Genomic DNA, 107,802 nt, shown 5'->3' with positions numbered 1-107,802 from the left:
TTGTTGCCTACATAATATCCCATAACATGGAGTCACTTCACTATTGGTTCGTTCCTTAAGGCTTATTCATTTGTTTATTTCACTCATTGACTATTACATGCCAGGCACTACACGGGATCCTGGAAAAATAATAAGTAATACTGTAATAAACATTCTAACGCAAAATTTTTTAAAGAAACTTTCCCATTCCTGACACCTATGTTTAGAAGATGCACATGGTGATTCTGAGATAAACAATGTGGGCACTAAGTATGAACTTAATAAACATTGTTGGTTGAGTCAATGTTAGATATGTCCAGAGTAAGAGTTAGTATAAGAGGAGATAAGTACTGCAAATGTTTCCCTAACTTAATCAGTATGTTTCATCATAACAAAGAGAGATCTATAAAATGTTATTTGAAGTATGCACTAGTTTAGAAAAAATTGACAAGAACATACTGGTCAACCATTTCTTTCCCTTAGAGCATTCAGCACTATAATTTTTGTAATGTGACTAACCAAGGACTTAGTAAACTTTGATACATTGTAAGAACAAAAAGTTTAAAAAAAAAAAAAGCACCTCTTTCTGTGAGGACAAGTCACTATTTTTCAAAACACAGAAATTAAGATGAATAATTTGTTTTCCCATATGTTAACAATGAATAAAATGTAAAAACTTCATGCAACTCAATCACAATTATACTATTATGTTCACTGGAGGATATTTAAGTGAATAATAATATGGCCTAATTATTTATTTTACAATATTTAAACTGAGGCACAGTAATAACCACAAATCCAGAACTATCCATTAAACAGCTTTCTGGGAGCACCTGGGTGTCTTGGTGGGTTAAGTGTCTGACTTCAGCTCAGGTTTATGATCTGGCGGTCAGTGAGTTGAACCCTACTTTGGGCTCTGTGCTGACAGCTCAGAGCCTGGAACCTGCTTGGGATTCTGTGTCTCCCTCTCTCGTTGCCCCTCCCCCACTTGCAGAGGTGTGCGCTCTCTATCCCTCTCTCTCTCAAAAATAAATAAACATAAAAAAAACAAAACAAAACAGCTTTCTGTAAAGAAAGTGATCCTCCCCTGACGGAGCTGCGGGATTTACATCATGTAGTAAGACAGACGGAATGGCAGGCTTTGTTATGAATTTTTTGAGTTTATCTTTGTGCATAGGCCCAAAAGTCCACAACATCATTTTTTGAGATCTGTAGAAAACCTTATTTGTACATATCTCCATAACGTCCAGATATTTGAACTTTATAAAGTAAGGAATCAGTGGGATATTCACCCAAACTTGCCTGTGGCTACACATTTGAATCTAGTCCCAGGACACCCAAACTTCTGATGAGGTCTGTCTGTGATTCTCCACAAAATCTTTGGTTTGATTTTCCATTTACTTTGACTGCATCCTAGCAAACCAATCTATTTGCTATTGTCTTCTGGGCAAAATGCCTAGGCTTTGTAAAATTGAAAATGAATTCCTCCTGAAAAGGAAAAATAAGCCCAAGGAAAATTAACTTCAATTGTTGGTGTGCTCTTCTGGGTTCTTGCCTTTCTGCAGCTTTAAGTGAGTGCATTTTTCACAACAACGATGCTGAAACTTTGGTTAATTTCAGGAGCAAGTTCATTTGGGGGAAGCTTCTGTAGTGGAATCTTACAGTTGTGTGTTCTGGAACAGCCCTGTGTATTTGTTGTTGTTGTTGCTGTTGTTATTGTTATAGTAGTTTTTAATTATCATAGATAAATGATCGTTTCCCTACATGATTTCTGCAATAGGCACCTAGAGATGCCTCTGGATTATTTTTGTTGATTATATGTAATCACCCATAAGGCAATGCAAATTCTAAACATAATTACCCTGTCCAGAAGTAGAAATGAACATAAAATATTTGTCATTTAAATTCAATGAAGATTTGGCCAATTCTAATTCATCCTATTTAGACTCTGAGACTGCCATTGTTTACTTTGAAAACTGCCCAGCAGGTGTATGAATAGCAACTCCAAGAAACGTAGAGCCTTGACCATTTTTAAGAAGGCAACACCCCTTCTAAAAACATATCTGCTGAGCTCATCAAGGAAACCACTGGGCCGCCTTGTGCTCCAAAAGCTGCGGAAGAGCGCAGCGCTCACTTGAGCAAAGAACTACTCTCTCAATGTTTATTTTGGTTACGGTCTCTTGTCCTTAAAGAGAAGCAAATCAATTAACAGGACAGATGACACGGCGGTTAGTCACCGAGGGGAAAGTATTATTAGCCTCATTAACTTGGAGCACCCTTCCAGCTCACACCTAGAGTTGGCCACCGAGCGGACCTATTACTGACACAGCCAGGCAACCTTGCGAGGTTTGGAAACCCACTTCTTCGACCTAGGCCCGGGCACCAACCCTTCGAATAACCGCTGACGTCCCCAAGCCCACTCACACCCACGTCAGGAAGCAGTTCCTGAAGAAGGCGAGGCACGGGGTAGGGGAATCCCTTCCCCGCCCCATCCTTAAAAGTTGCTGGGAGCGGCACCCAAAGAACTTTCCCAGATTGATCTCTGTCACCGCTCAGGGAGGTCTGCTCCGGGCCCTCAGGCTTTCCGCCCGGAGCCAATCGGCCGTGCCTGCCAAGCCCCTCCTTCCCAGCACCTTTAATGGTTGAGAGAGGGGAGGGTCGGCTGGGGTTTTCTTCTTAAGAAGTCGCACCGGTTTTTCGAGCTCCGCTCTGCGCCTGGAGAGCCACAGCAGCGGGAACGGCCGCTGCCACCACCGGGCCGCGGGTGAGTCACTGTTTGGAAATGGAGTGGGCGGGCGAGGGTGTGAGAGAATGAATGATGTCAGGAGCGCGCAGGGCGGCGGGCGGGGAGAGCGGGCCGCCGGGCCGCGGTAAACACGGAGCGCCGCGCCGCGCCGCGGGCCGAGCGGGCGGGGAGACCCCGCCCTCGGCGCGCACGGAGCCGTCCTCGGCCGCCGAGCCCGGCCCCGTGCTGCAGCGCCGCCGGGAGCGGCCTCGGGGGCGGCGGCCGCGGGAGGGAACCGGAGAGCGGCTTCCTCGGCGGGGCCGCGGCGCGCACGGCGAGAGACCCCGAGCAAACTTTCTAGCGGCTTCGGTCCGGGGGTGGCTGCGGCAGCGGGCTCCGTCCCCTGGCCGATCCCGCCCGGGAGCCGCCGCCTTCGGCCGGGAGCGTCGGGAGCCCCAGGCTGAGAGCGGGTGAGGAGCGCCCGGAGGGGCCGGGGGAGGAGACCGGGCTGAGAAGCCGCGCGACGGACGCGGCGCGGGGAGGGGGAAGGTGGATGGCGAACGCGGACGTGGCTCTAATTCGGCCCCCGCGCGCCCCGCCCCAGGGCATCCTTCTCCAGGTTTTGCCTGCTAGGGGGTGAGTGTGTGGCCGAGTCTCCCAGCTCTGAGCATTCGTCTCATTCATTTGCAACCATTTCGGGTAACTCGGTCCTGGCGTTGAAAGGACACAGATTAAACCGTGCATTGTCCAGAGCCACTCCGGAGGGCAGGACTGAAGTTCAGGAGGTGGAGGAGGGACTGTCTTGTTCCTTTCTGAGAGCCACTTACTGACGACGTGTGGACAGTAACAGTCCAGCCCTGGGCTGCCCTCCCTTCATGAAGCCTTTCAACGGTTGGCATTCCCGAGTTACTTGGCTTAAGGAAAGGGAGGGTAGGTTTCTCAGCGCAGATGGGTGGGAGTGGACGCGTCTACCTCTCCGAGATACGGATCGTCGTCAGTAACCCGCGGCGACCCCTTGAAACAACTCAAATGTTCTGCAGTCTTTTCTTTCTGTTCATCAATCTTGGCCATTCTTCTGTTTCATCTTGCTTGCTCTAATATGACCTCAAAACGTTTTGACGTTTATGCTAAATTTTGAAGACATTCAACTGTTTAGTGACCCCAGGTTGGGTGTGGATTTTGAATTTGAACTTTTCAGATCGTTGGTGTCGCTCGTAGTCTCCTCTAACAACGGTGGGTTCCCAGTCACATTAAACACTCTGAAGCAGTAAAATGGGACTATAACTACAGATGAGAATAATGAGGGTTAAAGCAAGAAAGACCCGTCATAATGTATGGCGCAACTCAGACCCCAACAAATTGTGACTTTATGTATAAATAATAGTGTGTTTGAGTGCTGGATTGGGTGATAACCAGTGAATTGCCACAGAATTTCCTGCCCAGTAAACCTGGTGGGCTGTGGTCTAGCGTGGGAAATCCTGTGGCAAGTTCCTCAGATCTTCAGGAAGCTAAACCTTTCATTGTGGATACCTGACAGGTTTTGGTTGCCACCCCATTTCAGGGGAATTGCTTGTTCACTGTTTAAACAGAGCCAGAGCAACGGCTGAAACTGACAAACCTAGAATTTGGAGGAAGACTGGACGTGTGGAAAACTCTAACTTTACCCTTAACTACCCCACCCCCCACCCCCAAATAAGCAGTGCAAAATTCTCATGGTCCTTTCCTTAGTTTGCTGCTAGCCTTACTTCAGGGTAGTCTTCTGGTTGAAGTGTTGTTTTGCGAGTTAATATTTAATTTGGTTTCTTTAGTTTTCATTTTTAAGTAAAGCTGGTTGACTTATAAACCTGGAGGGAAACACTGGACACCTTTGGGCTGCTGCCTCCTGGTCTCCGTTTCTCTTCTGGGATTTTATAAAGCCCTAGGAAGTATTTGGAGGGATAGGAAGTATTTGCTTGGGTGATATTGAAAACGTTTGTTCTTAACCATATCTAAAACGGCTTTTAGGGTCAAAGGTCAGAGGGAATTTTTCACACCACATGATGTAGAATGGTCTTGGGCTTTGGAATCCAGGAGACCTGAGGCTATCTGGGTGGTAACCTGACTCTCCCTATTTGAGCAAGTTAAACTGGGATTTTCCGGATACTTTACACAATATATAGGGGAAAATAAAAATAATCTTACATCTATTAAAATAAACAATAGAATACAAATGAGAACTTTTTCTTATTTTTTTTTTTTTTATTTATTTTGAGAGAGAGAGAGAGATAGCATGAGATGGGGAGGGGCAGGGAGAGAGAGAATCCTAAGCAGGCTCCACACTGTCAGCGCACAGTCCAATGTGGGGCTGGAACTCGCGAACCGAACCGTGAGATTATGACCCAAGTGGAAATCAAGAGTCCATGGCTTAACCAACTGAGCCACCCAGGTGCCCCTGGACTTTTTCTTTTTTAAAGAAGTGATACTTTAAAGGGAGTTTTGTTTTGGGGGGAGGGGGGTTGACAATTACTAAACAGTTTCAGACTAGAGTAGCCTACCTACCTTTATCTGGCTATCTTATGGGGGAATTGAAGCCTCTAACCTGAACTGTCAGACATTTATTCACTTCATTCAGTTGGTGAACATTTAGTGAACAGATACTCTATTCCAGTCACTGTGCTAGGTACTGGTGATGCTAACACGAAGGAGATTTTGTAACTGTCCTTGAAGCTTACAGTCCAGTACAGAGCGTCCCTTGGCTTTGAAAATAGAGGGGGAAAGAAGGAGCCAAAAAAGAGGAGACAGTGGGGAATGGGGAGGAAACAGAAAGTGACTAGGCTCCCATAGGCTGCCTCCCACTGGTAATAGCAAGATCCAGTGGCTTTCTAATGAGTCCTGAAATGGGGCTCATAAATTCGTAAGAGGCTGAACAATGCAAGTATGCCTTCCTTTGTCCAATAAAAATATTATAGACAAGTTTGGCTATTAAATTAAGTAATTTTAAATGAACCCCAGAGCAAACTGGTTTAAATGAAATCTGAAGGGTAAATTCAACTCAACCAAGACTTATTTACTGTGAGCAAAGCTCTATGGTAGGTTTTTAAGAAGATGATTTCTGTGTGAGAATATTCCAATTTATTTAATTTTCCCCCATATGATAAGTATATTACTTATGTAAGTTTACAAGTACAGATAAACAAACCAGCCATCACTCAGAAAATCACTTAATACTATATCTTCAAATTTTTTCACCCTGTGAACATATAACACAAAGAGCTAATGTGTATTGAGAACACTGATTTAAAGAGAGAAAATAACTTTCCTGAAGTTGTACTGCTAGAAAGTCATTCTCTACAAAACTGAGTTTGTTCCCTATACCTTATTTTCTAACTTGCTTTTTTCATTCAAATATGGACGTCTTTATCACTAAAATACTCTTTTACAGCAGCTTTTATAATTTTCTATTATATGGCTGCATCCCAGCTGAACCTATCGCCTATTTTTGGACAGTTAGTTTGCTTCCAGTTTTTACTATTTTAAGCAACTCTGCATTAAGTATCCTTCTAGCTATGTCTATGAGTATATAATCCATGATCACTTTAGTCATTTTGCATTTTAAAAAGTGAATTATAATGTTCAATTTAGCTGCCTTTTTTTTAATGATATTCAGAATTAGAAAACTTTCTCCTCTCCCTTTAAAATTTAAGAGTTTTAGTTTCTGTGTTCCTTTAGTGTTTCTCATAAGATTTCAGCAATAGGATCAACATTCTCTGTGGAGCTGCACAATAGGTCAGTAGCTCATTACGCAAGGGATTTATCTGATGAAAACAGAACACACAGGCTTTCTTAAAGAGCTATTTGGGCTTGTATTTTGTTGTTCGCTGTAAAGCTAAAGTTTTGTGGGGAAATATAGCAGAATGGAGCAGTGCTAATTTTGCCTGGTAACTCTCTGGAAGAAATTCTGCTTCTACAATTTGCCTCCTTCATTCCCAGTAAGGTGGCCAAGTTAAAACTTTCAGTCATTGCATTTAGCAGATTTATCACTACACTAGCTTTAGACTAAGCACCATCACTTTTAAATAGGTCACCTTTTAAAAAACCTTATGTGTTTGTTGTTTGATCTCTTGAAAAACATATCATTGGTAACTCATTTTTGGGTTGATTTAACGAAAGGGCAATAAATTTCCACTAGCTAATTTTCATTATAGGTATAAAGCATTTCTTCATTTATGCATTCTCATGTTTTATTATTCTATCATACCCTCTTTGCTACCTGGAGTCAGCATTTAAATTTTGCTATGGGTTTACATTTGCATTTCCAATGCCAGTTACACTGTTCTTATGGTTTTAATAAAGGATGTTAGATTATGCATAGTGTTCAATTTAGCCTTTTCTTTTTTTTTTTAAATGTTTTATTTTTTATTTATTTTTGAGACAGAGAGAGACAGAGCATGAACGGGGGAGGGTCAGAGAGAGAGGGAGACACAGAATCTGAAGCAGGCTCCAGGCTCTGAGCTGTCAGCACAGAGCCCCACGTGGGGCTCGAACCCATGGACTGTGAGATCATGACCTGAGCCGAAGTCGGATGCTTAACCGACTGAGCCACCCAGGTGCCCCCAATTTAGCCTTTTCATACAGAAACTCAGATCAGTTCTAATTTCTATCCATGACTTTTCTAGGATGAAAATATAAATAGGGTAATCTGTTATTTGCTGGTTAGTTTTCCCTGCTACCAAACCCTAACTTGATGATTTGCTGACAATTTAAGATTCAGCTTTACAATTTTGTTTCGTAGTTTAATCATGGCACTTAAAACTTTCAAACCAAATTTGGCACATTCTTAGATATTTTTAAAAAGAAGCATTAAGTGGATTGAGTGTTGTACTGTTAAAAAAGAATAAAACAACATATTAAAATTGTTAAAGAGGAGGTAACAAATTCAAAGCCAAAGTGTCCGAAAAGAAAGCCAGGTACTAAAAGTCAAATCAGGTGAAAGATTCTGGAAGGACCCCTTCAGGTGAATGTCACTTCTTTGCCTGATACTGTCTGTGCTGAGGTTCATTTATAGTGATGCATTTCATCTGTGGAAAGAAAGATGCCCAGATGTCAGGGTTAGCCTTGGGCAGAATTGGTAAGGAGCTGAAGTACCCACCTTAGGCCATCCTTGACTCTTAAGTTTATTTGGCTGTACTTGTTTCACCAAGAAAGTGTTCAGTGAGTATCTGAACAAAGGTAAATTGCTCTCCAATTGAAACTGTGGAACTGGAGGCATCATATTTATGGAAAGTTGGGGGAGAAGTGTCTACCCCTGGAATTTAATTACCTCCTTAAAATTTTTTTAAAGTTTATTTATTTTGAGATAGAGAATGCACAAGCAGGTGAGGGGCAGAGAGGAGAGACAGGATGCTTTCTGTGCCATCAGCGCAGAGCCTGATGCAGGGCTCGAACGCACGAACTGTGAGATCATGACCTGAGCTGAGATCAAGAGTCGGATGCATAATCGACTGAGCCACCCAGGTGCCCTTGCCTCTTTTTAAGATGATTAGAAATGCAAAATACGTGATACGAATTAAACTCTTGAAAAGCTGTTCCTCAACTGGGAAGGAGCTGAAGAGAGGGGTAGCCCTGGAGTTGGAGAGACAACTGCAGAGACCGAGATGGAAATGTGCGAGAGGCCTGCTCCGGGTTGGCTCCTCCTGTTGGAACTGGGGTCGACCCTGGAGCATCTGGCCTGGCAGGTGTGACAACATGTGTCAGAGGCCTCCTTGGCCTGTTTTGCCAAGGAGAATCATCCTGGGAAGGCACTCTTAACATACACTTCACTGGATGAGTTAAGGATCCTTTTCCTTAACCTGGGAATTACTTTAAGTAGGTAATCTGATCTAATACCTAGAGAAAATGAGAAGGAATGAGTTTTTATTTAGGGGTAGGGATGCCAGCCAAAGAAAGACTATATGGTTTTGGATCATGGACCACTTAGTGAATTGAGGGGCCGTGGAGGCATACCTTTAGATGGCAGCCCGTGTCCAAAGAAGTGGAGACCTCTCCGGAAGACACTTGCAGCAGTAGTTGAACTTGAAGCCAGGCCTTTGACACAGAGCTTGTCCTCCAAGCTTCCTCACACCCAGAAACTGGAGCTAATCGGGGAAAATAGTGATGGTTGAGTAATGGCAGATAATCTGAGATAGCATTTTTTCATCTACCCTGGAACCACTCTCTTCGTCTCCAGACTGCCCTGCAAAACAGAAACTGTGCTGTCTCCACTGTGGAGGTAGGGAAGCCATTTTTAGAAATGTTAACACACTCAAGACCACAGAGCAAGGGTTTGAAGGGAGGGCCGGCTGATTCTAATGTCCCACACTGCCTGATATCCCTCCAGGCTTTCTGTAATCTTTTCACTGGCTTTGGAAATATGGCAGTTTTTAGGGAGTGGATATTTTGATACGGGATTGTATGTTTACCACCCCATCGGCTGGGATGCTTCTTTGGTCTCAGCTGACCTCAGGTCATGAAGTAACACCAGAGAGATGAACACACACAGGCTTAGGCCCACCTGGACAAGTGCAGCTGTGTGAAATATATGGTCTTGTGGCCTCCTAAAGAAAGACACACTCATCAGGGAGGATAGTGGGGTGTCATGAATCCCAACACCACCCCTCACCACTAGGTGACCTTGAGCAGCTTTCTCAGATGAACCTCCATTTCCCGGCTATAAAAAGGGAATAAAATATTTACTTCAATAAGGTGACTATATGATGTATAAAACTTTGTGAGCAAAACTTCAAGGGTAATGCTTGGTTCATAGTAAATACTCAGTGGCTTAGCTTTCATTATTTTATTTTTTTTTTTTTTGCATATAACCTGCATCTCTAATTTTTAAAACAAAGGGTTCAATTCTGTTACCTCAAAAATCAAATTATTTCTCATTATTTTTTAAAAACTTCTTTAAATGTTTATTTTTGAGAGAGAGCGCGCACATGAGCACAAGCGGGGGAGGGACAGAGAGAGAGGGAGACACAAAATCTGAAGCAGGCTCCAGGTTCTGAGCTGTCAGCTTAGAGCCTGACACTGGGCTTGAACTCACGAACCGTGAGATCATGACTTGAGGTGAAGTCAGACATTTAACCGACTGAGCACCCAGGTGCTCCATCATTGTTTCTTTTGCAATAGAATAGCCATTCATCACATCATGCCTGTATTGGTAGGGTCTGGGTCCTATCCTTCACCCTTCCCTCCTCCTCCTCATCACGGTTAAAATGAAATAATTGAAGTTGTTTGTGCATTGCCATTGAATTCAAGAACTTTCATAAGAACTATATAACATCATCTGTGAATGCTGAAAAGCTTTCAAAGTAGCAATCACAATATGCCAGCCCTCTCAGCAGATGCTGGTAGCATTAACGTAGCACAATTGCTGTGCCTTACGGAGCACAGCCTTCTGAAGAGTATTGTACCATGAACACCACTGTCCCAGAAAATGCCCAGGGCCATTAAGAATCACAGACCCCACTGTCCTCCCCGATGCTGTGAGTCTTTCTTTAGGAGGCCCTGAGATGGTTTATTTCACACAGCTGCTACTGTTTTCTGAGATTTGCATTTGTCCAGCAAGTTGTTTAATGTCCAGTTATGACCACCCCAGTAGCTACCCAACTTTAATAGCAAAAAAAGGCATTGTTTTTGTTAAAAAAATTATATATATATTATATATATAATATATATAATAAATATATATATAATTATTATATATAATAATATATATAAATATATATAATAAAATTATATATATTATATATACATATATATAATCTGTGTGTGTTTATGATATATTCTCTATAATGGATTAGTGCTGAGAAGCACATTCCCTTGGAATATAGTTTGGCAAGTTATAAGCAGCAAGCAGGAACATTTAAAATTTTATTCACCAAATACTTAAAGCACTCACTATTTGCCAGGGTTTTTTCTGAGCACTTAGAACTTCTCTACTTCTCCCCAAACACTCTGTGGCCGATATTATTATCCCCGTTTTAAGAATCCCCATCTGAGGGGCGCCTGGGTGGCTCAGTCGGTTGAGCGGCCGACTTTGGCTCAGGTCATGATCTCGCGGCCCGTGAGTTCGAGCCCCGCGTCAGGCTCTGTGCTGACCGCTCAGAGCCTGGAGCCTGTTTCAGATTCTGTGTCTCCCTCTCTCTCTGACCCTCCCCCGTTCATGCTCTGTCTCTCTCTGTCTCAAAAATAAATAAACGTTAAAAAAAAAAAAAAAAATTTAAAAAAAAAAAAAAAGAATCCCCATCTGAGACAGAGAGGTTAAACTTGCCTAAGGTCACAGAGCTGGTATGAGGCAGAATTAGATTTTGAAAGCAGACAGTTTGGCAGTGGAGTTGAACCATTGCACTTAAAGAATCTAGCATGGAGGGGCACCTGGGTGGCTCAGTTGGTTGAACATGTGACTGGCTCAGGTTATGATCTCACAGTTCATGGGTTCGAGGCCCTCATCGGCCTTTGCACTGACACTGCAGAGCCTGCTTGGGATTCTTTCTCTCCCTCTCTCTCTCAAGTATAAATAAACCTAAAAAATTAAAAAATATATATCATTAGAGTAGCAGGCATAAAATTGCAAATCATGCTGAGCCGTGTGCACTAATCTCGGGAATGGAAGAATGTACTTCTTTTCCAGACTCAATACCAACCCTGACTGAACACTCGGAAACTTTTAGAGAACTATGTCTGACAATACTGTATTGAAAGTTAAGCATCACCATCTTTCAATACTGATACTGAAATACAGGACCTAGTTTAATCCTCTGGGTGGTAAGTCACAAGGAATTGATGGCACAAACTCACGAACTGTGAGATCATGACCTGAGCTGAAGTTGGATGCTCAACCGAATGAGCCACCCAGGTGCCCCATGATATTTATTTTTTAAGTTTTAAGGCTTTCACCCGTTATAACATAGTTGAAAGTTCTATTGGGGGCCAGTATTTGTACATGTGAGGTTTCATTGACTGTCTCCTAAATGGTATTGGAGATGGTGGTCGACAGAATCATGGCCCCCCTCAAAGGTTTCACATCCTAATCCCCAGGATCTGTGTATCTACTATGTTACATCGCAAGGGGGAATTAAAGTTGCTAATCAGCTGATGTTACCACATGGAGATTAGCCTGGATTGTTTGGTTGGACCCAGTGGAAAAGAGAAGCACAGGAGTCAGAATCAGAGAGTCCGAACTAGCAGTTTTGAGTTTAAAAAACTTAAAGGACCATTGCTGGCCTTGAAGATGGAAGGGGACCACTAGCCAAGGAATGTATGCAGTCTCTCAAAGCTGGAAAAGGTAGGGAAATAGATTCTCCCCTAGTGCCTCCCAAAAGGAATACAGCCCTGCTCACACTTGGATTCTAGCCTAGTGCAACCCATTTTGTGCTTCTGACCTCCAGAACTGTAAGAAAATAAATGTGTGTTGTGTAAGCCACTGTGTAAGCCGCCAAATTTGTAGTAACTTGTTACAGCAGCAAAGAGAAACTAATAGAGTTACCACAACAATCTGCATTTGGATCTGTTCCTTAGGCGAGCACCGGGAAAGCTGTGTAATCTCATGATTTATTGTTATGGCACATCAGGTATAGCAAGTGTTTATATTTTGGGGGCTATCATATTTTACATGCAAAACTAACTGCTTTGGGGGCTTTTGATAATTCTGTACATTCTTATACCTAGCAAATATTTAAAGTGACAGTACCAAGGTTTCAGCAAAAAAAAAAGTCTGTTGGTTCTGGAGCAAGTAGCGCCACTTTGCTGGGCCTTTTTCATCAGAGTTGCAGGACAGAAATATGGCTCTGCACTCCACGTGGTGGTCATCCCCACTCTGCGTTTGTTTGGGGGTAAGATGATAGTCCAAATGTGGGGGTGATTATCCCTTGAGTTCTGACTCCAGAGTCCTTTAATTGTTTTCTAAATCTGCTCTTTGCTTATCCGGCAACTTTATTATGAATTCTCTGAGAGCAAGGGCATATCTGCACAAGGACTTCCCAAACTATAGCAAATTAAATAAAAGATGGTATCATTCATTGGATCGTCTATAGTAAGTATCCAGAGGGTTAGAGGACCCCAGAGTAGGTGATATCTTGGAATTGAAGAATCAATTACTAGAATTAAAAATAACAAGAATGGGGTGGGGGGGGGAGCGCCTGAGTGGCTCAGTCGGTTAGGCATCCAGCTTCGGCTCAGGTCATAATCTCATGGTTTGTGAGTTCAAGCCCCATGTCGGGATGTGTGCTGACAGCTCAGAGCCTGGAGCCTGCTTTGGATTCTGTGTCTCCCTCTTTCTGTGCCCCACCCCTGCTTGCATGCACACACACTCTCTGTCTCTGAAAAATAAACATTAAAAAAAATAACAAGGATTATAATGGATGGGATTAGTTTTGTTTTGTTTTTTAAAGGAATCATCCAATAGCTAATCTTATGTTGTGATTTGGAGACAACTTCCATGAATTCAGGTCTCTTCTGGGGTGCCTGGGTAGCTCAGTCTGTTAAGCTTCAGCCTCTTGATTTTGGATCAGGTCATGATCTCACAGTTTGTGAGATTGAGCCCTGTGTTGGGCTCTGTGCTGACAGCGTGGAGCCTGCTTGGGATACTCTCTCTCCCCCTCTCTCTGTGCCTCCCCTGTTCACTCTCCCTCTCCATCTAAATAAATAAATAAATAAATAAATAAATAAATAAAATTTTAAAAGTCAGGGTCTCTCCTTTGTACAATGTAGACATAGCAGTGTAAGGAATAAAATCTTGGGATTTTCCTATATTAAAAAATGAAAGGGGCACCTGGGTGGCTCAGTTAAGCATCCATCTCTTGGTTTCAGCTCAGGTAATGATCTCATGGTTCTTGATTTGGGCCCTGCAATAACAGCATGGAGCCTGCTTGGGATTCTCTCTCTCTTCCTCTCTTTCTTACCCTCCCCCAAGCACTCTCATCTCTCTGTCTCTCAAATAAATACATAAATAAAATTTTAACAAATGAAATAAGGGCTAATGTAAGATTTTTAAAAATAATTTTAAAGAAATATTGGTAGAAAATTAGCTGGATGGCATAAATATATATATATATATATATATGACTGTTTCTAGGAGAAGAGACTGCCTTGTGTGGAAATATTTTAAAAAATGGAAACTTTTAAAACCACAGAGATAGGACATTTTCATATTTGCATTTCCTTTGAATGTACCCCTTTGAGATTTGGAGTCACTTTGTTAATTTAAGGGGGAAATTATATATGCATAAAAATAGTAGGATTGATTTCATCTTAAATGTGAAGGTTTGGAAGAAACTCAAATGATGTGTAGGAAAGAAGCTTTTGGTCTGTGTTCTAAAATGCTTTGGGAGGAGATTTTTCTGGGCTCTCATCTCCTTAGTCTAGGAACTTCTTGAGCCTCGGCTCTAGGGGTGCCGGGCTCCTGTAGGACTCTGGACTCCTTTGCTTGCATTTTCTCCTCATCAGGCAATTCTTGGTTAATAGTTTGCCTTCCCTGCCAATATCTCCATCATGGAATGAAGATGTGTTAGTTATTTAAGAGGCCTGGTAACCTTCACCAGTACCAGAAGGTATCTATCCTATCTCATAGCCATCCCTGATAAGTTAATAGATAAATGTTTCCTGTTGCACCTTTTGTTAGTATGAATCAGAGCTTCTCTCTCCTGGGTGAGCTGATGAAATAGTTTCTGGGCAAAGATCAGACCTGGGACCAAGGTGCTGCCCTGCCCCCCAGGAGGTAACCATCCCCTAAGAACTCAGTGTTGGCCAATAGAAATGTATATGAGCCACGCATGATAGCTACATGTATAATTTGAGTTTTCCAACAGCCACATTACAAAAGTTTTTTTTTTAAAGTGAAATTAATTTTAAGAACATATTTAAAAAAATTTTTTTTAATGTTTATTTATTTTTGAGACAGAGAGAGACAGGGCATTAATGGGGGAGGGTCAGAGAGAGGGAGACACAGAATCTGAAACAGGCTCCAGGCTCTGAGCTGTCAGCACAGAGCCTGACGCGGGGCTCAAACTCACGGACTGCGAGATCATGACCTGAGCCGAAGTCCGATGCTCAACTGATTGAGCCACCCAGGTGGCCCTTTAAGAACATATTTTAACTCAATAGATAAAAATATTCTATTTACTATTGCCAATTATAGTCAATATAACAATTCTGGGAATATTTATTTGTTTCTAAATTTTTGAAATCTGGTATACATTCTGCACTTAACAGCACATCTCTGTGTACATTGGCCACGTCTCGCATGCTTAGCTATCTGTGGTTAGCAACTACTGTACTGGGAAGTGCAGCTGTGACCAATTTTATCTTTAAGCAAAAATACCCTGCATGAATCTGAGGATAATTCCTTAATAGTTGCCATCTAGTGATTCTGGTGTGTTGTATAAAAACTGAATTAATTATATCATGGTGTCGCCTTAGCACCAGAAAAAACTGGTTCTGGTGCCTTTTGCTGGAAAGAGTGAACAGGCTGAATGGTACCGGGGAACATCTCTCTGAGGTTATCTGTAACATAAATTTGTGAATTTCAATGCCAGGAGGTGTGTCTAGGCCTATAAATGAAATATGTAGATTATTAGGATAATGCTTAGAGAAAAGATAACTGTTCCTATGCATTTATGAGCTGATACCATAGGATGTGTGAAGCATCTGGCCTGGTCTCAGCCCCAGTGCCTCCCCACATTTAACTCCTCTCATCTGTCACCTCACTCTCTACCTTTTTATCTACCATTGTCTTCATCCTGTCCTTGCCCTGTGTATATACATAATGCTGCTTACTCATGTATGCCCTTGTTCAGTTCCCTATTGTAACAATTTGAGGAGCAATTCCGCTCTAAAACCTAGATCACAGAAATTATTACTTGATACCAAATATTGGTCTGCCAGAAACAGATTAGAATATAAGAAGACACAGGCACGATGTGAGAGGGAGAGAGGAGAGAGGGAGACATGGGAGGGGAGGGGGGAAGGAAGGGAAGAGTGCATTTATGTGTGGGAACATAACTAAAAGCAGAGGATTTCATAGCAAAACATTCCCCAGCTATTGGGCAAGCCACTGTTCTCACCAAATTCTCAAGATAGGTTTCTTTGGGTTTCATAAATGTACTGACACTATACAGATGGCTGAGACATAGTTCCAAGCCCTCCTTGATTCCTTCTGAAGTTGATTAGCACATTCAACACAATGTTGTGAGCACTTGCTAGGTGCTAGACTTTATTCTTGATTCTAGAGATTCAGTGAATAGCAGTCAGGGCTCCTACCCTAATGGAGATTGTTTGAGTTTATGCGTTGAGAGAGGAAAGGACGCTGAAAAGAAAGATTGCACAATGATAAACAAGTAAAACCAATAAGTAAAGAAGGTTAAGTTCAGAGGTAGAGCTGGTCTTTAAGGGCAACTTAAGGGTGATATGGTGGAGAGTGACTGGGGAAGCCTGTTCTAGCACAGTTACGAAAAGTTTGTTGGAAGCAGTGAGACTTGTACTGGGTTGTGAAGGATGAGAGGGAAGGGCATATGCATCAGCCTGGGGAGGAGAGTGCTTGGTCACACAAGTGGTGGGAAGGAGCCAGCAGTGAGGGAGAAGTGGCTCAGCCGGCAGAACCAGGTTGGATGGGGCTTGCAGACTTTGTGAGGAGTATGGTCCTAACTGCAAATGCAGTGAGAAGGCCTTATGACTTGATCTAAGAAGGAGCAGGCATGATCTGATTTACATTTATAAGACTGTGGCTGCTGGGCAGAGAATGAGGTGGAAAGGAGCAAGAGTAGAAGCAGGATCAGTTGTTAAGCTACTGCACCAGAAGGGATGCAGCCTGTATGGAAGGCCGTGTGAGAGAGGGAGAGCCCCAGATGCATTTGAGAGGTATGGAGATTGAATTGACAAGACTTATGGTTAGGTTTGGATGAGGGGCATGAGAGAGTAGGAGAAGTCAAGGAGGACTCCCAGATTTTTGGTGGGTGAGACAGTTGTAGAGAATAGAGTTCTGTTTTGGACATTGGTTAGTTTGAGTTGCCTGTTAGTCATCCTAATGGAGACAGATGTCAGATAGCCAGCCATGACCAAGAGACCTGCATTCAGGGATGCGGTTGGTGTGGGAGCTGTTTCAGCATGGGACTGGTGCTATGCAAAGTTATGGGGAATCTACTGTCATCTAAGGAGATTTTGTAGGCAGAGAAGAGAGACTAAGATCAAACCCTAGGGAATAACCGAGTTGAAAGATCAAGTAGGAGACTATGGAGTAACCGGCAAGGCAGGAGAAGGACCAGAAAAGCAGTGTTCCAGATGCCAGCAGAATCAAATGTCTAGAGCAGGATGGAGTAATTAGTTCTGTTGTAAGTTCTTGAAAAGTTGATTACGGGTAGAACACAGTATTCACTGGGTTTAGCAATGTGGAAGATTCTTTTACGTGGTGACCTTGTTTTTTAGAGAAGTGATTTAAAACACAAATGAATTGACCCACAGCAGGTCCTGCAGGAAGCTTTCCTCACAGTCTCCCTTCTCCACATCACCCCTGGGGGCTAGGGGTTCCCTCATTGTTCTGGAGTACTTAGTCCTTTCTCTGTCAACTGGACTACCATATTGGAAGGTGATTTTCTGTTGAAATTAGGTTCTTTCAGACTGAGCTCTTTGATAGCAAAACTTATACTGTGTGTGTGTGTGTGTGTGTGTGTGTGTGTGTGTGTGTGTGTGTGTGTTTTAATTTCTTAGCATGATGCAGACACTCAGTACATGTTTTCTGAATTAATGCGTTGAGTATTTTTGAAACTGCGTTTTTCCTTGTGTTATTTACTCCTGTGTTGTATCAGCAGAGGCCAATGAAGAGCCCAGATTTCCTGATTCTCAGTTTGCTGCCCTCTGCCTTCTACAGCCATGGTCTTGCCTGGACTGATGTTCCCCTTTTGCCCAGGATTGCCCCCACCCCTCCCCCTCTACTCCTCCCCCAACACCTGTTGGCCAGTGATTGCTTTGGAAGGCTTGCTTAGCTCTAGTCTTTGCTCTGGTCCTCTCTTCTTAGACCTTTCATTTGTACTTTATACCTTCTTGAGATCCACATGTGAACACCTGTGGAAATCACTTCTTTTCCAGAAACCACCCCTCTTCCCCACCTTCAAGTTCTTGGGGAGAAGACATCTGCAGTTACTCCATACAATTTACCATTTTTACCCCCTTGCATACTTATGCATCTTAAAGGCCTAGAAGCAACTGACTAACAACTTCAAAAGGCTTCTTTTTAGCAAGTTTCCTTGTGTGTGTGTGTGCGTGTGTGTGTGTGTGTGTGGTTGTTTCCTCACCAAGGCTGTGTGGAAATTTTATTTCTTCTACACTATTTCTATTATTTTGTTTTCCACTTCATTCTCCGCCTGTTGCAACACCACAATTACACTAGTTGCTGTGGAGATAGTAAGTGCATTGCTAATAATGGAGGATTACTCCTTTAGGTAGAAGAATAGAAGCAAGAGGAGAATATAAATCTTGTTTTTGTGCAAATGTTTCCTAGTAACAAAAATAACTAAGTGGTATTAGAGTCTGTGGTGCAGAAATGTCTATATGGGATCGGCTTATGGTTTTAGAAAGGATTGGCTTTCTTAATTAAAGAAAATATTAATTTAAGCTGCTGGTCCTCTTAGAGGCTAATTCCCTAGTTTAATCCTTTACTATTCATTTTTTAATTTATATTCTTTGGCAGGTTGTTGTCCCAAATAGAGCAAGTTTTTTGTGGACTTCATCTTTTAAGATTTATTTCTTAGAGCCTTTTTTAAAAAACTTTACTAAAGGGGGCATATTTTAATATTGTTCATCTTATATTTATTTCGTGAAATCTTGCAGTTTTCCATGGACTTTATTATTATTAAGGTGACCATGTCCTTGTATGCCCAGGACAGCCGCAGTGTATAACTGCTGTGCTGGTGTCATTACTGGTAAGGTTATCTGGCACTCTCAGAACTGGCCTGGTTAGGATGTTAAATTATATGGCCACCCTAAGTAAAGACCACATTTAATAGAAAATGGAAGGAATGAAATATTTTATGCTTTTTTTTGGTTTTAATCCATATGATGTACATATTTTTAGGTAGATATATGTGGATTATATACTCCCATGTATGTATGTGTAATATATATATATGTAATATATATATGTAATATATATATGTAATGTATATATGTAATATATATATGTAATATATATATGTAATGTATATATGTAATGTATATATGTAATATATATATGTAATATATATATGTAATATATATATGTAACATATATATGTAATATATATGTAATATATATATGTAATATATATATATATGTAATATATATATGTAATGTATATATGTAATATATATATGTAATGTATATATGTAATATATATATATGTATTTTTTCTTTTACTTCCTCCAACTAAACTTATAGTTTAAAACTTGCCAAATGTCTTGATGCTGTAGAGAGACACACATATACTTATATATACACACAAATATATACATACATATATACACACAGATACACATATATATATGTGTGTGTGTGTATATATATATATATATATATATATATATATATATATGATTCTCTCATTACATTTAGGATTCTCTCTCTCTTCCCCTCCCCTGCTTGAGCTCTCTCTCAAAATAAATAAACAAACATTAAAAAAATTTTACATTTAGGATTTTACATGATTCCTTCATGTTACATTTTTACCAAGATTCACTTTACTGTAATAATGGCTGACCTGGCTCCTCCTAAATGGACAGGAGCTATTTTGAGGGAGCAGTGTTCTCCAAATGTTAGCTGTTCTGATTTGAAATGACTTCTCATATCTCATTGGGTTTCTCTCTACCTAATACAAACACTCACTTCTTGTTCACATTAGATTTTTCTCCCTGCATGTAGTGGAATTGGATATATATCCTAGACTATTCCATTGTATCATCTATTAGCAGCTCAGTTATTGATACACCCAAAGGTAGAACAACAGCCACTAGACTAAGAAAAGGAAGGGCTTTTAAAATCTTGGACACCTTGAAGAGTAAAAAGTACCATTTTGATATTCAAAATTGAATTTAAAAAATATGCACATTCCTTCCCTAACTCATCCCTCTTAATATCAAGTTTTTTAATGTAAAAACTCTGAAAGTCATACTAAGATTTAAAAAAAAAAGATTTTCTAACATTTATTCATTTTTGAAAGACAAAGAGAGACAGAGTGTGAATGGAGGAGGGGCAGAGACAGAGGGAGACACAGAATCCGAAGCAGGTTCCAGGCTCTGAGCTGTCAGCACAGAGCCCGACGCGGGTCTTGAACCCACGAGCCGTGAAATCATGACCTGAGCTGAAGATGGACACTTAACTGAACCACCCAGGCGCCCCCATACTAAAATTTTTTTAACGTTTGTTTATTTATTTTGAGAGAGAGCTCAAGCAGGGGAGGGGAAGAGAGAGAGAATCCTAAGCAGACTCTGAGCTATCAGCGCAGAACCCAATGTGGGGCTCAATCTCATGAACCGTGAGATCATGACCTGAGTGGAAATCAAGAGTCAAACGCTTAACTGATTGAGCCACCCAGGTGCCCCCATACTAAAATGTTTATAATTGATCAAAGATCCTTGGGAAAATTTCTGGCAGGTTATGCTCTGGGGCCAAGGGGACCTGGAAGTTGTTTTTGGTTTTTTTTAATGTTTTATTTTATATTTGAGAGAGAGAGAGAGAGAGAGAGCATGAGCAGCAGAGGGGCAGAGACAGAGACAGAATGTGAAGCATGCTCCAGGCTCTGAGCTGTCAGCACAGAGCCCAACCTGGGGCTTAAACTCATGGGCAGTGAGGTCATGCATGACCTGAGCTGAAGTCGGATGCCCAACCGACTGAGCCACCCAGGCACCCCTTGAAGTGGTTTTAAAAGAAAGTAAGAGGGGCGCCTGGGTGGCTCAGTCGGTTAAGCGTCCGACTTCAGCTCAGGTCACTATCTCACACTGTGAGTTCGAGCCCTGCGTCGGGCTCTGGGCCGATGGCTCAGAGCCTGGAGCCTGCTTCCGATTCTGTGTCTCCCTCTCTCTCTGCCTCTCCCCCGTTCATGCTCTGTCTCTCTCTGTCTCAAATATAAATAAACGTTAAAAAAAAAAATTAAAAAAAAAAAAGTAAGAGTTAGTGAATTGCCAGTATTGAAGACTATCTCCTGGGGTTAATCTCTAGAGAAGAGCGCTGGTGCACCCTTCAGTATGTCAGGGGAATACAAGTCGGTTGAAGGGGAAGAGCTTGGCAAGAAGCAGAGAGCACCCTTTTGTGCCTGGCTGGGTGTGTGCTGTTGTGAACAGACAGACGTGGTCGCTCCCCGCATGGAGCCTACCACCTACTGTGGGAGCCATCCAATTAAAACAAGGAAACAAGGGGCGCCTGGGTGGCTCAGTCGGTTAAGCGTCTGACTTCGGCTCAGGTTGTGATCTTGTGGCTGAGTTCGAGCCCCGCATCTGGGCTCTGTGCTGACAGCTCGGAGCCTGGAGCCTGTTTCAGATTCTGTGTCTCCCTCTCTCTCTCTCTGACCCTCCCCCACTCATGCTCTGTCTCTCTCTGTCTCAAATATAAATAAACGTTAAAAATTAAGAAAAAAACCAAGGAAACAAGTATATAATCACAAATTGTGAAAGTGGGTCAGTAGTGCTCAGAGAGAAAAAGAGGGGAGACCTTCTTTAGACAGTGGTCAAGAAAGGACCCCTTGAGGAAAGAACATTAAAAGTGAGAAGTGAAGGATGAGAAGATGCTGGCCAGTGTGAGCAAAAACCCATGATGTCAGCTGTATATGAATGTGGAACTCAGGTTAAGTAATTTGTTCATGATCATTTAGCCAATTCACACATAAGGTGCCCTCTGGGTTCCTCTATCTGTGTTTCTCAGCCTTTTTTTTTTTCATTATTGCCTTTTTTAGACAGTTTTTTCCTAACTACTCCCTTCCCCCTGTGAAATTTTAATGCCTTTTGGAGGATTACAAACCATTTCTTCCACCCTTAGAGCACCAGTTTTCACCATTGAGAATGCATACTTTATTACTTATTGTCTGTGGGGGTCATTTTAACGTTTCTTGAGGCAGACACCATCTCTAATAGGACAATAGTAATGATGCCACCTACCTAGACACTTTGTTTTAAATCTTCCACGAGGTTGGGAAGGGAGAAATAAAAGCATTTGAAATACAGTATGAAAAATCCTTAAATGGTCTAGGAAGGCTGGGATTAATCAGTCCCTCTAATCCAATTTGGTGCCATTTTCAGGGCATTCCTGGTGAGGACCAGATTCAGGAAGATGGTGATTGTCGGGAGTTCAGGTTTTGTTTTGCAGCCTGAAGATTTGGATGTGCACAAAGTTGCAGTCCTACTTAGGAAGATTAATTTGACAGTTTCTTCCAGTACTTTCATAAAACATGATGAAGATCATGAAACGGGTGCTGTGTAGAGGGATAAAAAGGAAAATCTGATTCGCGATTGCTTCTGTGTTTCAGAGACAGCACATTTGTCTAAAAGAAACTCTATAGGAATTTAGGAGAAAAGCGAAGTAAAGGTAGAGAGTACTAGTAACCTTTTTCAGAGAAGGAAATTAAGGGGGTGATATAACTCTTCTTTATCACTAAGATTCTTTGGTCATTCAGGTTGAGATTATACGTGTCTAAAGGATGTGGGTTAATCAAGGATAATTCATGTAATATAAGGTTGAGAGAAATGCAAGGAATATATCTGAAATTAGGTGATAGAACCTCTGGTCTGGCTCTTTCTCTGTATATGTATCTATGTGTTCACGTACGTGAGAGAGAAATTTAGATTAAGCTAGTTGTCTGGCCAACAGTCATGGAAACTGGAGAAAGGTGTACCTGTCTTAATGACCGGTCTTGTAATTTCCTATTGTACCTCTGTGAATTTTGGACGTAGGCTTAGTGTGTGTCACAGACTTATAAATTTTGCAGTGGTTACTTCCTCTTACTGTATCTTCATCCAACATCGACCATCAGTGACATACAGATTTTAATTGTTTTTCTCAAGATTCTCTGTTCAGTGGTGTAGTCTACTTCTCCCCCCTTCTAATCTTTCTTTTTGGTTGTTTTGTTTACCTTCTCGACAAGTCCATTGCCTCTAGTAGGTGAACAAGAAGGAGGAAAAGTATGAAACTACAGCCAGAAGGATGTCATTTATAAAAGTTCCTTCCAAATGGTTAAGTGGGAAAGACAAAAAGTAAAGGTAATGTATGGTATCAGTCCCTAAACTTCATTTCTGTTCTTTTTGCCCCATTTACACAAGCCATGGAGCCCCTGCCCTACTCAGCCATCATTAAGAAAATGAAGCTGAATTTGTTTGTTTGTTTGTTTGTTTTAAATGATGTCCTTGCACTGTGCTTCTAAAATGCTGTTTGTGAAACAATCAGGGTTGGATACATACTCCCTTTTTTATATAAGTAGTTAATTACCTACTTTTGAATTCTAAGAATCCTTTGATTCCTTCCAACATGAAACTTAAAAAAAAAAAAGAAATATTGACAAAATTCTTTTTTGAATCACTTGTCCTCAAAAACATTTTTGTTCCTTTAAATGAGATTTGATTATATTTTACAAAGATTTTGGATTGACTCTTTAAACCTAGCCAGAATTTAACAAATACAGCTGTCTGATGAGCCAGCTTTATTATTATTTGTTTATAAACCACAAGTGTTACTAATAGTTTCTAAATATTGTGTCTGGAAACGGAAGTAGTGGAAGTAATGTGGTGTCAGCTGTGAATTGCCCTGGATGCGGTTGTCAGTGAGAAGTGTAATAAGCTGAGGGTGTGCCAGCAACAGGACACTGGAAATGGAACTCTGAGGCCCAGACTCCTTAGCATCAGCCTCCATCCCAAGGGTGCTTTCATAGGAAGAGGTTCCCAGATCCCACACCCTTTGGATTAGGACTAAAGACTAAAATCACCGTGCAGTAAAGTGCTTCTTTACAAAAGGCATTCATGTGCACTTGTGAACTGAAGATGTAATTCGTAGAAGTCTTAAGAAGGCTGATTAAAATTGAGATTTTTAAAAATGTTTTTCTTATTTTAATTTTTGATAGAGTCAGAGTGCAAGCAGGAGAGGGGCAGAGAGAGAGGGAGACACAAACACAGAATCTGAAGCAGGGTCCAGGCTCTGAGCTGTCAGCACAGAGTCCGACGTGGGGCTTGAACTTACGAACCGTGAGATCATGACCTGAGCTGAAGTTGGACGCTCAACTGACTGAGCCACCCAGGCACTCCAAAATTGAGATATTTTCATTTAAAATCACAGTGTACAACTTACATGGGATTTTGCAAATGGCAGAAAAATATCTTTTGGACCTGGCCATTATTTCTGTTGTCAAATTTCAGCTGCGTTTTAACTGATCGCAAGGTTCTTGGTAGCAAGGTTCCTTGAGGCAAGCAGCTTGAGAAAACTCTTCGCTTAGAGGGCTCCGTTAAAGTGAGTGTTCGGCTGTCTTAGGTGTCATTTTGGAAGCAAAACAAGTCTTAGGTGTGGTTTCATCTGGGTACAGTTTTGCAAATGGCACGTTATGGATTTGTTCTGAGCCCCTCCCTATATGGGTTTAGGCTGCACACTGAATGGGGCCTTTAATTTCCGCAGGGATGAGATGTGCCCTACCATTTGGTATACAAAGCATAGCCTTCGTGTTTGTTGGAATGAATACGTATGTAGAATATGAAAACCTGTGGGGGCTGTGATGGAGTTATACATCTGAACATGTTATACCACAAAATGGAATGCTGCCCTGACCACAGATGTTTCGTCAACATTAAGTAGTGTTTAGAATGCCTTCTACATTTAGAAGGCTTAAGTGCTTTTGAATTATAAGGCAAATTTAGATCAGTGGTTGTATTTGAGCAAATTGTCATTGTTCTTGAAGGACATAATTGGGGCTGTTCTGCCATTAATGTTGGGATGTTGCTTTACAGCTTAAATCGCAGTATTTGGAGTAATTTTTTTTTTTGAAAAAATTACCGCTGTCTTAAATATGAATGAGTTTATAGGTAAATCTGAGAAGAACTTTTAAAAAATGAATAGCCTGGGGCGCCTGGGTGGCGCAGTCGGTTAAGCGTCCGACTTCAGCCAGGTCACGATCTCGCGGTCTGTGAGTTCGAGCCCCGCGTCGGGCTCTGGGCCGATGGCTCGGAGCCTGGAGCCTGTTTCCGATTCTGTGTCTCCCTCTCTCTCTGCCCCTCCCCCGTTCATGCTCTGTCTCTCTGTCCCAAAAATAAATAAAAAACGTTGGAAAAAAAAAAAAATTTTTAAAAAAATGAATAGCCTTTCTTTTTTGGTTTACAAAAAGACTGAACAGAAAGTACAGAATTTCCATGTACCGTGTCCCCACTTCCCCAGTTTTCCCTATCATTAACATCTTGCCTCAGTGTCATACATTTGTTATAATTGTTGAGCCAGTATTGATACATTATTATGAACTGAAGTCCACAGTTTACATTAGGGTTCACTCTTTGCATAGAATAAACCCATTCTATGGGTTTTGAAAAATGTGTAATGACATGTATCCACCATTACAGTATCATATAAAGTAGTTACACTGCCCTAAAAATTCCTAGTGCTTCTCCTTTTCATTCCCCTGCCCTAACTCCTGGCACTCACTGATCTTTGTAGTGCCCCTAGAGTTTTGCTTTTTCCAGAATCTCACATAGTTGAAATTATACAGTAGATAGCCTTTTCAGATTGGCTTCTTAGCAATTTACATTGAATGTTCCTCCATGTCTTTTCATGGCTTGAAATAACTCATTTCTTTTCATCACCGAGTAACATTCCATTGTATGGTATATCAGTTTTTCATTCATTTATTGAAAGACATCTTTGTTGGGGCGCCTGGGTGGCGCAGTCGGTTAAGTGTCCGACTTCAGCCAGGTCACGATCTCGCGGTCCGTGAGTTCGAGCCCCACGTCAGGCTCTGGGCTGATGGCTCGGAGCCTGGAGCCTGTTTCCGATTCTGTGTCTCCCTCTCTCTCTGCCCCTCCCCCGTTCATGCTCTGTCTCTCTCTGTCCCAAAAATAAAAATAAAAAACGTTGAAAAAAAAATTTTTTTTAAAAAAAAAAGAAAGACATCTTTGTTGCTTTCAAATTTTGGCAATTACTTGCCATAAATATTTGATGTGTGCAGGTTTTTGTGTGGACATAAGTTTTTAAACTCCTTGGGTAAATACCAAGTGGTGCGATTGCTGGATCATATGATTGAAGTATGTGTAGTTTTGTGTAAAACCACCAGACTGTCTTACAGAGTGGCTGTACCATCTTGAATTTCTGCCACCAGTGAATGAGAGTTTCTGTTACTCTGTTATCTTCACCGGCATTTAATTTTGTTGGTGTCACAGATTTTGGCCATTCTAATAGGTGTGTAGTGGTATCTCACTGTTTTAATTTGCATTTCTCTGTGATATATGATATGAAGCATCTTTTTAGATGTTTATTTGCCATCTGTATATCTTCCTTGGTGAGATCTGTTCAGGTCTTTTACACATTTATGAATTGGGTTGTTTTCTTATTGTTGAGTTTTAAGATTCTTTGTGTATTTTATTTATTTAAAAAAATGTTTAAGTTATTTATTTATTTTAAGAGGGAAAGAGTGTAGGGGAGGGGCAGAAGAGAAACGGGGGGGGGGGAGGAGAGAGAGCGAGAGCGAGAGCGAGAGAGAGAGAGAGAGAGAGAGAATCCCAAGCAGACTCCATACTGCTAGTACAGAGCCCGATGTGGGGCTTGATCTCCTGAACTGTGAGATCATGACCTAAGCCAAACTCAAGAGTCGGATGCTCAACCGACTGAGCCACCCAGGCACCCTTCTTTGTGTATTTTAGATAACATTTTATTATCACAGTCCCTTTTGTGAATATTTTCTCCCATTGAGAGGCTTGCCTTCTCTTGACGTTGCCTTTCACAGAGCACAAGTTTTTAATTTTAGTGAAGTCAGTTTATCAATTATTTCTTTCATGAATTGTGCTTTTGTGGTTGTATCTAAAAATCTCTATACCCAAAGTCAATTATTTTTATCCTGTGTTATCTATTTAGGATTATTATTTTATAGTTTTGTAACTTACATTTAAGCTTATGATTCATCTTTAGTTAATTTTTATGAATGGCTAGGATCTATATATAGACTTTTGTTTTGTTTGCACGTGGATGACAAGCAGTTATTCTAGTACCATTTGTTGAAAAGACTGTCTTTGCTCCAAGGTATTATCTTCGCTCCTCTGTCAAGGATCGGTTGACTTTATTTAGATGGGTCTATTTCTGGACTCTATTCTGTTCGATTGACTTGTTTTTCTGTTCTTTTACTAAAACTACAGTGTCTGGATTACTATAGCTTTATAGTAAGTCTCGAAGTCAGATAGTGTCAGTCTTCTGACTTTAGTCTTCTTTAACATTGAGCTGGCTATTCTGGGTGTTATGCCTTTCTGTATCAACTTTGTTGATATCCACAAAATAGCTTGTTGGGATTTTAACTGGGGTTGCTTTGAATCTGTAGTTCAGGTTGGGAAGAACTAATATCTTGACAATAATCGAGTCTTGTTATGCTTGAACATGGAATATCTCCACTTCTTTGATATCTTCAGAGTTTTGTAGTTGTTCTCATGTAGCTCTTGTACATATTTTCTTAAATTGATTCCTAAGTATTTCTTTTTTGGAGAGTGCTAATGTAAATAGTACTGTGTTATAAAATTAAAATTCTACTTGGTCATTGTGGATGTATGGGAAAGTGATTGACTTTCGTATGTTAACCTTGTAAACTACAACCTTGCTGTATAATCTTTTATTAGTTCAGGGGTTTTGTAAGTTCTTTTGGATCTTCTGCATAGAAGATCATGTGGTCTGTGAACAAAGATAGTTTAATTTTTTTCCTTCCCAGTCTACTTTTTATGTCATTTTCCTCCTGCATTAGCTGGGATTTTAGTATGTTGGTAAAGAGCTCCTCAGCGTTGAGTATGATGTTAGGTTTTTGGTAGATATTCTTTATCAAGCTGATGAAGTTTCCCTCTGCTCTTAGCTAACTGAGCGTTTTTATCATGAATGGGGTGCTGGATTTTGTCACATGCTTTTTCTGCATCTATTGACATGATGTGATTTTTCTTTGTTAGCCTCTTGATGTGATAGGTTGCATTATTGATTTTTGAATATTTAATTAGCTTTGCATGCCTGGTATAAATCTGTAGTCATGATATATAATTGTTTTTATACATTGTTGGATTAAATTTGCTAATATTTTGTTGAGCATTTTTTCATCTGTGTTCATGAGAGACATTGGTGGTATGTAGTTTTCTTTTTTAATGTTTTTGTCTGGTTTTGGTATAATGGTAATGTTGGCCTCATACAGTGAGTTAGGAAGTACTCCCTCCGCTTCTGTCTTCCAAAAGACATTGCAGAGAATTGGTAGAATTTCTTCCTTAAATATTTGGAAGAGTTTACCCATGATGCTGTCTGGGCCACGTGTTTTGTATTTTGGAATGTTATTAATTGATTGAATTCCCTTAATAGGCTTCTTATCCCCCCCCCCCCCCCAGGCTTCTTATTCAGGTGGTCTGTTTCTTATGTGTGTTTTCTCAGATTGTATCTCTCAAGGAATTGGTCCAGTTCACCTAGGTTATCAAATTTGAGGGTGTAGAATTGTTCATAGTATTGCTTTATCATCCCTTTAAAATCTGTAGTGATGTCCTTTCTTTTATTTCCAATATTAGTAATTTATGTTGCCCCTCTTGTTCTTAGCCTACCTAGAGGCCTTATTACATTTAGTGATCTTTTCAAAGAACTAGCTTTTGGTTCCATGGATTTTTCTTATTAATTTCTTTTCAAGTGCACTGATTTATGCTCTAATTTTTATTATTTCTTTTCTTTTACTTAGGACTGAATTTGCTCCCTTTTTTGCTAGTTCTTAAGGTATAAGCCTAGCTTATTGATTTTATACCTTCTAATCTATGCATTCACTTCTATAGATTTCCCTCTAAGTACTGGTTTTAATGCATCCCACAAATTTTGATAAGTTGTGATTTTATTTTGATTTAGTTCAAAATATTTTAAAATTTCTCTTGATTTCTTCATTGACCCATGTGTTAATTAGAAGTGTGTTGTTTAATCTCCAACTATTTGGGGATTTTCCAGCTCTCTGTTATTGATTTCCAGTTGAATTCCATTGTGGTCTGAGAAAAGAGACACTGTTTATGTCTTTTAAATTTATGAAGGTGTATTTTATAGCCTAGAATATGGTCTATTTTGGTGAATGTTCATGTGAGCTTGAGAAGAATGTGTATTCTGTTATTGGATGACGTCCTCTATATATGTCAATTGATCCAGTTGATTAGTTTTTATTGTTGGGTTCAACTATGTCCTTACTGATTTTCTGCCTGTTGGACCTATTCAAGTGACTTTTTAAAGATCACAATTAGCAATATCAGAATCCAGATGAAAGCCAGGTCTCTTCATTGTAATGAAATATTCTTTGTCTATTCTGCTTCCCCCAGGAAACCCCTTTGCTTCTTGTTTTCGTCCATCGTATTTCTTACTGCTGACAGTTAGCAGTAGCTCACCACTGATACGCTATTACAGTTTAGCCAAAGTACCATGAAAAGTGACTGTGTATACCCTGACTGGAGAGAGGACACAGGTGTGCATTTCTTTCATACATTTTGTTTGTTTAGAAATGTGATGAAAAACTAGGATTATGTACTATCTGTAAACCTTTCTTCAAGGATGAAGTAAGAATTATTCTTTGCTTTTCCCTTCAGCAAGCATTAGACACTCTAGGGAGACAGGGGCAGGGTGAATTCGGAGTTCTTTTTCCATGTGCTAAACCTCATCCTTCTCTTGAAGGTGGCATATTCTAAGATCAAAGTGACATCCAAGGTGTCCAAGCCCGTAGATAGTACTCTGAAAGCGAGAGAGAAGCATGGTCGTGAATAATGACATTCCTAATGTTTACTCCTTCAGCTCTTGCTTTTTGTACCTGAGGTGTAACCTCTGACCATGCATGATTTAGAAGCTGAAGGTAAAAGCACGTGGCAGATTTATTTATTTGGTCAGCATCACCATCCCATTTTGTGGCAGCCCATTAGAGTCTGGGTGGTGCCTCAGATTCTACCCTCAGCACTTCTAGTTTACATCTAGATGCTCAGCTCTAGCCCTTACCCCCAAAATGTGTTCATCATGCCAGGCCTCTGGGTGCTTTGCTTCATCTTCCTTTGTCTTGCTCAAGATTCAGTTACATAAAGTTCTATTAGTGTGCCTCCCTCATTTCACTTCCTTCTTTCTTCTTCCTCTTTTCCATTTATTCCTGATACTTTTTTTGTTTTAAGTTTTTTTGTTGTTTGTTTGTTGTTTTGAGAGACAGAGACAGCATGAGTAGGGGGAGGGGCAAAGAGAGAAAGAACCCCAAGCAGGCTCCAAGCTGCCAACACAGAGCCCAATGCAAGGCTCAAACTCCCAAAGCTCTGAGATCATGACCTGAACCAATACCGAGAGTCAGACACTTAACTGACTGAGCCACCCAGGCGCCCCTATTCCTGGTACTTTAATTGGTCTTCTATTTGGACACCAAATAACTCTTTGGAGCCCTGAGAGTTGACTTTCTTGACCCTCATTTTGTTCTCTGAACATCATCCTTCATCTAATACTTAAAAGAAGACCTTGAAAGATGTTGCTCTGTGAAATAAGGATTATGTAAATATACCAAAATGTAATTTGCCCTGGGATTGCTTTGAAGGAATGTTGGAAGCCTGTTGGGTGAGACTGTAAGATGGGTGATGAAGCACAATGGTAAACTAGATTATTTTTTAAAGCAAGTTTTTAATTTTTTTTAATGTTTATTTTTGAGAGAGAGAGACAGAGCATGAGTGGGGGAAGGGCAGAGAGAGAGAGAGGGAGACATAGAATCCGAAGCAGGCTCCAGGCTCTGAGCCATCAGCACAGAGCCGGACACGGGGCTCAAACCCCCACAAACCACGAGATCATGAGCTGAGCCGAAGTTGGACGTTCAACCGACTGAGCCACCCAGGTGCCCCCAAACAAGTTTCTCACAAGAGAAGCAAACTGCTAATAACTAGTGAAGAAGCTATAGGAAACAATCCTTAGAAATCTTAAGACCAAGGACAACAAAAGTGTGAGAGAGAAAAATATAGGAGGGAAATGGTCGCAGATCTAAAAGACTGGAATGGACTGGAATCTGGGGACTTCCTGAGCAGGAGACAAAGGGTCCGCATGGTTTAGTGCTGGAGAGTGACTCAGGGGTAGCTCGTCCGCTCCATCTGTTACCCTCCTCAGGTATGTACAGTATACTGTAGGATCCCAGTGGTTTCAGCTGTAATGCTTACGTGTATCCTGAGGAGTTACTCTGCCTTCAACCAAAGTCCTCTCTCTGTGACCAGAGGTGAACTCTCTAATAACAGCCTCCTCCCACATTTGCTTCCATCTTAGTTCATGCTTATCCGTGTCTCATTTCATTTTTACTTCTAGCTTCATTTTTATTTCAGAAGACAAGATTTTATTTGAGCAGGAGTAATCATAGCACATATGTACATGTTGCTTTAATTTTATGAACTATATAATTATGCCATATTTAACCAGAGAGGCTGACCTCTTTGCTACCCAGTGGTACATTACCACAAATGGCATCTTGCTATAAAGAAAACTTTTAAGTTTCCAGGACAGAGTATTTTTATTTGCTTACCCCACGCACAGTGACCAAAATGAAAACTCGGGTTTATTATTTTTATCCTTAGTACATAATGATATTAAACAGACTTTGTGCTTATGATAAATGGTTGTTGTCTTTTTTTTAAGAGACTGTTAATATGGTAACTGATATTTGGAAGTTTGTGTTGGGAGATTTAGCCTCATCTTTTCTTTTTAACTTTGTAATTATAATAATAACTCATGTTTATTTTAGAAAAACTTAAACCTGGATAAGAAGGAAATTTTAAATCACACCTAAATCTATCACCTGTTGCATTTATGTTTACACATGCCACTTTATAGGATAGATAGGGTCATATACATATTATTGTTGTGTCCTCATGAATGCTCCTGAACCTCTTGTCCCTCCCCATTAAACACAGTAAGGAAGTATATTTCAGAATTCCACGTGTCCATCCACCACAGTTTAAGCAATCCCCTATTGTTGGACACTTAGTTATTATCAGCTTTTTACTGTTGTTAATGTTCTTAGAAGCTCAGAGCTAAATCTTGGCTCACATTCTTAGGGTGTTTGTAAAATATAAGAAATGTATTTTACAGTGGTCCTGGAGAGGAGTTTGATGAATTGGGTTTTGTTTTTTAGCCAATTCAATATGTAAAAACGTGGTATCTCACTTTTTGATTTGGGTTGCTTTGCTCACCAATAAGGTTAGACACTTTCTTACTTTCTTTAAAATGTTTTTTAAATATTTATTTCTGAGAGAGAGAGAGAGAGACAGAGCATGAGCATAAGCAGGGGAGGGGAGGGGCAGAGAGAGAGGGAGACACAATCTGAAGCAGGCTGTAGGCTCCCAGCTGTCAGCGCAGAGCCCAGTGTGGGGCTCGAACTCACAAACCGCGAGATCATGACCTGAGCCAAAGTTGGCTGCTTAACCAACTGAGCCACCCAGGAGCCCCGGCACTTTCTCCCTTTCAATATTAAAGTATAAAGGGGTTATTTTTTTTTTTTTTAATTTTTTTTTTTTTCAACGTTTTTTATTTAGTTTTTGGGACAGAGAGAGACAGAGCATGAACGGGGGAGGGGCAGAGAGAGAGGGAGACACAGAATCGGAAACAGGCTCCAGGCTCTGAGCAATCAGCCCAGAGCCTGACGCGGGGCTCGAACTCACAGACCGCGAGATCGTGACCTGGCTGAAGTCGGACGCTTAACCGACTGCGCCACCCAGGCGCCCCAAAGGGGTTATTTTTTGTTGTTGTTGCAGAAGATATGAAAGCATTTCTTAAAGTTTCACTGTTGTGACTGTCTTGTCATTTCTTAGGACTTTTACTCGAAGGAGTTTAGGAGTTCAGCTGTAACAATAACACCTTTGTGTCATGAAGGAAAGGACTAGATTGGCAATCATTTCTTCACGGAAGACCTAACAGAAAAACTGTAGAAAGCAGAGATTGCAAGACACAGGGCTTTTTAATCTGTTGTTCAACCTCTCTAGCCTTAAAAAAATTTGACTCCTATTTCTGGGATGTTTTGAATGCAGCCTGTATTAGGCAGAGGGAAGTACAGAGTGACCTTTCAAGATATTTTAAATTTAAGGGTCTATAATTAGAAAACCCTATTTGAGTTCTCATAACACAATTTTACTCTTAAAGCACCCATCTGAATTGGTGGGTCGTTCCTGCCCCTCCTTTTCTCCTTCCCTCTCTCACTCATATCTGCCATATGAACATCCACGGATTCTGCTTCTGAAAATATTCAAGGCATCAAATTTGTCGGTTTTATAATATTAAAATGTTTTCCTGTCGTCACCCCGCCCCACCCTTTATAGGATTACTTCAGTGACTTCCCTAATTATCTGATTTGCAAGTAGCTTGCATGGGACTCTTCAGGATCATAGCTGACTGTCTTACAAAGAGCGAGTTAGGCTGTGAACAAATAGTCATTGACTGTGTGCCAGGGACAGCAGAAAACCTGGCAGATATGGTCCTTTCCCTCATAGAGTTTACAGAAAAGAGACAAGTAAATCTTTACTAACAATTTACTGCATAATTAAAATTACCACTGTTACGATGGAGAAAAAGAATAGAGTAATGTGGAGTTGGTGAACGGGGCCACAATCCAGTCTGGAAGAATCAAGAAAGCCTTCTTGGAGGAAATGATGCTTGTCCAAGGGTGCGTAGGGATAAGTTATACACATCCTCTCTTGCTCTGCTTCCTTGCCTGTGAATTGCACGTGAATGTATCTATTTCTGCCTTCTTTGGTGGCTTTGACAATACCTCACAAGTATTAAAAGGAAAATACGTTGCCATAGTTAACAATTTGAAGATTAACACTATGTCAACTGAAGAAAAATGCTTAAACAACCAGCCTTAAAAACAACATACTTTGCCTGATGGGTTGAAAAAGGTTGACAAACCACTGGGATACAGTCTTATCCATAGGACTTGGGGGGATAGTTCAGTGGCACCATAGATTGCACGTGAGGTGTGGGAATATCTGAAGGGACAAAGGTCCTTTTCTAGCTAAGGTTTTCTAATAACTAATTTTTTAAATAAAAACTTCTCTTTTTTTCAGCTGATATTTTACATTCCAACTTACATCACAATGAAATGTGCCTTAACCACAGTGGCTTTTGTCGTTTGGAAAATCTCCATGTTTTACTGCCAGGTAGAGCCTGAGATGACTATGACAAAAGGAATATTCTCTTAAATTGTTTAATCCCCTGAGATGATTATGGCTGTTCTTTGCCAGACAACAGCTCTCAAGTCCATTAGACTTAAAACCAGATGCTTCTAGGGAAAGTCGCTTTCAATGCATCAGGTTACTTAAGGTTTCTTTTTTTTTTTTTTAATATGGCTGCATTTTGTCCATCTCCTGATGTTGGAGAATTTGTTTTACAAATCTGGAGCAGTCTCCTCCTCAGCTCTTATCAGAAGCATGGCTCAAGGAAATGGAAGTAAAGGATGCATTTCTGATGCAGGTGTATCCCTGAAACGAACCAGACCGTCAGAGCAGCTTATCTGTATCATGTTGCCTTGGCTTCCTACCAAAGAAACTCTAGAGAGTTCTGCTTTGGAATGTATGGAGGGATATCCTGGAAAACCATCATATGACGTCAGACGATGGTCTCCCTGGTCTGCGTTATTGCTTATGGCTGGCCTCCTGTGTAGAGACCCGCAGTGAGTGTATTTCTTGAGCTAAAGGTCAAGAAAAGCTTTGGTCCTCTGGGGAATGAAACATGGCTCCCCACTTTGTCCCAACACATGCAGGTATGGCGATCCGTACGCTGTCTCTCTGAGTTTAGAAAATTTTGTTTCTTCTCTCTTCCTTGTACAAAGGAAGTGAGAACCTAACACACAGCCCAGCTCGGCATGAGCTTTTGTCACATTGTAGGACTTGGTACATTCTGTTACCTCATCTCTATTTTAGTTATTTAACAGTAGTACACAATATGCCAGGTGCTATTTCTGAGCTCCATAAATATGAATTCCTTCAATCCTCTTAGAGACCCCATGGAGTTAGTACTGTTGCTATCCCACTTGTAGACCAGGAAACTGAGGCACAGAGAGGTTAAGTATCATTCCTGGAGTCACACAAGTGCTGATTGTGAAGTTAGGTGTCAGAGCCCTTGTTCATAAGCCACCCCCACCTCCCAGCTTTGCTACCTTAACAGTGATTGCTTACCAGGAGCAGGTGCGACAATATTCAGTCACAGGCAATACCTCTCCCTCTTCCACTCTATCTTGTGACCAAGAACCCCTGGTCTGGATCTACCTCACTCTGATTCTACGTTACTCTTCTTATAGTAGCATTTTCTTTTGTAAGTTATATCATTTACTTTATTCCTTTAGGAAGTCATGCATAGTACGTATATTTCAAATTACAGTAAATCATAAACTTTGGTGGCATTTTTTAAAACTGCGTCTTAACATGCTACTACATTAGCATGTGTACATAAGAGTTTTTGGAATAGTAACCATGAATTTGCATTCTGCCATCCACCCCCTCTTTACCCATTCTTCTTTTTGACAAGGGGGCACTTTTTTTTTTTATTTATTTTTGAGTGAGAGCATGCATGAGCAGGTGGGGGAGGGGCAGAGAGAGAGAGGAGGAGAGAGAAATCCCAAGCAGGCTCCACACCACCAGCATGGAGCCTGGTGTGGAGCTCGAACTCAGGACCCGTTAGATCGTGACCTGAACTGAAGTTGGAGGCTTAACAGACTGATCCACCCAGGCACCCCAATAAGAGGACATATTTTAAATTTGACTAGATGAAAGGCACCATGTTAGCTATGTAATTGAAAAAAAAATCTGCAAGCCAAATATATTACTATGTCATGAATACCAAGTTATAAACAGTTACAGTCTATTTAAAAAATCCATGAAAAGGTTGTAGCAGCTGTATGTATTTCAAAGAGAGTCTTCCACCATTTTGTGTGGAAGTGACCAAGTGTGCACCCCGAGCAGCCTGGGGTTCCTGGATGCTTACTTTGCCCTGTGTGTAGGCAGTCCCTCCACCTGGCCCGTAAAACCCTCGGTGACCTGGCCTCTGTCCTCCACTGTGCTTTGGTCCTCCTCTGATCACAGTGCTTCAGCATTGCATGCATGACTTTCCAGTCTTTAAACCGCCTGGCTCATTCCTGCCTCAGGGCTTTTGTACCAACTGCTCCTTTGGCCTGGAGTGCTCTTCTTCCTTGGCTGCCCAACCCCCTCCTCCCTGACAATTACTGTCTTAAATAGCATCCTCTGCATCCCTGACCACTTGCTCTAAATGAGCCACACCAACCTTGCTGTGATTCTGATTGACTTCTCTCAGTGGCATTTATCACAGTCTTCTTGTTTATCTATGTGTTTGTTGGCACATTTCCATGTGAGCATCACAAGGGACAGGAATCTGCCCACCTTCATTGCTCCACCTCTGAACAGGGTCTGGCAGGTATTAAATGTCAGGGGAATGACTGGCCAAGAGTTGCATTTCTCCTCCTGAAATGCTGGTACCTGTTAGAGTCCGTGTTCTCCTGGTGACTCTTCCAGGAGGACAGTATTAGCTCTTTATTTCGCCTCCATCCCCAGAAAACCAACAAAACATAACAACAAAGCATCTTTCTTTTTTTTTTTTTTTTTAATTTTTTTTTCAACGTTTTTTATTTATTTTTTTTGGGACAGAGAGAGACAGAGCATGAACGGGGGAGGGGCAGAGAGAGAGGGAGACACAGAATCGGAAACAGGCTCCAGGCTCCGAGCCATCAGCCCGGAGCCTGACGTGGGGCTCGAACTCACAGACCGCGAGATCGTGACCTGGCTGAAGTCGGACGCTTAACCGACTGCGCCACCCAGGCGCCCCACAAAGCATCTTTCTTATTGAACCTCTCACTCTTCCCGTCCTTTTAGAGCTGTCAGCCTCTGCTCTATACCACTCTTCGCAGAAAGGATCTGCTATGAGACCTCGGGTGTTGCCTGCTGCATGAACCAGGGTGGGGCTCAGCGTGCTACCATTTGCAAACAGTAGGTTCAGTGCTTCCTGGTGCAAGATCATAAGTACAATTTGCATCAGCTGACAGTTGGTTACCTACCAGTTGTCCTGAAACTTCTCTGTCTTCCCTTTCCAGTTAAAACATTCCATTAATGCCTTAACTGAGAATGTCCTCAGGAAAGTCTTAGAGTTCATGCTGATCCAGGTGCTGGCATGTTTCCTCACTCATTGGATTGTTGCCTTAAATGACAGTAAGAGATAGAGGGAGCACCAAAACCTCCTAATCTCTCTGCATTACTAATGGCTAAAAGACAGCACTCAGGAACCACCTCAACCATGCATTAAGAAAATGCTTCAAAGGAACATCAGTCAGGTGTGCACCTATTTAGCCACATTACTGAAATTACTACTAGCAGAGTTATTTGGTTTTTATAGTCATTTAAACCAAGGTTAGAAAGGCATGGTAGTCATACCCCTTCTGGACTCACTGAGGAGGAAACTTTCTCTTTTAGGATTGACATTGTGCAATTCAGTTCACCGTCTAGACTGATTTGAATTTAATTTGAAGGAGAATTTTATTTCTAACTAAAAAGAGCAGTAACATTTTTAATGCAAAATATTTTCTCTATGCTGCTTGTGGGCAGGCACCTTACGATTGGGGGTTCATTGGTTCTTTTAGCCATTCTTTTTTTTATCGTTACTAATTAGTGTGGTGTTTGCCTAAAAAGACTTCAGCCCTGAGATGGACTCCAAGGCCTTATAATCCCAAGTTAATTAAAAATAAATTTTTATGAATATTTAAGAGTCCTCGTTCAGCACAGCATTCTATAGGCTTGTTTGTCTTCTGTAAAATTCAAAATAATCCTAGGAATGTTGCTAGGATTAGAATGCCTATATAGAGCCAATACTGGGCATGACAACTATTTCTAAATATTTGACCCCGATGATATCTCCCTCTTTGTCTGGTAGTGTCTGTTCCATTGAAGCTAGATGAAGAAAAGAATTCATTTATTCAACAAATACTTACTGAGCAATTTCTGTGTGCCAGGCGCTCTGTTCAGTGTTGCAAATAAGGCAGTGTACAAAACAAAATCCCTGCTTTCAGAAATTGAGCTTTTAAGAAGCTCCCAAATTTCCTCAGCAGGCATATGTTCAAAGGGAGGCATAGAGAACTTAATTCACTGTCAGCTGTCCTGGGGAGACCCCCTTCAAGATGGCAGGCAGACTCAAGATGCAAAGGAGAGAGCGGGAACCGGATTTGGAAAAGAAGATAAAGCAATCTTATGTTCTAGTTTAACCACTGCAGAAATACAGAAGCCTATTAAAAAACACACGCATGGAAAAAGGTGCCAAGGGATATGACCTGGACTTAGAAAAGACAGAAGGGTTACATGTCAAGGGTGTCATTTTAATATATTTTTTTCAGGTTCGCAGATTCTGCCCCAATTGTGCCTCCACTACCCTCTCCCAGCCTGTTATTAGGGGCCCATGCATCCTTCCCGAGTTTCTGCATACACAGACAATATGAATATGGTTTCATATTTGCCCTTTTCATAAAGTAAAAGATAGTAAACTGTACTTCTGTACAATGTATGTTTTTCTCCTAACATATGTAGGAGGGTTTAACAAATCAGTACTAAAAGAGCTTCCTCGTTCTTTTTTTTTTTTTTTCCCCTCAACAGTTACAGAGTAGTCCATTGTATGGATGTACCACAATTTAAATAGTGACCTATTGATGGACACTTGGGTTGTGGCCAGTCCTTTGCTCTTAAACAATGCCACAGTAAATAACTTTGTACATAGGTTATTCTGCGTGTACACAATTATATTCCAGAGCATATAATTTGCAGAGCAGAACTGCAGGTCATAAGGTGTATGTATAATTTTCATAAGATATCTTGTCAGATTGCCTGCCATAGGGAGTTTTTCTTATTCACATCCCTACTAGAAACTTGTGAAGGGTACCTGTTATCTGGGTCTGGATTTTATTGCCAATCTGGTAGGCTAAATGGTTTCTGAGAGTAGCTTCAATTTAGGAACACTATTTGTTCAGATTTTTCAGTGGTATTTTGTAAAAAAAGATGCTCAGAAAAGTAAATAGGACTAGAATTCAGCTTTTTTTTTTTTTTATTGTACAAAAGGCTGTCTTAAATCTTCCGTTACATAATTTAAGATCATGGTTGTCTACATTAAAAATGCTACATTTTAGGGGCGCCTGGGTGGCGCAGTCGGTTAAGCGTCCGACTTCAGCCAGGTCACGATCTCGCAGTCCGTGAGTTCGAGCCCCGCGTCAGGCTCTGGGCTGATGGCTCAGAGCCTGGAGCCTGTTTCCGATTCTGTGTCTCCCTCTCTCTCTGCCCCTCCCCCGTTCATGCTCTGTCTCTCTCTGTCCCAAAAATAAATAAAAAACGTTGAAAAAAAAAATAAAAAAAATAAAAAATAAAAAAAATGCTACATTTTAAATACTGAAAGTATATAGGATAAAAGTGCTTCTCAGGCTCACGATGTGCCTAGGTGATCTGCTAAGAGTGAGACCTTTCTCCTATAATTTGGTCTTATATTGCTAATTGAAATCAGATGGAGAGACTGCTCTCCCTAGAGGCCTGCTTGCACCCTTGGCCCCTTGACTGGCGTCTGGGAACAGATTTGGGGGGGGTTCCCATCATTCCCTCGTTAGCGTGGCTCACTGTGCCTAAACTGTGCAAACAGTGCAGTTTCTGTTGAATACCCACTTGCATTCCAGGAGTGTGGAATTTGGGTACATGCCCAACAGCAGGTTTCTCTATGACCAGCCCCAGTAAAAATCCCAGACACTGAGTCACTAATGAGCTTCCCTGGTAGATGATATTTCACAGGTATTGTCACAACTCAGTCAGTGCCAGGCAATTAAGCACAACCTGTGTGATACCAGTGGGAGAGGACCCTTGGAAGCTTGCTGCTGATCACCTCTGGACTTCATCCCATGTGCCTTCTCCCTTTGCTGACTCTCTAGCCTCATGCTGTAACAAATCATAGCCATGAGTAGAACTATAGGCAGGGTCCTGGGAGTCCTCCTAGTGAATCACTGAACTGGAAGTGGTCTTGCACTATAGCTCAATCAGCTCTAAAAGACTTTAATACTCTGTCTGAGGTGTTCGTGGTGAGTGACACAAATATTGTTAGCATGCAGTTAATCGACCTTCGGCATTATAGCTTGACTCGTAGTCTGTGTTCTCTTGTAAAATGTAGAATTCCTCAGATTTCTGAACACTGATTTAGCATTTACATCTAACAAATGGAGGCAGCAAGAAGGCGGCTGATATCAGAGGGTTAGACATTTAATGGTGAATCCACAACTGGTTCTTTGGTCTTCCCAATGTCTACATTTAGGCTTCAACACCTTTTGCTTTAATTTTCTATAATTTGATTATTAAATAAATGGATTTACTCAAATTCCTTTGGACTCATGGCCATAGAAGTATAGTTAGGCAGTGTGATTTCTAACTATGCTCTGATTCTGAAGTTCTGAAGCTTATCTGCAAATCGTCCTGGAAACTTTGCTTAGGACAGCGGATCTTTGTCCAAATAGACATAAGGCCCAAAGATGGAAATAAAGCTTATTTTTGAATAATCATACAACTTTACCATCCCACTTTAAATTTTAAATATTCAAATGGGAAACTGATAAGTGTTAAACAGAAAGATGTACAGTATTTGTGTAAGCTACTTTTCTTCAATAGATGGCTTCTAAAGAAAAGTGTTTATAGTGTTTAAAAATATTAAATGTAGTCTACAGCAATGGTTCTTAATGCTTGCAGTTGGTTGACTGGCATGTGTTTGATGACAGTGACCAAGATTGAATGACATCGTGGCAGCTGCTGCTCTTGGCCACATATAGTGCCTCATACCATTTACACAGCAACAGTATGAGGTAGCTACTTTTAAGTCCACGCGGAGACAGAGGGTTTAAGGACTTGCCCAAAGTTAAGTATTGGGTAGAATGTGATAGAATTAGAATTTGAATCTGAGTCCTTTCCACAGGCTGAGCGCTTAGCCACTCTGCTTTCCAGGTCACATGGTAACATCTCACTGGCTCTACAGGAAACAGGTTACATGAAGAATCTCATACATTCACCCTTGGGTAGAGGAGTGACCTATTCATGTTCTGCTGAGTGTAAGAAATGCTCATCTCCTTGGTTTCTAAGTGTCAGGAATCCTAAGTGGGATCCTCATAAATTACAAAACTGAGCGTGTCCCTGATCCCATCATCCTGGGGCAAAATCCAAATATCATAAAAAGGTCTTATCAGGTTCTTCAGGAGCCTGCCTTTCTCCATTTCAGCCAAGCTGACTTTCCTTCTATTCCCATCCATACCAACCACATTCTCCTTTGTTCCTGAAGGCCTTTGCACATACTATTTCTCTGCCTTAAATAACCCCACCCCACCTTGCCTGATTTTTCTTCACTTTTCAGATCTGAGTTGAGAGGCCCTTTCTTCCAGGAAGCCTTACCTGATCTTTCCAAACTAAGGGGTATACCTTTGCAAGGTGTTCCTAGAGTCTTCTCCCTATGTTATAGTTACTTGTTTTTCTGACAGCAAGCTCTGTAAAGGCAGGGACAATGTCTGTCTGGTTCACTTGATGCTAATGAAAGTTCTTTTGTGACTGAAACTTGCATGAAGCAGATGGTCAGCAACAAATTCATGAGCTTAAATCCTAAGCTTTCTGCTGGCACTTTCATTTCCCAAGCATAGCTCCATTTTGGGACTCTGAAGAACAGAGCTTACTCTCTATCCCCGGTTATATGCACAAGCCCAAACATGTGGGCTCCAGCAGGTTCACTTATCAACTACGAACCTCAAATTGGGCGAACCTGCTTTAGGCATGGTTAAGGACTTCAAAATACTTTGGAGAGCAATTTATCCCCATATTGCTTGCCAGTAGTAATTGTAACCAATTAGCCAGTTCTGGATAATGAAGGCATCTTTTTCTTAAGCCTGCCATGGAGTTTGGCAGACTTCAAGAAGTTTTTAGATATGGAAAGATTTTTTTCCCTAAAATATGCCTTTCAAAAAAGTTTTGGAGAAAATTTTTGGAGAAAAGTTTTAATATATGTTTAAGATGAAAATCTTTGCCAAGTACATTTATGTATCCCTTTTATACCTATCGAGAACAAAATAAAATTTATATCCTGTATTAGATTTTATTTTTTTTTAATTTTTTTTTTTTTTAATTTTTTTCTTCAACGTTTTTTACTTATTTTTGGGACAGAGAGAGACAGAGCATGAACGGGGGAGGGGCAGAGAGAGAGGGAGACACAGAATCGGAAACAGGCTCCAGGCTCCGAGCCATCAGCCCAGAGCCTGACGCGGGGCTCGAACTCACGGACCGCGAGATCGTGACCTGGCTGAAGTCAGACGCTTAACCGACTGCGCCACCCAGGCGCCCCTATCCTGTATTAGATTTTAATAGTACTTATAGATACCAGGCATACTGGAACCCCTTTGTTAGGATGAATATTACTTAGTGCAGGGAAGAAAAAAGAAAACTTCCTAAACTACATTTGTACCCTTCAGTCTATAAGCAATATGTCCATAAGTCCAATAAATTTAGGATTCAGGACTTTCCCATCAAGGTTAGAGGTGCCATTTAGGTACACTCTTAGGTCTTACTCTCCATGTCTATAGCAGGCATGGCTGAAAAGAAGGACCAAAAAAACCCCCACAGTCTGGTATATGCGTATGTGTGTGTCTTTTTTGAAGCCACTTTTCCTCCTTTGAATATTTAATAAATAGAAATCACTAGGAGAAATGGTGGGTCTGTAAAATATTAGGGGAATAGTAATAACTGCTAGAGAATTTACATGAAGTGCAAGTCCAGAGTGTTTTATTCTGGAGCGTTTTGGCTAAAGCATGCATGCTAACTTAAATTTGAAGGCAAAGATCAGTGAGGTGACCGTAGGCCCGCTATGACCTCTCCATATATTCATATTCTGTTTGAAAGTAAATCCCTTCAAGTCTGATGCTACTTATATTTGGTCATCCATTCTTTCAGGTAATAAAGACAGGTATGTGTGTAAGTGTAAAAGTTTTTTTGGCCTAGAATGTGGCCCACCAAATGAGTCAACTCTATTTTCCTGAAAAAATTCTTAAGTATGAGGTCAAAATTAGTGATTCATTGCTGTTTAGGAATATGTTATATTAACTGAATTCATGAAAGGACTAAATTCTCAAAGGGATGGCGTGTAACTTCCACGACTGCATATAATTTCAATTCACTTTTTTACATGTAAGAATTTTGTAATTACTTTTGTCTTGAACTTTTTCCTTTAGAACTCAGTAGGGAAAATAATGTAGCCTGTATTTCAGCTATAAAGGATCTGTTGATTCTATGCACAGCATACTATATTTTGAATTCCCTGACTTGGAGAGAATTGAAGGGGCCTATACTAACAGCGGCATGTGAGAAGGAACAGTGTCAAGGTTAAACATGAAATCAACCGTCTAGGGCTGGGAGGAGGTCATGCTGAATAAATATCTGCCCTGGTCTGAGTGTACCTGTGTGTGAGTCACCTTCCTCCTGCCAAACACAAACAGGTTACTAGGCAACAGGAGTGATTCAGACACTCTGGACACCTCACCATAGTGAAATGTCCATCCACAATATTTCCAGGAAATGTCCCTCTTATAAGTCACTGGGGAGTGGGATAAACATTCACACAGGCACTGAAGCCATCAGATGACCTAGAGCTCAAAGCTGTGGGTTAGAAGGTGGGGCTGGCTAATATTTGAAAGGAAATCACTTCAACGGGCAAACAGACTGTTACCTGCATGGTAACTGGGGAGGAAGGGTGGAGGAGGGAAAGATGAGATCTCTCTCCCCAGAAGGATTCATGAGGAAGGAAATCCGTTTCTCTTAAGGAAAAAAATAGCACATTCCTAATTGTGGAAATAGACCAAAATCTCAGAGAATCACAACATAGCGTAGTGGCTAAGAAGAGCATGGACTCTGGAGCCAGATTACTTGGATTCAAATCTTCTGGGCCACATGCTAGATTTCTGGGTTTCACTTCCTCATGCCACAGATGGAGGTGATAATGGTACCTACCCCACAAAGTGGGTGTGCATGTTAACAGGCACATGTGGTAATAACACTAAATATTATTAACATTAATATTTGGGGAGCACCAGTGTCTATTATCATAAGCTCTGGTGAGTGTTACTGTGCTTCCCATCCTCTAGACAACTCCCTAAGGGGCAGGGGCAGAATTGTGAAGGAATGAAGGAAAACCCAAAAAGGAGAACTTTTATTTTACTTTATTTTTCTTTAAAAAAATGTTTTTTTAATGTTTGAGAGAGAGGGAGAGACAGCGCATGAGCAGGGAAGGGGCAGAGAAAGAGGGAGACACAGAATCCACAGCAGGCTCCAGGCTCTGAGCTGTCAGCACAGAGCCCGACATGGGGCTCGAACTCACGAATGAACGGTGAGATCATGACCTGAGGCGAAGTTGAATGCTTAACCAACTAAGCCATCCAGGTGCCCCAAGGAGAACTTTTAAGGAATCATTTATGCTTTTATCATTTTGAGAGCTGCAATTAAAAATTATAATTATAGCATCCTTTAAGAAAGTTCTCCAACGGTTTTCAGCATTATGTACTTTGAAAGTTATTTATATATTGAAAACCTACATCAGGATTATGCAGGGAGAGGGGAATATAATCACAGAGTTTCCTTGTGGGGTTCTGAGGCATCTATAATGTTCTGAAGCAACATACACGAGTTTTTGTGTTCTATTTCTTATACCTTATGCTATGTCCCCCTTATATAAGATACATTATAATAAGGATTGCAGTCACATTAAGTAAAGCATCATAAGTTGGGTGAAATTTTTGGGCTTTGTAGCATGTATGGAAATCCTAATTATGCAGACACGTTATTGACTCCTTTAGGAGGTTCTTTGGAGAACAGGGAGATAGATCTGGTGTCTTTGAGTGTGTGAGCTGATACATTCATTCACGGCCACTCTAATGCTCTAGAAGCCAGGTACTTGGTTGGTGGCCAGCCATACTGCCACAAGGCAGAAGTGGACTGCCCTTGAACCTCCCACTGCTGCAGAGATAACCTGCAGTAGGTGCAAACTGCAAACCCTCCAGAACTAAAGAAATGGGAGGAGCTTCTGTAAGGGGAGGAAGCCATGGCATTAATCCCAATTACATCTCTGAAGAGTTCTAACTTCCCTTGAATTTATTCCTTGAAGGAAAACAGAGTGTTACCAGACGCTGTTGAGAATATGTTGCTGCCCTTTGGCCTAGTGGGACAGCAGTGCCTGGATGGTGTTCGATCATCTGTAGCGATTCAGCAGTGTTGTGAGGGAGTTGTGAGATAGGAACCTTTCTTCTTCCTGAACTTGTAGAGAGGCTCTCTCTGGTTCTGTCAGGTGGGAGTGTTTCCCAAGGAAGGATCTGCCATAAAATCAACAGAATGAAAGGGATTGGGGTGGGGGTGGGGGGGTGGCTCTCAGGATTATCTCAAAGGCTAGCCGTATTCATTCATTAAAATTATTTCAATGCCCTGGCCAACGGTACACCTAAGTAACTAACACCATTTTATTCAGCAACTATAAAGATGTGTTACCAAAACAACAGCCTAGTGACTTAAGGTTAACTTTTGGATCTCTATAAAAAGTAGGAGACATGCCTATTTAACTCTAAAATTTTCTGACTTTTCTTGAAGCCACAGTAGTGCTCATGAAATTTAGCACTGAACGGTAGAATCCATTTTATATGCAGTCTCATACCTTGAATAACTTCCTGAGTGTAGAATGTTGATTTGGGGAAATGTTTTTAAGCTTGGCTTTATAACGAACCTAGAGTTTTTTCTACTAATTTAGATTTTCAGTCTTCATCAGGAATCTTTGTTACTTGGTGGAAAACTGTATTCACCATTCATAAAAGATTACTGAGCGTATATAACTTATTTTCAAAAATAGAAGCCATAAATCATGCTTCAGATGGTTCAAAAACTTTGATGGAGCTCACTTTATTTTAAAATTTGAGGGAGGACTTTGATATTTTAATTAAGAAAGCTCTAATATGTGGGGCGCCTGGGTGGCTCAATTGGTTAAATGTCCCACTTTGGCTCAGGTCATGGTCTCATGGTTCATGAGTTCAAACCCCACATTGGGCTCTGTGCTGTCAGCATGGAGCCTGCTTCAGATCCTCTGCCCTCCTTTCAGTCTCTGCCCCTGTCCTGCTGGCTCACACACACGCCCTCTTCTTTCTCTCTCTTTCTCCCTCAAAAAGAAATTAACATAAGAAAAAGAAAAAGAAAGAAAGAAAGAAAGAAAGAAAGAAAGAAAGAAAGAAAGAAAGAAAGAAAGAAAGAAAGAAAGAAAGAAAAGCTCTAATACGTGACCTTCTGCATGTCCAATATTTGGTTCAGTGTGTGTGTGTTTTCTGTCTGTATGTGTCTGTGTGTATGGTTGTGGGTGTGTATGTGTGTGATGTCTGAGGTTAACACTGAAATAATAGTCTGCTAACCAGAAAAAAAAAAAAAATCAAATCAATGATTGCTAATCCATTACCAGAGAAGTCTAGTCTTACTTGATATTGTAAGTTGTCTGCCTTTAAACAGACATTCTATTAATGCTAGTAGAATAGTTTAGCTCTTTAAATCAAGATATACTTTTTCAAGTTACTTGGGATATTTTTACTTCTCAATGTTAAATATTTTAGAACTGTTCCTGGCTTAACACTATATAGTTTACACTAACTTGTATTATATTATTTCTTAATTTTGGATCTGCATCCATATAATGGTCAATTGGTATAATAAAGCATAATACTTGGTTCTTTTGCATCTTTTGGTATTGGCCTCTGAGCTCACCCAATAACTTTGTGTTCTTTACCTTGCATCTAATTTAACCATCATTTGTTCTATGTGATGTGACCTTTCACTACAATCTTATAAAGTTATTTTCTTCAGTTTTGATGTCTTATTTCTTCTTTAATTAACCTGAAATCAGGAGCTCTTTGTTGAGATCTTATTTAATTGGCATCAGCCCCCACCCCCACCCCGCTGTAGACTTCTTACTCCATTTAGACAGCTAAGTAGTGAATGGAACCTAATGGATGTTTCTTCCATGAATTTATTTCCCTTTTCATGTGGCATATATTGACAAATATTATTTCTTATCATAAGGAACAAAGATAAACCATATTTTTATTGTAATATGCCAATGGCCAATCATTTGGCATAGTTCCTTATTTGAGAATGTCAGAGAGGTAAGGCAGAAGGAACTGAGGACCAAAGAGATTGCTTCACTTCTTATCAAGTGGTAGAGTCAGGATTAGAACCAGGACTTTAGGATTCTAAGATATTAATTACCATGTAAGTTCAACTTGTATTTAATTTGCTTCTGATATTATCAAGGACATGTTGTAGGGGTTGTGGTTGTTGAGTAAACTTTTATTGTTCATTATCTTAATAAACCCCTATGGACTGTTACCCATAAATTATCTATATCAAGCTAATTAAAATATCAAACATTTTTATATCTTTGACAGAATCAATTTCTCGCTCATAGGACCAATCTCATGGTGGTGTTTTGACCTCTAAGAGGAATTACCTAGAGCATCCGATGGCTGGTTCATTCTTTATCCATAAGTTACCTTACCCTACTTCTTTATGTGAGAAATGGGACTTTTGTTTGCCTTCTTTTAGCTGTCTTTGTTGAAATTGATAATGCATCTTTGCTTTCTTTTCATGGGATATATTTTTTAAGTGCGTTTATGTATTTTGAGAGAGAGCATGCATAAGCGCACACATGCTGGGGAGGGACAGAGAGAGAGAGAGAGAGAGAGAGAGAGAGAGAGAGAGGGAGAGAGAGAAAATCTCAAGCAGGATCTGTGCTATCAGTCCCCCTGATGTGGGACTCAATCTCTCCGAACATGAGATCATGACCTGAACTGAACCAGGAATCGGACCCTCAACTGACTGAGCCACCCAGGTGCTCTGGGATGATATATTTTTTTAATGTGGCAAACGGTCTTAGAAATAAAATAATGGGACTCTATTAAATGAAACTGAAACCCAACATTGCTAAATTATGTACCCAGGATTAGTCATGGCTTATTTGTGACCAAATATATAGAGATAAGGATTCTGGTCTATTCTGATCCAGGACCTTGCCATGGTACCATTACTTTTTAAAATTTTAGCCACAGAACCAGGTTTCAGATGAGATTTTGGGTTACCCCTCCAAAAAGAAAAGCAGAGTTCCTCTAGTTGAAGATGTGTCTGCATGGTCTCCCTGAGACTGTGCATTGTAATGTACTTCTTTCTTTTCAGTATAGTACACAGCACAGATAAAATGCATGGCCCTTCTCCACCCTTAGCACAACAAACTAAACCTGACCTGGTTCTGCTTTCCTGGAGCATTTCTGTCCCCTGTATCTAAAAGAGAATATAAATGAAAAAGTTGGGGGGGAGGCACAGATGGTTGAGCATCTGACTCTTGATCTCAGCTCAGGTCTTGATCTCAAGGTCATGAGTTCAAACCCCTGCACTGGGCTCCATGCTGGATGTGAAGCCTACTTGGGGGAAAAAAAAAAAAAAAAGAAAAAGTTGGAGGAGGTGAGTTGACCGAGCGTGGGAGTCACAGCTATAAAGGAAATGTCAGGTCTTCCCCTTTGACTCTGGAACATTTTTACTCTGTGTCAAGAGGAAGCGGCAGAGGAGATCTGGCTATGAGAACCTACTATCTCTATGGTTGGCTCTTCAGATTTGGTAGGGGTTCACATTTCCTTTTCTTTGCCGAAGCCGTGTGCTCATTTGTAGATGTTTTTTCTCAAAAAGTGGCAAAATGACATACTAAATTAGAACCATGTAAATACCAAATGCTGGCTCCACTACTTAGTAGCTGGTGACCTTGGCTAATTCACTTAACTTCTATGTGCTCATTTGTAAAATATGGGTAATAATAATACCGATCTTGGAGTTGTGAAGATTAAATAAGTAAAGCAATTAGAATAGTCTTGGGACAATAATAAATACTACGTAAGTGTTAGCTACCACTCTTAGTCTTAAGTCTGCACTATATAAATTTAAATCATTAATAGGATACAAATTCAAAAAATTTTCAACACTTAAATATTCCAACCTAGCATTAACTAAACTATTAATTAAATAGTTATTTATTTTCTTGGCAGAGAGAAGGGGTAAATCCCAGCTAGCTTTGCATGATCATAATGTTGATAAAATTGTTTAAAATACGTATTTGTAAAATACTTTTCCCAATAAAAGCTTTCTTTATGACACCCAGATATTGACTAAGTATGTAATTCACATTTGAAAGGCTTTCTGATTATTACATAGAATGTTTAATTAAAATGCTCTGGATTTTCTTACAATTGGCAAATTTTGAAGCAAAATCTGATTTGCATCTATAGAACACCATTTATAAGAGGTTTGTGTAGTAATTATGCATGAATACATAGGTCAACAGGCAGATGTAAAGAATAGTAACCATACTGTGAAAATGTCGGACACAAAAGACCCCAGAAGGGAAGGTTAGTTTCTAACAAGCCCGAAGTTATAAATAGGCACTTGTTTTTAACTGGAGACTTGGGGAGATCCTGTGTCTCCCTCTCTCTGCCCGTCCCTTGCTTGTGCTCTCTCTTTCTCTCTCAAAACTAAATAAATAATAAACATTTAAAAAAAAAAAAGGTATAAAGTCACAAACAATCTTCCCCAAGAAGAAACTGAAGCAGCACAGTCACTGTGGGGAAGGACTGACCACTGACCATTTGAGCAGCTGTCCCTCTCTCTCTCTGGTTTTGTTCCCAGCCCATTTCCTGCTTTACTGGCTTTTTTAAAGCCCTTAGATGGCTCTCTGTGGCCAAAATCCATTGCTTATTTTGACTTTAAAAAAAACTTACAATAGACCATTTAAGCAGTTATACTGAAAGTAGAGACAACCGTGTGGTGAACCTTATCAGCTACAACAACTGTCACAGGAAATCTTTTTCATCATCCCCCCCACCCCTGGATTTTTTTGAAGCAATCCCAATATCTCATCATCCATCTGTACCTATTTCAGTATGCCTCTTTAAGATAAAGGGTCTCTTTAGAACAAACCAAACACCTTACTGCCATTGTTCCTTCTAAACAAAATTAACATAATTTCCATAATAATAAATACCCAGTCAGGTCACCTTTCCTCAGTTATCTCAGTTTTTTGTCCAAGACTGCTTCTTAGAGGGTGTTGTGTCCTGACATTTGACATTGCTTACAAGGACCTTTGTAATCTGGCCTCTGCCTTCTTTTTACAGGCTCTGTTCTTGGGATGAGTTTTTCCCTTTCCCTAAATCCTGTGCTCCCAGCAATATTTACTTAACTTCTGTTCCCTTTACTTGCAATATCCCCTCTTATCGGGCCTTTACATAGAGTGGGATTTTTTAGCAGCCTCTTCACCCTTACCCTCTTGCTTACATACCTGCCTCTCATGTGTCAGGTCTCAGAGTGTCAATGTCATTTCCTCCAAAAACTTTTCCTGCTACAATTTTTGGACCCAGAAATGAATTGTCAAGTACAGTACTCCTGGCCCAGTGAGGTTACAGAGCCCAGTGTCCCCTTTCCCCGAGTCTCCATTTAGTTTTTTTTTAATGTTTATTTATTTTTGAAAGAAAGAGAGTGCAAGCAGGGGAGGGGCAGAGAGAGAGGGAGACACAGAATCAGAAGCAGGCTCCAGGCTCCAGGCTCTGAGCTGTCAGCACAGAGCTGGAAGCAGGCCTTGAACTCACAAACCCACAGGACCATGACCTGAGCTGAAGTCAGACACTTAACCGACTGAGCCACCCAGGTGCCCCTTGAGTTTATATCTTCTTAGGGAACCCTTCTCTCAATGTTTTCACTTTTCACTCCAATAGTACAAAATACAAGTGGTGCCTGATACTCCCAGCACTATATCAGCTTTCTTTTCATTTGAAAAATAATTTTTTACGTATCTTTTTGGTGGATGGATTTAATCCATTTAAAATTTGTTGTGGCTATTGATATCCTGCCCTGTGTAAGTCAGGATGTTCCTGACCTGAACTAAGCTGGAGAAAGCAGAGTTAAGGTGATGGGAGGAGGATTAAAATGGATAGGACCTAGAGTGATTGTCAGTGAGCAGAGGAGGGAGTTAGAAGCTGAGAGGATAGCTAAGATTTTGTTTATCCCACACTTAAACCCCCCAAATGAACTCTCTTCTTCTCAGTGCTCCCCATCAACCCATAATCCTTTTTGACATTCTTAATTTTTTTTTTAATGTTTACTTATTTTTGAGAGAGAGAGCGTGAGCAGGGCGGGGGCAGTGAGGGAAGGGGCCAGAATCAGAAGCAGGCTCCAGGGTCTGAGCTGTCAGCATAGAGCTGGATGCGGGGCTGGAATTCACGAACTGTGAGATCATGACCTGAGCTGAAGTCGGACGCCTAACCAACTGAGCCACCCAGGCACCCCCCCTTTTTGACATTCTTAAGATGTGCCTCTAAAGTATAGATCCATATGAACCAGAATGTAATTATTGCTCTTGTTCGGTCTAAGCTCTGGAAATGGGCTCCCAATCTCCTATTATTGCTGCAGATTATGCTACAGGAGATGTTAGAAGCAGAAGCAAAACCCAAATTGGAAAACAAAAAAAAACTTCTTTTCTAGCCTGCTACTTTATTTCAGTTTTTTAAATGTTTGTTGATAGCAAAAGTTTATTTTAAAAAACAATTTCAGGTGATTATTTATAGCCAAATACTTCTATTTATGTAGGGTTATCAATGAAAATTAGATTTAATAGAAATAAGATTATGTATGGAATTACATCTTTCAGCTTCCTGATGCTAATTGAACATTGAGTTTATAGTGTTTCCTGGCTACCTCATGGCATCATGTTCATGTTCAGTGCTTTGAATCATCCTGTGTTTTTCTAAATCTGCTTCACTCTGTAGAAAAGAATTCTGACCATAGTTTCCTCCCAAGGATAGACTACTGCTAAACTGAATAACTACTTCACTGATCTTCCATTCACTCCTGATTTGTGGAGCTTGGCATTTTTGTTTTCTGTATTTTTTTTTAAATATTTAAATTCCAGTCAGTTAACATACAGTGTAACATTAGTTCCAGGAGTACAATATTCCTACAACACCTGGTGGGGCTTGGCATTTTTAAAAGGCTATTTATTAAAAAAAAAATTAAAAAAAAAACTTTTACTTTTTAAAACCTTTGTTTTCAGTTTTCATAGACTTAAAATTCCTGTGACATTTATTACACACACACACACACACACACGCACGCACACGCATCTCCAGTCTTCTTCCCCCATTTTAAGTTCATTATTTGAATTTTGTTTTCACTTGTACTTCTATCTGGTATATGGTTTTACTAAACTTCAAATGTTATTTCTGGCTGTAATCTAATTTATAAAAGTTGTTTTTATTGCTCTTTGGTCTTTTTAAGTCACTTCTGTCTGGGAAGATTGGGGGGAGATACTTAACCAAAAAAATCCCTTGAGAATAGTAGCCGGGCTTCTCTGCTGCTACCTTCCTTAGCACTCAGAGCCAAATTCTGCACAGAACGGAAGACCAGAAATAATTCTGCCTTCTGTGTTGACTGCCCATGTATTTGCCTTACCTTCCAGGCTTTCATCAGTGAGTGTAGTAACAGTTACTACATGTTTAACCCTTGAGTATTGCATGAGTTTGGTCACTAGACTTGGGGTACAGGTTTTGAAGTTTTCTATATCCGTAGTTTCTATCCTATCTATTAGGATTCAATGATAAAGTTTCTGCATTGTAAGTCTAACTGGATTCTAAATCCTCTTTAGGTATTTGCTACCTTCAGCCTTTCTGTTCCTGCATAATTGTTTTTATTCTTCCTGTGATTATAATATTGCGTCCTTAATCTTTTCTTAAAAGCCTCATGTGGGTTAAACATTTCATAGAAGACAGCACTGGGGTGATCAATTAAATAAAAGTCCATTGTGATGTATATAATTAGAATATTAAACACATATGTTTTATTTTGGTCTATTAGAAATGGGAAAAACTCAAAGGCAAAAATCCATAATTGAGTAATTATTGGAGCATTTCCAGTGGAATCCCTTTTTAGTTTTAAAAAGTTTGATTTGCACAGGTTTCTTAGAGCTATTTATATTAATTGGATCTCAGCAGGCTGGATGATAGATGTTCTTGATATACCTTTGACTTGGTGATACACTGATTTTTTTTTTTTTTTTTCTGATTAAGAGTATTCGTGTAAAATGTTTAAATTGACTGTTACCTCGTAAGCCCAGAGATTCTAGTTTGGATAACCCTCCTGTTACTCTCTTGCCTCATCTTGGTTTTTCATCATAACAATTTTAGTATATGTGCTGCCGAAGTGAACACTTTTTCGTAACATTTTTAATCTTTTTTTAATGTTTATTCATTTTTGAGAGAAAGAGCACGAGAGTGAGCAAGCGCACACAGTGGGGGAGGGGCAGAGAGAGAGGGAGGCACAGAATCTGAAGCAGGCTCCAGGCTCAGAGCCACAGATGGTGAGATCATGACCTGAGCCAAAGTCGGACCCTTAACTGACTGAGCCACCCAGACGTCCCCAATTTTAACCTTTATTGTTGTTGTACACAGCAGAGTATAAGCTTGTGGGGGAAGTGACTTTTTTAAAACTGTGGCATCCCTACAGCGTTTCCTATAATAAACACTAAATACCCTCAAATGAGTAATTATCGTTGTCTTTTTAGGCAATAAAATCAAAACATGCTGCTTATTTATTTTTTCAATACAAAATGGTAAAACGTAAATGTTCCATGTAATATCACCTGTCTCGTAGCCATGTTGATTTATTTACACACACAGAACAGTTTTTCCCCACAATAAAGAAACATGCTATATATGGAAAACATTTTACAACTTACTTTCTTCACCTAACGTTGTATGATGGTATGATAGTATTTTATTGTACAAATAAAACCTATTTATCATGTAACCAGTCCTATCTTGATGGACAGTGTGATTGCCGTCTTACAGGTCCAGAATCACTTATCTGTATTTTCAAAAACTAAACTTCTAAAAACTAAAGGCCCTCCTGACCTATCTGTTCCTCCTCCCCTCCTCCCCTCTTCCTCCCCTTCCCTTCTCCTATTCTCTTTGCCTTCCCTCCTCCCTTCAGTAATCCTTGGTGTCACAACTCTTGAACTATCCAGAAGCTCTTTATAGTCTTTATTTACCTAACTTAATGAGAATATTTTCATATGTCTGGTTCAGATATATTAATATTTGAGTATCTAGTGTTTCCCCGATCCAGCCAAGGGGGTAGGGGTGAGCTGTGTGACCTAATATAGCCTATACTTAAGTTTTTCTGAAATTCAAAGTTCTGAGTTTTAAAGTGCATCTGTTGCCCAAAAATTCTATTGAGTAGATTTGGAAAACAATCTTCTCATGCTTATGCTGGTATCTTTAGATAAATTCCCAGAAGTAATTCTAAAAAGTGTAATATCTAGCTTTTGGAATTAGGGAAAAAAGCACTAATTTTTTTTAAAAAAGAAGATACAGAATTAGAATTTTGTAGTATTTGGGATTATTACTCAGTATGATTTATGGGTTTTTGTAAACTTTTAAATTAAGGTTTCCAATCATTCTTTGAATTTTTAAAAGTAACTTTTATATATGGTATACTTACTGTTTTGAAAAACATTATTTAATGATCATTTGGCAATTTCAGGTTATTTCTGAAGTTTTGTCACAGAACAGAGGACAAAAACTATTAACTGATAATGAGTACAATGAAGCAAAAGTCCACCAAATATCAGGAGAAAGGTTTTTAAAATGCATAAGCTTAAAGCATCCACAGTGCACAAAAATTACCAATATTTGAAAAGAGGGCTTGGGGATTTGCATTTTTGACTGAACCAACTTCCCCATCAAATCCAGTTTGGCCTCGTTCTCTGCTACTTGGCAGCTAGTTTTATTCCGGGGAAACTAAACTGAATTAGTGACTGGTTTTGTTTTGTGAAATATTGAGTGACATCCATTATATGGAAATTTATAAAGCAGTTCTCCCTCCTTTGTTGCAAATAAACCCTGCAGAAGGTATCACGCTTCAGTACAATTAAGTCTCTTTTTGAAAGTTGACACTAACTGAACACCAATTTAATTGTGTGTGTATGTCAAGTTAGGGCTGTACCATTCAACTAGCTGTTAGTTTACCAGGCTTTGCCAAGGAGCCGCAGTGATGCAGGTGTGTCTAAAAACAACATTTGTGGGGGCGCCTGGGTGGCTCGGTAGGTTGAGACTCCGACTCTGACTCTTGATTTCAGCTCAGGTCATGATCCCGGGGTTGTGGGATCCAGCCCCATGTTGGGCTCAGCACTGAGAACTGAGCCAGGAGCCTGCTTGGGATTCTCTCTCTCCGTTCTCCCCTCTCCCCAGCCTGAGTTCCCTCTGTCTGTCTGTCTGTCTGTCTCTCTCTCTTTCTCAAATTAAAAAACATACACATACACACACACACACACACGACTTTGTAGACATGTATTTTTTATTGCACTTTATTGAGGGAGTGAAGACATGAAATAAAAAGATTTCAGTTGGTAAGTACTTCCCTGAAAGCAACAGCAACAACTATACATGGTTTCAGGTACTTTTAGACATAAAATATTACATTTGTAATGAAACGTTTTTAAATGTGGACTGCACACAAATGTAGGAAGCAGAAAAATCTCCTACTCCTACCACTTGGACAATCATTCTTAATATTTTAGTGTACTTGTGCTCTGATTTTTCTGTACATGCATTTTTTACATACTTGGAATTGTACAAAACAAAATACCTTTTTAAAAACAAACACATTCTCCCTATTTACTCTGTCAATACTGTTATAGTTAAAATAGCCATCAGCTTTTTCTTGATTATAAGAATGATTAATGTGGAAAGTGGAAAATATAACTTGGAACAAGGAAAAAATTAAAATCATCTTAAATTCATCAAGCAGGATTAATATTTGGTATATTTTCTTCAGGTTTTTTCTATGTAAATATAACATACATCTTTACTGAAATCATACTGTATTTCCTGATCGTTAGAATTGTAAACATAATCTTCATAAACTATTTGAAAATATTTTTGTGTTTAGATATGTGGGTGAGTACTTTTATTGTAGAAAATTTGGAGAAATAAAGTACAAAGGAAAATAAAAATAATTGATAAATCTCACCATCAGCATTAACATCTGATATTCTTTTGGTGTATTTATTGACTTGGTTTTTAAAAATTCATACATTTACACTTTTATGAAAATAGTATACTGTTTTTTAAACAGTAAGTTTAATGTATCTCATGGATGCTTCAAAATGTCTACTGTGGACATTTAGATGCATATTTAATGTATTACATATGTTTTACTGTACTTCACAGATGCTTCTAAATGTCTCCTGTAGACATTTCGATTTTTGTTTCACTGAATATATTTTTGGATAATGTTTTTTCTGTATTAAGACTTGTTCTAAAATACATTCTCAGTAGTAGAGTTACTATGTCAAGAGGTGTAAGCATTATTAAAGCTCTTGACATGTTTAAGTGACACCTGGGTGGTTCAGTTGGTTCAATTGGTTCGTCTGACCTCAGCTCAGATCATGATCTCGCAGTTCATGAATTCGAGCCCCACATCAGGCTCTCTGTTGTCAGCACAGAGCCCGCTTCGGATCCTCTGTCCCTCTCTCTCTGCCCGTCCCCTGCTCACTCTCTGAAAAATAAATAAGCATTAAAAATATTTTTTAAACAAAGCTCTTGACATGTTTAAAAAGAGACAGAATTTCAAAAGAATTATACCAATTTATGATCCTACCAGACATTCATTGCAGTTTTTATGCTCCTTTCCAATCACAGTTTAAATTATAATTTAATGGACTTTGTTTGAAGGTAACTTTCCAGTGTTCTTATCCACAGATGACAATAGGGTAGAAGTTTGTATGTTAATCTGTCAATGAGATATTCTGTAGGAAGTTTTTGTTACTAGTGATTGGGAGATAATTAGATGCAGGAACTCTTTTGCCCAGGATATGTCAGAGGAGGTGTGGGGGAAATCAGCTCCAAATAGAAATTAAGGAAATGAGTTCTGGCTATAAGACAGGACCTAGCAGTTTTATCCCCTACTTGTGTTTCCTTTCCTGCCCATTCTCCACTCGCCCGGAGAATACCCCAGCAAAAAAATACTCTCTGTCCCCCTTCCTTCTATGCTCTCCCCACTACATTTGACAGTGGACTGTCACAATCAGGGTCCTGTAATCACCTGGCTTTAACATACAGAATATAAGAATGAACAGCTGACTTAATGTACAAAGAAAGTATAGGGCCAAACCCCCAGGTGGAAGCCTGGATTAAAGAATAATTAATATTTTATATATGATTTATATAGGAGTTATTTATATTTATGTTATAATTACTAGTTACTGTATAATAACAATTTCTGCTAAGTGAATCTCTGACCTTTTTTACATGATAAATTTTAATTGTGGTTATGTTGACAATTACTATGGTAGTAATATTCCAGTATAGGTAGTCCCCACACTTTCCAACACTGTATTGCTAGGTTGCAGCACCTACCCGCCAGTCCCTGCCAGTTTGGTTTTCCATCCAAATACTCAGGGCTTTCCTGCTTTTGATAACAAGGATTGACACTCCCTTCCAGTGCCTCTCCTCACTCCCCAAGCTATAAACCACCCTTACACAGAATAAATCTTACTCTGGGCCCCTAAGAGCCATTTAAGTGCAGCCCTGATGTCTATACTTTTCCATATTCTCTTTCTCTTTTCAGGTTTCATTGTAAAAACTCTTACTCGTTTTCTGCTATCCCTTTTCTTTTCCAATCTCTTCCCTCTTTTTCTAATTATCTCCTGGAGGCATAGCTTAGGTGTGTTGGAACTAAATGTCTCATGTTATGGTATACATAGAAGAAATACAAAAGAAGACCTGTGTATCCTGTTCTAGATTTTTGCTGAAAAGAAATGGGCAATTGGCTAAGGACCTTACATTATCAGTGGTGTATATCATCTACTTTGTGTTCCTTGGCTCACACTCCATTCTGGGTACCTTCAGTAGACAACAAAAGATACATTTGTTTATTAGAAACTTTGCTTTGCAACTTGTGAACCAGTGCACGTGGTCACAAATGGAAAGAATAAAAGTCTTGACTAAGCTGTCTCCCTGTTTTGAGGGAGGAATGTGTCAAAACATTTTGATGCAGCTGAAGGTTCCTGGATCACTTGCTCTCGCTGAAGACATCGGGCATCGGGACCTAGTTCTGAAGAACCTCATTTTCCCTCTCACACCATGTCGGTTGGCAGTCATTTTGAGTATTCAGATACTTAGCCACTAATATTTACTAAAATAATGTTCAAATATTATGGTGTTTAAACCAGATTTATTTCCTTCAAATGAAAAAATTTTTAATATGCAAACTTTCTGGTAACAATTACAGAAATGAACACTTTGTGATAGTTTCTTCTTTAATTTACTAGGACAAGTGAAAATTCAGTAGGTAAACATTTTATAGATATAGTTCAGATACCAATATAACAGTCCCTTGCATTCCTTGAAATTGTTAAAATGGCATTGTTAGATTCAAGATTTTAATCTTTTAAGTTACTTTTTTTTTTTTTTGCTGCCTTTCCCCCATGTGTACAAATCCTTGTGTCAGGTTGGGTTTGAAATCTGGCTCCCTCTTCAGAGACCTAAAATTAGGAAACATAAATCATCATTATTAGGTTTTTTGCAGTAACAAAATCCTAGATTACAAGCAAATTGGTCAAATAAGTGCTTTTGAGAAACAAATAATGTATTTAAATACAACATAGCAGTTTAAATTCTGAGAGAAACTAAAGCCAAATATAGTGACCTTAATGGCTTTGGAGAAAGTATTGCTTTTTATAGTCTCATACCATTTGAAAGCAGTGGCTTGTTGGGCCAGTCATGCAAAAGAACAGCTTTGTGGTTGGCATAAGAAAATGAGAAACGGAGGCTTTATACAGACCTTTCTGGGTCTTCTGTGGTCTGTTTCCTTTGCCTTATAGTGAAAACCGTGCTCTGCCTTGAGGAACCCAGGTGGATTGCAGCAAGGACTTAAAAACATAAAGAAATACCTAGCCTTCGTGTTCCCCACACACCTTTGCCCTCTCCCGAAGCCTATGTAACACCACACCCAAATCGCAACAAGCAGATGGGGCAAACCTGCTGAAGGTCCAGCTCCTTAATTTTTCGGTGTTTAATTCTTGCTACCAGGAAGTGCTCTCCCCAAAATCTCTCCAGTTGTATTAAGCTATTTCTTGAACTCTTAAACCTGCTTATTGGCACAGCACTGGGCAGAAATACAATAACTGTTATATTTTAGATTCCTATCAAAACGTCTGATTCTAGACTTTAGACCTGTACAAGGAAGTTGTATCGGAGCATATCTGGGTGTCGTTTCTCCAGCAGTGCTGGGGATTGAGAAAGCTTCCTGTTCTTCAGCATCAGCTCTCCTCTGTTACCACACTGTGTACGGACTGCAAGTGCCTGGTTAAATGTCGCTCCTAAAGCCTCACCTTTGCCTCTGCACTAGAGCAAGATCACTTACCTCCTTCCTGTTGTTCTTGCTTACAGGCGATTTCACTCAAATCCCAAAGTGGTGAGATTCTAGTAAACAGCAAGGAAAGCTTCAAGATATTGTTTTTAAATACCCATCTAAATAGGCTATGAAATTGAATAAAGTATCCCCACAGTGAGGTCACAGTGGGGTAGAGGGAGAAATCAATAGGTGTATTTCTTTTTTTTTTTTTTTTAATGTTTATTTGTTTCTTAGAGCAGAGCGCGATGGGGGCAAACGGGGATAGAGAGATTCAAAGCGGACTCTGTGCTGACAGCAGAGAGCTGGATGTGGGGCTTGAACTCAGAGAAACCGTGAGATCATGACCTGAGTCAAAATCAAGAGCTGGATGCTTAACTGACTGAGCTACCCAGGCACCCCTCAATAGGTGTATTTCTAAGCAATCTGAAGGGCATGGAATAAAGAAGCTCCATTAAAGTAGGGAATTATTAAATTACTATTCTTTGTTTCCTTCTCATTTTTTATCATGGTTTTCCAAAAATAAGATATGCTTCCAAATCTAAGAACATTTTTTATTTTGTTGATGAGGAAATACACTGTTGACTTGACTGTGATCTCTTTACTTACTTAGAATGAGGTCTTCTGATATTTAGAACATGTTGTGTGGTCTGGAGACTATGTGAAATTGTTGGCCCTAACTTCTGCTTTTCGTTTAGACCAGCCACTGTTCTTAGGAAATAGAAGCTCTCATTGCAGACTTAATATATTTTAAAACTATTAAATGGAGTTTTTGTGGTTTCCAAAAACATCCTCATTTCAATAGGTATTCTGTGCTCCCGTTGCAGAGTAGTAAGTATTAAAACCCAAGAGAATCGGTTTCTAGGTGTATAAATCTTTGGGGTATACAAGGAAGAATAGGAATGTAGAAACAGGTGATTATCACTGTTGTTTAGTTAGGCTGTAGATTTAACCTTTCTGGTAAAGCCTCCAGGGTATTTATACTAAATAAGTGCTGGCTGCTTTTGTTTGATGGTTAAACATGCAGCAGGTAGTGCTGGTGTGGGGGTGGGGGACAGGGGGAATGATTCCAGTGACCAAATGTCTATCCTGTATCTTGTGAATTGACACAATTACAGTTCAGATTATTAAGAGTGCAAACATCTGTTTAAACGAGAGGGGCTTTCTTTTGCTCATACGCTAAAGTAGATAAGCATTTTGACACAAAGGCAAGACTTCAACTCAGCTTATTCTCTGAGGCTATGGACATATCATACTTTGCTGGCAGTGAGTTCAGAAAAGAGGAGTGGGAAGTAGAAAATTCTAGCCTCATTCTACCGAACACTGAAAACACCAGATAAAGAAAGAAGAAACCACGAGGGGAGTCCCTCTATCCCTACCCCCCTGAAATTCTCTAAGCTTTCCTAGATGTATCCAGAATAGAGGTGGGGAGAAGGGTTTGGGGCAAGCATAAGCCAGCCTTTGGGCAAAGCGTGTGATGTGTCCCTGACCCTACCCCTTAACTCTGAGAACGTCTGCTTTAGAGTATACCTAAAGGAAACTGAAGAATTATTTTAAATACTCCCTAGTCCTTGACCTCGATTTACCGCCTTCTTCTGTCTTCAGGTTCCCAGTCAATCTGTCTGTCTTGTCCATCTACACACTCACTCATTTATTCGCCTCACCCCACGTTCCACACTGTACTGCAGACTGTCACCTTGTCTTTCCCTGTGACTCCAGCTCTCTGAGTGGAGAACTCCTATTGGAGAACTTCAGTCTCTCAATCCCAGGGTGACAGTTTTGTCTTTTCAATATACACTGGAATCAGATCTGATCATCAGAATTTTGCAGCCATTGGCAATAAAAAGAATAGCAGCTAGGAAATAGAAGCCAGATTTTGAAACATCCATTGGAACATTTTGCTAGTTATATCTTAGTGAAGGCACTTTATTGTGTCACAGGTAAGTCAGAAACAGTTAATACAGGCCACGCACTGCTCCCCCTCTCCTGCTGCACTATGGCCTGAAGATGATCCCTTCTTGTGAAATGCTCCCAGTGCCACGGTTTACGGTTTTCCAATTGACACAGCTAATATTTGCTCTGGGTAAATAAGTATTCCTTTCAACAAGTATTAAATTATCTACCCCACCAGTTAAAGTGACCAATTTTTTAATGTTTTATTTATTTTTGAGAGTATGCAAGTGGGGCAAGGGCAGAGAGAGAGGGGGACAGAGGATCTGAAGCAGGAAGGCTCCACGCCGTCAGCACAGAGCCCCATGTGGGGCTTGAAATCCTGAACCGCAAGATCATGACCTGAGACGAAGTTGCATGCTCAACCAGTTGAGCCACCCAGGCGCCCCCCAATTTTTTTTTTTTTAATGAGAAAAACAATGGACCATTTTTTTAAATTCTTTTAATAAACTCAGTAAATTTTGATTAATTCTGTTAGAGAAAAATCCATCTTTTTTTGTCACTTTATATTATTTAGCTACAAGGGTTTTTTTGGAGCACAGTTTACACAGATTTTATCAAGCTGTTTGATTTTCATTGGTTGGTTCTTGATCTTGTCTGCAGAGAACTTAGAAATGTGTATTGTGGAATCACTGCTAAAGAAGTCCTCAGTTGGTAAGTACTACCCTTGACAGGGATACATCAGTCAGGAATATAATGAGTGTGGGATAGTCCTTGGTTTTCTGGTTCCTTAGAAAGAACTTAGCATGACAGTCTGTGGTTGTTTTGTTTTGTTTTAAAAAGCTTCATGAGGTCATTATTACCCACAGAGTAAAAAACTCATTTGTGGGGCGCCTGGGTGGCTCATTCAGTTAAGTATCTGGCTTCAGCTCAGGTCATGATCTCACAGTTCATGAGCTCGAGCCCCACTTCTCACCATCTCTTCCTTTCTTTCTGCACCTCATGGGATTCTCTCCCTCTCTCTGCCTCTCTCTCTCTCTCTCAAAAGTAAATAAATAAATACATACATACCTACCTCATTTGTTTTAGGGGTGCAATTAAATGATTTTTTTTAATTTACAGAATGATGAAACCATCATCCCTTCTACTTTAAGACCTTCACATCCCCCCAAAAGAAACTTGCAGCCCATTTCTAGTCACTCTCCATTCCCACCAGCAGCCCCAAGCAACCATTGCAGTATCCTGGATCTTTCTTCTATAACAACTGATCTGATGTCTACTCTGCCTTCATGAAGGATAGTAAATCAGCACCAGAAGCCAAAACATCTGTCCTCTACCCAAGCTATCTCTCCCAAAATTTAGAGGTTCGGTTTTATCTTTTAAATTTAAAAAATTCTTGGGGCGCCTGGGTGGCTCAGTCGATTAAGCGTCCGACTTTGGCTCAGGTCATGATCTTGCAGTCCGTGAGTTCAACCCCCGCGCCGGGCTCTGTGCTGACAGCTCAGAGCCTAGAGCCTGTTTCAGATTCTGTGTCTCCCTCTCTCTGACCCTGCCCCATTCATGCTCTGTCTCTCTCTGTCTCAAAAATAAATAAACGTTAAAAAAAAATTTCTTTTTAAACCAATAAATTAAAAAAAAATCTTTTCCCAGATCCATTCCCAGCATGCTGTCACCCTACAAAGCCTGCCCATTTCCCTAATTTTAAGTCTATCATCATACCTATATAGACCCAGTGGCAGTATAAAAACTTATTATAAAGCTCTGATAAGGACTCTTTTCATGTTAATTTTTGTTGAGAAAGTATTTCACAAAAATACATGATAATTTATTGGTAAGTTATAGATCTTCTTTTCAGTTCTCAAGAACTCATTAGTAAAAGTATTCAGAAAATTTTATGAGTGCTTCTGAAATAGAATCCCATGATTGATAAGATGCCTTCATTATCTGCAAGCATAGTAGGACTTTTGCCCATTTTAGGTGGGAAGAGTTTTATACAAGCTGAGCTCTAAGATTAGAGGAAAAGGTAAGGTGTTTTGATCTCTGAAAAAACTTTGTATGTACGGCATATCTTAGCTAAAATGGATCTTATTAACATAAAGTGATATATGATAAATTTAAATGGTAGTTTATTAGTAACAACTATAGTTAAATGGTAGATAGGGGTAATGGGAAATACTTAATTGGCTTCTTTGTTCTTCCTCTCACAAGAGGGATGAATTATATACTGAAATTTTCTCTAAGTGTATACAAATTTTTGCAAAATAACGGAGATTTAAAAATGCCTCTGATGTTATCTAGAGGACTTTCCTGAGTATTTATGTATCTCTATTTAAAAAAAAAAAAATAATAAGGGGCGCCTGGGTGGCTTGATCGGTTACGCATCCGACTTCGGCTCAGGTCATGATCTCACGGTCCGTGAGTTCAAGCCCCGCGTCGGGCTCTGTGCTGACAGCTCAGAGCCTGGATCCTGTTTCAGATTCTGTGTCTCCCTCTCTCTCTGCCCCTCCCCTGTTCATGCTCTGTCTCTCTCTGTCTCAAAAATAAATAAACATTTAAAAAAAATTTTTTTTTAATTTAAAAAAAAATAATAAGCTTGAGTTTGGGTGGCTCAGTTGGTTAAGTGTCTGACTTTGGCTCAAGTCATGATCTCAAGGTTCAAGCCCACATCGGGCTCTCCGCTATTAACACAGAGCCCACTTTGGATCCTCTCTCTCTCTCTCTGCCCCTCCCTCTCTTCCCCAAAATAAGTAGACTTTAAAAAAAATGTTAAAAACTCATAGTTGTCACTTTTCTTTTCCTGACTATATTGTTGACCTCTTAACGTAATGGCACCAGAGGTGGTGATGTGCCATTAAGAATACGGGCTCCTGAGGTCAGATTCCTGGTTCTAATCTGGGATCTGTTCTTTCTCCCTGTCTGACCTTGAGCATCTCACTTTACCTCAATTTCTTTAAAATATTTCCTAGGGTTTTATGAGGATTAATTAGGTAAGTAGCATTTTCTGAGAACTATTTGTGGCTGTTTTATTCTACAACTTGACTTTTTAATGGCTTTATGGTGACAACTGAGTTGTTTTTAAGTCTGAAAAGCTTTTATGTCTGTTAAGAAACTTATCAGGTGTTTCTTTCCACTGATTTTCCATTCATTAAAATTGTTTCAAGATCTAGTTTTTCCTAAGACTTTAAGCTGAATGTGTAAATTTTCTTTTATTCATAATTCCAACTTGCAGATGTTAAAAACACATTTCCTTCCATCAGTGTTTAACTTCTTTCTTTAATAGATGAGCTCTTTTTAAACATTAAAACCCATTTTTAAACTCAGATAAGTTTCCCTAATTTTTAAACTACATTTACACATTTAATATGTCTTATCTTCTTAACTACTACAAATGCACAACCAGGCTGCCATAGGGATCTAGTAAGCAGTGCATTTCTAAGCCCTGTGACAAGAGCTCATGTCTATACTCAGTCTCCACTACAGGCTGCCATCAGTGAGCCTCAGGTCAGGACTGTTAAGAAGATATGTGCATCATGAGTTTGACAAACATACCTTTTCTGATAGCCTTGAGTATCTGTCACATGGCCCCTTCCCCAGTTTTTAAAAACCATAACCTCTGATATGAATTACTGAGATTCTCCATCTCCTATTCAGATCTAAGTTTGTCTTTAATTGGGTAACTGCATCCTTCTTATGTAATATTTCTATGCTTGTCTCACACTTTATAGTTACTACATCAAAACATAGTATTTTATGATAGATAACCATAATTCATTTAACCCCCTGTTTTTGGATACTAGATTATTTTCAATTTTCTCATATCAACAACTGTTGAAAACATACATTTAGGGGTTCCAGGGTGGCTTAGTTGGTTAAGCGTCTGACTCTTGATTTCAGCTCAGGTCATGATCTCATCGTTTGTGGGATCAACCCCATGTTGGGCTCTGCACTGACAGCGTGGAACTTGCTTGGGATGCTCTCCCTCTCTCTCTGCCCCTCCCCTGCTGGAGCATGCACACATACACTCTCTCTAAATAAATAAATAAACTTTAAAAAAATGTAGAAATATTTTGTGTACATTCTTACTTCCTTTGGATAAACTCAAAATAGAATAACTCAGTGTCATTACCCTAGTATTATGTAATATATAACCTAATACCTACCAGTGTGAATCTTGGAATTGTTTTGTCAAATTACACGGACAAATCCTATTGAGATTATTAAGGGGAATAACTAATGTATGAATATGGTCATATCAAACCCTTTATGGAATAGAGGTGACGGAAATAAAACAGAAGCTAATAATGTGTTTTCTTGGGGCACCTGGGTGACTCAGTCGGTTAAGCGTCCAACTCTTGATTTCAGCTCAGGTCATGATTTAGGATTCTTTGAATCCTGCTTAGGATTCTTTCTCCCCTTCTTCCCTGCTTGTGCTCTCCCCCCACCCCCTAAATAGTAGTAGTAGTAGTAGTAGTAGTAGTAGTAGTAATGTGTTCTTGTAATTTGACAAAGATTCTAAAGTTTATTTAGGGATGAAAAGAAGAGTAACACCAGATACTGAAACACATATTACAGGATACCGGCATTGAAAGAATGTGTTTCTAAATAGATAATTCTATTCCCTTTATTGAATACTTTTTCCTCCTGAAACCAAGTGGATGTTGATTTGTATCAAATACCTTTTGTACTTCCCTCAAGATAATCTGTCTTTTCTGTTTACATATGTTTGTGTTTTCTTACAATCATTTCCTAATTTGAAACCTTACTTGCACTTCTGGAATAAATCATTCTTTGTCCTAAAAACAACCTAACAGAATATCAGTGTAAAAAGTTTCAGAGTTTTGCACTTTCCTTCAAAAGGAAGATTAGTCTATACAGGTCTTTAACTTTTCTGGGGCACCTGGGTGGCTCAGTCGGTTGAGCATCTGACTTCGGCTCAGGTCATGATCTCACAGTTCGTGGGTTCGAGCCCCGCTCCCAGGCTCTGTGCTGACAGCTCGGAGCCTGGAGCCTGCTTCGGATTCTGTGTCTCCCTCTCTCTCTGCCCCTCTCCCGTTCATGCTCTGTCTCTCTCTGTCTCAAAGATAAATAAAAACATTTTAAAATTTTTTTTAAATATTCTCTAGGTTAACTTCTGGTATTTTGCAATGTAAGGACTTGGAAAGCTTTCATCTGCCTTGTGCTCTGGCATAGTACCGTAAACAAATGAACCAATGGGATTGCTGTCCATCGAAACTATTGTGGTTTTGTCACTTTCCCAGATACTTACTTGGTAGCAAAGGATCACCATAGAAATGAATATGTAGTCATCATCTCGGTGACTTTGTGTCACAAAATTGGTTGACACAGGATGAATGTGCTTTGTATATTCAGTCTTCTTAATGAAATCCCAAGGAAAATATCAATCCTGCTACTAATGACGATAAATGGGCTTTGCACACACCAAGTGCTCTTACTCCCAGTAGTGCAAAGCTCTTTATGATTAATTATTTCAGTCATCCTCACAGTTGTCCCATGAGGTGAGTGTCTGAGTGCTTCCTCTTAGAAAAAAAAATAAAACAGGTAACTAATTGGATTTTCTTCTGTTCTACATTTTGTGTTCTAGAACTGGATAGCTACCTTATAAAGACCGCTAGTGGACGTGGGTTTCAAAATCACAAGCTTCTTTCACATATGAACACCAGGCTAGGAGCAGATGTGGAGTAGTAAAGTTGGAGAGAATTTTGATGAGTTTGGCAAGAGACTATGAGTGGATTAGCCTAGATGTGGTGAAAAGAGACAGGCAACGACTGAGTTAGTGTTTTGGCACCTCCATTAAAAGTGGTAATCCAGGGTGTCAAAGGTTTGGTTTTGCAAATATTTTAACAAGACCTCTCTTTGCTATTTGTACTTACTCTTCCCACAACATTGTGCTAGGGTTCTACAAAGGATCTCTGTCGATCCCAGTTTCCACACAGGGTTGCTGGTCCTTTCTCATCCTGCTCTAATGTTTTAGTGCCTGGGGCTTTTCACAGGGACCATAGAAAGGTGAGATGTCTGCTTCTCAGTGAGACCTCTTAGCCTGTGTCCGTCGTCCAGTGACCATCCATTTCTCTCCAGGTCACCTTATGCCGTCACTTCCCTGGAAGTGGACAGTGCCTCTCTGTAGACACAGCTTGTCAGGGGAGCAGAGATAGGACTAAAACTACGTTTTTACCTAGTGGTCACCTTGTCCTTCCTTTTACAGTACACCTTTCTGTCTTCCCCAGTAGTTTTGTTGTCACTTGAGCTCTGTCTCCTCAGACTGCAAGCTCTTTGGATGAATGCTCAGGCCAGGCATGTTTTTTAATAAACTCCTTTTAATTGCCTCTGCGTCGCGCCCTCGGCGCTGAGGTGTTCGGGTGCACAATAAAGGCGTGTGGTTGATCTATTTGCTATCCATACTGTCAACAAATATTGCCTGTACTTATTGACTGTGCCATTTTAACCTTTTTCCCTCTTTCTTTCATTAAGTGAAGGTTTAGCTGTCCTGCTTTGAGTTTTTCCTCCTCCCTGTTTTTTCCTAAAGTTCCCCTGAAAGGGAGCCCTTTAAAATGTGAAGAATTACGCTGCAGTTGTGCAGTGTACTCAGGGTGGGGACTAATTACGAGGTTCGAAAACCTCTTCAGGTGGCTGGGTTCTGCAGCACGACTAAAATACTGCTTTCCTAAATTGAGAACAGCTGGGGCTGTGTTGCTAGCAAGTATAAAAGAGTTGGTGCTGGGGCTCTGCGCTGTGAAGAAGTCTTTGCTCTTTGAAGCCTGCGGAGCCTCAGCCAAAGGCACCCTTTCCTCCTCCGTGTCGCGGTGGTAAGTGCCTGGAGCTGGTCCCCAGGGTGTCAGTTTCTGTTGCGCGGTAGAAACTGTGCCGGCCGCCTCAAAATGTGGTTCCTTACTAATTTACCATGTCAGCTGTAGGATTTTTATCTTTCTCGAGTAACAAGTGGAATGTGTTCCCTGAATGAAAACATAGCTAAGGCTTTGTGTGTCTTTTCACTGTATTATTTTGAAGGCTGTCCGCGTTCCTGCTGTGTGGTGTGCATCTCTAAATATAAAAGGATAAACTGAGGCAATGCCACCTTAAGTACCTTGAATATGTGGTTCTTGAATCTGTTCTGAGAAGTGGTCGTTTAAGAAGACTCCAGGAAATAAAAAATTGAGTCTTTGACAAGTGAAGAGAGTAACAATTATTCAATGCATGTAAGCACCTCATCAGTTTTTTATTCTTCCAGGTTCACAGAAAAGCTACAGTCTTAGGAAAGAATGATGTGGTCTCTGGAGAGGTTCTAACATATTGTGACTTCATGGTTAGCAACAAGTAATAGTGTCTGATGAAGTATTTGCCAAGTTGGGTCCTGACTTTTATTTAAAGAAATTTTAAAGGGATTTATTAAAATGTTCCCATTAATACCAACATCAGCTCAGAAAGAGACAAGAATTCCAAGATAAGACAACTCAGTATTTTACAAATAAACTCCATCTTAACACCTTTCACCATGTTCTTATGATATATTTATAAAGCAAATGGCTTTGGTATTTGCTTCCTTATTTTGATAATGCTTTTGTTTTGTTTTGGATGGTTGACAGTTGGACACGCACCGTTTCTGAGCATAGTTTTGTTTTATTTTTTACAGGTGGGTGAGTAACACCTTTGGGAGAAAGAAAATTGGCTTCCTTCTTGAAGGTGGTGAGTGTACAGCAGGTAGCTGCATGGAAGGAACAGTAATCAGATGGCCACCTTCTTCACTTTGTGCTAGGAAACAAAATCAGTTATAAGAGTCCATGTTGATCTCGGAAATAGAGGGATTTGAAAAAGTTAAGTTTGCACAAAGAACAAGAACTTTACCATCTCCTTCTTGATCTGAAGACTGGGGGACCATGGATATTATAGAGACAGCAAAACTCGAGGAACATATGGAAAATCAAACCAATGATCCCGCAAATACTTACACAAGACCTGCCGAGCCTGTTGAAGAAGAAAACAAAAATGGCAACAGTAAACCTAAGAGCTTATCCAATGGGTTGCGAAAGGGCACCAAAAAGTACCCGGACTATATCCAAATTGCTATGCCCACTGAATCAAGGAACAAATTTCCCCTGGAGTGGTGGAAAACAGGGATCGCCTTTGTGTACGCTCTTTTCAACCTTGTCTTAACAACCGTCATGATCACAGTTGTGCACGAAAGGGTGCCTCCCAAGGAGCTCAGCCCTCCACTACCAGACAAGTTTTTTGATTACATTGATCGGGTAAAATGGGCATTTTCTGTATCAGAAATAAATGGGATTATATTAGTTGGATTATGGATCACCCAGTGGCTGTTTCTGAGATACAAGTAAGTAGGTCTAATAATTTTGGGGGGACTTGCCGTAAGCTTGTATTTAAGGGAGTAAATATATAATTGAAATTGTCTTCCTCAGTTTTGTCTGATAAATTCATTCCTAGCCAGGCATTTGATGACAAGAAGCCATGCAAAGATCTACCTTATTGAATAAGTAAGCATTTGTTGAGCAACTGTGTATGAAAGGGGCAAATATGAGGACACTACAGATATGCTGTGGTTGGTGATTCAGAGTTGATGAATGTAAGGTGCAGTTCCTGATTTTAAGCAACTTGGTACTGTGGTATCTGAATGATAAATCAAGAGGCTTGGAAAGGAATAACATTCACATCATCATGCTTTTGTTATTTTAGGCTTTTAACAGGTGGGGAATGGAGTAGACTGGGAAGTGTTTTTCTCTTATTACTCATAATGTGATGACTATATTGGTCTATAGTCAATGGCGTTCTTTGAGGTTTGCTTCTATTCAGGAGTTCTCAAATTTTACATTTCCTTTTCTTTTGCCTATTGGGAATCCAATCACAAGAGTTTTAGAAATTGAATTTAGATGTGGGTCTATGAAGTTTGGGCTTTAGACTTCTAAAGTAAACACACTGTCCAGTTTCCCCCGTGGCACCACAAAGGAGCTCTTAGTTCACTGGTTTCAGTCTCCTTGTTTTGAAACAGGAGCAATCAGGAAGTAGGAAGCCAGGTACTTTTGCTTTAAAGACACTTAAAAATAGGACATAGCTCTGAAGTGGTTATTTTTGCTTCCCTGTGAAATCTCGCTGCTAGCCCATAAAAACAAGGCCCCTCAATTCCCCTTTTCATTTCATTTATCCTTCGGAGATTTGTTCTCTACTAAGATTCTAGCAATTAAATCACTAAAATATAAGTTTGATCAAAGCATTGTTCATAAACTGAGGCTTTTGAAAATGTAATATATATTTAGTCAATACATACTGTTCAAAAATTCACAAATAGGATTTTTACATTAATACACAAGATCATTTTTAGAAGAAAGAATTTATGTCATATTGTTCTTTCCATTGGTTGTTGCTTTGAGAATAGAAGAATTCAGTCTCTATTTGCTGAAGAGTTCCCCAAATTCAAGTTTGTAGTTTTGAAAACTTATTCTACAAACCAAAGTCATTCCTAAACATTTTCTTTAATATGTGTAAGTAAAAGATAGCCATCAGCTGCCTTTTACTAGAACTTTTTGCTGCCAAAGTTGTTAGTTATGGTATGCTTTATGCCAAAAGCAAACAATACATCTGTTGAACTTTAGTGTTTCTCTTTCTGGTTTCTACGATTGACACTGAAAATAAGAGAGCCTGCATAGGCCAAAGGTGTTTGCTTTCTCCTTTAATTTAGGCCAACATTTTATTTGTATATATGTGAAAAGAGATATTTTCCAGGGTCTGGTAAGTAGCTGGCTTCTATCCAGAGGTACAGTCTCAATTTATTTGAATCTTCATCTAAAGAGTTGTTATGCACTGCCTCTCCATGCCCACCTGAGATTTTACCATGTCATAGATGACCACACATTTTAATGATACCTACCATTTTGGTCACAACCCATCATCAGAAATTTGTTGGGGAAATCATACTAATTTTTTTTCACTTTTGAGGTAAAATTGTATCATGAATTTTAGTAACTAGTAGAATAATTTTTGTAACATGTTTTGAACATCCTGGCTGAATGAGAAATCCTACTTGCTCTTCTTTGTTAAAGCATCTTCAAAGCTGTGGGGGGGGGGAACATTAGCTCTAGTTATTTTTCTAAATAAGGTTGCAGAGTGCACATTTTACCTTCTAAGTTAATTTTCAGTTCTGAGTACAGCTGAACTCAGAATGCTGGAATGAATATAATTGACTCATAATAATTCCTGCTTATTACTTCACCTTGTCTAAGAGCATGGAGCACACAGTTCAACACTTTTTGGGTCTGAGCTAGAAGCAAAGAATGAATTGTTTTTCACTTAACCAAATGGAGAGACTCAGCCCTGTTTATCGCCCATTCCTTTTCAGTACTTGAAAAGGCATAGTTAGCATAGCAAACCTTTGAAATAAATGGCCTTGCACTAAATTAATACTTTCATCTAATAGTCTAGGTATTTTTCTTCTCTATATTTTGACCCCAGAAACCCTGGAATATTCTTAAAATAGTTACTGGAAACATGCAACTAAAATTACATTTGTACATAATTCTGTAAGTTAGAAATCCTAAGTTACCTGAATTAGACCTTGATCCACATCAGATGAAAGTCTTGGAGAAAACTAAAAATATGCCACATACCTGAAACTGCCTATTTTTCCAGAAGTCTTTGATCAGTATTAGTTTTGAAAGTTTGAGAGCTCTGAAAATGAGGGACCCGGAGTAATACAGTTTATGTGCTAGGGAAGTCACAATTAGCAATTCTAGGGGCTTTATGGACCCCGCCCATCTCTGAGTCCCCAGAGCCCAGAGTTTATAGACCCACCCCTAACTGCATAGCAGAAAATGAGTTGTCATCTTCAACTGGACATAAGGACACTCGGAACCCTCAAAGCCCATTCAGATACCCGTGAAGCAGTGGTGCGAGCAGGCAGGGCCTACCCCTGTGGAGGACGGTGTGCTCAGAGTCACCCTCTAGGAACCACTGCCTTGGAGTGAGGACTTAGTGGTCCAGGACAGGGACTAATATCAGTTTCCACCAAAAAATAGAAAGTATAAAAGGACTTGTGGGATATTTATTTATTTATTGCTTTTTTGGATCAAGGTTGAATAAAACAAGGGTAAACTCATCAGTTAAGAGCTTCACTGGTAAATGCACGTAAATGCACAAGGATACTTTGGACAGTTTCAAAATATAATTCTCTGAAAATTGGGGTGCCTGGGTGGCTCAGTCGGTTGAGCGTCCGACTTCGGCTCGGGTCATGATCTCACAGCTCATGAGTTCAAGCCCCGTGTCAGGCTCTGTGCTGACAGCTCGGAGCCCGGAGCCTGCATCGGATTCTGTGTCTCCCTCTCTCTCTGCCCCTACCCTGCTCATGCTCTGTCTCTCTCTGTCTCTCAAAAGTAAATATTAAAAAAAAATTTTTTTTAATTCTCTAAAAATCTATATAGTCATAGACAAAATAGTTCATGCTCAAGTTGTGAAAATCCTTTTGGATGGTCTCCAAATAAACCTTGCTTATATAACTTAGGTTAAATTAGTTGTCCCATTTCCCTATGTGTCCAATTATATAGTATCACCTTGGCTCATTAGTTAATTCCTCTGTGACTGGCTCGTTTATACCTTGATATGTTCTCAAGAGAAGGTTTTATTAATGCAGTGAGCTGACTGAAAACATAGTTCATTGAATTCTTTGGCACAAAGAGTAACTTTTTTAGGAGAGGTGGTTGTCAAGAACCCTGAGTCAACTTTAACTCCCCCACTCCCCACAGACAATCCTTTTGGGTCCCAACCCACCTAGAATTATCACAATATGTGAACCTCTGTTTCTGAAAGCTACAGTATGACCTCTCCATGGGATTGCAGGGGTGGGCAGTTCACAAATAAGCCTTTGAGCTGTGAAACTGTGGTCTGTTAATGCCACTCTGTATTATTCTTTATTCTGTTAAACGTTGTTTGATAATGCATTAGGAGCAGAAACAACAAGTAAACTTGTTTTCCCCACCCCTGTTTTTCCTTTAGGTCAATAGTGGGGCGCAGATTCTTTTTTATCATTGGAACTTTATACCTGTATCGCTGTATCACAATGTATGTTACTACTCTCCCTGTGCCTGGAATGCATTTCCAGTGTGCCCCAAAGGTAAGTACCTCTGAATTACCATATAGAGGAGATGAAGAAAACAATTATTGAACACCTGCTCCCTATTGACATGCTCTTTAGACACTTTCATATGTGTTAAATGCAATCTAATATAGTTTTTGTTTCTCTTGAGACTTGGGGGAAGAAATTTAAATATGTTCATAAAATGTGTATCTTTGCGCATTAGACGTTCATTTTCTACTAACTAAAAGTTACAGTGGGGTGTTCAACTCTGCTTTTTTGCCCTCTTATTTACCTGTTCATTCATTCATTCGTTCATTCGTTCATTCATTCAAGTATTAAGCTCCTGTTCTGCACCAGGCCAGCACTGTAGCAACAGCAATGACCAAAACAAAGTTTTTCTTCTTCTAAAGCTTGTATTCTATTGGGGGATGACAACTGAGAAATAAATGCACACCTTGTCACGTAATGATATGTCAGGTTGCTATCAGATGAAAAACAGAAAAGCTGAGTAAGGGTAAGAGCGATGCTGAGGACAGGTACTACTTTATACAGAGATCAGAAAGGCTTCTGTAGTAAGAAACCATTTGGGCAGCAAACAAGACAAGGAAGTGAGCCATGCGGTTGGGGGAGCCCTAAGCCAAGGAAATAGCTTAGTCACAATAGATTTAAAAGGTGTCAGGAGGCTCATGTGGCTGAGTAGAGGTGGAAAGGATGGAGGTGGGACAGGCCTTGGGTCCCCGAGGCCCTTTGTGGCCCACTGAAAATGAACTTCAGTGGTGGCGGTAAGAGGTGAGCAGAAGTCATTCAGTTCAAGATGAATTTTGACGGTAAGGCCAACAGGATGTGCTAATAAGTTGGATATGGATGTAGAAGAAAGAAGCTGAGGATGACCCCAAAGTTTTTAGCAGTTGGAAAGCTAGAGGGGCCTTTTGCTGGAATACATTGTGGGAATAAATACTGAAACTGTCTTAAGCAGGGTTTACAGTCTCTCCAGGTAAAGCCACTTCGTGAGAGAGCTGTTAATCATCTTAGACCCCAGTATGTCCTGGTTTATAAAAAAAGAAGCATACAAATCATGTGCTTTCTGGACAAGGGAGTAAAGTCTAACATCATATTTTACTGAACACTAAGCAGATGTCCAAGGTGGAAGGAAAAATAGAGTTGTTCTAAGTCAACAGTCTCCCTCACCAAATATAGGTGTGGTTTGGAGAAGCTATAATTTTCCAAAGCCATCAAAGCAGAAAGTATCTGTAATTAAAACAGTGTACATATTGAATTTAAACATTGGCTGATTTTTAGTGAAACTAATTTAAGGCATGGGAGAAGTTCAGAAATGTAATAAACACTTCTAAGGGGTTATTGCTATGTGTTAGATGAAGAAATGGGCACAGAAAAGAAGGCAAGCCCATCCTAGTAATGGATGGGGTTTGCAGAGATGAGTTGCTATGATTATAGAAAGAAAGTAAATTAAAGATTATCCTCCCTGGAAGAGTTGCAATTTTCAGAAGCCACATCAGTAAACATACCACTGGATCACCAAGCTACAAATACTCCCAATGGAAGCTCTGGTGGCATCCTAACTAAATAGCCCCCATGTTCATTTGTCAAGACCTCTTCCTGAAGCATAAGCAGGCTATAGGTGCCTGAGTAATGGTTCGGTAAAACAAACACAAATCATTTTGACTAGAGGTGATAGGGTGTTATGGAACAAGAGTCAGAATTGTGTTCTAAATGTGGTTCAGCCACTGGCTTTGAGTGCTCCTTAGATTTTTGTGGTCACAAGGCTATTAGGTAATCTACCTGCCTCCTCTGTTGCTGACTGTGTAGAATGTCCTTCGTGGCAATGAGCAATGACAGAACCATGTATACTGAAACCACTCTCTGTGAGAGGGTGTCACATCTAGTCCTTGGTGCCGAATAAACTTGTTACTCACAAGATACAATCACCACGAGTGATTTCACAAGATTGGTGAAATATTTGGCTTTCGGTTTTCCAGTTGCCTTCTCCCTTGTCTGTCTTGGGCTTTACTTTAAGTCTTTTGCTTACAATTTGCTTCAACCCAGCAATCCAGGCTTTGGTTTGCAGTCACAAACTGTGTGTTCTGAGAAGTGTGTTTAAATAAATGTTGGCCCAGTTATTAGAACGTGAATGAAATGATTTAGCTTTTCAAACCCATTTTGCCACATACAAGAATGTTGGGCTGGAATGACTATAGTCTGTTCCCTGAAAAAGTTTTCCTCACACCTTGGCCAAGGATGTCTGGAGGACTTTTCTTCTGAACTGAAGGGACAGTCTGCAAGGTAAGTTTTCTGATTTGGCAGCAATGAAGTTGGGCTGTCTTGTACCTTTTTTTTTTTTTTTTTTTTTTTTGTGGGGAGTGGCGTGCAGAGGTGACAGTTCGAGGAGCCCTTAGAACACTGAGCCTCTGTCTGCCTTGGCTCTTGTGATTGATGCTTCTCCTCTTAGCTGTCTGCATCTTCAGTTCCATATCCAGTCATGGCATAGAATGGTATCTGACAAATCAGGAAATTAATAGGAACAAGAGTCATAAGTGGTGAGCGTTGGGGGTCCCAGTGAACCAGAACAAAATTAGAAAAATAAATCCATTAATCCCAACTCTCACCATTACCTTCCCTGACCTTCCTCAGTTTTCTTTATACCTTCACCCCACCCTCTTTTTTCCCCTTTCTTGAGCATGAACTGATATCTAGGAAAGCAGTGACAGGATTGAGGAATTAAGAACTGAGAAAAGACAGAGCAAGGAGAGAGAGTGCTTCCTCTGTTCTGTATTCTGTAAAGGCATAATGAATCCAGTGCTATCAGAAATCTCCATTCACCCTGGCTGCTGAAAGGAAGAGGGGAGAAGAGAATGTGTGGCAATAGTTTAGCTCCTAGTTTGCTTATACCTTTGGGGCCCATCTAATCCCAGGTAAAGGGACTGATGGCTTTAAGTGTTTCTGCCCTTAGAAAATTAGAGTGTTGAGTTGGGAACGGTGAGCGGATAAAAATATATATATTTGGGTTTTGAAATGAAGAGTCATGTGTCCTTTTAAACTGGAAACAATGGTTGGGCAGTGTATGTACTTTTTTATTTGATCTCCGTGTTGACAGTTGTTTGTCCCAACCACGTGACAAGAAATTCCTGAAGGACTGTGGTTGATCTGATAAAGCACCCGGCTAGGTTCTGTCTTGCACATGAAGGGCGTATCCATAATTTTATGTAGTTTACAGCACACATTTCCTGAGGTGAACCTGAAATGAGTCCTGTAGTTCTGTCCACAGTACTTCTCCTTCCTCCGATGTGGATCCTTTGCAGCCTTCTAGAGCCTGTCTTTTCAAGCCAAGATCACCTGTTACTTTTTTTTTTTTTTTTTTTCGTAATGTCTGTTTATTTTGAGAGAGAGTGAGCGAGCATGAGCGGGGAAAGAGCAGAGAGGGGCAGAGAGAGAATCCCAAGTAGGCTCTGCATGTCAGCCCAGAGCCCGATGCAGGACTCATACTCATGAACCGTGAGATCATGACCTGAGCATCGGGAGTTGGATGCTTAACTGACTGAGCCACCCAGGAACCCCTGGACTATCAAGTCTTGATAAAATATCTATGTTGTGTTTTTGCCAGCTGGGCTTGCCCTAAACAAACTTTTGAAGAAGGTTTTTTCTCACTTTACCCTCTAATCATGGTTTATGTCATTTGCTGTTACAGAGCTTTATTCTCAACTATTAACCAATCATGGTGTGTTTGCCTTTTTACATAGGTCATCTGGATACCAGAAAGCTTTCCAGATCCGTATGAATTGTTTTTTATCAGGAAATGTTTAGGCTCCCCAGTAGTGATGTTTTGGGCAAAGAATCCTGCCCTGATTCCTACTCTACTGGATAAGATGGTTTTCTACTTGCTTTAGAGGCTAATTGAATTTCTCTCCTCCAAGACTCTCCTCCCATCCATTTGTACACACCCTACCCTCCTTCACCCCATGCATCCACTTGGGCAGGGTACTACCTCTCTTCACAACCAGTTTAACCACCATCAAGACTGGACTGGCCATGGTTCAGGGATCATTGAGTATAAAAGACAGCATGGCATACAACTGTCCCCCTAGGTGCCAAATGAATAGTCATTAGTGGTCTTTCTGTATTTCTCCTCTACTGTGTACTATTACCTGAATATATTTCTGAATATCATTCTTTGATTTTCTAAGCCTCTTCAACTGATGCTAGGCTGATCTGAAACCCTGGACCCCCAAGCACTTCAGTTTTCCAATTTTTCATGCCTACTATTCTGACCAGCTCAGTCCATTGCTCCTTCCCATATGCTAAAATTTTCATGGGATATAAGCTTTTGACTATTGGGTCAAACTCCTATCCTGGCCCATCATTGTTTCCCGTGTCATCATGGTGGCTTCTAGGGACTTCTGCACCATTGTTCTAGGGACTCTCTTCTGACCCTCTGCAGTAACACAGATTATTTCTTTGGAGGATGGTTTTCCTAATCAAAGCTACTCATTTTTAAAGCTGCCAATACATCTCTAATCCATCATTTTCAAACCTGTTTAAATTATTTAATGTGTTGCAGCTCCCCGTTTTAACTGTGAAATGTTTTGATCAGATATTAATACAGCTATTTGTACACTTTCGGCTGCCCACTTAACACAAGGTCTGAATACACTTTAGAATATTAGTAATGTGGTGTTCAGCTGAATCAAATATTAACCACCCAAAACCCTGACTTCCCCCTAAAAAGAGGAAAGAAAGTAGCTTTGATTTTTTTTCAGCGCATAGCTGTGGTGAAGTCATTGGTTATTAATATTTTTAAAAGCTTTGCCCAAGGACACACTACCACCAAAACATATTATTAGTAACATATTGAATAATTTAAAGCATGTCACTAAAACTCGCCAATAAATGAATAAAACCTAGTTTGAGGAGCTACCCTCTTGGATTCTTTTTGAGTTTTTAAGTTAAAAAGAAAAAAGCACAGCCTAGTGAATTTTTTTAGCTGTTTTGTTTTGACCTTTCTAAATATCTTAGAAATTAGGCTGAAATGTGATTTTTATCGGCTTGTAAAGTTTCTTATCTTCTTGTGTCATTCAGCTCAACGGAGACTCTCAGGCAAAAGTACAACGGATTCTACGGTTGATTTCTGGTGGTGGATTGTCCATAACTGGATCCCATATCTTGTGTGGAGACTTCCTCTTCAGTGGTCACACCGTTGTGCTGACACTTACTTATTTGTTCATCAAAGAATGTGAGTACTAACTCATTCCCACTCTATTGACCGCTGTAGTGGGAGGGATCCCTGGGCCCTGAAACTTATGGGAACTCTTACCCTTTGGGCTTGATATCTATGGAAGGTACAGGTGTGTGAGTGTGTGAGAGTATGTGTGTCTGAGTGTATTTAATTCATTCCAACTAGGCCTATGTGATTTGAACATGGGAGACTTAAAACTTGGCCCTGGATTCTCTAACATTTAATCTGGCTCCAGAATGTCTCAGTCCCTCATTAGAACCTCTCAAGGTATGAAAAGCTATTTTAGTGTTGGCAAATAAGTGTTAAGTTTATTACAAACAGAATCAGTGCACTGGAAAGCTGAATGTAAATGACTTATGAGTGTGAAATTTCCATTGTATGAAACTTCCATTCCATCATTCCAAATAATTTGATGTTTTCCCCTTTTTTTAGATGTTTTCTTGTCCCATTTCAGTTTCACCATTTTCCAGCTGACTTCTGTGCTTTAATAGGCATCTTCAAAAAATATTTTGCCAATATTGATCATTTCTTCATACAAAACACGGAGGCAAGAATGTGAAGTATCTTTCCATATTTATACACTTAATTGCCATTATACAAAATCTTTATGGAGCCCAGCAGCTTTCATGGCTGGCATGGTGCCTCCTTCATCATGGGAGCTGTGTTTGAGGTTAGCTGCCCAGCAGATCCCATTGTTGTAGATTTCTGAGGTTCGATTTATGTAGACCCATCACCTCAAAGTCCTTTCAAAGTAAGTGATATCTTTTCCTTCGTTTTTGCAAAGCTGGTCAGGTTAACCTTCACCTTTAGTTCCAGAATACTCCATATTGTTTCTTAGAACTTTATCTCCACTTTCTTCACTTCCTCAGCATTGTAAAGAGGCCTTTTGGCAAAGACCAACAGAAGGTTGCCTGCCCTTCTGTTGTCCTGCTTCTTCTACCCTCTCTTGGCCTGTCATTAATCCAAACAGGTTTAGCCTTACTTCATGGCAGTATGGACATCACAGTTTATCTGTCAGTGGCACATAAGTGAGTTCTTGTCCCCATAGGCCGCCTGGGGTCTCAGGTTTCAGTTCCACTTTGAGGGCTTTAGGACAAAGATTTGAGATTATTTGCAGTAGAGGAAATCTTTTTTTTTTTTTTTTTTTTGGTAAGAATTGTGTAGTTTGAGGTGTTTCCTTTGTAAGTGCTACACACACACACTTAGAGTGGGGAGAGTAGCATGTTAAATGCACAGGCTTCATTATTCCTGACATAAGGTGGAGGCCGTTCTGGACCTTTCCCCTTATTTCTGTCCTCACATTTCTACCAGAGGTGGTAATGGGGAGGAACCTGAGTCTGTTTCTGCACCGATATCGGGGGTTGTCTCTTCCTTCAATGTCAGTTGTTTCTCATATGTAGTTATTGGTTCTGATGAGCCAGTAGAGAGATCTGTGTTGTTGATGACTCTAACTCTAACTTTTGCTGGGAAGAGTTCCACCAGTGTGTGAGATCAATTATTTTCTAGTCCAGAGGTGGACTCGTGCTATAGGAGTTTCTCTCTAATCTGAGAATCATAGAAAACTTAGAGAAGATGAGGGTGAGGCGGGGAGGAGCTGCATGTTGGAACGAAGCCATGGTGAGTTGCAAGTAATGACAAGAAACACCCCAGGAAACTGAAGGTCAATTTTAGAAAATAACTGAAGACCAAGTGATGCTAACAATAATAGCAAATAGACATAATACTCTGTGCCAGGCACTATTCTAAGTCCTTGATGCAAAATAACTCATTTAATCCTACAGCCACCCCATGAGAGAAGCACTGTTTTCCCCTTTTTCAGAGAGGACACTTAGAGAGAGTGACTTCCCACGGTCCATAGTTGGTAATTGGAGGATGGAGTATTCAACCTCAAGCAGGCTGACTCTAGAGGTTATGCTATTAATTTCTTGGGTCTCTTTAGAATATTTGGGAGCCCAACTTGTCTGATCTTATAAAATTGCTAAGGAACAGTCCAGATATATTGCCCATTATTGTTCTTTCTTTTACTTCAGGACAATAGCAAGGCAACTTGTGATTATTTTTATGCTCTGATAAAGGCTATGCAGTATGTAGAGATATTTTCTTCCCAAAACGTGATTTTGGCTTGAGGTTTCAAAAACTGTGTGAGTTAACATACAGCAGTGAAAGAATTACATCCTGATGTTTCTAATTTTTGGTGAGGAATGAAATGGCAAATCTGTAATGCTAAGTACAAACCCAACTCTAGCATCAGTTCTGTACATGGACAGAGCATTCCACGTTTGTGCCCGTTTCCTATGCAATTAGGAAAAACAGTCACCTTCTAAGTGATGCCCTGTGTTCTGGTTCAGAGTAAGCAGTGGTCCCAGATGGTTTCTTTGAGCCGTCTGCTTCTAGAATCAGATACATCATTCATATATATTTTTTTGTTTTCCTGCCTTTTGATCTGTTTGGTCTCTTTCCTTGTTTGCCTGGTTGTCATGAATAGATTTTAATTTAGTCAAGAGAACAAATAAAAACATGGGACCAGGACCATTTTGTGAACTTTACACAGAGGGGAGCTTTACACAGTTTTGCAAATATTTCACTGAAGTCTAGGTTCCTTATAAAACTATAAAACTGGCCTGAAGAAATCAGCCTAGCTTTTAGTACCAAGTGCCTTGCTGGTAGAGAGGGAAAAACTCACTCCCTCCCTCCCTTCCTTCCTTCCTTCCTTCCTTCCTTCCTTCCTTCCTTCCTTCCTTCCTTCCCTCCCTCCCTCCCTCCCTCCTCCTCCCTCCCTTCTGTCTTTCCTTCCTTCCTTCCTACCATGCTACCACACAAAGTCCATTGTCTGTATGATTCAATGTCTGTAGGGCTTGGATCCCACACAGGCAGTGGGGTGAATTAATATTTGTGTCATCCTCTTTCAGCCTGATGTTATTAATCCTTATGGTAGAATGGGAAAGCAGAAAAGTTACCATTTTCCCATTTCTATTTCAAAACAATTTATATTAAATCTTTTCTTTGGTTCAGCCAGCCAGTGTTCTCAGTTAGTGAGCAGTGGTCCCAATGTGGTAGCATAATTGGGAATACATTTTTATGGAAGAGCAGTGTTAGTATTTCCAGACATTCTTAAAACTTCATTTTCAATTCCACAAGTACTAAATGACCACTCGGCCCATCTCTTTACTCCTTTTATACTTCAGCTTTGCTTCTTGTGGATAAACAAATACAAAATTGTTCTGGTTTGCCCAAACATTTTTAACTTCTAAGGTAATAAGTACCAGATGACCTTATAACCGAAGGGAACTGAGCTGCTGTGAAGCTTCAGAGAAGGGTGGAGTCTGTGGTTCTGCAGAATGCATATTTCGTGAAATCTCCAGATTTCTAAGAGTTGGTTCAATTTTGAGTACTCTCCACCTAATGGAACAGTTATGGGGCCTGGATGTGGCCACCAGGCTGTAAAGGGTAAGGCTTCTTCCAGCTTTAAAATTCTAGGAGTCTATCCATTGTCTGCTAGAAGTCTATGCCAGGATGAACCAACTGAGAAGCGATAAAGCGTGCATGCAAAAATTAAACAGCAGACTTCCAAATGCAAACAGGCTTATAAACTTCCTGTTATACTTGAAACCAAAAGAGCAACAGCTATTTCACCAAAAAATATTCTTCATTTGAATGATACCTGATTTCGTGTTTATTTCATCTGGATTTCTGGAAATGGATTCTCTTGGCATTCTACCATTGTGCTGTAGTTAGAAATAAATGTCACTATGAATGTAAACACAGTTAAATATGAAATAAATTTGTTAGATTATTAACTTTGTGAGTTAATAAGGCTTTAAAATAGAAAAAAAAAGACACAGCTATTAAAGAAAAAGAAAAAAGGGAAAGTTATTAGAGATGAACTAGAGGTTGCTGCCTGTGTCCTCATCACTTGTGTGCGCGGGCTGTGGGGTGTATGATCGCATTTCACCTGATGAGTGCTCTGGTTCTCTCCTCTAGCTAATCAATATGATGACCTTTTTACTGGACTCACTAGGAGAAGGTTAAAATCCACAAGTGAATGAGCCAGAACCCTAAGCTTTACATCGGGAGTGTTTCATAGTCACGATTAGCAATAACAGTATGAAACTGCTGAGAAGCAAAATACTGTTGGCCACAATGCCATTTTTCTCCCCCTGGAGAAATCAAAGTACGTTTCTGTAAGACCTGAAATTACTCCTGCTTTCTTATTTTTCCCTACATTTTCATTGACAACTACCCTTTCTTTTGACCCCTCCTGCTTTTCTTTCCAGTGGGATCTCTTCTGTGAGCCAGTATGAGCCAATTCCAACCAACCTGAAAAACAATTCTGTTCTCTTCCTTATTGAACAACTTAGCAGCGGACAAGGCCTAGAATACCTAGGGAGTGACTGTTCCCCAATGAATGACTATGAGACCTGCTCCCGGTGGTCCCCTCCTTCTCTCTTTGTACCTGAGCAAATCCCGGACTGTTCACAGTGACTCATTTTGGGTTAATCGGTTTTCTTCTTCCAGTGACTTCCTGAACTTAGATTATTCTACTTAAGGTCATTAACATAGACTGTAATCATTAAATTCATCTCTGGGAATCTTACTAACTCTATACTTTTCCTCCCGTCTAGATTCGCCTCGTCACTTCTGGTGGTATCATTTAATCTGCTGGCTGCTGAGTGCCGCCGGGATCATCTGCATTCTTGTAGCACATGAACACTATACTGTCGACGTGATCATTGCTTATTATATTACAACACGGCTGTTTTGGTGGTACCATTCAATGGCCAATGAAAAGGTGAGAGCAGTGAAATTATCCTGGGATGATTTTCTTTTCTTTAAATGCAGTGGCCCCCTTTTCATGCAGCGGGGGTTCAGGTGGCTTAGTGGGAATAGCCGCTGTCGCCACCCACTTGTGGGGTCTGGGTCAGTTCACTGAAACGTATACCTATTACTGCTTCTTAAATGATGTCACCAATATAAATGACATTTAAGGATAAAAGTGCTGTATAATTATGGAGCATGGTGTTTTACTAATTCAACTAGTCAATACCAGAATTGAAGCAGTATAAATGCTAAATTAAAATGCAGGAACCTTCTCTGTAGAAGCGTCATGGGGCAGCCAGGTAAGACATGCTCCCTGCCTTCAAAGAACTGAAATTTTGAGGCAAAGACAGAATCTATTTTAAAAAGGCAAAATAAGCAGTCCATGAATTCCTGGATTTGGTCTGTCTTTCGGTGATACTGTGCTCTCTGGCTTCCCTTCTCGTCCCTTCCTTATTTGTTGCTGGTGCCTTCCATTCCCAGATGACCTTTTCTTCTTCTCCTGTTCATGTTGAAGAGCTAGCTCAAATGCCACGTCTTCTGGGAAGCCTTCCTAACTCCTGCTCTCTTCCTGTCATCCCAAGATGGGAAGACTCCTCCCCTTCTATGTGTTTTCCTAGTCTAGGTGTGTGTGCTTGGTGTAGGAGAGTGAGTCTGCAGGGGCGCCTGGGTGGCTCGGTTGGTTGAGCATCTGACTTCAGCTCAGGTCATGATCTCCCGGTCTGTGGGTTCGAGCCCCATGTTGGGGTCTGTGCTGACAGCGCAGAGCCTGGAGCCTGCTTCGGATTCTGTGTCTCCCTTTCTCTGCCCCCCCCTCCCTTGCTCTCACTCTGTCTCTCTCAAAAATAAATAAAACATTTTTAAAAATTTTAAAAAAGGAAAGAGCATGAGTCTGTGTAGTCTAACTTACCTTTGGATAGTCTTGCCGTATTGTCCAATGCATGTAATTTGTGAGCAGTTGAAATATGCCATTCCCAAAGGGTCTAAATCAATTCTCGTTTAGTGGTGTCCACTGATAGATGCCTCTTTTGGGGTTATTTTGTCTCTAGTTCTACTTCCCATTTTATGAACTTTAATTTCCCCCTTCCTTATACTTCCGTCTAAATGTCTATTGGCAGCACCCCACCAAAACCTTCACCTTTCCTCTTAAATGTGTTCCACCCTGCAAAGCTTGCCCTGCACTCTTCCATCTTCCTCCAGCCTACATCCACCTGCTCACACATCTTTACAACTCTTCCTCCTGGCCCACTCTCACATCCGTTCCTGAATCTGCACTCTTACTGGGACTGCAGGCAGAAGAATTTGCATGAGCTGGAGCAAGGGGGGAAGGGGGCTGGGACCAGAAACATGTCAGAATCAGGGAAAAGGCGCAAAGACAATTACTGCCTTGTGATCCTGATTCTGCTGCTTTCTCTGTTATGGTACAATGAATGGCAATTTAATTAAGAAAAAAAAAATGGGATACAAATCATGAAAAATAGGTCTCATTTTCCTTTTTTTTTTTTTTTTTTTAACTTTTTACAGAACTTGAAGGTCTCTTCACAGACTAATTTCTTGTCTCGAGCATGGTGGTTCCCCATCTTTTATTTTTTCGAGAAAAACGTACAAGGCTCAATTCCTTGCTGCTTCTCCTGGCCACTCTCCTGGCCCCCTGGCTGCTTTAAATCCTCGTGCAAAAAGTATTCACGGGTTCAGAAAATCGGTGAAGATAATGAGAAATCTACCTGAGGAGCAAAACAAAGGCATCAGCTCTTACACCAAAAGAGTTAACGCTGTAACCAAAGGTATAGTTTTGGGTTTTTATTTTAGAAGAACTGACTGGTAAAGGAAGAAGTGGACCAAATTTTGTGTAAATGATTAGAAAGATGAACGAAGTATTACCCTTTGACTGCTTTTCTGATTCATCCTGAGAAAGGTATATTCTCCTGCAGCCCTTCATTCATTGGTGACAAGCCCCCTCACTGGGATTTTACTAATGAGCTTCTTAAAGAGGTGCCAAAGAACATACTATTCCTATCCTTATTCTTTCTCCACTAAAGCCCTCTACAGAATTTTTTCAGGATTTTTTTTTTTTCCTCCAAGGTCAGAAGAATTTGTTAATGTTTTAAATAAACTATCTGGATATATACAGCTACTGTGTAAATAGAATTACCCAATGTTGAGAGTGGTTTTAGTATTAGGCTTATTAATGAGGGGGAGATCCATGGTTAGGAGTAAACTGGAGGTGAACTTTGTTTCCACTTTGTCATGGGGAAGGTCAGGGTCAGGTCTGGGAATGTGCACTGCTGCTACCACCCCATGCACTATGTATCACTTTTACTTTTTTTAACTGATACTTATACACACACACGCGCGCGCGCGTGTGCACGTGTGTGTGTGTGTGTGTGTGTGTGTATATATATATATATATATATATATATATATATATATATATATATATATGGGAAAGGTGATCTAAGTAAATATGGAAGTATTTGACACATCTCACAGATTTTATGTGTGTGTAAATATTTCCCCTTAGAATCTCTATGGCAGATACACAGGACGCCTGGAGATGTTTCTGCTAAACAGGTGGTCCTTGAGTACACATGTATATGCTATCTGCCTGGTAGATACGCATCTGGTATCCCTAGGGCAGTCAGCTGCTCCAGCACAGGCTGGAAACACATAGGTGTGTGAGTGGACGATCATGCCACTAGGGGAACAAGGCTGCATTTCTGTCCTGTCCTACCCTGTGGGAGATCTGTTTTAGAGCTGCTGGTTGGAACTCAAAAATGCAGTTGGCCACATTTCACTGCAGACGATTTCTTCCTAGTTACATTGTACTTTGTGGAAAAACCAAGGAGGAGTCCAAAAGTGTAATGTATCCTTGCCTTTTAGCAAGAGACTCAGCTTCTTATAAACTGGTCCTAAGGACATACGCCACAATTGAGTAATTTTACTTTGATCCTGAACTTACACCACGGTGCTGCACTATAACCTACTGTTGAGATCGGTCTGTTAGACAGTTACAGCTACTCAGTAAAAGGGGGATCATCGTTTCTAAAGTTCTTTGAGGTGGTGCAAAAAGAAGATGGATTTTTAAAAATCAGATCAGATCAATGCTGTCTGAGTTAATCTCTTAAAACTTCTAGTAAGTTTAAAAAAAGATTTATGGTTACAAAATCATCAACACTAGGTCAGAAGACAGAGAGGCCAATGACGCCAGTGAGGGGGCAGTTACATTTATATCGAAGGTGAAAATTTCCCTCCACTTAAGAATGAGAAATATCCCGAAATTTATCATTATAAACTGGTTTGCCTTGATTTGATACACAAAATTGACCTTCAGATTGCTTGAGAGAAGCACAGCACAAATTTTTCAGAAGAGTCCTTATTTTTGGTGCTAAAATTCTGTTTGTGTATTCAGTATGGCTCTTTCTCAATGTAACAGAAGAATCACTAAAGGAAAGGTAGTCGAATTCAAAGGGAGGAAGAAAGACATTCTTCATCCGATCGTTTAAAACAAGAATTGAAATCCTAAATATCCTTGACAGGCTTTGAAATGCAAGGAGTTTTCAGGTATTTGTTATTAAATGAACCGATAAGAAATATATCTGTAGCTTCCCCGATGTGCTTAGCTATAATTCTGTATAACTTTCTCTTATTAAATATTGACACTTGTGATATATAAGGGGTTGTGCTTGAAAACACAGAGTTTAAATTCCTGCTCCCTGATTATGAGCAAAAGCATGTGACACTGAAGCCTGGGTTTTTTGCTCCTTACATTGGAATAGTCCTTGAGCATCTGATTCATAACCTGATATACCTGAGAGCCTTATTCAACAGTGTGTTGGAAAACCTAATTTTCTGCAAATTAAAAAGGGAAAAGTATTTAAGATTTAAAAATCACGGTGTGTGGATTGCCAGAGACCCTTGAAACAGTAAAGCTTGCATTTTAGTCAAGTAATACAGTTTTAAAAAAACACATCACCTTTTAAAGAACTTTAAAATCCTCTCTGACCTCACATGTGGACACTATTGCTCACATGTTCTTTACATGTATGTCTCATAGATGTCTAGTAGACACTAAGCATGAGGTTTGAAAATAAGGAGGGCAAATACTAAAGTTTCAAGATGGGAAAAGAAAAGCAGTGAAACTCCACTACATGTAGGAAAGCAAACTTGAGGCTTAACCTAACATGCCACTTAGAACACTTAAACAATTATGATCCTGCTTTTGAAACAATAAATTTTGGGAGCTCCTTTTCCTTGCTAATTACAGTACAAGATCTTATCCATTATCTTTGTTTTTGTAAACCAGTGCTCCTGTTTGAAGCTTTCCTTGTAATTTGGTCCTTCTGCACAATATCTGTAATATATCATTCCTGTAAATTACTCCATATTTTTTCTAAATTCTTTCAAGTGGAAATGGATTCCTCTCAGGTTCGATTTTTTTTTTTTTTTTTTTTTTTTTTTTAGCTCCTCCACAGCTCTGAAAATAAAGCATTGTTCCCAGCTCCACCCAAACTAATTTTATATTTGTTATTTAATTTTACTGGCATCTTAGGAAACAAGCTTTGCTGAGGAAAGAAGGCTATTTTGAGTGAGCCCAAGCCCCTGGTCTGGTGGAATGATGACATTGTGTAAGGTTCTTTACTGTATACCAGTGCCCCCTTGTGGAAATATGTTATATGACTTGGAACACAAACTTGCCACTTTTTAAAAGTAGATTTTCATGTTTTTAAAAGGCATTTGGTTGGTTGGTTGGTTGGTTGGTTGGTTGGTTTTTTGTTTTGTTTTATTTTTTGCCAATAATCTGAAAACATCATGCAAAAGGAACTTCAAGGTATGTTAAACCTTTCCCCAAGGGAAAATGTGCTTAGATCGCAGAGAGTTGCAGTTCTAATCTTTCATCCATTTGATCAAAGAAAATTTGAACACCATTTTACCTCTCATTGTCACAATCATTAATGTCTCCCTTTATAACTACCTATATACTTTGTTTACTTTGAAACACCAGGTTGGCTTTCTTATTTTTTATTATTATTTTTTACATGCTAGAGCTCATGCAGTTTCTGTTTTAATTAAAAAGTTCATATCTTGTTTCTTTAATATTTTGAACATTTCTTTTTAATTATTTGTTGTTTTTTGTTTTACACTGTAAAACCGATTAAAAATTTAAGCTGGTCTTAACACACTTACTTCTGTAGGAAGTGTGAGAAGGAATTTATTAATAAATGAGTTTACAAGTTTTAAATGAGCATATGATAAGTAATATGCCATGTGTTGAAGGCTTTTCTATTTGTATTGTAAAGATTTCTGGTATTTTTTTTAATGTCATTGTGTTGCAATAATTTAACTCCTTTGACTTACTTGCTAAAAATATTTCTTCTATTAAGAAGTGCTCTTGACTTCAGTACCTAAACACTGAAAATCATGTCAAAGGTACCCAAAGATAAGTTTTTATACAGATATACACCTTATATGTTCTCATTTATTTTATTACTCATTAACTATACTGTGTTCTAAATGAATCATGAGTGAGAATAGCTCTTTATTATGGAATTATTTAAAACTGTCCTTTAAAAGAAAAAGAAGAAACTGTAAACATAAGCTAATCTAGTTGCCAAGTTGGAATTCATTATTTAATTTACCTCCTATGCAATGATTAATGCTGCAAAATGTATGGTTATGTTACAGTATATTCACAACAGATATATTATTACAAGATTTGAGAGGTAGCCAATTGCATTCTGTCGGAAATTTACTGTACTGTTTCAATGTGTTAAGTGCCTTGTTGTAAAGTAAAATTTTAAGTCTAGAATTCATTATTTTCCTGACATATTTTTCATTACGATATATACTGTATGCTATTGTAATAGTTTTATTAAATGCTTATATTTTAATCAAACATGTAAATTTCAGAAGCTCTTTTCTCCTACCCACCAGTACCTTAATCATTGGTCTATCATTTGGGATTTGCATTCAAGTTTTGTTTTGTTTTGTTTTGTTTTTTTAAGAGGAAATTATCTTCATTTAGAAATGTTTTCCATGCTTGTGCTTTTGTGTTTGTAAAAGACATTTCAGAAGGAATTTAGGAGTGGAACTATAGTTTATACTTCTAAAAATGCCATTTTACATTTACATTTTAAGTGCCTAATTGTTAGTTAAAACTAATTTATGTTTCTATTTTAAAGAGGATATGTGTACTTGGTTTCTAATCTCCTTGGCTTTGCTTTAAAAAAAATAGCAGGGAAAAAAAAAAAAAAAGCAAGAGCCTACACTTTGTATTTACCCAATAAACCACAGTGACATCAACAATCTTTTGAAAATTAGTATTACTGTTTCTTTTGGTTTAAAAAAAATTATTTTCTGTAAAGATTTTAAATTTTTGTTTGGTTTTAAGTGCTTATTAAAACCACAAGAGGATTATTTTCTTCAAGCACTATTATTAAAATAAGGTGATAACCTTCAATTAATAGAACTGTAAGTAAACTGGAATGTGTTATTTTTTTCCCCTGCCCTTGGATTTAAGGTGAAAAATAATTCCAAACAATATAAGGTCATTTATGGGAAGTAAAAAAATCAGCTACACACTCCATGATTCTGATTTACATTGTTCACAAAGGGACAGAATCATTAATTCGTCAAAGAAAACAGTCCTTTCTGTTACTCAGTCCTGAAAGAAATGTCATCCTCATGCTTTCACTAGTGGGACACTGAGGTGATGTCCTCTAGCAGACTTCAGCAGTCACTGCTACCGTTGATTCCATAAGTTGGTTTTGGACCCCTGATGAAAGATAAAGGCATGACGCCCCAGAACAGATTTAGTAAAAGCAGTTGAGTGGGGCAAGGGGAGTAAGATAATATGGTTCAAAGGCTAAGTTGTCAGATGCAGTTCAGGTTTTTTCTTTAGATTTTCCAGACACAATAGAGTACAGATCGGAATAGTCTCTCTGCCACGTGCACCCAAGCCTTGGATGGAAAGCTTATTTCACTGATGATGCCGTCCTCCTGCGTGAAACACTGTGGTCTGCTGGTTGCACTGGGCATATGTTCTAAGACTACCCTCATCTAGAATGCATTACACAAGGAATTGATGTGATGCTCGGTAGGCCTTGACATCCATTTCCTTTTCTTCTAATAGATAAGATTATCAGAAGCAGGATACTGGATTATTCACTAATGTAAGTTAGAATAGGAATGGATTACGGACAACTCTGTGTCTGCGTAAAGCATATTTAATTCCTGTGTGGCACCTGTAAGGAGGCATAGCATTTTACAGTTTTTATGCTTGACATACATTCTTTAATCTTCATAAAACCCTGTGAAGTAGGTAAGTAAAGATGTGGTGACCCCATTTTGTGAGATGAAAAAGAGTTCATAAGTGTTAGAGCTGGAACTGGAGTTTTGTTTTCTGTTTTGCTGTCTTCCTGTCATAATTACTGTGGCCGCCATTACCATTTGTTAGAGATTTTGTTGTTTGTTTGTTTGTTTGTTTGTTTTGAGGGGGAGTTTATTCCCTTATCACTTTATCAGCCAGTTACTTTATTAAGAGGGAAACTGATCCTTGAACAGTTTGGGTTTTTTGTTTGTTTTGTTTTGTTTTGTTTTGTTTTGTTTTGTTTTTTGGTCAAATGCTACTACTTTTTCTTATACTTGCAACGCACTACATTTTGGAGGGGACAAAAGTTCACGCTTCTTGTGCAAAATGGCCTTGAATGCAAAAGAATCCCCAAGTGTGTTTGAGCTCACAAATTTGTTAGACTAAAGCAAACTCATTACAAGTGTCACTTCTAGGATAGTGCATTATTATGCACTTCTGTCTGAAACAGGTTAACACAGGGGACAACAAAGTGCATAAGGCTGTATCTCCACAAGTGACTGTCTCAGGAATTACTCCCAAAGGAATGCCAAAAGGAGGAGAGAGAGGATGACCTGTTTTCAAAGGACAGCAAAGGTCTGAGGAAATGGAACAGGGTTCTAGGGAGTCATTGTAGTCTGGGTTGAGTTAGGCTCCCCAAAGGACCAAAGTGAAGCCATAGGAATTTCTGGTCCTGCCATGAACTGGCAAGTTCTCCGTACTAGAAATGTGCCCAAGCCAACATGTGTGCTTGCTTCTGGACAAGTTTCTGGGCGCAGTTACTTCAGCATTAAATTGAAACATTCATCTCTTTTTCCAAGTTCCTTAAATGATGTATTTCTTTGGGGAAAGAGGAAAGAAGCCACTACTACCGGTTAGCTATACCATGTGTCAGGCACCACTAATTGCTTTTACTCATATTTGACACAACACTCCTTTTATAATCGAGGGAACTCAGAGATAAATATGGGGTAAGGAGCATGGCGATACCAATCCCAGGAATGCGAAAACCCGCAATTTTCCTATTGCACCAGTGTGACAGGAGACCCATGTGTGAGCAAGCAACTCAGGAGAAGAAGAAAAGCCTCTTCTGGAAATATTTCAACAACCAGATTTTGTGTTGTTGAGAGCAAAGTTGAGGAGTACTTGAGAGTGAGCCGTGTAAGGGTCTTTGACCCACATTTTGACCATTGATGTGGTGAATGGGGCAAAACCCTGTTGCTTCCGTTCCTCTCCTTCCATCGCACACCTGCTTAAGGCAGGGGGGCTCTGGGCCTGTATGGAGACACCCCCAGAGCACGCCTGAGACCACCGGGCACACAGCTCTTTGCTGCGAGGAGATGGCACTTTTGAATGTGTTTTGTATTACATCCAGTTTCCTGGCCCGTGTTTGAAGGGAGTGTTTGACATCTGGCACTGGGAGAAAGACATTTATTTCCCTGTTGTCTTAGTCCGCTTGGGGTGCTGTAACAAAATACCGTAAATTAGGTGCCTTAAACCATAGACATTTATTTCTGACAGTTCTGGAGGTTGGGAAGTCCAAGATTAGGGTACCAGCATGGTCAGGTTCTGGTGAAGTCCCTCTTCTGGTTTCCCCACATGTTAGGAGTGGGGGAGAGTGTGGAGAGAGAGCACGGTCTCTGCCACCTTTATAACAACACTAATCCCATCGTGGGGCCCCCACCCTCATGACCTCCTCTAAGCCGAATTGCCTCCCAAAGACCTTATCTTCTACCACCATCCTATTGGGGTTAGGGTTTCAACATAAGGATTTGGGGGACATGAACATGTAGTCTGTGGCACCTGGGTTTCTTAAATATATAAACCTATCTTTTTAAAGCAAAATGCACTGCTTAGAGTACAAGGCCTTAAGCGTTTTGGGTCCCATGGCTTTTCTATCCTGTGAGCCCAGTCTGTGGGTAGCACTTTCCCACACTGTTTCAACAAACAATGCCCTCTGACTGGTCTGGCTGCTTCTCCGGTCATCCCCATCCTCTGCTCTGCAGTGCTCATTCCTAGCACGCAATGTGCTCCCCCACCCAGAATATCACCTGCCTCTCACAGAAGGCAGCATGATACGGTGGCCCTCTGCCGCCTGGGTTCAAATCTGTTTTTCCAGAACTGGCTGTATGTGGAAGAAGTTAAACAAGTTGCTTACCCTCTGTGCCTCAGTTTATCTGTAGGATGAAAATAGTAATAGTCCATGTCTCTCTCTCAGAGCTGTTGGAAGGACTCAATGAAAAATAGTTTTGTTAGAAGATGCACATTTAGTGTTAACGATATTCACTTAACAGGTGTTTTAGGTACCATGACTCTAGCACTAAAATTATTAATGTATATTCAGATCTTGCCTGCCTGAAACTTCAGCTTTATCTTACGTTTCCTTCCTTTAATTTCTCCCTAAAATGCAATACAAGCTAATTGCCAAAATCACTGCTGTCAGGTTTCTTCTTTTAATATATCTCATTTCTATACCAAATTAAAGTTCCTTGAAAGAAAGGAGTCTTAGTATTCATTTCAATACCTAACAAAGTTCTTATCACAAACAAGATAGTCAGCAAATACTTGTTGAATGAATTTTTTAAAATGTCTTCTTGTGTATTCGGATTATTAACAGAATTCATGAAGATTCATTGAAAAGGAAATTGCCCTTCATGCCACCAAATAATTTGCTATTAAAATAATAGAGTCATTTACCAAACCACCAAATGTTTCTAACCTGAAAATGTTTCAGTACTATCATATGTATTTTTGTAATATTTTGGCCAAAAATATGGATTGAAAAATAAAGATTGAAGTGGAAAATCTTTGGACTTGACCCCATGTTTGTTTCCTAAGGCAACTGTTTTCCAGCCATACAACTTTGGGCAAGTTATTTTACCTTTCTGGATCATCATATCCCCTCTAAAAAAGAAGAGTGAAGAAACCTACCTCCTAATGTCACCATGAGGATTGGAGATAATGTATACAGTAAAGCACTTGATACTTGACTCATTAATATATAATGTCTAATCTGAAAATAAATTCATGGAATTTTTAAGTATTTTTAATTTTATTGTGAAGAATATGAGAGTTTTTTAAGTTGTAAGAATTTAAAGATGAAACATTTCCTACTTAATACAAGATACAAATGCTTGTCGTGTTGTACAAGCTTTTGGATTTAAACGTGAACATGTCAGGTGTTTAAGCTTGTTTCCAAAGGGCACTATGCCTGCCTTCTTCACATTTTGTGCATTAATCAGGCACATGAGTTGTTTTTTCTATCTCTCCAGAAATATCCAGAAAAGTGAGTGATGAAATTGCTAGGTGGAATTATTTTTTTTTCTAATAAAATAATTCAATAAAATAACCTATGGTTCACACTGGCCCTGCTGCCCCTGACCATGAGATTAAGAGTGATCATTTTATCCTAGTCATAAGTAGCTACAACTGGGTCATCACCGTGGGATCATATGTTTGGTACAATGTTGTACTGCCAATGAAGTTACTAGATTTCACCATTAATCTAGTAAGCTGACTTTTACATGACCTGCCTATATATATCCCAAACAGCCTGGAGATTAAGTTATATTAAAGGGAATTAAACTGAAAATCAGCAAAAGTTGTTAAAGGTTGTTTTGTTATACAAGAGCCTTCCCAGGAGAAATGAGAAATCTGCCAGAGCTATTTAAAATGAAATTACTCAAACATAAAAATTCATAAATATATGGAAACCAACCAACACATTCTTAACCAATGGGTCAAAGAAGAAATACAAGGAAAATTTGAAAATACCTGAAGACAAATGACAATGAAAATATAGTCCACCAAAATTTATGGGATATAGTGAAAGTTTAGAGGGAAATTTATAGCTGTAAATGCATACATTATAAGAGAAGAAAGTTCTCAAATAACCTAACTGTAGACCACAAGGAACTATAAAGAGAATAAGAAACTAAATTCAAAGCTAGCAAATGGAAAGAAATGAAAAGTGAGACGGGAAGAGAAAAACAGAGAAATCAATGGAACCAAAAGTTCTTTGAAAAGAGCAACAGAATTGATAAACCTTTAGCTGGAATGACTAAGAAAAAGAGTGAGAAGACTCAAATTACTAAAATCAGAATGAAAGTGGGGACATTACTAGTGATTTTACAGAAATAAAAATTAGAGTACTATGAGTAATTGCAAATTGGATAATCTATATGAAATGGACAAATTTCCAAAAACATAAACACAACCAGTACTGAATCAGGAAGACACAGAATATCTGAATAGATCTATAAGAAGGAGACTGAATTAGTAATCAAAAACCTCCCAACAAAGAAAAGCCCTGGACCAGATGACTTCCCTAGTGAATTCTACCAGATATTCAAAGAAGAATTAACACCAGTATTTCTCAAGATCTTCCAGCAAACTGAAGAGAAGGGAACAACACTTCCTAACTTATTCTATGAGATCAGGATGACTCTGACACCAAATCCAGACCAAAACACTACAAGGAAAAAAACCCTTCAGACCAACATCCTTTATGAATACTGATACAAAAATCCCCAACAAAATACTAGCAAAACTGGATTTTGCAGCATATTAAAAGGGTTATATACCATAACCAAGTGAGATTCATTCCCGGAATGCAAGAGTGGTTTAACCTGAAAATCAACATAACAGAATGAAGAAGAAAGAAAATTATTTCAATTGATACAGAAAAAGCATTTGACAAAAATTCAACACCTGTTCATAATAAAAACACTCAACAAACTAGGAATGAAAGGAAATTACCTCAACGTAATAAAGGTCCTATATGAAAACCCCACAACTAACAGCATATTCAGTGTTTCTCCTCTAAGATCAGAAAGAAGACAAAGATGCCCAGCCTTGCCACTCCTAGTCAATAGCAGTATTAGAGTTTCTATCCTAGCCAGAACAGTTAGGCAAGAAAAAAGAAGTAAAATTAATTCTGTTTACAAATGATATGGCCTTATATGTAGAAAACTCTAAAGATTCCACACACACACACTAAGACTATTAGTTCAACAAATGGTGTTGGGACAACTGGACAGCAGCATGCAAAAGAAGGAAACTAGACCACTTTCTTACGCTATTCACAAAAACAAATTCAAAATGGGTTAAAGACCTAAATGTGAGACCTGAAACCATAAAAATTCTAGAAATGAACACAGGCAGTAACCTTTTTGACATCAGCCATAGCAACTTTTTTTCTAGATGTATCTACTGAGGCAAGGGAAACAAAAGCAAAAATAAACTATTGGGGCTTCATCAAAATTAAAAAAAAATTTCTGCATAGCAAAGAAAACAATCAAGAAAACTACAAGACAACCTACAGAATGGGAGAAGATATTTGCAAATGACATATCCAAGAAAGGGTAGGTAGTATCCAAAATATATAAAGAACTTACGCAAGTCAATACTAAAAATGGACAAAAGACATGAACAGACATTTCTCCAAATAAGACATCCAAATGGCCAACAGACACATGAAAAGATGTTCATCACCACTCACCATCAGGGAAATGCAAATCAAAATGACAATGAAATAAAACCTCACACCTGTCAGAATGGCTAAAACCAACAACACAAGAAACAACAGATGTTGGCGAGGATGTGGAGAAAAAGCGACCCTTGTGCACAGTTGGTGGAAATGCAAATTGGTACAGCCACTGTGGAAAACAGTATGGAGGTTACTCAAAAGGTTAAAAATAGAACTACCCTATGATCCAGCAATCACAGTACAGGGTATTTACCCAAAGAATACAAGAACAGTAATTCAAAGGGGTACATGCACCCCTATATTTATAGCACCATTATTTACAATAGCCAAATTATGGAAGCAGCCCAAGTGTCCATCAATTGATGAATGGATAAAGAAGATGTGGTATGTGCATGTGTATGTGAATGGAATATTATTTAGCCATAAAAAGAATGAAATCTTGCCATTTGCAATGACATAAATGGAGCTACAGAGTTTGCTAAGCAAAATAAGTCAGAGAAAAATACCGTATGATTTCACTCGTGGAATTTAAGAAACAAAACAAGCAAAGGGAAAAAAAAGAGACAAACCAAGAAAAAGATTCTTAATTATAGAAAACAAACTGATGGTTGCCAAAGGGGAGGAGGTGGGGGGATGGATTTAAATAGGTGATGGGGGATTATGGAATGCATTTGGGATGAGCACTGGGTGATGTATGGAATTGAATCACTATATTGTATACCTGAAACTAATATGACACTATATGTATGTTAAACTACCTGGAATTAAAAACTTAAAAACAAAACAAAACAAAACAAAACAAAACAAAAAAAACCAGGTCTGGAAATTTTTTTAAAATGCAATCAACCAAAAGAGAGATTTGTCTTTTACATATTTGATTCTGAGCTTCGACTAGGAATGATTATTTTCCTTCATCTTCTCAATTATCCTGGAACTGCAAGACCCAAACACAGGTGCAGTGGGGAGAAAACTGGGGGGAGCCATTTAACTGAAAGCTCATGTCAAAGGTCAAGAAGAAAAATCCAGGACACTACAGAGGGCCAGGCATAAATGGAAGGTGAAGTCAGAAGGACATTAGAGAGGAGTGACTCAATAAAAGACTTGATAGGAAACTTGAGGAAAATTAGTTTTGCAACAACTTCTAGACTTCATGTACAGACCTTTCTAAAAAGATGTATAAATCATATATACCATATGTCAGGCATTACCTACTTAGGTGAGACAAATTCACACAAATGCCAATACTTAGAAGATATACAGGCGTGGAATAAATAGCTATTTGGGAACAAAGATTCTGTTGCATTTTGTACTGTCTTACGCATATTATAGACCTTGGGAAGGAGGAAATAGCCTTTTCCTAGGAATTCTCTCTTTTTGGAGATGCAGGGATTGCCTAGGAATGGACCTCAGCTCCTAATTGAGTCCCCTTGTCTGAAATGCTAAATGAGTGCCTCCCATATTACTAGAACTAGCCATAGTCTGGTTTAGCTTATTATTGTCTCCTGTCTTGAATTAAGTAAACATTAAAAGACTATTGGATCTAATAAATGAATTCAGCAAAGTTGCAGGATACAAAATCAACACAAAAATCAGTCACATTTCTATATTTTAACAATCTGAAAAGGAAATTAAGAAAACAGTTCCATTTACAATAGCATACGAAAGAGTAAAATAGGAATAAATTTAGCCAGGGATATGAAAAACTTCTATACTAAAAAGTACTGAATAAATAGGAAGACATCCCATGTTCATGGATCAGAAGATTTATTTTGTTAAGTGACAATACTACTCGGAGCAATTTAAAAATCCAATGCAATCCTTATAAAATTTCACTGGTGTTTTTTACAGAAATAGAAAAATCAATCCAAAAGTTTGTATGGAATTTCAAAGGATGAAAACAATAGCAAAATTGCCAATGTAACCAAATTTGCCAAAGTAGCCAAAACAACTTTCAAAAAGAAGAAATAGTTGCAGATCTCACACTTTCTGATTTCAAAACACTATAAAGATACAGTAGTCAATATGATATGGGCATAAAGATGAACATATATGCCAACCAATAGAATGGAATAGAGAACCCAGAAATAAAACCTCACATATATGGTCAATTGATTGTCTTTTTTTTTTCTTATTTAAATATTTATTTTTGAGACAGAGAGTGCAAGTGGGGGAGGGGCAGAGTGAGGGGGACACACAGAATCCGAAGCAGGCTCCAGGCAAGCTGTCAGCCCAGAGCCCAATGCGGGGCTTGAACCCACGAACCATGAGATCATGACCTGAGCCAAAGTTTGATGCATAACTGACCTAGCCACCCAGGCACCCCAAGGCTAATTGATTTTCAACAAATGTGCCAATACCAATCAATGAGGGAAAGGATAGGGTTTTCAAAATAGTGCTGGGAAAACTGGATATCCACATGCAAGAGAATGAAGTTGATGTTTTAAACTACATACAAAAATTAACTCAAAAAATGGATCAAAGACCTAAATTTAAGAGCTAAGACTAAAACAAAACACTCTTAGAGGAAAAAAGGTGAAAATCTTCATGACCCTGGGGTAGGCAATCATTTCTTGATATGATTGCCTAATCCTGCATGACACCAAAAAAGCACAGGAAATTTAAAAAAATAGATAAACTAGACTTACTCAGAATTAAAAACTTTGTGCAAATGATAAGAGAGTAAAAAGACAATAACAAAATGGGAGAAAATATTTGCAAATCATATACCTGATAAGAGATTAGTTCAGAATGCATAAAGAACTATAACTCTGGTCAACAAATCTTCAACAAAGCAGGAAGGAATATCCAATGGAAAAAAGACGGTCTTTTCAACAAATGATGTTGGGAAAACTGGACAGTGACATGCAGAAAAACGAAACTGGACCACTTTCTTACATCAGACACAAAAATAAATTCAAAATGGATGAAAGACCTATATGTGAGACCGGAAACTATCCAATCCTAGAGGAGAACATAGGCAGCAACCTCTTTGACCTCGGCCAGAGCAACTTCTTACTAGACACGTCTCTGGAGGCAGGGGAAACAAAAGCAAAAATGAACTATTGGAATTTCATCAAGATAAAAAGCTTCTACACAGCAAAGGAAACAATCAAAAAAACTAAAAGACAACCTATGGAATGGGAGAAGATATTTGCAAATGACATATTGGATACACGGCTAGTATTCAAAATCTAAAGAACTTATCAAACTCAACACCCGGTAAGTAAATAATCCAGTTAAGAAATGGACAAAAGACATGAACAGACATTCATGTCTGTTCCGTGGTTGACCATCTCACTCAGAGTAAAAGCCAAAGTCTCTACAATGCCCTACAAGTCTACCTCTTTGATGTTATCTCTTTCTACTCTCCACCCTACCTTCTTCACTCTGGCCCTATGGCCTCTTGTTCCTGGAAACCCCCCAGCATACTTTACCTTCAGGGCCTTTGCACTCGCCCTTTCTTCTGTCTGGCATGCTCTTCCCCAGGTACCTACACCCTTCTAGCAGGTGATCAGCTATCTATTCAAAAGAGGTTTCCCTGAATACCTTGTATAAGATAACAATGCCCCCCTTCGCCCCCAGCCACTCATACACACACACACACACACACACACACACACACAAAGATAGCAATCCCAGTGCTTTATCTCCTCCATGGTATTTGTCACCCACAGACACTGTACATTTGTTCATCTTTTATCTGTCTTCCTTCCACTAGAAAGTAAGCTCCTTGAAGGGCAAGCACTTTGTTTTGTTCACACAGTGTTCTCAGTGCTGAGAACAATGCATGACCCTCAGTGCTCAATAAATATTTACTGAGAGAATAAATCCATTTAATAAAATACCAAACAGCTGTTTAAAAAGAATAAGGCAGATCGATACTCACTGACGTGGCAAGATCCTCAAAATACACCAGCATGTGAAGAGAACACGTTAGTGAAAAGAGTTAGTATGATGCCAATTATGGAACAGGGGGAGTCTATGTAAGCATATAAAAAATCTGAAAGGATATATTTCTCTTAACAGAGGTTATCTCTGAGAGGAGAAAGACAAAGTATATACGTGTGTGGGGGGGAGGTTATTTTGTTTTAGGTAGCAATAGCCTTAGTACCAATTCTATTTCTCGATATTTACCCTACTGAAATAAAGGTGTATATATCAGTTTTGTTCATAATGGCAAAAAACAAAAAACAAACAAAAAACCCCTGATGTCCCCTATGTGTTGACAATAGGGTGTTGGTCAGATAAATTTCAAAATATTCCTAAACAATGGATTTCTTTTTAATCTAGAGATCAGCAAATAATGGCCTTCAGGTTAAGCCCAGCTGCTGTGTTTTTTTTTTTTTTAATGGGAAAAGTTTTATTGAAATATAGCCATGCCCATTCATCTACATATTGTCTATGGCTGCTTTCCTGCTCCCGGGGCAGAGTAGTATAGCTGTGACAGAGACCATATAGCCTGCAAAGCCCAAAAAATTTACTATTTGGTCCTTTACAGGAAAATGTTGCTGAACCCCTGGACTAAAACGGAGTAATCCAAAGTTATTTGTAGGAAAACAACATAGAAATGTTAATGATATATATTTGTCTACACGTTTATTAAATATGTGAATATTGTAAATAGAAATATTTATAAGGATTTAAAATATCACAGATATATGGGGGGGGGGGGAGACTGGAAAAAATTCACATAGAAATGTTACAAATTACCTAAGCTGAAAAAATTAAAAGGTGATTATTTCCTCCTTAACAGTTTCCTGCATTTTCAAATTTTCTACAAAACCTTGTGTATTACTCTTTTTTAAATCAGAGTAGGGGCACCTGGGTGGCTCAGTTGGTTAAGTGTCTGACTTCAGCTCAGTTCATGATCTCACGGTCTGTGGGTTCGAGCCCTGCATCCGGCTCTGCGCTGACAGTTCAGAGCCTGGAGCCTTCTTTGGATTCTGTGTCTCCCTCTCTCTCTGCCCCTCCCCTGCTCTCTCTCTCTCAAAAATAATGAATAAACATTAAAAAATTTTTAAATCAGAATAAAAGACTGACTTCTAAATATCTGGTTTACTGTATGTTCTTGCCTAAAGGAAGGAATAGGTAACTTTTTAAAAAAGTTTTTATTTAAGTAATCTCTACACCCATCGTGGGGCTCAAACTCATGACCCCAACATCAAGAGTCACATGCTTTTCTGACTGAGCCAACCAGATGTCCTGGAGGAGTCAACTTTCAATGTCCTTCCTATAACATATTCTGCATTAGAAATGAAGCTTCTTTATCAGGCTAAGGACCAAGCATGCTACCTGCAGCAGGAAGTGACAACACAGTTTTGTTGAGGTAACTGGCTTATTTACTTTGTAAATACACTTTATGTTTTCAGATTCAATTGACTAAACATGTTGTTATTAACCAAGGCCAAGTTCAAAGTCCCGACAATCTGATTGAGAGGGTGAATGTCAAGGACTGGGGGAACCTTTAGAGGCCTTGTTTTACCACAAGAAGAAAACACGAGTCAGAAGGTTAACAACTTGTCCACGGCAAGCCACTTATGTTTGGGCAGAGCTCTCACATGATTTCCACAGTGACTTCTGCATAATAAATGGAAGGAAATGAGGGAGAAGAAAAGAACAACAGGGATCTGAGCAATTCATCAGCCTACAAAAATCAAACATCAGGAAACCTTAACGATTATAATCAAGCTAACTGAAGTGAGAGAACATTTAATTTTTAAGAAGAATGTCACTCTTTAACACTTTTTCTTCTATTCCTCTCTCTCTCTCTCTCTCTTTTTTTTAATGTTTATTTATTCTTGAGAGAGACAGTGTGAGCAGGGGAAGGTGGGAGAGAGAGGGAGACACAGAATCCAAAGCAGGCTCCAGGCTCTGAGCTGTCAGCAGAGAGCCCCACACAGGGCTAGAACTCAGGAACTACAACATCATGACCACAGCCAAAGTCAGACGCTTAACCAACTGAGCCACCCAGGCGCCCCTCTTCTATTCCTCTTTATTTACTTACTACATCACTGTTCGCTGCTATACCAACAATGTATCATGTAGCTGTTACTGCTAGCATTCACAGTTGTAGCTAAGTCTTCTTACTTCACCATGTCTTTTTCTCCCAAGATACTGGATTTTTTAAAAAAACGTGTCCTACTGAGATATAATTTACCTACAGTGAAATACACAGTTCGGTTTTGACAAAGACATACACGCAAGTAACCAACACTCTGATCAAGATATAGAACATTCCCATCACCCCAGAAAAATTTCTCATGTCCCTTCTCAGTCAATCCAACCCCTGGTCTGATTTCTTCACCATGGCTTAGTTATACCTGCTCTAAAACTTCGTATAAATGCAACTATTCAGTACTCATTCTGTAGAGAACAAGATGGAGTCACTCATGTCAAGCAGGGGCCTGTGTCAAGCAATGACACAAGCAATTAAGGGTACTGCAGCTATAAGATATCACCACGAACAGCATCAGCTGACACCCTAGAACTGATAACAAGCAGAAGCATCGGAGGTCTGCAGGGCCCCAAGACTGATTAAATCCCTTTATAAAGGGAAGGATTTCAGACATGACCCCTCTATGACTGATCACTTGAACAAGGCGGCTGCCTCCCGAGGCTCTGCTGGATTGATCTCCAAACAGAACTGAGCTCCTTGACAGTTTGAACAGAATAAGCAGTAAGTGCCACAAGCTGACCCGGATAAACTGAAGCCTTATCTCAACTGTACGCCCACAGACTGACTTTGCATTTGGTTCATTAACTTCCTACATCCTTCTGTTGGCTGTTCTGCTCTGTGTACTGCGTAAGAAGCCAAGTTAATCACACGGCAAAATGTCATTGAGTTTGGAACCCTGTACCTGCTTTATAATTATGTTAATCTTGCTCTATGATGGAATAAAACTGACATTGTGAAAAGACACAACTCGGGGCGCCTGGGTGGCGCAGTCGGTTAAGCGTCCGACTTCAGCCAGGTCACGATCTCGTGGTCCGTGAGTTCGAGCCCCGCGTCAGGCTCTGGGCTGATGGCTCGGAGCCTGGAGCCTGTTTCGGATTCTGTGTCTCCCTCTCTCTCTGCCCCTCCCCCGTTCATGCTCTGTCTCTCTCTGTCCCAAAAATAAATAAAAAAAAAAAAAAAAAAAAAAAGACACAACTCGCGTACACCTTCATAGCATGCTACTGACACACTATCGTGTCTGGCTTTTTCGTAATGGTTTTTGAGAACTATTGTGAGGTGTATCATAACTTACTCTTTTTTTTTTTAATTTGAGGGAGGGAGAGGCAGAGAGAGAGAGAGGAAGAAAGAAAGAGAGAGAGAGAGAGAGAGAGAGAGAGAGAGAGAGAGAGAGAATATCCCAAACAGGCTCCATACTCAGTGCAGAGCCCAACGCAGAGCTCGATCCCACAACCCAGGGATCATGACTTGAGTCAAAACCAAGAATGGGATGCTCAACCAACCGAGCCACCCAGGAGCCCCAACTTATTCCTTTTTTATTGCTGAATAGTAGTCTTTCAAAAATACCCCATAGTTTTTCTCTTCCTCTCTTTTGTTGAAGGACATCTGACAATTTCCAGGTCTGGCATTAAACAAAAAAAATTTGTTCCAGTCCTGGGACCAGTTTATCCAAACAAAAAGAAGTTTGGGGAACTGGATTTTGTTACTTTTGAGATTCTGCCTTTCACTGATATTGAGATTTTTCAAGGACCTCCCCCGCTCTATCCCTCTGCAGGAAAATCAGAGTACATATGTGCAACAGGAGAGGAATGAAGTGGGCTACGTAGAAGATTCGCACGTTTATTTATTCACACAAGGCATAAAGGCTGAATACAGAAAACAAGTTACTATTCTGTCCAGTTTCACAATCCAATTTTGAAAAGGGTAGTAAATGCTGTAAAGGGTGATAAAAGGGCAGTAACAGTCCCAGCCTATACAGTTTAAAGCATTATCAGGGTCCTGATGATAATTCTTATAAGTATAGCTTATACTTATCAAGCTTTAACTAAATGCTAGACATTGTGCCAATTATTTAATATAATTCTTATGCTTCCGGTAGGTACATTTATTATCCCAATTTCATGCAGAGCATATAGATGTTCAGAAAGTACATAAAGAAGTCCATTAACACTATACAATAGAAGACACTCAAATGGGTGTAGAGACTCATAGAAACCTAACGGAAACAAAGTGGTTAATTTTTATGATTTACTTCATATATATCCATTTGTGTGTCTTCTATGTATAGTGCCATGTGGATTTGTGCAACTAAATAGTATAAATAGCATTTCTACTTTGTCTTTTCATTAGCAGTTTGCAAACTCCTCTTAAACCATGAGCTCTCTCTGTTCATGCTCACTGACTCGGGATGGGTGTAAGGTGTAGCATTTACTTCCCAGGGAATTACAAACCAGCTGGGCAACTGCGGTTTTACAAATAGAGTAATTTAACACCACTCTTGATAACAAAATAGTAAGTACTTAGATATTTTAGATACACTGTTACCAACACTTCTGGCCAAAATTCATGTATAACAAGAAGAATTTCAGTGGAAAAGTGACTGGTTTAAAATTATCTTTGGGGATTCAATAAAAAATGATTTCTTTTCCCCTTAACACCCTTCTTGTCTTCCTTCCCGCTCTGTCCCTACCCCAAATATCTTTTAGTATTCTTTTCCTTTACTGCGACTGATTATTATTTTATTCACCTATTGAACGAATGGAGCAGAAACGATTCCTTTCTCTGGCAGCAAAGCCCTGAATATGATTTGGAGAAATTTATCCCTAAGAAGCACTGGATGAGCTATGTGGTTTCAATGTTTAAAATAGTTTATCCAGGGGCGCCTGGGTGGCTCGGTTGGTTGAGCGTCTAACGTGGCTGGCTCAGGTCATGATCTCACTGTTCGTGAGTTCGAGCCCTGCATCGGACTCTGTCCTGACAGCTTGGAGCCTGGGGCCTGCATTGGATTCTGTGTCTCTCTCCCTCTCTGCCCCTTCCCTGCTCGAGCTGTGTCTCTCTCTCTCTCTCCCTCAAAAATAAGCATTAAAAAAATGAAATAAAATAGTTTATCCAAGGGCTCCTGGCTGACTCAGTCAGTAAAGCATGCAGCTGTTGATCTCAGGGTTGTAAGTTAGAGCCCCACGTTGGGTGTAGAAATTACTTAAAAATAAAATCTTAAAAAAAAAAAAAAGTTTATCTGGGGCCCCTGCGTGGCTCAGTCGGTTAAGCAGTGGGCTCTTGATTTCAACTCAGGTCATGATCTCGAGGTTTGTGAGATCGAGCCCCACATCGGGCTCCATGTTGACAGTGTGAGGAGGCTACTTCTGATTCTCTCTCTCCCTCTCTCTCTACCCCTCCTCCCCCACACTCGCTCTCTCTCAAAATAAATAAACTTTTAAAAAGTTAAAAAAAAGTTTATCCATGGTATTGTGAACAATATAGTTTCCTGTATTAGGTTGTGAGGGCTGCCAAAACAAAGTGCTACACACTGGGTATGTAAACCACAGAAACATATTGTCTCATACTTCTGGAGGCTACAAGTCCAAGATCAAGGTGTTAGCAGGGTTGGTCCCTTCTGAGGCCTCTCTACTTGACTTCAGGTACTCATCTTCTCTCCATGTTTTCATGTGGTCTTCCTCCTGTGTCTGTGTCCTAATCTCTTAGCAAAGGACACCAGTCTTAGTGGATTAGGGTCCACTCATATGACCTTATTTTATCTTCATTGCCTCTGTAAAAACCCTGTTTCAAATACAGTCACATTCTGAGGTGCTGGAGTTTAGGATTTCAACATATGAATTCTGAGGGAACACAGTTCGGCCCATAACACTTCCTATGTGCAACACAGAGTTGTTAACCTAACAAAATTTGAGAATATTTAGGAAAATGCTATAAATGCAGTTATATCCTGTGCAAGATGGTGTTTGTTAGGGTTGTTAAATTAACCACATTTCAACTATTTTAAAATCATTTGTGAACTTAAGTTGGTTGTATGGAAAGATGTTAGTGGCTACTATTACAGAGAGCAAGGCTATGAAAGAATCAGGACATGCTGAAGATCATATCTACAAACAAGTAGTTTAATTTTTTTTGAATTCTCTAAATTCAAAAATGAGAAATCGAATCTAACAATGGGAAATTACAGAGCATATAAGGTGTAGGGTTTGTTATTAAGTTTAAAATAACTTATGAAGTGCATGGCAAAAATGGTATTAGAACAGAGTAGACTTGAAATTTAGCATATCCTGCTGTCATCTCTTGCCTATAGAAAAATTAGAATGGATCATAGAATGAATAAGGAGGACTCACTACGTTTTGGTCACACTTTTATAAGTCCAGCATGGTGTTCAAACTTTTACTGTGTGTGTGTGTGTGGGGGGGGGAGAATTTAAAAGATCCAAAATTGAGAAAAGAACAGATTGTTGGTTATGATCATTTAAGTTGATTCATAAGATACTGACCTTTTAGTAGATAAAACAGGGTCCGATTTGACAATTCTATATGTCAACCTAACATTAAAGAGAAACCAGAGGAGTCAGCCTATGGAAGATGGAAAGGTAAGCTCCTAGAAGCCATTATCACAGAAGATTAAAGGACTTTATCTTAAAAGTATTATAGATTCAGGGGCGCCTGGGTGGCCCAGTCAGTTGAGCTCCAGACTTCCTCTCAGGTCATGGTCTCGCAGCTCAGGTGACCTTCTCGCAGTTCGTGAGCTCGAGCCCCCCGTTGGGCTCTGTGCTAACAAACAGATCAGAGCCTGGAGACTGCTTCGGAATCTGGGTCTCCCTCTCTCTCCTCCTCCTCCTCTGCTCATGCTCTGTCTCTCTCTCTCAAAAATAAATAAATGTTAAAAAAATTTTAAGTATTATACAATTCATACTTAATATCTCAACCTCAGCATTTCCGGTTTGGTTTAATACCAATAATAATATTGTCATCCCTCCTCACCGCTTCCTTTTTATACTATTAGCTACTTTAACCTTCCAAGTCTATTCTTTTTTTTTTTTTTTTTTTTTATCTATTCCTGGATTAGGCTTGCTGCTTTACCCAGGCTACGCGCTGATATAAATGCTGAGCTTTCACTCCTGGCATAAAAAGGTTTTCCTGCCAGTGGCAAGTTCTGAGAGCTTTACTTCGCCCCGCCCTCCCCACCCCCCCACCCGCCTTAGGCCACCCCTGCCCATCCTTCCCGCAGCGATAGCCTCCTGCACTGGCAAATTCTGCACTTTGCTTTCCCATCATCCTCTTGTCTCTGAGGGCAGGAACGAGTCCCTTCCTCCGAATCCCATCTTTTTGCTGCGGAGGTGGGGCGGGGACCCCACTCTCCCACCTTAGGGTAGGGGTGCTGGTGTTGAGGGTGAGTGATCAGGGGCCCGTTCACCAGGCAGGTTTATACACTCAAATGACACGTGGGCGACCCGAGGAAATCCGACAGCCAATCAGGACGCAAGCGTGGTACCGCAAGCATCTTTGGTCCGGGACAGTAAA

The 107,802-nt window shown here is 39.7% G+C and overlaps 1 protein-coding gene and 1 long non-coding RNA gene across 6 annotated transcripts; one reads left to right on the top strand and one right to left on the bottom strand.

The window, feature by feature from the left end:
- Positions 1-2,184: 2,184 nt before the first annotated feature.
- SGMS2 (sphingomyelin synthase 2) lies at positions 2,185-89,386 on the top strand. 5 transcript variants are annotated; one of them, XM_058721721.1, is made up of 6 exons: positions 2,185-2,743; positions 68,985-69,683; positions 73,349-73,466; positions 78,522-78,675; positions 83,301-83,467; positions 85,018-89,386. In XM_058721721.1, the coding sequence occupies exons 2-6, from the start codon at positions 69,229-69,231 to the stop codon at positions 85,219-85,221; spliced, it is 1,098 nt and encodes a 365-aa protein (XP_058577704.1). In that variant the 5' UTR covers positions 2,185-2,743; positions 68,985-69,228; the 3' UTR covers positions 85,222-89,386. The 5 variants fall into 5 exon arrangements, with proteins under 5 accessions (XP_058577704.1, XP_058577703.1, XP_058577708.1 ...); XM_058721720.1 differs by lacking the exon at positions 2,185-2,743 and adding an exon at positions 2,857-3,174; XM_058721725.1 differs by lacking the exon at positions 2,185-2,743 and adding an exon at positions 68,040-68,160.
- Positions 58,393-68,527, bottom strand: LOC131507224 (uncharacterized). Its single transcript, XR_009259398.1, has 3 exons — positions 68,439-68,527; positions 59,074-59,517; positions 58,393-58,577 (listed from the first exon to the last, which is right to left on the bottom strand). It is a non-coding gene; the product is annotated as an uncharacterized LOC131507224 (long non-coding RNA).
- Positions 89,387-107,802: the final 18,416 nt, after the last annotated feature.

Source organism: Neofelis nebulosa, chromosome 3, assembly GCF_028018385.1.
Source record: "Neofelis nebulosa isolate mNeoNeb1 chromosome 3, mNeoNeb1.pri, whole genome shotgun sequence".
NCBI classification, from domain to species: domain Eukaryota; kingdom Metazoa; phylum Chordata; class Mammalia; order Carnivora; family Felidae; genus Neofelis; species Neofelis nebulosa.
Note: the sequence above shows the minus strand (reverse complement) of the source record. Positions and strands in the feature narration are given on the sequence as shown.

Bases quoted from the DNA above. Each gene is read 5' to 3' on its own strand.
- SGMS2 (XM_058721721.1), top strand. From the start codon at position 69,229: ATGGATATTATAGAGACAGCAAAACTCGAGGAACATATGGAAAATCAA. The intron at 69,684-73,348 runs GTAAGTAGGTCT...TTTTTCCTTTAG, and splicing joins TGGCTGTTTCTGAGATACAA to GTCAATAGTGGGGCGCAGAT. The intron at 78,676-83,300 runs GTGAGTACTAAC...CCTCCCGTCTAG, and splicing joins TTATTTGTTCATCAAAGAAT to ATTCGCCTCGTCACTTCTGG.